At 35.4% G+C, this 144,179-nt stretch overlaps 2 protein-coding genes across 3 annotated transcripts; both read right to left on the bottom strand.

The window, feature by feature from the left end:
• Positions 1–24,787: 24,787 nt before the first annotated feature.
• On the bottom strand, positions 24,788–32,204 carry LOC6036378. Of its 2 annotated transcripts, none has more exons than XM_001846381.2 (3): positions 32,122–32,204; positions 31,350–31,584; positions 24,788–25,295 (listed from the first exon to the last, which is right to left on the bottom strand). In XM_001846381.2, the coding sequence occupies exons 2-3, from the start codon at positions 31,560–31,562 to the stop codon at positions 24,969–24,971; spliced, it is 540 nt and encodes a 179-aa protein (XP_001846433.2). In that variant the 5' UTR covers positions 31,563–31,584; positions 32,122–32,204; the 3' UTR covers positions 24,788–24,968. The 2 variants fall into 2 exon arrangements, with proteins under 2 accessions (XP_001846433.2, XP_038108552.1); XM_038252624.1 differs by lacking the exon at positions 32,122–32,204 and adding an exon at positions 31,659–31,683.
• Positions 32,205–34,222: 2,018 nt separating this feature from the next.
• LOC6036379 (developmental protein eyes absent) lies at positions 34,223–137,938 on the bottom strand. The gene is given in 10 exon segments (XM_038252622.1): positions 34,223–35,244; positions 35,309–35,553; positions 35,628–35,742; positions 35,864–35,957; positions 36,031–36,132; positions 38,728–39,049; positions 39,051–40,019; positions 107,767–107,813; positions 126,527–127,897; positions 137,123–137,938. Coding segments are annotated over 9 exon segments (2,157 nt in total). The 5' UTR covers positions 126,608–127,897; positions 137,123–137,938; the 3' UTR covers positions 34,223–35,062.
• Between the last annotated feature and the right edge of the window lie 6,241 nt (positions 137,939–144,179).

Here is a 144,179-nt window from a genome sequence, read left to right as displayed (position 1 = left end):
GCTTTACGCAGTAGGCCTGGCCGCTTTAACGCTTGTGATGTTTCAATGCATTTTCAATGCAATGGCGCACTACAAATGTTAATAAATGACAAGAAGAGTGCTAGGCGTCATCTAACCTAAGGCACTCTCCAGGATCCCTTCGAAAGATTGGCTACGCTAGGGTCTGATTAGATTAGATTAGAAAACACGAAAATATTGCCAAAACAAGTATGGTTCGGAAAATGCCACGGAACCGGCCACTCTAGGTTGTGGTCACCACAATCAAAATGGTTATTTTCATGTCCAGTATCAAAAACCATGAATTTTGATACCCATATTGCCCCAAGTCGGATGGTTCGATTAATGTCCTCCTGGTAGAACCTTCCCTAGGGCACTGGCCACTCCAGGTGTGGCCAATATTTGGTGCACATACTGTGTCTTTCAATGTGTGTGTGTGAGCAATAAAATTACCACCGTGGATCCGTCTTTGACGAAACCTCGATAGGCGCTGAAATTTTCTAAGGCTAAGTGCTAGCTTATATAGTTCGCATGAAATGTGGCAACAGTGGTGCCAAACTCTCGCGTGAGAGTTTCGCGAAAGCAGGAGAGGAAGCAAAATTTGCACCATGTTGCCACATTTCATGCGAACTATATAAGCTAGCACTTAGCCTCAGAAAATTTCAGTGCCTAGCGCGGTTTCGTCAAAGACGGATCCACGGTGGTAATTTTATTGCTCACACACACACGCACACATTGAACGATACAGTATGTGCACCAAATTGGGAGGGATTCTGTTCTAATGAAGATTGTTAGGAAGGTCACCGGAAAACCAGAATAATTTGAGGCAATGGGGTTGGGACCACATTGGTAGAACATTGGCCACACCCGGAGTGGCCATGGCCCTGGGGAAGGTTCTTCCGGGGAACATTTACCGAACCATACGACTTGGGGCAATATGGGTATCAAAATTCATGTTTTTGAAACTGGTAATGGAAATGGCCATTTTGACCGGATTGGGAGTGGCCAGTGCCCTGAGAAGGTTCTACCGGGAGACATTAATCGAACCATACAACTTAAGCCGGGACCGTGGTGTAGGGGTAAGCGTGATTGCCTCTCACCCAGTCGGCCTGGGTTCGATCCCAGACGGCCCCGGTGGCATTTTTCGAGACGAGATTTGTCTGATCACGCCTTCCGTCGGACGGGAAGTAAATGTTGGCCCCGGACTAACCTAAAAGGTTAGGTCGTTAGCTCAGTCCAGGTGTAGGAGTCGTCTCCCTGGGTCCTGCCTCGGTGGAGTCGCTGGCAGGCAGTTGGACTCACAATCCAAAGGTCGTCAGTTCGAATCCCGGGGTGGATGGAAGTTTAGGTGTAAAAAGAGGTTTGCAATTGCCTCAACAATCAAGCCTTCGAACACTTAGTTTCGAGTAGGAATCTCGTAATCGAGAACGCCAAGGCAAAGCTGTAGAGCGAATAATTTGATTTGATTTTGATTTTTTTTGACAACTTGGGGCAATATGGGTATCAAAATTCATATTGGTTTTTGAAACTGGCAATCAAAATGTCCCGCCCGTGTGGATCAATCGGACCGCGCACTGGACCCACAATCCAGAGGTTGCTGGTTCGAATCCCGCGGCGGGCGCTCTAAAATTCTAAGTGTAAATATGGGTATCCGGCGCCGTCGCTCCGTTCCGTACTCAAACACTTAGGAGCCCAGGGCGACGAAGTCCTTGTAGTTAAAAGGAAGACACTAGTGGTTGGTACTAGCAATGGTGGCCGACAGCTATAAAGTCAACTTCGTTTTCAATTTGGCCATTTTGATTGATTACACACCCAGAAGGCCATTGCCTGGGCAAGTTCTTCCGGGGACATTTACCGAACTATACGACTTGGGGTAATATGGGTATCAAAATTGCCCCAAGTCGTATGGTTCGATTAATGTCCCCCCGGTAGAACCTTCCCCAGGGCACTGGCCACTCCGGGTGTGGCCAATCCGTTCAAAATGGCCATTTCCATTACCAGTTTCAAAAAACATGAATTTTGATACCCATATTGTCCCAAGTTGTATGGTTCGGTAAATGTCCCCCCCGGAAGAACCTTACCCAGGGCACTGGCCACTCCGGGTGTGGCCAATATTCTACCAATGTGGTCCCAACCCCATTGCCCCAAATCATTCTGGTTTTCCGGTGACCTTCCTAACAATCTTCATTAGAACAGAATTCCCCCCAATTTGGTGCACATACTGTGTCGTTCAATGCGTGTGTGTGTGTGTGAGCAATAAAATTACCACCGTGGATCCGTCTTTGACGAAACCGCGCTAGGCACTGAAATTTTCTGAGGCTAAGTGCTAGCTTAAATAGTTCGCATGAAATGTGGCAACAGTGGTGCCAAACTCGCGTGAGAGTTTCGCGAAAGCAGGAGAGGAAGCAAAATTTGCACCATGTTGTCACATTTCATGCAAACTATTTAAGCTAGCACTTAGCCTCAGAAAATTTCAGTGCCAACCGTGGTTTCATCGAAGACGGATCCACGGTGGAAATTGACACACACACGCACACATTGGAAGACACAGTTTGTACACCAACTTGGGAGGAATTCTGTGTTAATGAAGATTGTAAGGATGGTCACCGGAAAACCAGAATGATTTGAGGCAATGGGGTTGGGACCACATTTATAAGATATTACTCGGAGGGGAAGCCAGTGCCCGGGGACATTAATCATAACTTAATCAATATGGGTATCAAAATCATGGTATCAAAACTGGTAATGGAAATATCCATTTTGACTGGATTGGCCACACCCGGAGTCGCCAGTGCCTGGGAAATGTTCTACCAGGGGAAATTAATCGAACCATACGACTTAGGCAATTTTGATACCAATATTACCCCAAGTCGTATAGTTCGGTAAATGTCCCCCGGAAGAACTTTCCCAGGGCTATGGCCACTCCGTGGCCAATCCGGTCAAATGGCCATTTCCATTACCAGTTTCAAAACCCATGATTTTGATACCCATATTACCCTAAGTAGTATGGTTCGATTAATGTCCCCGGTAGAACCATTCCCAGGGCACTGGCCACCGGGTGTGGCCAATCCGGTCGAAATGGCCATTTTCATTACCAGTTTAAAAACCATGAATTTTGATACCCATATTGCCCCAAGTCGTATGGTTCGGTAAATGTTCCCCGGAAGAACCTTCCCAGGGCCATGGCCACTCGGGTGTGGCCAATGTTCTACCAATGTGGTCCCAACCCCATTGCCCCAAATCATTCTTGTTTTCCGGTCACTTTCCTAACAATCTTCATTAGAACAGAATTCCTCCCAATTTGGTGCACATACTGTGTCGTTCAATGTGTGCGTGTGCGTGTGTGTGAGCAATAAAATTACCACCGTGGATCCGTCTTTGACGAAACCGCGCTAGGCACTGAAATTTTCTGAGGCTAAGTGCTAGCTTATATAGTTCGCATGAAATGTGGCAACAGTGGTGCCAAACTCTCGCGTGAGAGTTTTGCGAAAGCAAGAGAGGAAGCAACATTTGCTACGTGCTTTCAGCCAATCAGCAGCCGGGATTTTTCTGGCACTCATTTTTTATTTTCATCTTAACTTTTAAGTACTTTAATAAAGTTTTATCAACTTTGTGAGGTAGTCAACTTGTACTTTAAGACTTCCCCTTTCGTTTGGTGTGTAAAACATAAAGATTGTTTGAATGGGGGGGAAGATATAAGCATTTGAAAAACGACAGAAAATCGTTACACTTTCGCTTCGCGAAATTTTGGATTGACACCCGTAGACAGTGCCCTTAGGACAAAGTTCTTTGTCAAAAAGATTTTAAGTGTTTAAATTATATTTAAACGTCTAATGTTCCATCGCTAAGAATGATGCTATAGTTTTAAGATAAAAATGAATGTTTTTTATTAAGTTGACTAAGTTTATAATTTACAACAAAGTTAGAATAAATTTTAAATAAATGTTTTGAAAAGTCAGAATTTTGTCCATATTTTTTAAAAACTAGTTTTGTTCACAAAATTGCTGATTCATATTGCATTTCAAAGTGGATTCACAGCAAAAATAAAAAGTTTTCACATTCACATTTCATATGAAATTTGTTCTACTAAAAATACCAACACATTTGGTAATCTTTTTTTTTTGCCACATAAAATGTATCATTTACAAGCTAATTTTATCTTCTCCTAATAATAAATATTCCAGAGAATCCAAAAATGCATTCCATTTTTCGGTTTGGACTTATTTTCATTAAGAAAATCATGACACTTTGAGAGTATTAAAATAATTAACATTTTCAACTTTCCAAAATTTAGTGAAACCTCCTTCTTGAAGTACTTTGAATACTCCTTTTCCACTGTTTACGATATGTTACGAAAACCGTTCTGAAGTACCCGAAAAAATATTTTCAACTGTTGCAGCTGAATTCAAAACAACCTTTGAATTTGTTTCTTAGACCACAAACTTACCAACTATCTAAGAAAGATTGAGTTATTCTGAAAGTATTATTTCTTTAATAGTGTGGATTTTCCTAAACTCGAAAGTTTAAAAATTGAATAAAAAATATATTTATTTTTTATATTTATTTTTAACTCAGACGATTTCCCCCCAAAACACTTCAATTTGACGCACATTTTCACACCAAAGGGTTCACAATTTTCATAAACCAGAGTTCCCCTCCCCAAAAGGCAACCGAATACCATTGGGAGGTTGAGGTGGCGATAACCATATATCTCGCCCGCTGCACTGTTCCAAAAGTAAATCACTGGTCCCCGGTTCTGGAAACGTAGTTTGCGGAAATAATGCGAAAATAGTGTGAATAGGTTCACACACACAAAACGCATGTACATACAATGCTCTAGTGTTTCTGTATGTGTGTGTGTGTGTGATTGTGGCTTTATCTGTTCATAAATCAAAATTTCAGCTTCCGGTCTCGGGTCGGATGGTTTTGTGTAACGTTTTCCTGTCTGACGATATTTTTTTGTTCGTGAATGTTCCGTCCCATTTCAGCCTCGATTTGAGGCTGATTTTGCAGTAGTTGTGGGGAACAACTATGTTGGAATATACTTTTTCTCCCTTAATTCTGCGTACCAGCTGGCTGAATATACGGCTGAATCCTGATTTTTCATGTTCGCATAAAAGTCCCATTTGAAAAAAGGAAACTGCGACAAATGCAATGCAAATTTGTTGCACGTAAAATAATAAATAAAAAAATGACGAAACATCCTGGAACTTCTCTGTTATAACTTTTACAGATTTAAAAAAAATACTTCTGAGAAAATTGACAGTGGAAACTTATCATTTTTTTTTTTTTTATTTGTAGTTTATCAACAATCTAAAAAATCAAACATGTTGATTTTCCTATAACAAATATACAAATGTTTGAACATGCCTAAACAAACAGACCATAATAGTTTTGGCTTCATAACGAGCTGGCACTAACCACTGGAATAAATTATAACAATATTGATTTGAGAGCATTTGCGATACATTAGCGTGTTAACGAGTATGGTTTTCAATAGATTAAGCTTTGATAAAGAGTAAGCATGTAATATTTTGAACCTCTAATCAAATTTGATTCCTGAAGCACTCGAAGCAATGGGTATATTAAACACAAATAGAGTTGATCCAAAAATATCATCTCCCACCCCAATAATCCATCTTCCACTAAATGCACCACCCCTAATTTAAGCCCCCGTCCGACGCACAATGTGCGAGTTTTATTGGTTTTGGTGGTTCGCCGCCGCCGTCCGTCGGTGTTGTCAATAATTATTCTAATTAAATATATTCGATTAGATATGCAAATCGCATTTGTGTCGGTCAATCGAGCCCCCCTGGCTATGGCTTTGAACAAAAAGATCCAATCTGACAACCGAGAGCCACAACGAGAATGTGATAATGAAAATGTTGGCCTTAGCCGCGTCAAGTTGGTGTTTGCGTTTCATTAAAGTTGGTTTTGTGTATTTCTGGTGCAATTATGTGTGCATTTTGTGGTGGTTATGTAGACAAATTATGATAAATTTTAACAGTTTTTTTATTAGAAGTTTTGCTAGTTTTTATTTCTGTTTTCGCACAAATTTAACTTCAAATTAGTTTTTAAACATTGCATACATTCTGCCATAGCCACTGAACAAAGAACTCTCATTAGCCTCTCAAGGATATCATGTCCGTGACGTTGCCTGTCCCAAATCCTTTGGGTGTTGTTTCAATTGTAACAAAACGCGCTCGCAAACGGCTGGTTCAGAATACCGCATTGAGTTGATTGTCTGCCTGTCAGCCTCCTTCTTGCAAAAGATAATCGTTTGCTTTTCTCCTCTCTCTCTCAGAGGACGACACACTTTAGTTGATGCTACTACTTACTGCTGTAACTACCGCCGGTACTGGTGCAGCATTCAGATATACCGGGCAAAATTACAGTGTTTACGTCGCGAGGACGCACAACTCGTCTGGCAAGCTACGGGTATAGCTTGGAAGATAGAGATCCACCAAGTCATTCTGGGACACCACTGTGTAACTTCTCGATTGTGCCTTATCCCTTAACATCCTTAGTCTGCTTTTAAAATATCCAATCTGAGATTCTCCAAATATTTTCCAATTTCGTTTCCAACTGACGATATTTCGGCAACAATTTGTTTAATTTTCAATGATGAAATGTTAACTTTCGTTGAATTTATCTGACCATTTTGTAACTTTGAAAATATTCTAATTTAAAGATGAACAGTTCTCTAGCTATTCAAACTTTTCAGAATTTACATTTATGTATTATTTTGATTTCTATGAAACTCCATTGTGGCTAAATAATCCATTTGCATCATAGATTTCTCTATACAGTCCAGATTTTATTATTCGAAGCCTCGATTATCCGAAAGTTTGTATTTGACTTCGGATAATCTAATCAGGAACAAAAAATAAATTGGGTTTTTTTTCAATTTTTAAAATCATATTCGAGATCTGCGACCCCATTTCAGTCATAGTTTATTGTCAATTGAACCGATTTTTTTAAATAATTTATCACCGCCGTTTTGATTTAAAAAAAAAATAATTCACTTTAGAGTAGTTTAGTTTAGCTCAACAATCAAAAATAAGACAACGAAAACTTTTTTTTGGGTGATTCGAGTATCCGAAGTGACATTTTTCCAAGGCCTGCGTATAATCGAGCCTGAACTGTACTGGTGTCCATACCAACTTGGGGCTGAATCCATACAAAAGTGCTTAGAAAATATTTGAAAACTTGTATCCCTTGAAAGGATTGTCTGTTCGATTTGGTATCTTCTTTTTTTAGAAAATTCGCATTGTTTTTTAGTATCGAACGGACTCGATAGTGACAAACTTTATCCATTCATTTGATTTTTGAGGGTGACAAGAAAAATTGAAAATTTTGGAAAATCTGAAGAGATACCCCCTAGCTCGATTCTTTAGGCTAATAACTGTGCCAATTTTGAGCCAAATCGGTTAAGGTTAAGGGGTTGGTTTTTTTTATTATAGAAATTTTACACATATTTGCAATGGCCTTACAAAATAACTTCAAAAAGAGTAGCATCGTAATTTTTCGCGATTTCTTAAATTTTCTTTTTTTTTGTTTTGGAGAAACTTTTGCTATGCATTCCCTATGTCTGCATCTGGGGAGTGAAAATAGAGAAAACGTTACGTTATTTTCGAATGATCCCACTTTGTTTACTTCAAAAAAGGTGGAGGAGGTTCAAGCATAAACGTGACTGTTTTTTGCACTTTAACAATTTATTTTGGAAACTGTTGTGCGTATTTTTCAAGTTTTCGGTACAGTATGAAGTGTTATGCCAGTTTCAGACACTCCATTCAATAAATGCAAACAATAAAAATAAAACAACGTCGTTTTGACAGCTGTTCTATGAACAAATATTGTTACGATTTTTACACTTTAAACGAACAATTAATTATTGTACATATTTTTTATAAGTGCAGCTAGTTCGCTTGTTTAATCCGAATCTTAAAAAGTAGGAACCCACTAACTCCAACAACGTTAATACAAAAAATCCCAGAAGTAAACTTCAGCTCCAGCTACCTAAAATTTCTCGTTTACAACGTCTGTCTCGAAAGTGATTCTGTTTCACCGACGTCACATTCCTTTTCAAAAAATCAACACATCGTCTGTTGTGTGCTATCTTGTGACAACGGCCATTTAGTTCTTTTTGAGAAAATCGATTTTTAAAGTTTAATGATGAATATTTTCCAAACTATGAATGATAGAGTCAAACTTTTTTAAGCAATCGGTTCGTATACTATGGCTTAACAAACGCTCCAAGTTTCAACTAATTTGGAAACACCAGTTCAAAGATACAGTAAATTATGTAAACAAAAATCTGAAAAGCATGTGTCACAAGTGTCCATAACAAACCGTAATAACCATAACAAAAATTTTGTTGAATAAGACCTCGTACAGGCTGATCGTACAAATTATTTTTCTGCGTGCATGCTTTGTAGACACTTAAGCCGTATGCCGTAGCCTTCTGTTGTCAAAATCATGAAATGTTTTTCTCTGAGTGCTGTTTTTTAGTTCTTGTTGCGAACCGCTCATTGATGGTTCCTCTCAATCACATTCGCGATAAGAGAGCAAGGGTTCATGCGATCCACGGCAAGCGTTCGATCGTGGTTCGCTCGAACTTGGTTCGCAATCATGAGCGAACCACACTTGAACGTCATGACGTATCGTTTGAACCAAGAGTGAGCGAACCGTGACAACACTGCAAGTGTGTTTCGGAAGTAAAATTGTACTACGTGTCACAAGTGGGCACAGAATTTCCATACAAACTAAGAAAGGCTTAATACAAAAGTTTAACCGACCTAATCAAAATATTTTCAAAAACAAAAGATTGCATTGCTTTTAGAAAGTGTGTATCAACATAAATTTGTGAAAAACAAGAAAATTTTTCCACATCTTCCAACAACATGTATGACGTATCACAAGTGTGCACGATCATTTTGATGATATAATGGTCTATGTCACAGGTGTGTATTGCGATATCCGGGAAACGGAAGCGAGTTCCCAAAATCGGGTTAAAGCATCTTGTAGTTTTTGTTAAGTATAGCAAAACGTCATCATTAACTCATTTTCGACCAAAATGGTCTATGTCACAAGATAGCACACAGCAGACGACATCACAATTACTTTAAACATTAATTTTCCTAATGATCGATTACAATACTTGCGCCAAACAGTAAAATGGTTCCGCTTTGACAGTTCAAAAACGGTTCCGCTTTTGGGCCCCTCTATTCACCCCCAGCTCTGCATCATTATTTTCACTCACAAGTCTCTGACAAATTTGTGGGTTGGTCGTAAAAAAGTGTATGTTAGTTCCCATTTCTGCTGCTGAGCCATGGTGCATGATGGTACAAAATCGGGTTATAAAAAAAGAATTTTTAAGAACTTTTTTTTTGAAAGTAAAATCGAAGTTGTTATCCAACAGTACATTACATTTGTTTTTTTTTTTTTTGGTGAAATGTACTGTTTCAAGATACAGCAACTTTTTGGTAATCATTTTCGATTTCTTAGCGTTTGTTTACATTTAAAAAAAACTTCTTAATTAAAAGCACCCCTGAAAATTTAAAAAGGGTGATTAGTTTCTGAGATGCAGCCTCACAAAGAATTCAAGTCGATGAAAATTAATTATGAAACTGGTTGCATAACCTGGAGATGCATTGTGTAAAAGATTTTTTTTTTCAGGGTCCGAATGGAAATAGTTTTTAAAATTTAACAAAAGAACTCAGCAAAAAAACTGATAGTAAAATCGCATGCAAAAGAACTAACATCACCTTTGGGAAAAGACACTTGATATTATACACTGCCCGCATAATTTTTTTAAACACAAATAGAAGTTGCAGCCGGCACCAACAATAAGGACTGGCGCCTTAGCCCACTAGGCCATCAGACCGATGAAGAATGGATAAGAAAATGAATAAAGGAGCTTGACATTTCGGTCAAGTAGATTTCCCATAACTGATGGGCTACATGTTTAAGGTTGTAATATTTCATACAATTTCATAAAATAATTCAAAATTTATGCCACATCCAGGCCTTTTACACGCAGCTGGATTACTAAAATTACATTTTTTGCTGTGAAGGTTATTTCGGAAGGCTGTTTCTGATCTTTGCTCTCAAAATACGGAAGGAAGAAGTACGTTCAATGTCCTCTGGCACCTAAAAACTATACACAACTACTTTCCTCCGCCTCCACCTTCTTCCGCTGCTGTGGAAACGCGGGAAAAGTCGAGCTCAATTCGCGAACGCTTGTTTAAGCTTCATATCAAAAGTTAAACAATATACACTTCGTTTAACAGTCTGTAGTACGGAATCACCCAGGAGGTTAGCGAGGGTGGTTCGTAAAATTATTTTGATTTATTCAGGACACTGCTGCTGAAAACTAAAATTGAAAAAAATCTACAGAAATCGCTTCGAGAACAAAACAAATGTCAAAACATTTCGTCTAAAAGCCACCCTACCCAAAAAAGAAAGTGTTCCTGTTACAACCGCGCGCCCCATCGCTGTGTGAAAACTGCCGGTCTGGCAGGGGAAAACTCGGAGAAAACTTTACGGTTTTCCCATCGTCATTATTTGCTCGTAGTTTCCCGGCTATTCCGCGCTTTCGCCGCCGTTGCATTGCACTGCTACTTCTGGGCTAGCGAGAGGCGACATCCTTTTTTCCTCCCCCCCGCTCCTTAAACTCCTTCCATTTTCGAACAGTTTTAACAGTTTTTCCCACACAACGAAACGAGTCTGGAGTACTTGTTTGGTTTTTCTTGGCTGCAGCAGCAAAAGCTCCCGTGGTGACGACGACGGTGGGGCAATAAATATTTATTAAGAATTAAAATTAGAAAGGAAAAAACAACAGTCATGGCAAAGTTCGTATTAATTTGCTCAGGGCAACAAAGGTTCAGAGGTTTACGGAGCACAACAGAGTTAGCCGTCTGGGTATTGTTGACTGGAAAGAGAGGGAATTTTCGGAGTTGATCTAAGTTTGTTTAGTAAATAAGTAAATAATTTGATCAGACACCATGCGGATTTGTTTTTTTTTTTTTTTTTTGTTCACAAGGCTTTCCACTTGTTTACAAATTTTGTGGTATTGATTGTTTTTAATGTATTTATTTTTCTCAAGACTCTATTTGTGATTGGCATTTTCATGCTTCATCAAAAATTTATCAGAAATAGTTTTATTTTCTGATTGCTTCGTTTCCTTCTACTTTAATTTATCAGAAATAATTTTATTTTCAAAATTGCTTCGTTTTCTTCTACTTTCTTTAGGTGATTATTAACACAAAAATAATGTCTCACATGAAGCCACTTAATTGATTTAATAAAAATGATAAGTTTGACATAAAACCTTATTTTACTTAGCATCAAAAATATCAATTTTACACATCTCCTAAAATTTCAAACAAAAAAATGGCGCTGAAATTAAATAGATAGAAAAATCATATTTTTAAAAAATACAATACAGTAGTTGTTAGGTAACCGGGCCAAAATTGGCCCGAAAAATCAGGGGGCAAAATAGTAGTTTATGCAACAAGTTGTAAAAAGAGGATTTTTTCAGCACGAGTCGTACATTTATCCAACGAGGTTCACCTCGTTGGATAAATACGAAGAGTGCTGAAAAAATCAAGTTTTGCAACGAGTTCCATACAAAAATTTTTGCAATTCCAAAAAACACACACTGCGTGAAATTTTATGTCAAATTTTCATGTATTTTGTCAATAAATCGTTTAAATCAAAAAAAATGTTGAAAAGTGTTGCTTTTCGAAACAAGTGCTGAAAAGTTCAACTTTTCAGCACCCATTTGAGTGCTGAAAAAAAGAACTTTTCAGCATTTATTTTGAAAAGTGTTGCTATTCGATTCTGTTATTTTTGGTACAGAAAAGTAGGCAATTTCGTCGTTCAAGAATGACAGGAAAAGTAAATAGTTTCACGACGGAATTGCAAAAAAATATTTTTACAATAAACTTCAAAATTTCAATGAAAATTCAAGTGCAACCAACTGAAATCAAATTAAAATACATTCTCCTGCGTTTAAAATCATTTTTACCATGTTTGGGTTTATTAAAAAATCTTAAGATTTTTTGAAAATTTTCGATGCAAAATCTTTTTTTTTTCGATACAATTTTTGTTTTTGTCAGATCTTAGATTTTTTGAAAACTAATGATTGCAAAACAACTGAACTAGTGTAAAATGCATTTTAAAACACTTTTTTTCATTTAAATGTGAAGACTATGGCTTGTTATTAAAATTTTTATATTTTTTATTTTTTTGCCCCCCCCCCCCCCTTGACCTCGGCCAGCGCCGAGGGACAAAAACTTTTTTAAATATTTGCATCGGCCTTAAAGAAATATGAAAAGTAAGCATTTTAACTGCGTTTGAGTAACTTTTATTTTTATAGAGCAATTCCAGCTCAAATCAGGAATTTTTCTGGTACTTTTTTCTCGACCCTCTCCGATTTCAATGAAACTTTGTAGACATGTTATCCTAGGCCTATATAAGCCATTTTTGTGTATATGGAGAAAATAGTACTCAAAAGTAACATTTTAGAAGAGCGTAAGGTATTTACATATTTTTGTATTTTGTAATTTAAAAATTACTGTATCTCGAAGCCGTTGCGTCGCATCAAAAAGTGGTCAAAGACAAACTTGTAGGAAATTGGACGGGCTTTCTGAAAAAATACACTGAAACATAAATACACGCCACATCTATGAGATTTTTTGATTTTTAAGTCTAAAACTTAAATTTAAAGATGATGTCACGACTTTTTTTCGCTCAAATTTTTTGAGGAAATAGCCTAAAATGTTACCACACTGAAAAAAATATTCTATGTTCAGTTATTAGCAATGCAATTAAGCGTATATCTGTAAGCCCTTACATCCAATTGAAATGCAGTCAAAGGCATGTTAGAAAGAATGCAAAACCTCATAAAAAATATACAAATAATTTGCTTAAAAAACAATGAATGCACAAACTTACAGAATATTTTCAAAATGTTATGATATGTTATGATATGTTATGAGTATCTTTTTTTACATTGAAAATCGAACCCATTTTTTCGAGATATTGCGAGTTGAGAATAAGAGCTAATAACAATGTTAAAAAAATGTATTTTAGAGACGGTTAAAAATGAGAATGGATGAATACCTCCTCTTTTTGAGTTATTTTACCTAACAAAATGTCAAAAAGTTAAATTCAACTGAAACTGATGAAAAAATACACTGAAACAAAAATACACGCCACATCTATGAGATTTTTTGATTTTTAAGTCTAAAACTTAAATTTAAAGGTGATGTCACGACTTTTTTTCGCTCAAATTTTTTGAGGAAATAGCCTAAAATGTTACCACACTGAAAAAAAAATTCTATTTTCAGTTATTAGCAATGCAATTAAGCATATATCTGTAAGCCCTTACATCCAATTGAAATGCTGTCAACCGCAAACTTATGGGAAATTTGGACGAGCTTTCCGGTAAAAATATTTACGAGACTGAAAAACCAAGTCTGTCATATTGAAATTGCCAAAAACCACCAAAAAATCTGTTTTTTCAACATTTTTATTTTTAAAACCGATGTATCTTCCCAAGGATTGGACATTAGGACAATGGTCAATATTGAGACTTTTATGTAAAATTGTCTGGAGAATCGATCCTCACTACTGTTTTTTTTTAATTTTGACGTTTAGACCACTTTTCAAAAAAACAGTTTTAGTAAATGATTTTTGTATTTTTTTTTTTTTTTTTTGAGAGACATACCATCCTGGATTTTTTGTCAGTCTTTTGGTAACATTTTAGGCTATTTCCTCAAAAATTTTGAACGAAAAAAAATCGTGACATCACCTTTAAATTCAAGTTTTAGACTTAAAAATCAAAAAATCTCATAGATGTGGCGTGTATTTTCGTTTCAGTGTATTTTTTCATCAGTTTCAGTTGAATTTAACTTTTTGACATTTTGTTAGGTAAAATAACTAAAAAGAGGAGGTATTCATCCATTCTCATTTTTAACCGTCTCTAAAATACATTTTTTGCAATTCCACTGTGAAACTGTCAACTTTTCCTGCCCTTTTGGAGAAACGAAACGGCCTACTTTTCCCTACCAAAAATAACAGAATGGAAAATTAATACCTTTCAATAACAGTGCTGAAAAGTTCTACTTTTCAGCACTAAAATGGGTGCTGAAAAGTTGAACTTTTCAGCACTAGTATCGAAAAGTAACATTTTTCAATATTGTTTTGTTTTGAATGATGAATTTACTAAACACATGAATGTTTGACATAAAATTCCATTAAAAAAGCGTTTTTCGGAATTGCAAAAAATGTTGTAAGCAACTCGTTGCAAAACTTGATTTTTTCAGCACTCGTCGTATTTATCCAACTCGGTAAACCTCGTTGGATAAATGTACAACTCGTGCTGAAAAAATCTTCTTTTTGCAACTTGTTACATAAACTACTATTTTAACATTGTTATTAGCTCTTATTCTCAACTCGCAATATCTCGAAAAAAAATGGGTTCGATTTTCAATGTAAACAAAAGATACTCTTGTGATTTTTTTTTTTTGCTTTTTTCATAAAAGATGCTAAGTCCAAATAGAAGTTTATTCTCTAGAAACCGTTTTTTTGATACAGTCGACTCTCTGGTTGTCAATATCCAAGGGACCGTCGAGAAAGAGAATCAACAGTTTACAGAACGATGCAAAATGAAGACTCGATTGATTTTTTTTTCTCGTTACCCAGCTATGGGAGAGAATCATGGCAACGTCCATCAAACAAAAACAAACTAATGTCAAACACCCTTCAAGGCTTCGTTTCGCCAAGAAAAATGTCTATGCAAGCCATGAGAAAGTGAAATTATTGACAACCGGAAGAGATTTTTAAAGCAAACAGAATCCAAGGGACCGTCGAGGAAGAGATCCTTCAAGCAAGGGAAAAAATCGAGAAATGAAGATAATTGAAGTATGCAGATTGAAGGGACTGAAAAATTCATCGATAGATGGAGAATTATTGATATCGAGAAGATCGACAGCCAGAGAGCCAACTGTATTCACGTGCCCAATTTTATGACCAGCCTACTAAAGTTTATGGAGCCTTGTTTGAAAACAACAATGCATTTCAATGATGCAATATTGCTTCTTATGGCATTTAGGGATTGCATGGACAAAGTTTTATCCAAATAAAATAAATTGAAGATTGAAAATCTAAAATACTGAGAAATTATATAATTTGTCAAAACAAATTCACTCCATAATCTAACTGTTGGTAGTTTTTTTAGAAAGGTTTATAGTCAAAAATAATCCATCTCCTACAAATTCAAGAAACAAATAATTATAGTGTGTGAACGTGTGAAGTATGAAAGTTTCAAACAAAATTTGAGCTTTGTAATTTTTTTTGTTTTTTTTTTTCAAAGGTTTAGGACATAACAACTATTTAAATACAAAAAATGTGTAATGAAGATAAATAAATAGCATGTCAAGTTTTTAAAAAACTTTTACAGTTAACATAAAATCAAGAGCACCATGATCCAAAGGTACGCCTCTGTGTGAATTGGTCAATGGTTTGAATCAAAATAAGGTGACTTCCTAATTTTCTTTATTTTATTTTTATTTCGGCTAAGTAATTTTTAATTCATACAACACTGCAGATAGTTTGATACTAGCCGATGTCATTTGTCAATCCACCGGGGTTTTAGTTTGGATAGATCTTTGAAAATGTTCATAGCTTCGAGCCCCAATACCCTACTCCAATCTACGAGCTCAATGAACCGTACCGGTAAGCAATTTTTCGAACCATTTTCCCGTAAATCCTGCAGGTGCCTAAAACTGGAGCACATAGCGTATAGCTCAAATTTTACCGGTGCCACAACCGGACAAGCCGGTTATCAGAACGACACTCACTTCTGCCGGTTGGCCGCTTGGGACAGGCCTGCACCAGGGCCAACATCATCAGCCAGGGCCAAGATAAAGCGATAACAATTTATCTCCGGTCCGGGATCGATTTATGTGGCCGATATTTCATTTGTCGGCCAAAAGCCATCACTTTCAGCTCGAGAGAGAGAAAGAGAAAGAAGGGGGAGACCAAACTAAACAGCTGGACCCTCTTCACTGCTGAAACACGAACCCAGAGGTATTAGAAAGTGATCAGAACCAGAAGACAAGATGGATTGTTTTACGACAGGTCGGCAGGCACACGTGGAAGGACCACGTGGGTTTGAAATACGCTTCCACCAGACTGGGACTCCGAGCGATGACACACGCGAAATCATAATTTAGCTTCGTTGTAGGAAAGGGTTTCCAATAATTTGATATTTTTTGTCTGGAAAGTATCACATGCCGAAGGCAATTTATTACAAACTGTGTGGCTTCCGTAACTACTTACCATCATAGTTGCAATCATGTTACTCTGAGCAGCTAGCAAGCATTAAGGCTATCAATTATGCATGATGTATGGTGATTGTAAATGTTTTGTGAAGCCACCATCGGTGGGAGCAATTTGCTGTGCAATTAATTTGTGGGTGTTAATTGTCGAGTGGTTTTTGCGTGGTTTGACTTTGATTTATTTACATTTCCACTGCTTAATTGTATTTCTATGCAAATTTGCACTTACTGCTGAGTTGTACACATTTAACTTTTTTTTTAAATTTGTTTACTTTATAGGATAATTCATTTTAATAGTTTTCACGACATATTTTTTTACAAAACAAGATCCCTTAAATAGCTAAAATTCAAAATACCTAGCTGTACTTTGTTTTAAAAAATCAAAAGAGTAGTTTTTAAATGCAAATCTGGTCTTTCAATTTAATAAATATTTTAATACAACTGTTTGAATTTTTACCTTCCGAAAATCACTGTTTCTTAAGTTGTTTATTTATGTAACATGTAACAAACCTACCTCTTCAGAAAAAATCTAGAATAACATTTTTTTCTCTTGATTGTCCTTTTCTTAAATTCATGTGGATCTTGAAATCGGTTGAGTTTTTCTAAATATTAAAAAAAAATGTATTCATTGTGATTTTTATTTTTTTATTTACAAACATTTAACTAAGCATTTTTCAGTTAATTCGACTGATAAAATACTGATTAAAAGGGTGCGGGACATTTCGCCGAATGTCGTTTCGCCGACGGTCATTTCGCCGAATGTCGTTTCGCCGCATGAGACGTTTCGCCGAATTAGACGTTTCGCCGAATTGACAAATAATCGTAAAATAAATATATAAAATGGACACAAATTGTATTAAAATATTTTGGAAAAGTATAATGTCCCTAAAACTAAAAGGTGATTTTGCAATCTATTTAAAAAAATAATTTTTGTTTCTTGGTATGTTATTTTTATAAGTTTATGCATTATAACATGCATAAACAATCGCTTAAAAAATAATCTAGTTGAAAAAAAATGTGCGAGATTCTTTCAAATATAAGCAGTTATTTAATTACAGCAAACAATTTTAAATCATTTCTGTGAGTTTTTGCTTTCTTGTTTTAATATATGTATCATTTGAATTATTTCTGTGAGTTTTTGCGTTCTGTTAACCATGAGCAGTTCTTTAATTTTCTGCTTATAATTTTGATAAAGTTCTGTTATTTTTTGCATTCTTTGTTTTTTAAGCATATTATTTGTATAATTTTTGTTAGTTTTTGTATTCTTTCCAACATGAGGAGTTCTTTTGATTTTCAGTAAAACATTTTGAAAAAACATTTTGTTTTTGCATTCTTTCAAATATGAACAATTTTTTTATTTTTTGCTTATAATTTTGATTATTTATGTTTGTTTTTACATTCTTTGTTTTTTGAGCAAATTATTTGTATAATTTTTGTGAGTTTTTGCATTCTTTCAAACATGAGCAGTTCTTTTAATTGGCTGCTTATAATTTAAATTATTTCTGTTTGTTTTTGCCTTTTTTTTAAGCAAATTATTTATATATTTTTTGGGAGTTTTCGCATTCTTTCAAACATGAGCAGTTCTTTTGGTTTTCAGCACAACATTTTGCAAAATTGCTGTTAGTTTTTGCATTCTATATTTTTGGCATATTTTTCAATTATTTCAGTGAGTTTATGTATATTTAGTTTTTTAAGCATATTATTTCTATAATTTTTGTTAGGTTTTGCCATCTTTCACACATGAGCAGTTTTTTTTTATTTTTGCATAGCATTTAGAAAAATTTCTGATAGTTTTTGCATTCTTCATTTTTTAAGCAAATTATTTGTATTATTTCTGTGAGTTTTTGCATTCCTTGAAACATGAGACGTTCTTTACTTTTTAAATTATTATATTATTATCTTGCCACTCCTTCTCAAGTTTGCATGAGTGAATTACAGATGGCACTGCAGCGAACAAATAGCATAAATTATACACAAAAAATATTTTTTATTCAATTCGGCGAAACGTCCATTCGGCGAAATGACTTTCGGCGAAATGACTTTCGGCGAAACGTACCATTCGGCGAAACGACATTCGGTGAAATGACCGTCGGCGAAACGTACCAGATCCGATTAAAAATACGAAAAAGACTGGCTGTGATGTAACAATAAACTATTTGTGTTTCTTACTCAATTTTGCATAGCTTCGGTAAGCTTGCAAAAGGCCCTAAGCACCACTTGTAAACAAAGCCGTTTTTCGATCGATTCTCGTTTAACTAACAAAATATCAACATAAAAAAAGCTTGACATTATTTTTTCACATTTGCTGAAAAACAATGATAATTTTAATTATTTTGGAGAACACAAAACAAATAGGTGTCAGAGATCGTGATGGCTGCTACAATGTTGTACTAACTAACCCGAGATATATTTTGAGAAGGGGTTTTTAGATCAATTTGATATCTTCAGCAAAATTGTAGCTTACGATAGAGGCTATTCTGAAAAAAATGGTACACGGAAAAATATGTACTTTTGAAAATTTTCTTAACTTTTAGAAGACCTAAAAAAATCATTTCAGGATCGAACCATTGCAATCGACATTGACTTTACGATGTTTGTGCACCGTTTTCAAGATATGGGCATTTTAACGTTGGAATTTTCGGAAAATTTTAATTTTTTGCCTTCCTCACCTTACTGAGGAAAGGACCCTAGTTAATATTATGAAGTTTAGAAAAGTACTTCAAAAGTTATGCTGAAAAACTATTCTGGCTAAACTTTTGAAGATTGTAAAAAACGGTTTTTTTGTAAGAAAATCCGTCTTGTTATACATTTTAGAAAGGCATTTGAAATACCTATTCAATGAACCTAAAAAAATTGAAGGTCTGATTACCCTATCAGAAGTTATGTCCACTTAAGTATTATTTGTACACTTTTTAGAGGCCAGATCTCAGATATTTTGATAAAAATGATGACCGGGTCCATCATGTGACCCCTCGTTCGTAAGATAACTAAAACACCTTTCAAATGATCCTAAAACATTGATGGTCTGTCAACTCTATCAACAATTTATAAGTACCAAAGTGTTGTTTATACACTTTGTTGAGGCCGGATCTCAGATATTTTGATAAAAACGTTGTCCTGATCAACTATGCAACCCATCAATAGATGGATAATCAAAATAACTTTCCAATGCGTCCAAAATGAATGAATGTGTGGAAGGCACCAACCACCATGGATAAAGTAACGTTTTTCAACTTAAAATGAGAAAAAACTTGAACTAATATTTTCACTATTTTTTTGTAACTGGCTCTACAATTTTGTGAACCATTGTCGCAATCTAAAAAAATAACCCTACAATGTTAAAAAAACACGAAATTCCAAAATGAAAAAAAAAGTTTAAAAAAAAATGCACTTTAAGGTTTCCAAATTCCAAAAGTACATTAAATTTCCCATAAAATGACATGTGCCGAAAAATGGTTACAATTGAGTACCAAAAAAAAACCTCAATTTTTATAAACTAACTTTGTATTTTTTTTTTTTAAGAAAAATCCGTTTTTCATAATTCTGAGTACGTCTTCAAATCGGGACATCCCATTTTACAGAAATGACCCTTTATCACCGAATTTTCAAACGATCACCATTTCAGACTGCAAACTATTGACTAATTAAAAAATAGAAAATTTAGTAGAAATACTGGAGAATGGATTTTTCATGTTTCCACAAGGATGATAAATTATGAAGTGAAAAAACCATAAATTGGGGAAGTAAGAAACACACCATGGGAAGTACAATTTTCCTTAGAACAAATGTTGCTGAAATGATGAATATAAATTTGAGGATTAAGTTAGATGAACGACAGATCAATGATTACGTCACTTTTCTTCATCAACGTTGTCACTTTTGACTTTTTTTAAGTTCCCAAAAACGCAAAAAAAAATCCAAGAAAGCACTTAAACTCCCAACGGATTATATCAAGTCCACCCACCTTCAGCAGGGCTCCATCAGGCAGGACTGCAAGTGAGTGCACCAAATGTATAACTTGAGCTAATCTCGGTTGGGGCCGTCTGTCTTGCAGTAGGACGAAAAGTTATTTTTCATCCCGAGTCTAGGAACTCTAGGCTCGACTGGAAATAAGGGGGGTGAAATAAAGAAGAGGAAATCCATTTGCAGACAATGATCATGAAAGATCATGGCATTAAAAGGGAAAAAAGTATATATAATGGCCGTTGCAAAAGTTGGTGGGTGGTGAAATGAGCAGTTTAAAAAGTGTTTCAACCACCGCAGTTTGAGAGTCTGAATGGGAGGAGGAAAATCCCTGACATTTTTCTTTCCAGAAAGAAGGGTGGCAAAGGATTTGAGCCCATTTTCTCTCTCTCTCTCTCTCGCTGTGTCTGTGTGGTCAAGGCCCCCGGAGTTAAGTTTTATATTAATTTAATTACACATTTAAATGGCAGTTTGGAACCGGAGAGGTGCGGTCGTTGGGCTGTGTAAACCCCCTACAATTTTTCAGGACGTTGGAATCCTTTTTTTTAAGTGCCCACACTGTCGACGACAGACGCAAGCAAAGTTAAATTGAAATGAACTTTTCCACTTTTGGATGCCTTTGGCCTGAGAGAGAGAAAATGCTGTTCGTGTCGTTCCTTGCTGGATTTTCGGAAATTTAATTAAAAAGTTTTGTTTCCATTTTAAAACGGTTATACCATGAAAATAAAGCGATATCGTTGGGTGATTACACACAGATTAGGCGTGTAAACGAGGTCGAGTGGTGACTTTGCAAAGTGAAGTCAAGTGAGAAAATGGTTTCATCATCTAGTGAGAAATTCAAAGATTTAATGCAGTGATATAGATAACATGGCTGGTGTGGAGTATGGTTAATGGATTCCCATCTTCAGTTAAAACTTATTGTAGACTTATTGTATTCAACCAACCGTTAGATAAAATTGGGAAAAATGCGATTACGTCCAAGTCTATTCCCCCAAGTCCTATCAAGACTTTTCCTATTTAATAAAAAAAGGCCTGAGAATCCATTGCACAGTGGTCCAGATCGCAAAATTAAGTGGAAAACGGATTTTCCGGAAAAATGGTGAAGTTTTGGAGCTTTGGTGTCTTCAGAAGAGTTGTTGCAACTGGAAAGGGGTAACTTTTTGTTTTGTTGAAAATTAGGGTGGTTTACTTTTAGGGTGATTTTAAAAATCTAACTTTTCAGGAATATTTTTGGGATTTTTTTGTCTTCCAGAAAGTTGTTGAGCTTGCCAATTCAAGCAACTTTGTCGAAGACACCAAAATTTTATCTCGTAATCTACGCCTTCTACGGCCAAATTAATAGAAAGCATCTAAGTAAACCTTCAAAAATCAGTTTTTTGAATCTGGCAATTCAGAGTTAAGTTTTAGAGAAAAGTGATGTTCGGGGCACAGCTTTAAAAAATAAACAATTTTATTTTTTGATAGGTTAATTTGGACTTAAGGGTCAAAAGTTACAGCCATTTTAAGGTACAAAAGATACAAATTTAAAACCTCAATATCTCGAAAAGGCGCAAGCCAAATTTTAAGCACTAGGTAGCATTTGAAAGAAGACATCCAGCACTACTAACGCTGAAAAAATCCCAGGGGTGTTTTTCTTTAAACTCGAGATATCTTCATTTGAAAAAGGCTAATTTTCAAGGGAAAACCTTATGGGACCACCCTAACGAATTTCAAAAATTGACCAAATATATGTTTTTCCATGTAATTTTGCCCCCTGAATCTGAATCTGCCCTCAGAATTGACCCAAAGTGTCGCAAAATCGATTTTTGGTCATATTTTTAGTTTCCATGTGAAATTATCATTTTAACACAAAATAAAGTGAAGCAGATTTTCTTTTACTTCTTCGCTTATTTCAAAATATTCGCGCCACGTGGTCTTAAACGCGTAAACAAAGCCAGCTGATGATGCAAATTCATGGGCACTTTTTGAAATGGTCGTATGAATTTATATTAAAAATATCATTTCTATCAATTATTCCTATGGGAGCGAATGACCCATAGGGTAAAAGTTCCCCCAATAAAATCAACAACAACAACAACAACAACATCAATTATTCGTCAATTTCTGTAACCATGATAAATTACATTGAATCATAAAGACAAACTTGATGCCAAAAAACTATTTCTAGTATAATATTAATGCTAAATGTTTTAATTAATTATTGCAGAAGACTTTTTGAGAAATCATGCGTAATCGCTCAATGCTACTTTGACAACTTGAGTGTAGATGGCCCAAGTGATAGTTTGCTTCAGAAATTTGAAGAAAATTTGTTCCTGGTGTCATGTCCGTTCGTCCGTGGTTTAACCCTAAAAACAAAATTTCCAAAACTAGCTTATAATTTTTGTATGATCGTAAGTATCATCGTTAACATAAAATTTATTTATTTTTTGAAAATTCTGGCCTGAAAGGCCAGGTGTTGCTTCGGATAATCGAATCACGAAATATTTTTTTTTCTTCTTCTGAGCCATAGTGCGTGATGGTGCGTGATGGTTTAGGAGATTAAGTCCAGACTAGATTATCTGAAGGCCTCGGATTTTTTTTTTCAGAATTGCAAAAAATATTGTATGGAACTCTTTGCAAAACTAGATTTATTCATCACTTGTCGTATTAATCCAACTCGGTGAACCTCGTTGGATAAATGTACGACTCGTACTTAACAAATCTTCTTTTTGCAACTTGTTGCCTAACTACTAAAGTTATTTATAAAATCCAAAATGGCGATGATGAAATATTGAAAAATGCATTTTTTTTAGTAGGCAATCAACTTTTCAGATTTCATTAAAATGAGGTCGTAGAACTCGAATTTGATGTTTAACCCTAAAATTTCCAAAACTAGCTTATAATTTTGTATGGTCATAAGTTTCATCATTAACATTAAATTTTTTTTTAAATTCAGGCCTGAAAGGGTTAAAACAATAAAATTTAAAACAAACGAAAAAAAAGTGTTTACTTCGGATAATCGAATCACGAAAAAAAAAATTCGTTATATAATTTTTGACTGTCGAGCTTAGCTAAAATGATTTAGAATTTTTATATCCAAGATGGCGGCCAAAACGGCGGTAATGTAATATTGAAAAAATGCATTTTATTTTTTAATAGGCAATCAACAAGCGAAATTCGACCAAAATGGCACTCAATTTTTATGTTAAAAACAAGAAAATGAAAAAAACCGAAAACGATTTTTTTGTTCATGATTCGATTATCCGAAGTCTCATACAAACCTTCGGATAATCGAACTTCGGATAATCGAAACTTCGGAAAATTGAGGCTTCTGATAATCGAGTCTAGACTGTATTCGAAGTCCCATACAAACCTTCGGATTAGGCTGAAACAAATTGTATTTAAAGTTTTTGTCTAACGTTGAGGTAATTATGCAGTTCGGTTCGTAATCATGTAAACTATCAGAAAAACCAATAAAATTTAGTACTTTGCTCTAGAAAACCGGAGAAAATCACTTTTTCGTGAAATTCTAACACATAGTCTTATGGGCGGGACAAATCTGGAGTTTTTTTTTTTTTTTTTTGAAAAGGACCAATAAACCAAATTTTCAATTTTTGCTTTTTGGGTGTTTTTTAATAACCCTGCCTCAAGGCGGTTCTAAAAACACCCAAAAAGCAAAAACTGGAAATTTGGTTTATTGGACCTTTTCAAAAAAAAACTCCAGAAATTTAACACGCGTTTTTCTCGGCTGTTTTTACATAAGGGACGAACTCGATTAGAGCGGCAGTATGGCTCAGAAGATGTACTTTTTAGTCCCCTAATACATATCAAAACAATTCTAAAACATTTCTTTCGAAATTGTTTGGACATGAACAAAGTTTTATCCCAATCAAAAAAATCTAATTTAAAAATCGCGTAAAAAATTTGCGAAATCGTAGTCAGGATTAGTAGAAAGAGAATGCTCTTGCTGGCAATCTCGAAATAAAAGAAGAGATCTCCCAATCTATAATGACTATCGCTATATCCTGATATTGTGATGTAGGAATGATCAAATGATAAATTTTTCTATCACTCATTCGCTACACTGGTAAGTAAACATAGCATAACAAATTAACAATAAAGTTTCAATATAAGGTTTTTGAAATTACATCATGAAACTACTAACTTTTCCTGTCATTCACGAACGACTTTTCTATACCAAAAATAATAGAATCGAAATAAAACACTTTTCAAAACAAATGGTAAAAAGTAGCTATATTTCAAAAGTAACTACTTTTCAGCAATCAAATGGATGCTGAAAAATTGAACTTTTCAGCACTTGTATTAAAAAGTGCTAAAATATTTTCTTTTTGCAACTTGTTGCATAAACTACTATTTTGTAGTATCCATCAGCAAATTGGAAAAAAAAAACAGAACAAAATCCCAAACATGCTAAAAGACCATGCTTTTCACCTTTCAAAAATGGTTTTCCTTCATCAAATAAAAACAATCAACAACCCTCTTTCTAGTCTTCCAGGTGTTTTATTTTTCTTTGCATTTCTCGAACCCTTCGATAAATTTCAAACCCAATTCCGGGAAAACCAGTCGGAAACCCCGGCGCCCCGTTTGCAGACATGATAATACACAGTAATTAACTAGTTAAAGTGCCCACTCGCTCAGCTTCACACACCAAGCAGCAGCTTACTTCCACTTGTTGTTGTCGTAGTCCCACTTGGACGAGAGTCCGTTGACGGGACCGACGCCCAGGTCCAGCATACGCTTCAGCTGGGCCTTCTGGTGCTCGTCGTCGAACGTTTCCGGAATCTTCTCGTACACGAACGCCTTCATCAGCAGCATGCAGGTGATGCTCATCGAGATGGCGATCAGCCCGAAGCCGAGGCACATCTTCCACTCGCCGCTCGGGTACTTCATCTCCGAGAAGGTCTGGCAGTACGAGGCGCGGTACAGGGCCTTCTTCTCCTGGACGGACAGCTTCTTCCAGCAGCCCTTCTCCTTCTCGCGGAGGGCCTGAGAGAGAGAGAGAGAGAGAGTGAAAGAGAAAGCAAATGAAAATGTTTGTAAATAGACTTGTGACAACCTCGTCCCGCCCGTGTGGATCAATCGGACCGCGCACTGGACTCACAATCCAGAGGTCGCCGGTTCGAATCCCGCGGCGGGCGCTCTAAAATTCTTTGTGTAAATATGGGTATTCGGCGCCGTCGCTCCGTGCCATACTTTCATACACTTAGGAGCCCAGGGCGGCGAAGTCCTTGTAGATAAAAAGGAAGACACTAGTGGTTGGTACTAGCAATGGTGGCCGACAGCTATAAAGTCAACTTCGTTTTTTTGTGGCAGCCTAAGGAAAACGCAATGAAGACCTTAATAAGGCACACTTGGTTTTGGATTTAAATATTTTCACCCTTATTATTTCGTAAATCGATTGATTTTTGGATTATTTTTTTCTTATTGCATACCTTTCCTACTTTCCTTTTTGACACACAATTATTTGTGTTAAGTTTTTTTAAGTTTGTTTAATTTTATTTACCTACAAAAAAAACAAATGTTTCTAATACAAATCACTAAGAGTACACAGCAAACAGGAAAGTTGTTTTCTTTTTTCCAAAATTGTTGAACTTATGAAGATAGTAACTTACGGGATGGATCAAAAATAGCATCGATTATTGAACATGATCATAGAATAAAATACTGCTCCAACTGTGCAACATTAAAAAAAAATTCGACAAATAACTGGCAAATCATGGAAAATCATCGTACGTCTCAATTCGAAGCGTTTAATTTACAAGCAAATTATGATTTACAAGATGCTTTCAACAGAAATCAAAAACAGTGTTTATGCAATTTCATCGTGAGGCAACTTAAGGAGATATAAGACTGTGACAAAAAAACAAACTCGCACATTTGACAGTTTGCCTGCTTTGTTTGTTTGCAGAAACGTCAGCCTGCATACATTTTGAGTTGCTTGCGAGTTTTACAAACTGTCAAATACGAACATGTGCAAGTTTGTTGTTTGTTTTTTTTTTTTTGTCGTAGTCTAATACCTGCTTTACTTTTCCTGTCATTCTCGAAAAACGTAAATAGCAGAAGAATTACTTTTCGATACAAGGACTGAAAAGATATATTTTTTAGCACTAAAATAAGTGCTGAAATGTTGAAATTATCAGCACTTTTATTGGACTTTTCGATATTGTTTTAATAAAATTCACTTAACACATGGTCATTTAACTTGAAATTTCATTCAAAAAGGGCCAGCCCATTGCCCAACTACCGTCCCGCGGCCAGATCCGGCTTACGAAGCCAATTCAAGCAAAATAACGTAAATGGGACCATGTTAAAGTGTAAACAAAGAGTCTATCCCTCTCATGTCAGTTGATGTTTACATTTGAAACGAGCAGGATAGACTCTTTGTATACACTTCGGCATTGGCCCAATTACACTGTTTTGCTAGAATTTATCCCAATTTATTTTTACAGCCCACCACTGCATTAGAAAAATCAGATCTGGCCCGCACCCAGTGAGAATTTCAGCTCAAGCCTCAAGTCGATTGAGGTTCGAGGCTCGAGCCAAAATTCTAACTAGGCAGAACCAAAACGTTGGGCACCCCAGATTTGCAACTCGTTTAAGAATTTTATTTTCAAGCACTCGGTAAATCTCGTTAGATAAATGCACGTCTCGTGCTGAAAAAAAAATTGTGCAGCTTGTTGCATAAACTACTTTTCTAATAATTTTCATATATGGGATTTGGGCTCAGTACGCTAACCGGAACAAGTCCCTGAATGTAATTTTACATCTTGATGAATATACCTTGAAACTCTAAATTATGTATATTTTTGATCAATATTTTTCAACATTTGGCAATTTACTACATTTCTAGCTTTTTTTTTTAAATTATCCCAAAATCTAAGTTGGAAGAACTAAGACAACTGAATAAAAATCTTTGCTTTGTAAATTTTTTCATCAAAATACAGCAACATATTACCCTGTTAGAGCATCATTACCGGTGCGTTGCGGAAATTGTTGCTATTTTATTAACCCGTAACGCTTCTATTTTAGTTTAGTAACCCGGTCCCACACCGGTCGTTGCTAAATTGGGTTAGCAAATTACTACCCGGCAACCTTACCGGTGGTTGCTGAACTATTGTGTATGGCAGTTTCATGAAAATGATTCGACATCATTTTTTTAAGAAAACATAAAAGCTTTCACCATTTTCAGTTATATTTTTTTATTGAAACCAAAAACATACTACAAAAACAGAAGACGCCTTCCAGAATCACCATGCTTATTGGCCAAATGGCCAGTTAACATGGAAACGGATACCAGAAAAATGGCCAACTTGATTATTTTTATGAAACCTTGTCATGTTGGATATTAAACTTTATGGAATTGAAAGATATGTAAATCTACGGTCATGCCGATGTTTGCTGACCCATTCTGGTCAATCTGGAACCGGTTACCGGTGGACCCTTGGGGACACTTCCGGAATATGAGAGAAATCCTATAATCCGACATATCAAACTTCATGAAATTGAAAGATATGTCAATCTACGGTCATGCCGTTGTTCACTGACCCATTCTGGCCAATCTGGAACAGGTTACTGGTGACCCCTTGGGGACACTTCCGGAATATGAGAGAAATCCTATCATCCGACATATCAAACTTCATGAAATTGAAAACTACCTTAATCTACGGTTATGCAATTGATCGCTGACCGTTGATACATCGGATGATAGGGTTTCTCTCTTATTGTGGAAGCGTCCCAAGAGGCCACCGGGAATTAGTTTCAGAATTGCCAGAATGAATAAGCGTACAAAGGCATGACCGTAGATTGACACATCCTTCCAGAAGTGTAGCCAGAATTTTGGTCCGGGGGGGGGGGGGGGGCTTGAACATGAATTTTTCTTCTTTTTTTGTTCTTCTTCCCTCTCTCCCATATGTATTCCAAAAATTCAGGAGGGGGTTTGCCCGAAGCCTACCCCCCTAGCTAGGTGCCTGCATCCTTCAATTTCATGAAGTTTGATATGTCGGATGATAGGATTTCTCTCATATTCCGGGATTGTCCCTGGTAACCGGTTCAGGATTGGCCAAGATTGGTCAGCGATCAACGGCATGACCAAAGATGGCATATCTATCAATTTTATGATGTTTGATATGTCGGATAATGGGGTTTCTCTCATATTCCGAGAGTGTCCCCAAGGGGCCACCAGTAACCTGTTCCAGATTGGCCAAAATGGGTCAGCGAACATCGGCAAGACCGTAGATAAAAAATCTTTAAATTTCATGAAGTTTGATATGTCGGATGGTAGGGTTACTTTCATATTCCAGGAGTGTACCCAAGGGGCAACCGGAAACCGGTTACAGAATGGCCGAAATGGGTCAGCGAACAACGGCATGACCGTAAATTGACATATCTTTCAATTTCATAAAGTTTGACATTTCGATGTTTATTGACATATTGCGAGATAAAATCCCATTTCTCCTCCGCTAAGACTGACAGGAGGTTACAGCCGCCGAACTACCGCGGTGCAAAAATCAGCGAGTTGAACTGAAATTCAGCAATGATTTAGCTGTCAACTTGATTTGTTTTGAATATTTTCCAAAAAGTCAGCAGAAAACTCAAGGCAACGTTTGACAACAGCCAAAAATTTGTTCTGCGGCTGTCATGCGACCATTCTTCTGCGGCCGTATCAACGCGCGTGAACTCTAATTATCGACGCCCGCGATAATATCTATCAATTTCATGAAGTTTGATATGTAAGATGATAGGGTTTCTCTCATATTCCGGAATTATCCCCAAGGGGCCACCGGGAACCGGTTCCAAAATGGCCAGAATGGGTCAGTGAACAACCGCATGACCGTAGATTGACATATCTATCAATTTCATGAAGTTTGATATGTCGGATGATAGGATTTCTCTCATATTCCGGAAGGGTCCCCAAGGGGCCACCGGTAACCGGTTCCAGATTGGCCAAGATGGCTCAGCTAATAGCGGCATTACCAAAGATGGACATATCTTTCAATTTCATGGAGTTTGAAGTGCAACATGATGGGTTTTCACCAAAAAAGTCAAGTTGGCCGTTCATCGGGTACCCGGGAACCGGTTCCAGGATACTCGGAAGTGGCCACTAACACTCCAGAGTGGTTCTGGCAATCGTGTATTGTATTTTTAGTAAGTTTTATGGATCAATTTCAACCATTGTGAGAGTATTTGTATCACATATATGTGTAAAACATTAAAACATGAACTTTTCGGATGTTCCGGACTTCCGGAACCGGTAGGTCACCTGGCCCTGATATTAATATTTGTGGTCAAAGTACAGGTAAATACCTGTTTAATGCAACCCGGAGCATCCTGATTGGTTGAAATTTGCCGGAGATACAGGTCGTCAAAGTTGGGGTCTCAAAAAGGTCTTTTTTCGGTTGTAGCCGATTCCCGTGGCCACCGGTGTCCAAATCCGGTTTTCTATGTCGGTTTCGAAAAGGGAATATCTTAAGCTTTCATTTGTGACCAAAAGAACCGGAATCGGTCAAAAACTGGATTTATGACGATTTTTTAAAGTTTGGGGTCGAAAAGGACCCCAATACCTTATGTGGGAACTAGCAAAAACTTTCAGAAAGCCAAGAAGCATCCTCCCTGATGTAAAGGGAACTCCTTCCGGATGTTTTTGCCGGCTCTGACTATCGGAAGTCCAAACAGCATCCTCCCTCTTGCGCAGGGAACACGTTCCGCATGGTTACGAAACCAGCAAACATCATCCGGAAGGAGTTCCCTGCGCATGAGATGATGCTGCCGGATTTTTTTGCCAGCTCCGTGGCCATCCGGAAGGAGTTTTCTGCACTAGAGGAAGGATGCTGCCCGAGTATTCAGAAAACTGGGAAAACCATTCTCATGAGCAATCCTTCAGTAGCCGGTTCCGTGGCCAGCAAACCCGGAATCCAGGCCATTTTTCACGATACATACCGGATTTTCTATTGCCGCAATCCACCCCTTTTTATTTTTTGCGCGGATTGGTCACTTCGACCGACAAAAGACGAAAAAAAAAACACATAAACAACATTCGAACATAAAAACTGAACCAGCTTTGTTTTGAACTTTGACAGTTCCAAGTTTTAGTTGCGTTGCTAGCGCGTTGCTAGATTTGGTAACTCGCTCCCAACCGACGCGTTACGTTTTAGTTTAGCAACCCATTTAGCAACGACCGGTGTGGGAGCAAAGTTACTAACACGCGTTACAAAACCCTAAAACCGGCCTAATACTCACGCTGGTAAGGTTGCTCTTATAAAATGGAGCACTGTTAAACCTAATTACAGTATTTCTTTAAAATGATATTTCCCTAATAAAAATTGATTCCATATAAGTAGGAATATGCCCAAATTCATCTTCCCGAATGAGAAATCAACTCGGGAATTACTGAAATTAGATAAAAAGAATTTAAGGGTGATCACTGGTCTATTGACCGGCCACTGCCCTTGTAAATACCACCTATTTAATATGGGGAATACTGCAGATTCTATTTGTCGATTTTGTCAGATGGAAACAGAAACATCAGAGCACTTGTTATGCAATTGCGGTGCCTTGATTCAAAGCAGAATTATATTTTTTGGGAAAGGGGTCTTACAGCCCTCCAACTTTATTAGGTTCCGTCCCAGTAGGGTAATAGACTTCATCAAAAAAGTCGACCCAAACTGGGACAAAATGCAGCAAACAGGAGCTGCCCCTCACCGTTCCATGGTGATGGGTTAACCTGATTTGCTATAAAAAATGGGTCACACCACAATATTCCTATAATTGGTCGCAGTGGTATTAAGGCTCTACAAAAAAAAATGCCCAATTTAGTAAAATAAAAAGTGACTATCTCCAAACATTCTGAACTGAATTCCCTTTCACAATTCAGTACATCGCCCATCGATTTACAGCGTCTTCTCTGTTAAAAAATATCTTGTAAAATAAAAATGTTAAGCACCCTTTTAAAACATAGATTCAGATTTTTTTTTATCAAATTTAACATCCGTAAGCCGAAACCCGGCACCAAAGCCATCACTCACGCTTATTGAGATTACTCACCAGCACATCGGGCGTCGGCTCCTTGAAGCGGATGGCCGGGAAGGGGAAGTCGACGCGGTCGGCGTACACCGGCATGCCGTTCCAGCCGTGGCCAACGACCTCGCGCTTGCCAATCTTCTGCAGCATCATGTCCGAGCTGGCGTACCGGACCGCTCCGAGCTTGGTGCGGAGGGCATTGCGCAGCACCACCTGAGCTACGTTCACGTTGGCCATCTCTCTCGGGGTTTTGACGATTCTGTAAACAAAAACGAAATGGGACAATATTAGAATCGGACGGACCGGATCAGTTGGGCGGAATCAGATGATCACATTTGGCAAACTTTTTCTTCTTCCGCGACTCGGTGTCAAAATGCGTCAGATTCGAAGGGGTCAGAGACAGAATAAAAATCTATGGCTGCTTTGTCAGGATGAAAAATTATGTTATGTAATGAACGGTAGACGCAATTTTGAGCAAAAAACATAATTTGTGATTCAACTAAAAATTCTTTTATTATTTTTGTAGGAAGCTTATCAATCATTAAATTCATTCAATACAATTTTAGCAAAATATTTCGGGAATTAACAGCAAATTTTGGCACAAATCCTAACCCTATAATCAGACACCGAAGTTCGCACGTCTTACACAACAACTTCAATAACCGAAAACAGATACCTCAACTTATTAGCGAAAACTACTAAACATTCTATCCCGAACACAATGTACTAACTTACCGCTAAATTAACACAAAATATCGCTCAAATTTCGCAATTTTCAACTAAAATATTCACTCACCTGTGCGGACTTTGTGACCGAATCGAAAATGCAAAGAGGAGAACTGTCACTTTTCTAGCATGAGGCCGTGTGTCGAGCGATGTCAGATGGGGTTGGAATGTCTGTGCAAACGTGGTTACGAAGTCTGTGCGTGTTTGAGGTCATTTTAAAAATCCTCAGTATACCGGTAATTTGGCTTGATTACCACTTTTTATAGAGCTAAAAACATCGAAATGTTTATAAAATTTATGTTTAATAAATATTTTTTTCAAATGTTTTTTTTTCATTTTCATTTTTTCAAATGTTATGATTTTATTAAAATTAAAAATGGTCAGCTCTAAAATATCTGCAGCAAACTCATCATTTATTTGTAATTACAGACAAATACAAGCATTTGGCAACATTGGCAGGTTTAGAAAAGAAGAAAAAGGTGTGGGTCTTGGGTGATAGTGGATCGAAGCTTGGCTAAATGGTTCGAAACAAAAAGGGAAAAGGGCGGTATGCAATTTGTTATTTAGTCAATTTATAATTTAGTCCATTTCCAAAGGCCTCGAACATTTTTCGCTCGGATAATCAAATCACTTTTTTTCAGGCTTTTTTTTTATTGCAGAGTTCAATCACAACTCCAACACAACTCAACAGAGAGTTATAAATTTTAATCGAATATGTTGCCGAAAGTGACTTTGTTGTTTACTAACAGACAAGCAAACACTTAAATTTTACTAAAATTGGGTAGGCAGAATCATGAAATACCGAAAATAATGACGCCAGAATTGTTTTTTTTTTTTTTTTGCTCATGATAAAATAAATCAATAAGAAAATTTATAAGGAAAACTCTAGAATTTGAGAAATTACAAAATCCCCGCGTTGGAAAAAAGGCGGCATTATATCAGGCAACCAACACTCAATCCAAAGAATTTATGATCGCTGAATTTGAATTCAACTTCAAAATTAAAGACAAGTTCAATCTGATGTCTTTATAAAAACCGTATTATTCCTGAAATTTTATATTTCTTATATGTGGAACAAAATCGAAACATGCATGTATGAATCCTAAATTTATTTGAAAAAAATCTGATGATTTAAAATGCATTTTACACTAGTTTAGTTGTTTTGCAATCATTATTTTTCAAAAAAATGTATAATTTGACGAAAACAAAAATTTTAGCAAAAAAATCTGCGATAAATTTTCAAAAATTCAATTTTTTTAAATCAACCCAAACGTACAAAAAAACGGTTATAATCGCAGGGGAATACATTTTGATTGATTTCAGCTGCACTTAACTTTCCATTGAAATTTTGATGTTTTTAGAAAAAAAATTGTCCCCCGATTTTTCGGCCCAACTTTGAAGGGGGAGACAAAAACTTTAAATAAAATTTGTACAAGCCTAATTTTAAAAATCTAAAATTACAAATTCTTTTATTTTTAAATCAAAAATTAAAAATTCGAAAAATTCTGAAATCTGAAAATTGTCTGAAAATCTAAAATTCTAAAAATCTAAAGTTCAAAAATTCTAAAATTCTAAAAATCAAAATTTCTAAAAATCTAAAATTTTAAATTTATGTCACTCAAGTCATCCACTTAAACGACGGTCTTTTGGGTCTCTATTGCAAGTTTCTGCTCACACCTTGCAGTCGAAAGGCTTGAATGGGGAGAGCACTCAAACCTCTTTTTACTCCAACGAAGGCTTAAAATTTCTATAAAATTCTAAATATCTAACATTTTCTAAAAATCTAACATTTGAAAATTAAAGATCCTGAAATTTTTAAAAAGAGTTCTTTGTATAAATTTATATTTCCGAAAAGAGCACTCAGCTAGCAAAATCTAAAATTTAAAATAAATCTCAGTTGCAACGTTCTCGAAATCTCTGAATTGCAACTGTAACATCCTGGAGCAGAACTGCTAAATTTTAATAAAACACTAATTGAATTAATATTTTAAAATTCTACAATTCTAATGCTTTTAATTTAAAATTGTAAATTTCTAAAATTCTTCAAAAAAATCTACAAGCGGCGTGAGTTATTTTTTAAAGTTTTTTTTTATGGAGGGAAATCATGTTTTAAGAGGATTCGAAAGCAATCTTCTGATAACTGTCATCAACGAATAAAACACGTTTTCTGCTACATTTTGATCCATTGTTTTATTACTTCTTCAATAGAGTGCTTATAAATATTTTATTTCCTGCGTTATGGATTTTTTTTAATTTCTTGTAAACATTTTCATAGTTTGGTAATAATATGTTTGTTTTGATTTCTTTTAAATGACTCTATGTACAAATGACTTAATTCGCTATAACACAATAGAAAAAGGATATTTTTGTTGTTGTTGGTTTTTTTTTCTGCCATTTCACAATATATTTTCACATTACGCACAGTTGATATCATGTTTTGTGTTGATTCGTTCTGTCTTTAGTAACTTTAATTTAAAAATACCATTTTTTGGGCTAGGCATGATATCGTGCAGAAGGTGCTGACATAGTTACGGTGAAAACAGTTCAAGTGCTATCTAAAATATGGTACATTTTCCTACTACAAAGTGCGTGCGTGCAATATTTGATTTTAAACTAGCTCGTGTTAATGTTAAGGTGCTTTTCTGGGGTAGGACGATATTTGCACTGGGATTGCGCGCGTACCGAACTGAGTTCGGCTCGTGCTTTAATGAGATTTCAAGGTTGAGCAGTTGATTCAAAGCTCAAAGTGCTCAAGGTTCGACAAAAGGGGGGTGCAACTGGCTTTTTTGAGATTTGGTTAGGGCAATGAGTTCTTTATACAATCTTTCTCTTAACTCGTTACGGTACAACACCACTGAATGCGCCTGACCTGTCTTTTATAGTGCTTCGGTATGGTAGCGTATTCGTAAAAGTGTTCAATTTCACTAGAAAAGGGGACGTGGAGACGCACGGTGCCGCTCCAACAACAAACAACAAACAACGACCACGATGACGACTTGGGCTGAGCATCTTCATAAGAATCCCATCTCGAGGGCGGTGTGCAAGGACCGGATGTCACTGTGGCTGGATATCCGCCAGAAGGGGAAGTTGAGATTTTTGGCAGCGCTCTCCTCGTCCTGGCCATCGCCGACGACCACGTACGTGCTCTTGCGGCCGAACCGCGTCACGATCCGCTCGAAGCAGGACTCCTTACCTAAAGTTGGAAAATGAAAATTATTTATTGAATATTTGAAGCTGAAAAATTTCTTCAAACTCACCTATCTTATTTGCACTATAAATGTTCTCGATCGGGAAGATCTGGCCCAGATTGTACAGCAGAACCTTGGCCAGGGCCGGCACGAGCTGCGTGGTCGTGACCAGCACGTTGACGCAATTTTCTCGCTGGGAAATCATGTTCAAACACTTGAGCATTAGACTGTGCCAGTTGTCCGTCTCGAAGTCGACGTCCGTCCGAACCTGGTGCCAATGTTCGCGCTTCTGCGGTCCCAACAGTCCACCAACGCTGTAATTTAGAAAAACGAAAAAAAAACACATTATAATTCATTCCCTAAAAGAAGCCAAACTCATCAATCATACTTGTTTCGGTAGGTGTTGTAGGTGTCCTTAATTTTCCGATATCGGAACGCCAGCTTTCGCATCCAGTCGACGCCACCGCGAACGCCATTAGGAAGGCAAATATTAGGTGGAGCTCCTGAAAAAAAAACCCCCGAGAGAGACAAGGCATGAGAAATTGAACTGCAAATACCCCGAAGGGCAAACATTTGCTCAGGACTGCCGCCGTCAACCGCCCGGCATGACTGAGTGATGTTTACCTTGGGTCGTTCCGGTGTGGAAACCGTCCGCGGCAAAGTTGTAATTGGCCAGATCCTGCCCGTTGTCGTCCGAGGACACGTCGTCGATGTGCACCTGGAAAAAAAGCCAGAAATATCCAAAACTTTGTTATAGAAATCTGTGTCCGTATAATGCTGTCGATGCGTACCTGGTCGCACTCCTCCAAATCGTTGAAGAAAAAGTACGCGTCGGCCATGTTGAAGATGAGCTCCTCCATCCGGTAGCCGAGCTGCATGTGGTGGTCCCGGCTCTGCGTAATCGAAAAGAGAAGAATATATGAATTTAGGAGATTTTCAAGTCAAATAATGTAAGAAATAATTGCCAAAAATATTTAATAATAAATATAAGTAACATAAATTCAATAACTTTTATGAAACTTTCCTTCTGTATAATCAATCAACAACAAATATGTGGTTTCTTATTCATTATATTTCCAATTTATATAAAAGCCCCGTTAGGCAGCCAAACTTTTCAAAATATATGTTTTCCACAATTTATTTGAAACACGATGGATTTGCAAACTTTTTTTTTTTTGCTAAAGAGAAAGTGTTAAAAATCCAATTAATCTAGTCTGAGTATTTTTTTATGCAACTTTGTCCATGTTGCATAAAATTTTGCGTCATGAGTTTTTTATACAAGTCTTCATACAATTCTGCGGACCTGAGAACCTGATTTTGGTTTTTTCAGAAAAAAGATATGTACAAAGAATAGAACTTTCGATTTTGAATATCACTTTTTGTTATTATTTATATTTAAACTTTAAAAAATATTGTTTTCATGTTTCAGGACACAAAAAAACATCTTCAGTGCTTGAGTTATGGATGGTGCAAAATTTTGTTTCGGAGTCATATATTTTGAAAAATCTTGGTCTTTTGAAATTCTGGAACATGGTCATTCAGATTTTTAATTGAATTTTTATATGCAAATCAAATCAGTGGGATGAGCGTTGTAGAGCCATTCGTGGATTGCTAATGTTAATGCTAATGCAAATTTTTATACACAGTGCTTGTTCGGTAACTGGGCTGAGAACATAGCCCAGTCACCGAATGCTGCTCACTAACTGGGCTGAACGAAAAATAACGAGGGGACCACCAATGCATAATATTTTCCTGATGAAATAAAAAATTAAAGTTAATCAAATTAATTTGCAAAGCTTATTTTTCATATTTCTGAAATTGCGTACTGAAGCCATGTGTACATTTTTATGCACAACGGTAAAAAAAAAACGATCAAAAACCATTTCTGATCAGTTTTTTCATTTTAAAGAAAAAAAATAATAATGACAAGACAACATTTTTTCGATGGATCAACTATGGTCCCGTTGGAACGAGCTGTCAAGTAGGAAGGACCGCGTGGTTAATTTTTCAAAATTGATTTAAAAATCCATTTTAAACTCTTTGTGGTCGTACAAATCGTCATTGTACTCAGAAAAATAAGCTTAATCAGCAATCTAAGCTTCATTTTAGGACACAATTGTGACTTGGAATTACACTCAAACCCCGTTGGTTTGACACCAACTGTTGTCAAACGAACGGGGTCACTTTTTAGTTTGACACCCCTTTTACACGGAGTTCACACATACTGCCAAACGATTGTTGTGATAGTGTGCGTGAGCGCTGTGTAAAAAGTGACAGTTCGTCACTTTTTAGTTTGACTTTGACCAACCAACGGGGTACAAACTAAAAAAAGTGTCAAACGAAAAAGTGACCAACCACCGGGGGTTGAGTGTAAATAAAAAATTAAAAAATGTTTTTTTATTTATTAATCATGATTTTTGCCAAATTTTTGCATCCATCAACCCCTCGGTTTTGGTTTTCTTACGTTTGTCTAATAAAAGTAGCACAGTTAAACAACGTCCAGTTACCGAACAACTACTGTACAAATAAAATTTGCAGTTGGAAATGAATTCAGAATTGTTCCGGGTGTTAAAGGATTTAAAAAATATCTAAAAATGTTAAGTTTTTTGCTTTTTGAAAATAAGGTTTGAAGGAAAAGGCCTTTTTTGGTCCCCTTAAGTAAATAACAAATAATGGGCCATCCATAAACCACGTGAACCCTTTTTTTAAATCTCCCTCCCCCTCCTCGTGGACAATCGCTATCAAAACAAACTTTTGGTAGTGTGTGTGAACTCCGTGTAAAAGGGGTGTCAAACTAAAAAGTGGTGTTGGTGTCAAACCATCGGGGTTTGAGTGTATTTACTTTTTATTCTCTTTTCGTTCTGAGGGACAAAAACTTTAATCAAATTTTGGTAATAAATAGCATGATGACGTTATAAACATTTCAATGTACGGATTTAATTTATATTCAACTAAATTAAAAAATATCAATTTACAGTAATCACCATTTCAATTGTTACATTTTTGTAAAATGCTAACAAGTAATCAAATTTCTTTTCAAATTTAAGAAAAAAAGAAAAAAAAGTTATATATTAGTTAGAAGTGAATTTTGAACAAATAAACAATCAGTCCCAATACTGAGCACTTAAACAAAGTTGTGTCGAAAAAAAATGCTATATACTACACAGAAAAAAAAATCATGTTAATATTACATATGGGAAGGGGTGCATCTTTTATGTCAAAAAAGGTGTAATTTTACCTCTGGAAATGTGTAATTTTACCTCTTTTCTGGTGTAATGTCACTTTTTCAGTCTAAATTAAGGTAAAATTACATCATAAAAGAGGTAATATTCAACCTTCCAAAATTACAGCTTCCAAATCAACATTATTTTTTACTGTGATGCATGTCAAATATAAGGCGTTATCAGACATTCAAGTGTAATGAAGAAGGCCCTAAAAACCGGAAATTAAAAAAGAACTATCACATATTCCGACAAAAAAAAACATACCTTATTGTACTTGGCGGCGTACGTCCCCGTCAGCAGCGAGTGGAAGATGATGAGCGTCTCGTCCAGGTCCCACACGAAGATGCGCTCGGGGGCCTTCTCGGTGGCGCCTCCCACGCCCGGTTCCGACGTGGAACTCCGCGTCGGGCTGGGATGGGCATGCCGCCGACCTCGCGCCCTTCCGGGCTTCCCCGTGGTGGGGGTCGTTTTGGCTGCGGCCGCCACGGCTGCCGCCGATCCGGCTTGGATGGTGGGGGAGATCGAGAGGGGGGATTGGGGCGAGTGCGAGTGGGCCAGCATGGTGGGGGTGGCGGCCGAGTGCGCTCCGAGGGGACTCGGCGGACAGGCCGGCGGCCACGTGGAAGCTTTGGCTGCCACTGGAACCGGGCGAGCTGACGTAGGGCGGGTAGGCGGCGGTTTGGTAGTACGGCGAGTACGTGGGGTCGTTGTAGTTGTAGTAGTCCTGCTGGCTGGTGCCGAACTGGGCAAAGTTGTTGTACCCGTACGAGGAGTAGATTTGTGCGGAGTTGTTGTTGGCCGCCGCATAGCTGGACGGAAGATATGTGTTGGGGGAGGGAATTTTGGACGAGGGTCGGGTTTGGTACGGGGACCCGTACGAGGAGTAGGTGAAGGGTGCGTACTGCTGCATGTTGTACGCCGAGTAGGGATAGTACGACTCGGACTTGTCGTACGAGTTAGCGGTGCTCTGTAGCGCGTCCAGGTTGGCGTTTGGGTTGGCGCAGAAGAGGGAACTGTCGAGGTGGGTTGCGCCGACGGGCAGGTTGGTTCCGGCGGCAGCGGAGATGGCGGCGGCGGCTGCGGCTGCGGTGGCGTCTAGCCCGGGGCTACGAATTTCAGACTTGACTGTACCGTCGGGCAGCCAGTGCGACATTCCCGACAGTTCGGTGGCGGTTGCGACGCTGTTGCTGTTCAGGCCGTGGATGCCGCCCGAGGATAGGCCATCCAGCGAGCTGCTAGCGGTTCCACTGCTGGTGCTGTTGCCGGAGGTGATCGTCGAGGTTGCACCGTTGAGTCGCGAAACTACGGATCCGCCGGACGTAAGCGGGCCTGCTTGGCTGCCGGAGTGGTACGGTGGTAGACTGAGCCCGTTGTGACTGGTCGAGGATCCGCTGAGCGGTCGGTAGTTGTTGTTAAGCAGGGGGTACGATCCCGTTGAGGAAGATGACGAGTGCGAGGCTGTCGGATAGTGCAGCGTTGACCCGGTTGGCGTCAGGCAACTGTTGTCCGCTACTGTGGACAATCCCGAACTGAGACTCGACGTGGAGTTGTAGGTGCTGAAATAGACGGAGAAAATAGCGAAGGTTGCGTTAAAAAACGGGTGAACTCATTAAAGGTATATCTACGACTCGAACAAACAGGGTCAAATTTCGTCATTACTCATGGTATGGTTAAATCGTATAAATCATAAGGGCTCCGCTAGTGGTTCCAAAATGTGACCATGAATCATACACCGGTTTGGTGTGACACTGATTTATGTGGCGCACCAAGCAAACACACAAGAAAGGGAGGCGCGCATTAATTTTATTGAAATTTCACACTTTCTTCCTAATTACCCGAAGGTCGTGCCGCGGCCCAACTCAGCTCTTTTTCCAAGGATCGAGCGTTAAAAAACGAACCCACATCCCAACCCAATTACCCGATTGTGGAAAAACCCGTGTTGTTCACTTTCTTTTTCAATGAGTTTGTACCAGCCAGCACTGCTGGTTCTGGTGCTGCAATTCGAAACCAGACTGTCTGGCAGCGCGCGGAACATGTGTGGTGAAGTTCTGCGGAAAAGCGGAGTCCACGGTGAGCATTGATTGAAAATTGAAACCAAACCACGGCGCGGCGCGAGAGTGGTCCTCCTAACCGTGACGGATTTCGGTCACAACATTTGTAGATCAATCATTCGTACAGGTTCCGACCTTGGCGAGGATTCCCGGTACGGAGTAGCGGGTAGAAGCCGTACTTCGCCTTAACCTCAATCGGTCAAGGCGCAACTTCGCGCATGTTCCAGTTGCGGGTTGAACTTGATCTCTTTCCCCCTCCCTCGAAAAGGACTACGTCGTGGCATTCCTAACGGTACATTTTATTGCATTTCCTCCCGGAGTGTGCACTTTTTTTTTTGCTGCTAGTCCAGACCGTCCGTTGGTCATGACCAGAATATGGGTGTCAAAGTCGCAAGCATGGAATCAGCAGATTTTTTGTGGCAGGTTGCGGTGGACAGTTGAGGCGCAATTTGTAAATTTTCCCAGCACCAAATGGGAGTCGAATGTGCACACGGGTGCGGAATCGATGCGGACAGTCGTTTGTCCCGGATTGGTACCGGGAATGGGGGGGAGAGTAAATCACTTAGCAGTAGGTATTTTGTGAAGATCTCGAAAAGACTTGGGCAACTTAAATATGCTATTATCCAAAATTTCAACTAGTTTGATTATCCGAAAATATTGAAGCATTCGAGCAATTAGAGAATTCTGAGATTAAAAATCGATTTATAGACTCGATTATCCGAAGTCATCGATGCGTTCTGGGTTTCATAATTAAAATTCTATTATCCGAAGCCTTGATTATCTAAATTAGTTATTGGAGCATTTTCAGAATAAAATGGATGTTAGTGATCTAATAAAATCGATTATCTGTTATATTTATAATCAACTCAAAGATTCGATTATCCGGAGTGTTGTTTATTCGAGGTAATTTAAGCATTCTATTATCCGATGCCTTCATTTTCCGAATTTGACTAGACGGATCAAAATTGTGTAAAGTGATCTAAAAAACAAGATTATCCAGAGTAACCATTATCCAAAGTCAATATTATCCGATGTCATATGAGGATTTTCAGATTCATAATCGACTCAAAAACTTGATTGCTAGGTCGGCATTTATTATCCGGAGTTTTGATTATCCAATGTTTTGATTATCCGAAGTCATTGAAGCCTTTTTGGGATTCATAAGACATAATATTTCGATTTTTTCAAGTTATTGAAGCATTTCAATAATCATAATCGAGCTCAGTGATCTTTAAACCCCGATTATCCCAAACTTCCAAACTTACCCATAGTTTCGGTTATCCAAAGTTTTTTTTAGGTATTCTAGGGATCATTATGTGAACTGATCAAATGTTTTGACTGTTTAAAATTATTTTGAAAAAATAAAAATTAAACTTATTTTTCTTCCAAATTATGCGACAGTAAATTTCAATGTTGACGAAACTGTCCGGACTGTCGTCCGTGCCAGAAGGCGGCTCAAATTGCGCGGTACAATGCAAATTTCAGCACACAAAAAACCTTCAAAATTTGGCTGCCGTTCGTACGGTTTCAATAGGCTTCACAAAGTTCGAACCCCAAACATTTGCCCAAATCAAGAACCCAGCAAAAAAAAAAATGTCCAAATATCCATTATTGCCTAGCTAGGCACCTTCAAAGTGTGAGAAAGTTTTCAAACCCAGCCGGACTCACGTTTTTCTGGGCGCAGCAAAAAAACGGCAAACATCACGACGAGTGCACTTTTCAGAGTGCAGTTTTGAAAACTGCGCGCGTTTGAACTCAAATGTTTGCCAAATAAACTTGGACTTAAAATTTTAAAAAAAAACAACAAGTTCTGTTACGTTAATATGGCAGTTTCGTTACTTAATCTCGCCGGAATGCACGAAACATACAAATTAAACATGCCAAATATCGGGCGAGTGATACCGGGAAGTTAAAACAACCGAAAATCACAAGTAGGGGGAGAGGGGGTAATATGCACCCCCGGGGCAAAATGCACCCCTTGCTTTTCTCGGTATTTGGAAGAATTTTCCGGGGGGAAAATCATAGAAATTGGTAGCTTAACACTGCTAAACCATGCTGGAAAAATTTGAGCATCGTGGTATAAACACAGCTTAAGTTATTTGCAAAACTGTAAAATGTTGTGTTTTCATCTAATTTTCATTGTACTTTCATTATGATTTTTGGACAGTATAAAAAGCATTTATTGTTATTCTAAGTGTTGAGGTATATATTTTGTGCCATAATCTTCATTATTCTGAAGATATATGAGTCCAAAAACATCAAAAAATGCATTTTCAATTAAATTTTCTGCAAAAAGCGTGGTCGGGGCAAAATGCACTGCTGTGAAGCTCCTTTGTAAAAACAGCGGTGTCATCTAGTGGTGACTAGTGAAAACTGCTTTTACCCGGTGCATTTTGCCCCATTGTTGCGGTGCATTTTGCCCCAATGTTGCGGTGCATATTGCCCCGCATGGTTGTTTGAAATGAATCAAAAATATTTTTAGAAATCTGCTATTTTTAAACAATTTTGAGGTTTTTAATGACTTTTTTCACTTGGATGAAGTTGAATAATAGTTATTTATGAACATCTAACGAAATTCTTTTACAGAAATGCTGTTATGGTTGAGAAATCACAGTTTTCCCTTAGGGGGTGCATATTACCCCCTGTTCCCCTAACAGATTACAGCTTTAAAAAAAACTTGTGTTTAAGTGGCGCCTGCAACAAGCTTGTTTAATTTTGCGACCTGCGACGCGCCGAAAATAAACGTGTATTGGTGACAACTCTCTCTCACAGCGCGCACCGTACCCAACTGCCGTCGGACATTTGAAACCAATCTCGGCGCAGAAAAGGAGATTGCTTGACTGATGTGTGTAAGCGAAACATAATCACGATCTGTGTGTGTGCAAAAGAGAAAAGTGGCATGATGCCAGTGTGATAATTAATGCCACCTTAATGCGGGTTTTATGACGATGGTTGATGCTCTGATGATGATGATGTCTCGTCAACGTTGGCGACTTTGCGTTGACAAAACATCGATCATCTAGTGCTTGGGCTGACGACTTGCCACTACCACAGATTTTACCTAGGATTTATCCGACATGATTGTAATGCTATTTTGAGTACTTTTTGGCAAACATGAATCTGACTAGTCGTAGGAGAAAGTCACCAATTTAAGGCAGCGTTTTTTTTGACAGATCAATCAAATGTATTTAAAATGTTTATAGTGCAAATGCACCATACTCATGAATAAATTCCTTCGTGGTTCTCACATTCGTGAACTTAATTCACGATTACGAGAATTGAATTTTTTCTGTGTATTCAGATTACCAAGTCCGCGCCTCAACCCTTTCGGCTATCTCGCCGCTATGTATATCTTCGGTACATGCTTTTTGTGTACACTTTTTCTCATACAATATTGCATGTTTTTGCACACAAAGGTGATGTGCATGCTTTTGTATGCGATTTTACCATTGGATTTTGTGCTGTGTTGATGAGTGCATGATTTATACTTAAGTTATCCAAACATGATCGTTTGTGGAGTTTGTTTTTCATTTTTCGTGTCATCGAGCTATAACTACCGTGTGAATTTCGCTCGGGGTAACACTTGTCCGTATCGGAGTTTGTAACCTGTTTCGGTTGGTCTGAATACCGTACAGCCTGATGTCAACAGGCTGTGGGTGACGATTCGCAAAGTCCCAGTCACAATTCGCTGGAAATCATTCCATCGATCATGCTAATCCTCAGCTGTGAACAACTAAATTATGCTCAATTTATTTTGCATCCTGACTCACAAAGGAAGAAACGAGCCTGACCACCTCACCAATTCCGATCACAGCACGACAATCATTGTCCACGGGACAGCTCCCCATAAATCGAAGACCCCTCGAGAAACCTCGAGGAACCTCGAAGAAACCACGGTATTGATGTCAGCAGAAGGTGTCTGGGCGAGAGTGTTTCAACGTGACAAAGATACGGCTTTCGATGCCCGATGAAGATAAAGATTATGATTTAAGACACTTGCTGGGTCACACGCTAGCCCGATCGAAGCCCGGTGGGTGGTCCTCGGTCGCGTTAATTTCGATGTTACAAGTGCGGAGAAATGCGCTTTGTCTTTCTCCCAAACTTTTGCACATGTTCCGCTTGTGAATTTGAGGCCGAAGCTGAACAAACATGCCACGCGGAAGAACGACCACATGCCGCAGTCAAGAGGTTGCGACCACTTGAGTCGGTGAGGAGCATAACAAAAGGACCTCTTTCCGTTTTTTTTTTCTAACTATCTTTTTTGTGATGTCCTTTGTCGGGATCTCTTGGACCGTTTATTGATTTCTCTTCGGCAGTCAATTTTGGGATTGGCCCATTCACTGTTGAATGAACCCATCAGTATTTGTTTATCTCACGACCTCTAACAGGGGTCCAACTGTGCAAGTATTGACTGTGCTGGGTTGATTTGGGTTTTGGCATAACAATTTAGAGAGGAATTCTCTGCCAAATCTGGCACAAATAATTTTTAGTTGATGTTGAACGAATGAAATATCTATATGGCCGGCTATGAAATTATGAATAAATGAGTTTCAATAGTGGCAGTGCGTGGCCGAATGGTTACGCTGTCCGCTTTGTAAGCGGATGATTCTGGGTTCGATTCCCATCTGCTCCAACCTTCCATCGGATGAGGAAGTAAAATGTCGGTCCCGGCCTTGGTTGTTAGGCCGTTAAGTCATTCCAGGTGTAGGAGTCGTCTCCATGCCATAAGTACAAACAACACACCAAACCAAGCCTACTCCGGTGGAATCGCTGGCGGCGGTTGGATTCGCAATCCAAAGGTCGTCAGTTCAAACACTGGGGTGGAAGGTTCCTTGGAGTAGAAAGAGGTTTGGGTGCTCTCCCCATTCAAGCCTTCGGACTCCTAGGTTCGAGCAGAAACTTGCAATAGAGACCACAAAAGACCCGGGGGTCGTTAATGTGGATGGTTTGATTGATTTTTGAGTTTCAATAGATTTTTTAAACTAAACAATTTAAATTATAGTTTATTTTTAGTTCTCGAAGACTTAACTAGCACGAATACTCAGCCCAAAACCGACTCTCCTCGCTCGGTTAGGCCTGGTAATGATGTCGTTTTCGCAAAGTGTCAACCTACATAATGATCTACATCTTCTTTCTCGTTGAGCCGCAGACCCGCCGTCGACGGCCCAAAAAAAACTTCTTCCAAAATCTAATCAACTAAACGGTTTGTTATTCTTTACGAGTGCCAAACATTTTCTGGCCCGCCGTCGGCGTCCTCCGGGCCACTTGTTTCCATTTGTTGAACACATGTTGGCGCTGGGCGCTGAGTTTGCCTAATTGTTTGAAGAATCCTTCTTGCGCAGCATCCCTGAACATCCCAGCTATGCGAGGAAACACGCTCGTAAAAATCTGTTATCGAGGGCGAGAAAATTTCGAGTGAAATGACCCAATGCCCGGAATGAGTTATGACCCCTTCAGGGGCTGGCACATTTTCCGCTAGCTTCTCGCGAAACGAACGGGGCTTTTTTTACCGTCCCAAACTCGGCAGTTAATTGCTTCAGCGCGAGGACCCGGTTCCCGTCGGTGACACCACATTAAACGCCGGTAATCAAGATTCCGTAGCAAATTACCACTTTCTATCTGGGGGCTGCTGTCAGTCAGTTCGTCAGTTTTGCGCAGCCACGGAACGCGAAAATAATTTACGAGGTTATCTGTCATCTCCTACGAATTTTGCGAGCGCGCGCGCCCGACCCGTACACGCGATTCGAGGGTTGATCAAGTTTTTTGCCTTTTTGAGAGATGTGAAGAGCTAGTCAAATTGAGCAAAGAGAGCGAGCGCAAGAAATTATCTTAACCCGCGCGCTCAAGAAGCGAGCACTCACGAGAGGGAAGCTTTGCTCACGAGCAAACGAGAAACGCAACACTGAAGCGAGTTAATGCAATCTCTCGTTTGTGAGTGCTTTTGGAGTTTGGTACTCGCTCGTCTTTGACAGAAGAGACTAAACGCGAATCGTCATCATTACGCTTGACTTAGTTTATTGACGTTTCAAGCGATTTCCTTCAAAAAATAAAATAAGCGATAACGACCTTGAAGGAGAGAAATGAGTTACCAATCGTGGCTGGTTTGAGATCGGAATCGCTCACTATTCAATCTGAATTGCGCACTATCCGAGAGGATGAATGAGATTATTAACTGTCATTGAGAGATGATGAGTGCGAACCGTGTGAACTGAGTTCTAATCCTTGCTCGGAAAATTGTAAGAATCACAGCACTGAACAAAAAAATCACCGACGATTTTTTTCAGTTCAAAAATTCCAAACAATCAACCAAAAGCGCAAACAACTAGCGAAAAAAAGCTAATTAACGCAAGACGTGACACGGAACGTAGTTCGCAGGTCGTCGTTGGCGTCACTCGACAAGCTCACGTCAGATTTCCATCTCCGGTAGACGCCCGTCAACGACGACCCCACAACGCTGTAGGAACGGCCGGTCCTCAAAAAAGTATTAATAATGATCCAATTAGTGAAGTGCGGTACACACATTCACGATCTCTTGTATCAGCACCGACGGCGCGGACGCCACCATAAACAGGTACGACTTGTTGGCCTTTATCTGGACGGCGAGATCAAAGCTCTCGGGGTCCATCTGGTGGAGTTGGACCGTTTTTTTGCGCTTGGACGACTGTAGCCGTTAAAACCCGTTGTGATCTAGTTTTAGCTAGAACGATATCAACTGGTCAGTCGCTTTCTTCTAGGAATCCACGCGGTGTCCTGGCACCAGACCAAACAATTTGGGGTTAGGTTTCACGTGTGCATCCAAACCAGTGGCGACTTCCCTCAGTCTCACGGAGCCCTTTCTCTCTCACACACCAACAACCGGGGAACGTGTGTGCACTTTTTTGCTTATGCTATGACATTCCAAACTGCACCCCAGGTCCGCCGGATCGAGGAGTTAGATTTCAACCCCCGCGCCACATGCGAAAGCTCACACGGTAGCCAATTCCTAGTGGCGGCGCGGAAATTAAAAACAAACTCGGCGAACGACTATGTTTAGAGAACTTTAATATAAATCAACCCATCGACCGGTGGCGTCACAGACAAACAGATGTGACGCTCGCGGTGTTCAAATTAGTACAGAGCATACCTCATTGGAGAGGAAAAAGCTCTCAAACTGAGAGTAAAAAGAGACAGTGAACAGACAGACCGGGGTTGGAGATGTAGTGGTAATGTGACCTCTTACCCCAGTTAGCCTGGGTTCAATCCCAGCCAACCCAGGTTGGCATTTTTCGAGACGAGATTTGTCTGATCACGTCTTCCGTCAGATTAAAGGTTAGGTCAATCCAATCTGGCTGGTACAGTACAGATTCGATTATCCGAAGCCTCGATTATCCGAAGTTTCGATTATCCGAAGGTTTGTATGGAATTTTGGATAATCGAACCAAGTTTTCTTGTTTTAAACATCAAATTCGAGTTCTGCAACCTCATTTTAGTCAAATTTGAATAGTTGACTGCCTATTGAATATTAAAATGCTTTTTTTTTTTCAATATTTTGTCACCGCCATATTGGCTGTCATGTTGCATTTAAAAATTTAAAATCACTTTAGCGTAGTTTAAGAGAAATACTTAAGCTCACAAACAAAATTAAAACAACGAAAAAATTTTTTTTCGTGATTCGAGTATCCAAAGTTTTGATTATCCGATTCGGATAATCGAGTCTGAACTGTATAGGTATAAAAAAGGTACCAGATCAAGCTTCAGTCTCACCCAAAACTGGGCAGCATTCGTCAGAGAGAAAAATGCCCTCGAGATTATTTACAAAAAAAAAGTTCACCCGTCAAAACAAAAAACAAAACTTGTGGTCAACGGGAATCGAACCACGCATCTCTGACAGACTAACTCAATGACTCAATTGTCTCGGTCATCACAGCTAAGTGATTTAAGAGTGTTCAGAAGTTGGAGATGTTAGAGATTTACAGTTTCAAGCAAGAGTCCGGATTGCTTCAAAAAGACTCATTCACTCGCGATCACAAAAACTGCTCTGACCGTTTCCTACCGTTTGTCACTTCCACGCCAATCGCTATTGAATACTCTCTCTTTGCTCTCCCTCTCACTCCAATCGGGTAGTACAGCGAATGCCTCAGAGAGGCTGACTCAAAGCTGACTCAAAATAGTGTGCAATCGGCCTTGTTTGATCATTGTTAAACTGCTTACGAACAATGTTACCAAAAATGTTTTGCAATTTTGACATTTGACAGCACGCTAAATATAAATTGACGGGAAACTGTGGTAGTGCAGCCAGGTGCAGGCCAAGTGAACGCCTCGCTGAATTTTGTTAGATTCTCTCCTCTTTGAACATATTCGTTTGTGACTCGAGTCGACGAACGGAGTAGACAAAGGAATTTACGAAGTATTTGTTTCGCTGTGTGGTTGGCCAAGACGCTGTCAGCTAGCGTGTCGTGTTCGCTCGCGAATGGATGGCGCTCCAGTAGGCAATGATTACTTCGGCGATGAGTGAGCGATTTCTGATCTTTGAGCCAAAAATTGGGACCCTTAGTTTCAAGTTTAGCGAAGAACTTTCAACAAAATTGAGCAAACTGTTCCCTCGACCATGGTTTATGGGTTTAAGAAAATTTGTGAAGTATTTTTTTTAAACATTGCTTTGAAACCATCAACAAATTTCACTCTAAATCCATAACTATTCTTTTGAATTGATGTTGTTCCCCACCTCTGAATCACCCCAAAATATCCCAACCAACCGAAATCGTTTTTAGAACGAACTGCTCCGTCAACGCACGCCCTGATTGGTTGACGGGGACCAAAACATAAAACATGCGCATTCCCGAGAAAATCAGAGAAAAAAGCCAACAAACGGAGCAAGATTTCCCAATCCCCGCACATCAATGCTCGAACAATCGACCAGCATTGGATTTTCGACTGTCGAAAGGAAAAATCCCGTCAAAGTGGGCGGCGACGGGGTGGGAAAATCTTCACGCGTGTCTCCCCGTGCGTTTCGCGTGCTCGCGTTGGATTTGAACAATACGGCGGCGGCGGCCGGCAAATGGCCAGCATCTCAGCAGTTCGGGGGTGTTCAGAAGCACTAACGGGGTTGGGAGGGGCAGATTCGGGTGTCGGGTTTCAGCCTGTATTCGAAGATCCCGAAACAAAACTTTAAATAGAAGAAACAGAAAAAGAGAGGGCATTTTGTATACGTACACGGATCGTGAAATTTCGGATAATAAATAAAATTGTTCATCGCTTCTTCTTTCGTCGTCTGGGGTCTGCGTCTGCGTGTTTTTATCTATGTTTTTAACTAGTTTTTAATCTGCGACTGGAATAATTAAATTAATCTGTTTATAGGGGTTCGCTCGCTCGCCTCCTTTCCGATTCCACTCGCGCGGGGGTCTTTTCCCAAATCGGAGCAATAAATCAAACAACCGAGATTCGAACCCAGACGACGATGGTGGGCATCGTCGTCGTCGTCGTCCGCAGAAGCTCAACCAGCAGCGCGCGATGGTCAATTGGATTAAGGCTTCAAGCGACGGCAAAGGCGATAAAGTTTCAAAAACTGAGGGAAGACGGCGAGTTGTGGGGAGGTTAGGTTAGGTTAGGTCTCGGCAGACGCGCGTGCTAAACAAATGATTTAGATAAGATTTAGTGTCGAGCAGCAATTAAATGGAGTCGTGTTTTGTGGTGCTGCTGACGACGACGACGATGGGATGGTTGAGACTGACTGGTGGTGACCGATCGATTCGAGGGGGGCGTTTGAAAGTTTTTAGCAATTGAGCTGAGCCCGGGTGATTCACGCGGACTTAACACCTTTGGATTAGCGGATTATGGCTTCTGCGAAGGTGTGGTGGGTTAAGTTGGGAGGGCAATTTGTAGAAGGTAATTTCAGCGAACAACTATATTTGAAGTGGAGAGGATAAATACGGTAGCTGATGTGAGCTTGCTTGTTACCAGTTTCGTTAAGAGGCGTAGAAGGCAGTTTATAATCGGAACTGTTTTAAAAAGCTTACTATACCTGTTTTTTTTTAATTTGGATATGAGCATGAGCATGAGCATGAGAGATCACCCATGGTTGCCCCTCCGTTGCTGAACAGAACCGTAATATCCTTTCAGCTCTACTGATCATAGGCTTCAACAATCAAGTGGTGTTCCCCTTATCCACAGCATGTATGAATGCGCTGAAAAGATAAAACACCATGATTGCTAAAGCTAGATCAGTTGCGAATAGGTAACAGTCATTGGCCACCAACGGCGCCCGCCATGTCAGTTTGTAGACCTCGATTTTAAGGGACGGGAATGTTAGTTAGCGCAGGTTGCTACTAGGGCAGCTGATTTACTCTGTGCTTACACCCCACGAGCGCCAGGAACCTGAAAACTTGTTAGTAGGATAGGGTGTTTGGTCAGGATTCATCATAGAAGATGATGATGCGACCCAAAATCATAGTGTTTGTTTAACGGTATTTTGTTTTATTCTCAAGGCAAGCAATCGGATGCTGCGGATGAGACATTTCCGTTTATCTGTTGTTAAATTTTAAATGAAATGGTTTAGTGTTAGACAGCCGGCTGTGGAAAGATAGAACCAAAATCATATGAAATTAATGAATGAAGGATTGAACAGTGCAATTTTTAACTTGAGATGATTTAACGAGTTTTAAATGATTGATGTTTAGTGAGGTACTGGTTAACGTTGCGAACGACGAGTTACAATGTTTATCGAACTGAAATGGTATGATAAGGTTTTGTTGTTGTTGCACACCGACAACGGACGCAAAAATTTTGCGACCCAACGAAAAGGCATCGCAAATCGAACTGGCTAACTGTCATCGGGACAGCCAGAGCCAGCCGCACCTTCACACGCACGCGAAAGGAAGCATAGCATAGCATAGCATAGCATTGGTGTCTACCCGTAGCTGCTACTTCGTTATTGACCAGGACCCCCAAACATTGCTCCGTGGACCACAGATGAAAAGTAGGAACCAATCATCACCCCTTCGCAATTTTCAAAGGTCCCTATCGTGCTGATCAATACCGACGCTGGCCACGACCAGTGGTAAGAACACGGGGAATTCGACCGCGATTCTCCAGAAATTCTCCGTCGGCGTGCCTTCCGATCAACGGTGATGTAGGAAGGGCTTCATTCATTAAAATTATTTTATATCATAAGCCTTAAGACATATCCGTCGACGTGCCTTCCGATCCTCGATGATATGGAAAGGACTTAATCCAGCAATACGACTTGCTTGTCTCAAAAACAAAATCGGATCGTTTCTATCGAAAACTATATAAAGAGAACAAAAATAAAATTCATCGGCCAACGAACGCGCGAACAAAAAATAAATGAAAAAAGAAGAAGAAGAAATCCAATCACCCCATACACTCGAACAACGACACAAAAGAGACGGAAAATAACACGAAAAAACAGGACTGAGCGTCCACACAGGCACCGCACTACTGATGCCATTATTTAATTATAATGACCAATCACCCCATGCACTCGAACAGCGACACAAAAGAGACGGAAAATAACACGAAAAACAGGACTGAGCGTCCACACAGGCACCGCACTACTGATGCCTTTATTTAATTATAATGACCAATCACCCCATGCACTCGAACAGCGACACAAAAGAGACGGAAAATAGCACGAAAAAACAGGACTGAGCGTCCACACAGGCACCGCACTACTGATGCCATTGTTTAATTATAATGACCAATCACCCCATGCACTCGAACAGCGACACAAAAGAGACGGAAAATAGCACAAAAAACAGGACTGAGCGTCCACACAGGCACCGCACTACTGATGCCATTGTTTAATTATAATGACCAATCACCCCATGCACTCGAACAGCGACACAAAAGAGACGGAAAATAGCACGAAAAAACAGGACTGAGCGTCCACACAGGCACCGCACTACTGATGCCATTGTTTAATTATAATGACCAATCACCCCATGCACTCGAACAGCGACACAAAAGAGACGGAAAATAGCACAAAAAACAGGACTGAGCGTCCACACAGGCACCGCACTACTGATGCCATTGTTTAATTATAATGACCAATCACCCCATGCACTCGAACAGCGACACAAAAGAGACGGAAAATAGCACGAAAAAACAGGACTGAGCGTCCACACAGGCACCGCACTACTGATGCCTTTATTTAATTATAATGACCAATCACCCCATGCACTCGAACAGCGACACAAAAGAGACGGAAAATAGCACGAAAAAACAGGACTGAGCGTCCACACAGGCACCGCACTACTGATGCCATTGTTTAATTATAATGACCAATCACCCCATGCACTCGAACAGCGACACAAAAGAGACGGAAAATAGCAAAAAACAGGACTGAGCGTCCACACAGGCACCGCACTACTGATGCCATTATTTAATTATAATGACCAATCACCCCATGCACTCGAACAGCGACACAAAAGAGACGGAAAATAACACGAAAAAACAGGACTGAGCGTCCACACAGGCACCGCACTACTGATGCCTTTATTTAATTATAATGACCAATCACCCCATGCACTCGAACAGCGACACAAAAGAGACGGAAAATAGCACGAAAAAACAGGACTGAGCGTCCACACAGGCACCGCACTACTGATGCCATTGTTTAATTATAATGACCAATCACCCCATGCACTCGAACAGCGACACAAAAGAGACGGAAAATAGCACGAAAAAACAGGACTGAGCGTCCACACAGGCACCGCACTACTGATGCCATTGTTTAATTATAATGACCAATCACCCCATGCACTCGAACAGCGACACAAAAGAGACGGAAAATAGCACAAAAAACAGGACTGAGCGTCCACACAGGCACCGCACTACTGATGCCATTGTTTAATTATAATGACCAATCACCCCATGCACTCGAACAGCGACACAAAAGAGACGGAAAATAGCACGAAAAAACAGGACTGAGCGTCCACACAGGCACCGCACTACTGATGCCATTGTTTAATTATAATGACCAATCACCCCATGCACTCGAACAGCGACACAAAAGAGACGGAAAATAGCACGAAAAAACAGGACTGAGCGTCCACACAGGCACCGCACTACTGATGCCATTGTTTAATTATAATGACCAATCACCCCATGCACTCGAACAGCGACACAAAAGAGACGGAAAATAGCACGAAAAAACAGGACTGAGCGTCCACACAGGCACCGCACTACTGATGCCATTGTTTAATTATAATGACCAATCACCCCATGCACTCGAACAGCGACACAAAAGAGACGGAAAATAGCACGAAAAAACAGGACTGAGCGTCCACACAGGCACCGCACTACTGATGCCATTGTTTAATTATAATGACCAATCACCCCATGCACTCGAACAGCGACACAAAAGAGACGGAAAATAGCACGAAAAAACAGGACTGAGCGTCCACACAGGCACCGCACTACTGATGCCATTGTTTAATTATAATGACCAATCACCCCATGCACTCGAACAGCGACACAAAAGAGACGGAAAATAGCACAAAAAACAGGACTGAGCGTCCACACAGGCACCGCACTACTGATGCCATTGTTTAATTATAATGACCAATCACCCCATGCACTCGAACAGCGACACAAAAGAGACGGAAAATAGCACAAAAACAGGACTGAGCGTCCACACAGGCACCGCACTACTGATGCCATTGTTTAATTATAATGACCAATCACCCCATGCACTCGAACAGCGACACAAAAGAGACGGAAAATAGCACAAAAACAGGACTGAGCGTCCACACAGGCACCGCACTACTGATGCCATTGTTTAATTATAATGACCAATCACCCCATGCACTCGAACAGCGACACAAAAGAGACGGAAAATAGCACGAAAAACAGGACTGAGCGTCCACACAGGCACCGCACTACTGATGCCATTGTTTAATTATAATTACCAATCACCCCATGCACTCGAACAGCGACACAAAAGAGACGGAAAATAACACGAAAAACAGGACTGAGCACACAGGCACCGCACTACTGATGCCTTTATTTAATTATAATGACCAATCACCCCATGCACTCGAACAGCGACACAAAAGAGACGGAAAATAGCACAAAAACAGGACTGAGCGTCCACACAGGCACCGCACTACTGATGCCATTGTTTAATTATAATGACCAATCACCCCATGCACTCGAACAGCGACACAAAAGAGACGGAAAATAACACGAAAAACAGGACTGAGCGTCCACACAGGCACCGCACTACTGATGCCATTATTTAATTATAATGACCAATCACCCCATGCACTCGAACAGCGACACAAAAGAGACGGAAAATAGCACGAAAAAACAGGACTGAGCGTCCACACAGGCACCGCACTACTGATGCCATTGTTTAATTATAATGACCAATCACCCCATGCACTCGAACAGCGACACAAAAGAGACGGAAAATAGCACGAAAAAACAGGACTGAGCGTCCACACAGGCACCGCACTACTGATCTATACCTGTTTTTTTTTTTTAATTTGGATATACAGAAAAACAAATTATGGTAATGTTCATCAGGAAATGGTGACAGATTTTGTGGCAAAGAAATGTGTAATAATGCATCAGAAATAAAGAATTTTCATGAGGTGCACATTTTTTAACATTTTTTAGGTAATATTACAATAAAATCAACATATCAAATTTTCAACATTCCACAATTCATCTTGTTTTTTTTTTTTTTTTGCTTTGTAGATTAGTTGAAACCTCACAAAATAATGTTAAAGCTTTTCTACAAAAATGCTAGAAATTTTTTTTTGTTATATTATGAATAAAGCGCTGTAATATTTTGCTTTCCTCACTGAGGTAAGGCTATAATCCTGCTCTAAAAATAAACTTTTTATTAAAAGCTTGAAGACCCACCTTCATGCATACATATCGAATCAGAATCGAAAACTGAACAAATGTATGTGTGTGTGTGTGTGTATGTATGTATGTGACCAACATTCTCACTGAGTTTTCTCAGCACTGGCTGAACCGATTTTGATCAAACTAGTTGCAATCGACTTGGTATAGGGTCCCATACATCGTTATTGAATTGTTTGAAGTTTCGAGAACTAGTTCAAAAGTTATGTATAAAAATGTGTTTTCACATATATTCGGATCTCATTTATATGCATGTAAACGATTTCCGGATCCATCATCCAACCCATCGTTGGTTAGGTAATCGAGAGACCTTACCAATGAGTCCACAACATTGAAGATCTAGCAACCCTGTCTCGAGTTATGACCACTTAAGTAATATTTATGTACTTTTTTGAAGCCGGATCTCAATTTAATGTATGCAAACGATGTCCGGAACCATCATCCGACCTATCGTTAATTAGGTAATCGAGAGACCTTTCAAACGAGTCCACAACAGTGAAGATCTGTCAACCCTGTCTCGAGTTATGACCACTTAAGTAATATTTATGTACTTTTTTGAAGCCGGATCTCAATTAAATGCATGCAAACGATATCCGGATCCATCATTTCAATTTATATTTACAGTTGACCTTTAAAAAGTTCAAACAATTTTAAATTGTTGTTTTGAGTCGATATTTATCATTTTGCAAATAGTTATCCTGATACTGGGAATTTATATATTAGCTATTTTTATACATCACAAAAATCTATTAACAACTTTGTGAAATTTTTGAAAAATCACTCAGTACGAATTAAGATTCGTAAACATTTTTGAGTCCCAACAAGCTCAAGAAACGATCTTGTATTTGCAGATTCAGAAAGAAATAAAAAGTAGACAATTCTCGAAAAGAGTTAGGCTACTAATTAACGTTTCATTGAATAAGAATTGAATTCATTGAAAAGAGGGGTCTCGTGGCGCAGGGGTAGCGGCTTCGGCTGCCGATCCCGATGATGCTATGAGACGCGGGTTCGATTCCCGCCTTATCCACTGAGCTTCTATCGGATGGTGAAGTAAAACGTCGGTCCCGGTTTCTCCTGTCTCGTCAGAGGCGCTGGAGCAGAAATCCCACGTTAGAGGAAGGCCATGCCCCGGGGGGCGTAGTGCCAATAGTTTCGTTTTTTTTTTTTTTCATTGAAAAGAAACACATTTATTACTTTTCTTTATAAATTATTGGCACTATTGGCGTAGTTAAAAAAAAAAAACTCCCGGGTCCCACCAACTCACCATTTTCTAATGTCGATATCTCAGCAACTAATGGTCTGATTTACAATGTTAAAACATAAAATATTCGTGAAATTTTCCGTTCTTTTCGAAAACAATATTTAAAAAAAATTAAAATCAAGACAAACATTTCAAAAGAGAAAAACATTTAATATTACGCCCTTTGAAATGTTAGTTCTGATTTTAAATTTTTGATAATATTGTTTTCGAAAAGATCGGAAAATTTCACGAATGTTTCATATATTAACATTGTAAATCGGACCATAAGTTGCTGAGATATCGACATTAGAAAATGATGAGTTGTTTGGGTGAGAATTAGAAAAAAATCAATTTTCCTGTTTTACCTTTGCATGGCAATATCTAAGCAACTAAGGGTCGTATCAACAAAGTAAAAAAAAATCAAAATATAGAGAATTTTCTCAGCTATTCAAAAATATTTTTTTCAAAAGTGGGCAAACATGGGCATTTATTTTTAAAAATGAATAACTGCGACTATTTTGAAAAAAAATTACCTAAAAACTACTATAACTTGCAAACGGTGCACTTTATCAAAATTTCACCAAAGTACTTTTTGATTGCAAATTTGTTTTTACATCAAAAAATAAAGTTGAAAAATTTAAAAAATATTTCGATTTAAAGAAAAACCTGTATAACTCGGTCAAAGATTTTTTGCCCATTCTGGAAATTTCTGAAAAGTTGGCATTTGATGTCCTCTAAAATCCTCAGAAAATAAAAAAAATAGAAAATAGTGTTTTTTGCAAATCAAGTTTTAGTGAGAAAAGTGAAATTATAAATCACCAATTTTTTTATACGGTGTACCAAATCGATCAAAAAATTCCTTCAAAAGATACAGATTTTTAAATTTTCACATATCATTATCATCTCACCTCACAAAATAATGTTAAAGCTTTTCTAAAAAAATGTTAGGAAAAAATATGTGTTTTATTATATTATATATAATGCGCTGTAATATTTTTAATCTTTGATACTAACAAAAAACCTTAAAATTAAAACCGTGATAAGTTAGAAATACTTCCATCCACAATAAAACAAGAAAAAATAAGTTCACTATTTTCCTTTTTTTCTCCCCAACAATCCCGTGAAAGGTATCAAATTTTACAGCGCCTCTCTCGGAAGTTTGTGCGTTTTCCTCCCCCACCTTCCCGCTCATTTTCCCAAGTCACGTCACTTTCGGCTGAAGGAAAAAAAGGGAGTAAAAAAAACCTTTCTTCAGAATGCATTTGTTTATGCTGCGCTCTTGAAAATCATTAAATTATCAGAGTGTTACAGCATCAACCCCAGAATGACGTCGTTTTCGTTGGATATCGCATATCCGAGTGCTATTTTTGAGCGCACCAGCATCGTTGGTAAGGCGATGTGGTAATAATACTAGAATTACATAATAATCGCACTTTAATAGTCACTTCCTTTCGGTCTTGAATGGATGAGCGGAAAGCATCAATGGAGGTTTTTATAATTAAGTACTTTTTTTGGTCTTTTTTTGAGAAAATAAAGACGCAAGCATATAAGTTGTAGTTAGATTTGAACTCGCACTTTCTTATTGGATGACTGAATCGCTGGTTAGAAACGAAATTTTAGTTTATTAGTTTATGAAAATTTATTCATTACATTTATAGCCCAGTCAATCACACAATATTTTGATTATAAAACTCCCAAGTGACTTGTATGAAAATAAACATCATAACCCGGGGATGATCAGCCGTCCAAGCTGATGCTTCAAACCGCCGCCGGGGGGTCATAAACGTTTGACGACTGTGTCTCGGATGCCCATTCAGCTTGTCACCGGTGGAAACTTCCCGTGTTCACCGTGGCAGCGACAGCAAATTTATTGCCAATCCTAAAGAGACTGTTTGTAAGCAGCATCAACGCAGCTTCCCCCATAAATGTACAGAAATTTGTCAACTCCTCATCTTTCCGGCGGCCAGCCAACGTGTGCGCTCTAGACCCTCTAATTTATGGCCGTGCGTCTTTGGAATGACACTTAACAAACATGAATTTCAATCCCTGTACGCCAAACAACTAGCCCGGAGGACCAGGGCGATAATTAATTCCCACCCACCTCAGCCCATCAAATCAAGACGACGTCGTCCAAGTTATGGTTTGATTTGCATACGGATGTCACTTTCGCGCAGTTTCGATAATTTTCAAAACTGACCAATTTGAATACAACCATTTCTTCCTCCCTGTTATCAACGTTCCGAGAGAAAGCTTATTTATGGACGCACAGCTCCCATCACTCAGTCCCGCTGACACTGTCGTGGATCTATGGGAATCAGTTCACCACGGTCCCAGGAGTAGCAGGACCGGCCGTATAAGACCTTACTCTCCGAGACACGAAGAATGTTCTATGAATAAAACATAAATTTATAACCCACCACCTCAAGAAAAAACCCCCTCCGGAGAATCCAACGAAACCCAAAATTAGGTGGACATGAAAAATTAGACGAAAAATGCGGGATAAAACAAACAAACAAAGCTGTGAGGTTTCCCCCACCCCTGAACCACGAACCGTGCTGGGAAAATGGCCATCAATATGCAGATGAGCCTGACGGGGTGACGATTGCTGGCCTGGAGTCCGGGCCCGTCGTTCGAATCGATTCAACAAAACTTTAAATTACACGCGGAATATTTAGGTAAACGCCTGCTCTAGCACATTAAAGTGATAATCAAATGCTAAACGGCAGCCGGTCATCGATATCGTCGAATGTCGATTCTTTTTGTGTGATCCGTATCGGATCGCCAGACCGTTGCTGGAGAGGTGATTTTTGACGCGTTAGTCATCGCCTCTGGAATTTTAGTGGAACGCGGCTAAAGGCTTCAAATTCATAAATGAGACTAAATCTGTCTTTAAAACTGCTAAGAGATAGAGATAAATAACATTGTTTTTTTTTTTATTTTGTTAGAACATTGCTTCTTTGTGAATTTGGACCAAATTATGGTTATTATTTTCCTTCGACGGCCGCAAAAGCAATCAAACTTAAAAAATACACACACACATTTAACGCTGATCTCAGAACATTTAGATAGCAGAAGTTATCTTGCAAGTACTAAAGAAGTTATCTTGCAAGTACTAAAAATCAAAAAACATCGCTGCAAGATAACTTTTTAGCACAGAAGTTATCTTGCAGCGATGTTTTTTCTAAAATCATCGAATCTGTAAGATAACTTTCTGCAAGATAACTTCAGCTCAAAAATGCGAGAACTTTCTGCAAGATAATTCAGTTCGATTCTGCAAGGTAACTCAGCTCGATTTTGCAAAAATAACTGTATTCCAGCTCATCTTTTGAAAGGCAATTTTTTGCAAAATAATTTCAGTTGGTTTCATGAAACTAGGCCATGATAACTTCAGTTGGTTTCATGAATTAGGCTGCAAATAACTTCAGTTGGTTTAAGAACCAGACTTAGGTAATTTCTGAATTTATTCAGAATAATTGTTGGAATATTTTAAGAAAAAATAAAATAAAATAAATTCCCTTCTAAATTTTTTTCTCGCAAGATAACTTCAGTTGGTTTCATGGAATTAGCTGCAAGATAACTTCAGTTGGTTTCATAGAACCCAGACTGCAGGCAATTTAAAATTTATTTAGAATAATTGTAGAATATTTTAAGAATAAATAAAATAAAATAAATTTTCAAATTTTTACTGCAAGATAATTTCAGTTGCTTAACATGGAATTAGGCTGCAAGATAACTTCAGTTGGTTTCATAGAACCAGACTGCTAGGCAATTTAAAATTTATTTAGAATAATTGTAGGAATATTTTAAGAATAAATAAAATAATAAATTTTCTAAAATTTTTACTGCAAGATAACTTCAGTTGGTTTCATGGAATTAGGCTAAGATAACTTCAGTTGGTTTCATAGAACCAGACTGCTATAAAATTTCTGAACTTATTCAGAATAATTGTTGAATATGTTAAGAATAAATAAATAAAATAAATTCCCTTCTAAAATTTTTACTCGCAAGATAACTTCAGTTGGTTTCATGGAATTAGGCTGCAAGATAATTCAGTTGGTTTCATAGAACCAGACTGCAGTAGTTTCTGAACTTATTCAGAATAATTGTTGGAATATGTTTAAGAATAAATAAAATAAAATAAATTTCCTTCTAAAATTTTTACTCGCAAGATAACTTCAGTTGGTTTCATGGAAATGGCTGCAAGATAACTTCAGTTGGTTCATAGAACCAGACTGCTAGGTAACTAATTTATTCAGAATAATTGTAGAATATTTTTAATAAATTAAATAAATTAATTCTCTCAAAATTTTTACTTGCAAGATAACTTCAGTTATTTATAGAACCAGACTGCTAGGCAATTTGAATTGATTCAGAATAATTGTTGAAATATTTTTAAGAATAAATAAAATAAAATAAATTCCTCTAAAATTTTTACTCGCAAGATAACTTCAGTTGGTTTCATGGAATTAGCTGCAAGATAACTTCAGTTGGTTTCATAGAACCAGACTGCTAGGCAATAAAATTATTTAGAATAATTGTTGAATATTTTAAGAATAAATAAAATAAAATAAATTCCTTTCTAAAATTTTTTTACTGCAAGATAACTTCAGTTGGTTTCATGGAATTAATGCAAGATAACTTCAGTTGGTTTCATAGAACCAGACTTAGGCAATTTAATTTATTCAGAATAATTGTTGGAATATGTTTTAAGAATAAATAAAATAAAATAAATTCCTTCTAAATTTTTACTCAAAGATAACTTCAGTTGGTTTCATGGAATAGGCTGCAAGATAACTTCAGTTGGTTTCATAGAACCAGACTGCTAGGTAATTTCGAATTTATTCAGAATAATTGTAGGAATATTTTTAAGAATAAATTAAATAAAATTAATTCCCTCTAAATTTTTACTCAAAGATAACTTCAATATTTCAGAGAACCAGATCATAAAAATTTAATTGATTCAGAATAATTGTTGAAATATTTTTAAGAATAAATAAAATAAAATAAATTCCCTCTAAAATTTTTACTGCAAGATAACTTCAGTTGGTTTATAGAACCAGACTGCTAGCAATGAATTTATTCAGAATAAATGTTGAATATGTTTAAGAATAAATAAAATAAAATAAATTCTTCTAAAATTTTTACTGCAAGATAACTTCAGTTGGTTTCATGGAATTAGGCTGCAAGATAACAGTTGGTTTCATAGAACCAGACTGCTAGGCAACAAAATTTATTTAGAATAATTGTTGAATATTTTAAGAATAAATAAAATAAAATAAATTCCCTCTAAAATTTTTACGCAAGATAACTTCAGTTGGTTTCATGGAATTAGGCTGCAAGATAACTTCAGTTGGTTTCATAGAACCAGACTGCTAGGCAATTTTGAATTGATTCAGAATAATTGTTGAAATATTTTTAAGAATAAATAAAATAAAATAAATTTCTAAAATTTTTACTGCAAGATAACTTCAGTTTATTAATTACAGAATCAGAGACTGCTAGCAATTTGAAATTATTCAGAATAATTGTTGGAATATGTTTAAGAATAAATAAAATAAATAAATTTTCTAAAATTTTTACTGCAAGATAACTTCAGTTGGTTTCATGGAATTAGGCTGCAAGATAACTTCAGTTGGTTTCATAGAACCAGACTGCTAGGCAATTTAAAATTTATTTAGAATAATTGTTGGAATATTTTTAAGAATAAATAAAATAAAATAAATTCCCTTCTAAAATTTTTACTCACAAGATAACTTCAGTTGGTTTCATGGAATTAGGCTGTTAGATAACTTCAGTTGGTTTCATAGAACCAGACTGCTAGGCAATTTTGAATTATCAGAATAATTGTAGAATATTTTAAAGAATAAATAAATAAAATTAATTCCTTCTAAAATTTTTACTGCAAGATAACTTCAGTTGGTTTCATGGAATTAGGCTGCAAGATAACTTCAGTTGGTTTCATAGAACCAGACTGCTAGTATTTCTGAATTGATTCAGAATAATTGTTGAAATATTTTAAGAATAAATAAAATAAAATAAATTCCCTTCTAAAATTTTTACTCTGCAAGATAACTTCAGTTGGTTTCATAGAGTTGACTGTAGACTCAAATTTCGAATTTATTCAGAATAATTGTTGGAATATGTTAAGAATAAATAAAATAAAATAAATTTTCTAAAATTTTTACTCGCAAGATAACTTCAGTTTTCATGGAATTAGCTGCAAGATAACTTCAGTTGGTTTCATAGAACCAGACTGCTAGGTAATTTAAAATTTATTTAGAATAATTGTTGAATATTTTAAGAATAAATAAAATAAAATAAATTCCCTTCTAAAATTTTTACCAAAGATAACTTCAGTTGGTTTCATGGAATTAGGCTGCAAGATAACTTCAGTTGGTTTCATAGAACCAGACTGCTAGGCAATTTCGAACTTATTCAGAATAATTGTTGGAATATTTTTAAGAATAAATAAAATAAAATAAATTCCTTCTAAAATTTTACTCGCAAGATAACTTCAGTTGGTTTCATGGAATCAGGCTGCAAGATAACTTCAGTTGGTTTCAATTCAGACTGCTAGTAATTTTGAATTGATTCAGAATAATAGAATATAAGAATAAATAAAATAAAATAAATTCCTTCTAAAATTTTTACGCAAGATAACTTCAGTTGGTTTCATGGAATTAGGCTGCAAGATAACTTCAGTTGGTTTCATAGAACCAGACTGCTAGGTAATTTTCAAATTTATTTAGAATAATTGTTGGAATATTTTTAAGAATAAATAAAATAAAATAAATTCCCTTCTAAAATTTTACTCAAGATAACTTCAGTTGGTTTCATGAATTAGGCTGCAAGATAACTTCAGTTGGTTTCATAGAACCAGACTGCTAGGCAATTTTGAATTGATTCAGAATAATTGTTGAATATTTTTAAGAATAAATAAAATAAAATAAATTCCCTTCTAAATTTTTACTGCAAGATAACTTCAGTTGGTTTCATGGAATTAGGCTGCAAGATAACTTCAGTTGGTTTCATAGAACCAGACTGCTAGACAATTTAAAATTTATTTAGAATAATTGTTAAATATTTTTAAGAATAAATAAAATAAAATAAATTTCCTTCTAAAATTTTTACTGCAAGATAACTTCAGTTGGTTTCATGGAATTAGGCTGCAAGATAACTTCAGTTGGTTTCATAGAACCAGACTGCTAGGTAATTTAATTGATTAAGAATAATTGTAGGAATATTTTTAAGAATAAATAAAATAAAATTAATTCCCTCTAAAATTTTTACTGCAAGATAACTTCAGTTGGTTTCATGGAATTAGGCTGCAAGATAACTTCAGTTGGTTTCATAGAACCAGACTGCTAGGCAATTTCGAATTGATTCAGAATAATTGTTGAAATATTTTTAAGAATAAATAAAATAAAATAAATTCCCTTCTAAAATTTTTACTCGCAAGATAACTTCAGTTGGTTTCATGGAATTAGGCTGCAAGATAACTTCAGTTGGTTTCATAGAACCAGACTGCTAGGCAATTTAAAATTTATTTAGAATAATTGTTGGAATATTTTAAGAATAAATAAAATAAAATAAATTCCCTTCTAAAATTTTTACTGCAAGATAACTTCAGTTGGTTTCATGGAATTAGGCTGCAAGATAACTTCAGTTGGTTTCATAGAACCAGACTGCTAGGCAATTTAAAATTTATTTAGAATAATTGTTGGAATATTTTTAAGAATAAATAAAATAAAATAAATTCTTCTAAAATTTTTACTGCAAGATAACTTCAGTTGGTTTCATGGAATTAGGCTGCAAGATAACTTCAGTTGGTTTCATAGAACCAGACTGCTAGGCAATTTCGAATTTATTCAGAATAATTGTTGGAATATTTTTAAGAATAAATAAAATAAAATAAATTCCCTTCTAAATTTTTTACTCGCAAGATAACTTCAGTTGGTTTCATGGAATTAGGCTGCAAGATAACTTCAGTTGGTTTCATAGAACCAGACTGCTAGGCAATTTGAAATTTATTAGAATAATTGTTGGAATATTTTTAAGAATAAATAAAATAAAATAATTCCCTTCTAAAATTTTTACTCGCAAGATAACTTCAGTTGGTTTCATGGAATTAGGCTGCAAGATAACTTCAGTTGGTTTCATAGAACCAGACTGCTAGGCAATTTCGAATTTATTCAGAATAATTGTTGGAATATTTTTAAGAATAAATAAAATAAAATAAATTCCCTTCTAAATTTTTTACTCGCAAGATAACTTCAGTTGGTTTCATGGAATTAGGCTGCAAGATAACTTCAGTTGGTTTCATAGAACCAGACTGCTAGGCAATTTAAAATTTATTTAGAATAATTGTTGGAATATTTTTAAGAATAAATAAAATAAAATAAATTCCTTCTAAAATTTTTACTCGCAAGATAACTTCAGTTGGTTTCATGGAATTAGGCTGCAAGATAACTTCAGTTGGTTTCATAGAACCAGACTGCTAGGCAATTTCGAATTTATTCAGAATAATTGTTGGAATATTTTAAGAATAAATAAAATAAAATAAATTCCCTTCTAAAATTTTTACTGCAAGATAACTTCAGTTGGTTTCATGGAATTAGGCTGCAAGATAACTTCAGTTGGTTTCATAGAACCAGACTGCTAGGCAATTTAAAATTTATTTAGAATAATTGTTGGAATATTTTAAGAATAAATAAAATAAAATAAATTCCTTCTAAAATTTTTACTCGCAAGATAACTTCAGTTGGTTTCATGGAATTAGGCTGCAAGATAACTTCAGTTGGTTTCATAGAACCAGACTGCTAGGTAATTTGAATTTATTCAGAATAATTGTGGAATATTTTTAAGAATAAATAAAATAAAATTAATTCCCTTCTAAAATTTTTACTCGCAAGATAACTTCAGTTGGTTTCATGGAATTAGGCTGCAAGATAACTTCAGTTGGTTTCATAGAACCAGACTGCTAGGCAATTTCGAATTTATTCAGAATAATTGTTGAAATATTTTTAAGAATAAATAAAATAAAATAAATTCTTCTAAAATTTTTACTGCAAGATAACTTCAGTTGGTTTCATGGAATTAGGCTGCAAGATAACTTCAGTTGGTTTCATAGAACCAGACTGCTAGGCAATTTAAAATTTATTTAGAATAATTGTTGGAATATTTTTAAGAATAAATAAAATAAAATAAATTCCCTAAAATTTTTACTCGCAAGATAACTTCAGTTGGTTTCATGGAATTAGGCTGCAAGATAACTTCAGTTGGTTTCATAGAACCAGACTGCTAGGCAATTTCGAATTGATTCAGAATAATTGTTGAATATTTTTAAGAATAAATAAAATAAAATAAATTTCTAAAATTTTACTCGCAAGATAACTTCAGTTGGTTTCATGGAATTAGGCTGCAAGATAACTTCAGTTGGTTTCATAGAACCAGACTGCTAGGCAATTTCGAACTTATTCAGAATAATTGTAGGAATATTTTTAAGAATAAATAAAATAAAATAAATTCCCTTCTAAATTTTTTACTCGCAAGATAACTTCAGTTGGTTTCATGGAATTAGGCTGCAAGATAACTTCAGTTGGTTTCATAGAACCAGACTGCTAGGCAATTTAAAATTTATTTAGAATAATTGTTGGAATATTTTTAAGAATAAATAAAATAAAATAAATTCCCTTCTAAAATTTTTACTCGCAAGATAACTTCAGTTGGTTTCATGGAATTAGGCTGCAAGATAACTTCAGTTGGTTTCATAGAACCAGACTGCTAGGCAATTTAAAATTTATTTAGAATAATTGTTGGAATATTTTTAAGAATAAATAAAATAAAATAAATTCCCTTCTAAAATTTTTACTCGCAAGATAACTTCAGTTGGTTTCATGGAATTAGGCTGCAAGATAACTTCAGTTGGTTTCATAGAACCAGACTGCTAGGCAATTTAAAATTTATTTAGAATAATTGTTGGAATATTTTTAAGAATAAATAAAATAAAATAAATTCCCTTCTAAAATTTTTACTGCAAGATAACTTCAGTTGGTTTCATGGAATTAGGCTGCAAGATAACTTCAGTTGGTTTCATAGAACCAGACTGCTAGGCAATTTCGAATTGATTCAGAATAATTGTTGAAATATTTTTAAGAATAAATAAAATAAAATAAATTCCCTTCTAAAATTTTTACTCGCAAGATAACTTCAGTTGGTTTCATGGAATTAGGCTGCAAGATAACTTCAGTTGGTTTCATAGAACCAGACTGCTAGGCAATTTAAAATTTATTAGAATAATTGTTGGAATATTTTTAAGAATAAATAAAATAAAATAAATTCCCTTCTAAAATTTTTACTCGCAAGATAACTTCAGTTGGTTTCATGGAATTAGGCTGCAAGATAACTTCAGTTGGTTTCATAGAACCAGACTGCTAGGCAATTTAAAATTTATTCAGAATAATTGTTGGAATATTTTAAGAATAAATAAAATAAAATAAATTCCCTTCTAAAATTTTTACTGCAAGATAACTTCAGTTGGTTTCATGGAATTAGGCTGCAAGATAACTTCAGTTGGTTTCATAGAACCAGACTGCTAGGCAATTTCGAATTTATTCAGAATAATTGTTGGAATATTTTAAGAATAAATAAAATAAAATAAATTCCTTCTAAATTTTTACTCGCAAGATAACTTCAGTTGGTTTCATGGAATTAGGCTGCAAGATAACTTCAGTTGGTTTCATAGAACCAGACTGCTAGGCAATTTAAAATTTATTTAGAATAATTGTTGGAATATTTTTAAGAATAAATAAAATAAAATAAATTCCCTTCTAAATTTTTTACTCGCAAGATAACTTCAGTTGGTTTCATGGAATTAGGCTGCAAGATAACTTCAGTTGGTTTCATAGAACCAGACTGCTAGGCAATTTAAAATTTATTTAGAATAATTGTTGAATATTTTTAAGAATAAATAAAATAAAATAAATTCCCTTCTAAAATTTTTACTCGCAAGATAACTTCAGTTGGTTTCATGGAATTAGGCTGCAAGATAACTTCAGTTGGTTTCATAGAACCAGACTGCTAGGCAATTTAAAATTTATTTAGAATAATTGTTGGAATATTTTTAAGAATAAATAAAATAAAATAAATTCCCTTCTAAAATTTTTACTGCAAGATAACTTCAGTTGGTTTCATGGAATTAGGCTGCAAGATAACTTCAGTTGGTTTCATAGAACCAGACTGCTAGGCAATTTCGAATTGATTCAGAATAATTGTTGAAATATTTTTAAGAATAAATAAAATAAAATAAATTCCCTTCTAAAATTTTTACTCGCAAGATAACTTCAGTTGGTTTCATGGAATTAGGCTGCAAGATAACTTCAGTTGGTTTCATAGAACCAGACTGCTAGGCAATTTAAAATTTATTTAGAATAATTGTTGGAATATTTTAAGAATAAATAAAATAAAATAAATTCCCTTCTAAAATTTTTACTGCAAGATAACTTCAGTTGGTTTCATGGAATTAGGCTGCAAGATAACTTCAGTTGGTTTCATAGAACCAGACTGCTAGGCAATTTCGAATTTATTCAGAATAATTGTTGGAATATTTTTAAGAATAAATAAAATAAAATAAATTCTTCTAAAATTTTTACTGCAAGATAACTTCAGTTGGTTTCATGGAATTAGGCTGCAAGATAACTTCAGTTGGTTTCATAGAACCAGACTGCTAGGTAATTTTGAACTTATTCAGAATAATTGTAGGAATATTTTTAAGAATAAATAAAATAAAATAAATTCCCTTCTAAATTTTTACTGCAAGATAACTTCAGTTGGTTTCATGGAATTAGGCTGCAAGATAACTTCAGTTGGTTTCATAGAACCAGACTGCTAGGCAATTTAAAATTTATTCAGAATAATTGTTGGAATATTTTTAAGAATAAATAAAATAAAATAAATTCCCTTCTAAAATTTTTACTCGCAAGATAACTTCAGTTGGTTTCATGGAATTAGGCTGCAAGATAACTTCAGTTGGTTTCATAGAACCAGACTGCTAGGCAATTTCGAATTTATTCAGAATAATTGTTGGAATATTTTTAAGAATAAATAAAATAAAATAAATTCCCTTCTAAAATTTTTACTGCAAGATAACTTCAGTTGGTTTCATGGAATTAGGCTGCAAGATAACTTCAGTTGGTTTCATAGAACCAGACTGCTAGGCAATTTAAAATTTATTCAGAATAATTGTTGGAATATTTTTAAGAATAAATAAAATAAAATAAATTCCCTTCTAAAATTTTTACTGCAAGATAACTTCAGTTGGTTTCATGGAATTAGGCTGCAAGATAACTTCAGTTGGTTTCATAGAACCAGACTGCTAGGCAATTTCGAATTTATTCAGAATAATTGTTGGAATATTTTAAGAATAAATAAAATAAAATAAATTCCTTCTAAAATTTTTACTCGCAAGATAACTTCAGTTGGTTTCATGGAATTAGGCTGCAAGATAACTTCAGTTGGTTTCATAGAACCAGACTGCTAGGCAATTTAAAATTTATTCAGAATAATTGTTGGAATATTTTTAAGAATAAATAAAATAAAATAAATTCCCTTCTAAAATTTTTACTGCAAGATAACTTCAGTTGGTTTCATGGAATTAGGCTGCAAGATAACTTCAGTTGGTTTCATAGAACCAGACTGCTAGGCAATTTAAAATTTATTTAGAATAATTGTTGGAATATTTTTAAGAATAAATAAAATAAAATAAATTCCCTCTAAAATTTTTACTCGCAAGATAACTTCAGTTGGTTTCATGGAATTAGGCTGCAAGATAACTTCAGTTGGTTTCATAGAACCAGACTGCTAGGCAATTTCGAATTTATTCAGAATAATTGTAGGAATATTTTAAGAATAAATAAAATAAAATAAATTCCCTTCTAAAATTTTTACTCAAAGATAACTTCAGTTGGTTTCATGGAATTAGGCTGCAAGATAACTTCAGTTGGTTTCATAGAACCAGACTGCTAGGCAATTTAAAATTTATTTAGAATAATTGTTGGAATATTTTTAAGAATAAATAAAATAAAATAAATTCCCTTCTAAAATTTTTACTCGCAAGATAACTTCAGTTGGTTTCATGGAATTAGGCTGCAAGATAACTTCAGTTGGTTTCATAGAACCAGACTGCTAGGCAATTTAAATTATTCAGAATAATTGTTGGAATATTTTTAAGAATAAATAAAATAAAATAAATTCCTCTAAAATTTTTACTCGCAAGATAACTTCAGTTGGTTTCATGGAATTAGGCTGCAACTTCAGTTGGTTTCATAGAACCAGACTGCTAGGCAATTTAAAATTTATTCAGAATAATTGTTGGAATATTTTAAGAATAAATAAAATAAAATAAATTCCTCTAAAATTTTACTCGCAAGATAACTTCAGTTGGTTTCATGGAATTAGGCTGCAAGATAACTTCAGTTGGTTTCATAGAACCAGACTGCTAGGCAATTTCGAATTGATTCAGAATAATTGTTGAATATTTTTAAGAATAAATAAAATAAAATAAATTCTTCTAAAATTTTTACTCGCAAGATAACTTCAGTTGGTTTCATGGAATTAGGCTGCAAGATAACTTCAGTTGGTTTCATAGAACCAGACTGCTAGGCAATTTGAATTTATTCAGAATAATTGTTGGAATATTTTTAAGAATAAATAAAATAAAATAAATTCTTCTAAAATTTTTACTGCAAGATAACTTCAGTTGGTTTCATGGAATTAGGCTGCAAGATAACTTCAGTTGGTTTCATAGAACCAGACTGCCAATTTCAAAATTTAGAATAATTGTTAAATATTTAAGAATAAATAAAATAAAATAAATTCTTCTAAAATTTTACTCGCAAGATAACTTCAGTTGGTTTCATGGAATTAGGCTGCAAGATAACTTCAGTTGGTTTCATAGAACCAGACTGCTAGGCAATTTCGAATTGATTCAGAATAATTGTTGGAATATTTTTAAGAATAAATAAAATAAAATAAATCCCTCTAAATTTACTGCAAGATAACTTCAGTTGGTTTCATGGAATTAGGCTGCAAGATAACTTCAGTTGGTTTCATAGAACCAGACTGCTAGGCAATTTAAAATTTATTTAGAATAATTGTTGGAATATTTTTAAGAATAAATAAAATAAAATAAATTCCCTTCTAAAATTTTTACTCGCAAGATAACTTCAGTTGGTTTCATGGAATTAGGCTGCAAGATAACTTCAGTTGGTTTCATAGAACCAGACTGCTAGGCAATTAAAATTATTAGAATAATTGTTGGAATATTTTTAAGAATAAATAAAATAAAATAAATTCCCTTCTAAAATTTTTACTGCAAGATAACTTCAGTTGGTTTCATGGAATTAGGCTGCAAGATAACTTCAGTTGGTTTCATAGAACCAGACTGCTAGGCAATTTAAAATTTATTCAGAATAATTGTTGGAATATAAGAATAAATAAAATAAAATAAATTCCCTTCTAAAATTTTTACTGCAAGATAACTTCAGTTGGTTTCATGGAATTAGGCTGCAAGATAACTTCAGTTGGTTTCATAGAACCAGACTGCTTGGCAATTTCAAATTTATTCAGAATAATTGGAATATTTTTAAGAATAAATAAAATAAAAAATTCCCTTCTAAAATTTACTCGCAAGATAACTTCAGTTGGTTTCATGGAATTAGGCTGCAAGATAACTTCAGTTGGTTTCATAGAACCAGACTGCTAGGCAATTTAAAATTTATTCAGAATAATTGTTGGAATATTTTTAAGAATAAATAAAATAAAATAAATTCCTTCTAAAATTTTTACTCGCAAGATAACTTCAGTTGGTTTCATGGAATTAGGCTGCAAGATAACTTCAGTTGGTTTCATAGAACCAGACTGCTAGGCAATTTAAAATTTATTTAGAATAATTGTTGGAATATTTTTAAGAATAAATAAAATAAAATAAATTCCCTTCTAAAATTTTTACTCGCAAGATAACTTCAGTTGGTTTCATGGAATTAGGCTGCAAGATAACTTCAGTTGGTTTCATAGAACCAGACTGCTAGGCAATTTAAATTTATTTAATAATTGTTGGAATATTTTTAAGAATAAATAAAATAAAATAAATTCCCTAAAATTTTTACTCGCAAGATAACTTCAGTTGGTTTCATGGAATTAGGCTAAGATAACTTCAGTTGGTTTCATAGAACCAGACTGCTAGGCAATTTCGAATTTATTCAGAATAATTGTTGGAATATTTTTAAGAATAAATAAAATAAAATTAATTCCCTTCTAAAATTTTTACTGCAAGATAACTTCAGTTGGTTTCATGGAATTAGGCTGCAAGATAACTTCAGTTGGTTTCATAGAACCAGACTGCTAGGCAATTTCGAATTTATTCAGAATAATTGTTGGAATATTTTAAGAATAAATAAAATAAAATAAATTCCCTTCTAAAATTTTTACTCGCAAGATAACTTCAGTTGGTTTCATGGAATTAGGCTGCAAGATAACTTCAGTTGGTTTCATAGAACCAGACTGCTAATTTCGAAATTATTCAGAATAATTGTTGAATATTTTTAAGAATAAATAAAATAAAATAAATTCCTTCTAAAATTTTTACTCGCAAGATAACTTCAGTTGGTTTCATGGAATTAGGCTGCAAGATAACTTCAGTTGGTTTCATAGAACCAGACTGCTAGGCAATTTCGAATTTATTCAGAATAATTGTTGGAATATTTTTAAGAATAAATAAAATAAAATAAATTCTTCTAAAATTTTTACTCGCAAGATAACTTCAGTTGGTTTCATGGAATTAGGCTGCAAGATAACTTCAGTTGGTTTCATAGAACCAGACTGCTAGGCAATTTAAAATTTATTCAGAATAATTGTTGGAATATTTTTAAGAATAAATAAAATAAAATAAATTCCTCTAAAATTTTTACTCGCAAGATAACTTCAGTTGGTTTCATGGAATTAGGCTGCAAGATAACTTCAGTTGGTTTCATAGAACCAGACTGCTAGGCAATTTAAAATTTATTTAGAATAATTGTTGGAATATTTTTAAGAATAAATAAAATAAAATAAATTCCTTCTAATTTTTACTCGCAAGATAACTTCAGTTGGTTTCATGGAATTAGGCTGCAAGATAACTTCAGTTGGTTTCATAGAACCAGACTGCTAGGCAATTTAAAATTTATTTAGAATAATTGTTGGAATATTTTTAAGAATAAATAAAATAAAATAAATTCCCTTCTAAAATTTTTACTCGCAAGATAACTTCAGTTGGTTTCATGGAATTAGGCTGCAAGATAACTTCAGTTGGTTTCATAGAACCAGACTGCTAGGCAATTTAAAATTTATTCAGAATAATTGTAGGAATATTTTTAAGAATAAATAAAATAAAATAAATTCCCTTCTAAAATTTTTACTCGCAAGATAACTTCAGTTGGTTTCATGGAATTAGGCTGCAAGATAACTTCAGTTGGTTTCATAGAACCAGACTGCTAGGCAATTTAAAATTTATTTAGAATAATTGTTGGAATATTTTTAAGAATAAATAAAATAAAATAAATTCCCTTCTAAAATTTTTACTCGCAAGATAACTTCAGTTGGTTTCATGGAATTAGGCTGCAAGATAACTTCAGTTGGTTTCATAGAACCAGACTGCTAGGCAATTTAAAATTTATTCAGAATAATTGTTGGAATATTTTTAAGAATAAATAAAATAAAATAAATTCCCTTCTAAAATTTTTACTGCAAGATAACTTCAGTTGGTTTCATGGAATTAGGCTGCAAGATAACTTCAGTTGGTTTCATAGAACCAGACTGCTAGGTAATTCTGAATTGATTCAGAATAATTGTAGGAATATTTTAAGAATAAATAAAATAAAATAAATTCCCTTCTAAAATTTTTACTCGCAAGATAACTTCAGTTGGTTTCATGGAATTAGGCTGCAAGATAACTTCAGTTGGTTTCATAGAACCAGACTGCTAGGCAATTTCGAATTTATTCAGAATAATTGTTGGAATATTTTTAAGAATAAATAAAATAAAATAAATTCCCTTCTAAAATTTTTACTCGCAAGATAACTTCAGTTGGTTTCATGGAATTAGGCTGCAAGATAACTTCAGTTGGTTTCATAGAACCAGACTGCTAGGCAATTTCGAATTTATTCAGAATAATTGTTGGAATATTTTTAAGAATAAATAAAATAAAATAAATTTCTAAAATTTTTACTCGCAAGATAACTTCAGTTGGTTTCATGGAATTAGGCTGCAAGATAACTTCAGTTGGTTTCATAGAACCAGACTGCTAGGCAATTTGAATTTATTCAGAATAATTGTTGGAATATTTTTAAGAATAAATAAAATAAAATAAATTCCTTCTAAAATTTTTACTGCAAGATAACTTCAGTTGGTTTCATGGAATTAGGCTGCAAGATAACTTCAGTTGGTTTCATAGAACCAGACTGCTAGGTAATTTCAAATTTATTCAGAATAATTGTGGAATATTTTTAAGAATAAAAAATAAAATAAATTCCTTCTAAATTTTTACTCGCAAGATAACTTCAGTTGGTTTCATGGAATTAGGCTGCAAGATAACTTCAGTTGGTTTCATAGAACCAGACTGCTAGGCAATTTCGAATTTATTCAGAATAATTGGAATATTTTTAAGAATAAATAAAATAAAATAAATTCCCTTCTAAAATTTTTACTGCAAGATAACTTCAGTTGGTTTCATGGAATTAGGCTGCAAGATAACTTCAGTTGGTTTCATAGAACCAGACTGCTAGGCAATTTCGAATTTATTCAGAATAATTGTTGGAATATTTTTAAGAATAAATAAAATAAAATAAATTCCCTTCTAAAATTTTTACTCGCAAGATAACTTCAGTTGGTTTCATGGAATTAGGCTGCAAGATAACTTCAGTTGGTTTCATAGAACCAGACTGCTAGGCAATTTCGAATTTATTCAGAATAATTGTTGGAATATTTTTAAGAATAAATAAAATAAAATAAATTCCTTCTAAATTTTTACTGCAAGATAACTTCAGTTGGTTTCATGGAATTAGGCTGCAAGATAACTTCAGTTGGTTTCATAGAACCAGACTGCTAGGTATTTCAAATTGATTAAGAATAATTTAGGAATATTTTTAAGAATAAATAAAATAAAATTAATTCCCTTCTAAAATTTTTACTGCAAGATAACTTCAGTTGGTTTCATGGAATTAGGCTGCAAGATAACTTCAGTTGGTTTCATAGAACCAGACTGCTAGGCATTTGAATTTATTCAGAATAATTGTTAAATATTAAGAATAAATAAATAAAATAAATTTCTAAAATTTTTACTCGCAAGATAACTTCAGTTGGTTTCATGGAATTAGGCTGCAAGATAACTTCAGTTGGTTTCATAGAACCAGACTGCTAGGCAATTTAAAATTTATTTAGAATAATTGTTGGAATATTTTTAAGAATAAATAAAATAAAATAAATTCCTTCTAAAATTTTTACTGCAAGATAACTTCAGTTGGTTTCATGGAATTAGCTGCAAGATAATCAGTTGGTTTCATAGAACCAGACTGCTAGGCAATTTAAAATTTATTCAGAATAATTGTTGGAATATTTTTAAGAATAAATAAAATAAAATAAATTCTTCTAAAATTTTTACTCGCAAGATAACTTCAGTTGGTTTCATGGAATTAGGCTGCAAGATAACTTCAGTTGGTTTCATAGAACCAGACTGCTAGGTAATTTCAAATTGATTCAGAATAATTGTAGGAATATTTTTAAGAATAAATAAAATAAAATGCCTTCTAAATTTTTTACTCGCAAGATAACTTCAGTTGGTTTCATGGAATTAGGCTGCAAGATAACTTCAGTTGGTTTCATAGAACCAGACTGCTAGGCAATTTGAATTGATTCAGAATAATTGTTGAAATATTTTTAAGAATAAATAAAATAAAATAAATTTCTAAAATTTTTACTGCAAGATAACTTCAGTTGGTTTCATGGAATTAGGCTGCAAGATAACTTCAGTTGGTTTCATAGAACCAGACTGCTAGGCAATTTAAAATTTATATTCAGAATAATTGTTGAATATTTTTAAGAATAAATAAAATAAAATAAATTTCCTTCTAAAATTTTTACTGCAAGATAACTTCAGTTGGTTTCATGGAATTAGGCCAAGATAACTTCAGTTGGTTTCATAGAACCAGACTGCTAGGCAATTTTCGAATTTATTCAGAATAATTGTTGGAATATTTTTAAGAATAAATAAAATAAAATAAATTCCTTCTAAATTTTTTACTGCAAGATAACTTAGTTGGTTTCATGGAATTAGGCTGCAAGATAACTTCAGTTGGTTTCATAGAACCAGACTGCTAGGAATAAAATTTATTCAGAATAATTGTTGGAATATTTTTAAGAATAAATAAAATAAAATAAATTCCCTTCTAAAATTTTTACTCAAGATAACTTCAGTTGGTTTCATGGAATTAGGCTGCAAGATAACTTCAGTTGGTTTCATAGAACCAGACTGCTAGGTAATTTGAATTTATTCAGAATAATTGTTGAATATTTTTGAATAAATAAAATAAAATAAATTCCCTTCTAAAATTTTTACTGCAAGATAACTTCAGTTGGTTTCATGGAATTAGGCTGCAAGATAACTTCAGTTGGTTTCATAGAACCAGACTGCTAGGCAATTTCGAATTTATTCAGAATAATTGTTGGAATATTTTAAGAATAAATAAAATAAAATAAATTCTCTAAAATTTTTACTGCAAGATAACTTCAGTTGGTTTCATGGAATTAGGCTGCAAGATAACTTCAGTTGGTTTCATAGAACCAGACTGCTAGGTAATTTCAAAATTGACAGAATAAATGGAATATTTTTAAGAATAAATAAAATAAAATTAATTCCTTCTAAAATTTTTACTCGCAAGATAACTTCAGTTGGTTTCATGGAATTAGGCTGCAAGATAACTTCAGTTGGTTTCATAGAACCAGACTGCTAGCAATTTCGAATTGATTCAGAATAATTGTAGGAATATTTTTAAGAATAAATAAATATAAATTTCTTCTCTTCTTTTTACTGCAAGATAACTTGTTGGTTTCATGGAATTAGGCTGCAAGATAACTTCAGTTGGTTTCATAGAACCAGACTGCTAGGCAATTTCGAATTTATTCAGAATAATTGTTGAATATTTTTAAGAATAAATAAAATAAAATAAATTCCCTTCTAAAATTTTTACTGCAAGATAACTTCAGTTGGTTTCATGGAATTAGGCTGCAAGATAACTTCAGTTGGTTTCATAGAACCAGACTGCTAGGCAATTTCGAATTTATTCAGAATAATTGTTGGAATATTTTTAAGAATAAATAAAATAAAATAAATTTCTAAAATTTTTACTCGCAAGATAACTTCAGTTGGTTTCATGGAATTAGGCTGCAAGATAACTTCAGTTGGTTTCATAGAACCAGACTGCTAGGCAATTTCGAATTTATTCAGAATAATTGTTGGAATATTTTTAAGAATAAATAAAATAAAATAAATTCCCTTCTAAAATTTTTACTCGCAAGATAACTTCAGTTGGTTTCATGGAATTAGGCTGCAAGATAACTTCAGTTGGTTTCATAGAACCAGACTGCTAGGCAATTTCGAATTTATTCAGAATAATTGTTGGAATATTTTTAAGAATAAATAAAATAAAATAAATTCCCTTCTAAAATTTTTACTCGCAAGATAACTTCAGTTGGTTTCATGGAATTAGGCTGCAAGATAACTTCAGTTGGTTTCATAGAACCAGACTGCTAGGCAATTTCGAATTTATTCAGAATAATTGTTGGAATATTTTTAAGAATAAATAAAATAAAATAAATTCCCTTCTAAAATTTTTACTCGCAAGATAACTTCAGTTGGTTTCATGGAATTAGGCTGCAAGATAACTTCAGTTGGTTTCATAGAACCAGACTGCTAGGTAATTTGAATTTATTCAGAATAATTGTTGAATATTTTTAAGAATAAATAAAATAAAATAAATTTCTAAAATTTTACTGCAAGATAACTTCAGTTGGTTTCATGGAATTAGGCTGCAAGATAACTTCAGTTGGTTTCATAGAACCAGACTGCTAGGTAATTTCGAATTTATTCAGAATAATTGTTGGAATATTTTTAAGAATAAATAAAATAAAATAAATTCTCTAAAATTTTTACTCGCAAGATAACTTCAGTTGGTTTCATGGAATTAGGCTGCAAGATAACTTCAGTTGGTTTCATAGAACCAGACTGCTAGGCAATTTTGAATTTATTCAGAATAATTGTTGGAATATTTTTAAGAATAAATAAAATAAAATAAATTCCTTCTAAATTTTTTACTCGCAAGATAACTTCAGTTGGTTTCATGGAATTAGGCTGCAAGATAACTTCAGTTGGTTTCATAGAACCAGACTGCTAGGTAATTTCGAATTTATTCAGAATAATTGTTGGAATATGTTTAAGAATAAATAAAATAAAATAAATTCCCTAAAATTTTTACTCAAGATAACTTCAGTTGGTTTCATGGAATTAGGCTGCAAGATAACTTCAGTTGGTTTCATAGAACCAGACTGCTAGGCAATTTCGAATTGATTCAGAATAATTGTTGAAATATTTTTAAGAATAAATAAAATAAAATAAATTCCTTCTAAAATTTTACTCAAGATAACTAGTTGGTTTCATGGAATTAGGCTGCAAGATAACTTCAGTTGGTTTCATAGAACCAGACTGCTAGGCAATTTCGAATTTATTCAGAATAATTGTTGGAATATGTTTAAGAATAAATAAAATAAAATAAATTCCCTTCTAAAATTTTTACTCGCAAGATAACTTCAGTTGGTTTCATGGAATTAGGCTGCAAGATAACTTCAGTTGGTTTCATAGAACCAGACTGCTAGGTAATTTCGATTTATTCAGAATAATTGTTGGAATATGTTTAAGAATAAATAAAATAAAATAAATTCCCTTCTAAATTTTTTACTCGCAAGATAACTTCAGTTGGTTTCATGGAATTAGGCTGCAAGATAACTTCAGTTGGTTTCATAGAACCAGACTGCTAGGCAATTTCGAATTTATTCAGAATAATTGTTGGAATATGTTTAAGAATAAATAAAATAAAATAAATTCCCTTCTAAAATTTTTACTCGCAAGATAACTTCAGTTGGTTTCATGGAATTAGGCTGCAAGATAACTTCAGTTGGTTTCATAGAACCAGACTGCTAGGCAATTTCGAATTTATTCAGAATAATTGTTGGAATATTTTTAAGAATAAATAAAATAAAATTAATTCTAAAATTTTTACTCGCAAGATAACTTCAGTTGGTTTCATGGAATTAGGCTGCAAGATAACTTCAGTTGGTTTCATAGAACCAGACTGCTAGGCAATTTCGAATTTATTCAGAATAATTGTTGGAATATGTTTAAGAATAAATAAAATAAAATAAATTCCCTTCTAAAATTTTTACTCGCAAGATAACTTCAGTTGGTTTCATGGAATTAGGCTGCAAGATAACTTCAGTTGGTTTCATAGAACCAGACTGCTAGGTAATTTTGAATTTATTCAGAATAATTGTTGGAATATGTTTAAGAATAAATAAAATAAAATAAATTCCCTTCTAAAATTTTTACTCGCAAGATAACTTCAGTTGGTTTCATGGAATTAGGCTGCAAGATAACTTCAGTTGGTTTCATAGAACCAGACTGCTAGGTAATTTCGAATTTATTCAGAATAATTGTAGGAATATTTTTAAGAATAAATAAAATAAAATAAATTCCTTCTAAAATTTTTACTCGCAAGATAACTTCAGTTGGTTTCATGGAATTAGGCTGCAAGATAACTTCAGTTGGTTTCATAGAACCAGACTGCTAGGCAATTTCGAATTTATTCAGAATAATTGTTGGAATATTTTTAAGAATAAATAAAATAAAATAAATTCCCTTCTAAAATTTTTACTCGCAAGATAACTTCAGTTGGTTTCATGGAATTAGGCTGCAAGATAACTTCAGTTGGTTTCATAGAACCAGACTGCTAGGCAATTTCGAATTTATTCAGAATAATTGTTGGAATATTTTTAAGAATAAATAAAATAAAAATTCTTCTAAATTTACTAAGATAACTTCAGTTGGTTTCATGGAATTAGGCTGCAAGATAACTTCAGTTGGTTTCATAGAACCAGACTGCTAGGCAATTTCGAATTTATTCAGAATAATTGTAGGAATATTTTTAAGAATAAATAAAATAAAATTAATTCCCTTCTAAAATTTTTACTCGCAAGATAACTTCAGTTGGTTTCATGGAATTAGGCTGCAAGATAACTTCAGTTGGTTTCATAGAACCAGACTGCTAGGTAATTTCGAATTTATTCAGAATAATTGTTGGAATATTTTTAAGAATAAATAAAATAAAAAAATTCCCTTCTAAATTTTTACTCGCAAGATAACTTCAGTTGGTTTCATGGAATTAGGCTGCAAGATAACTTCAGTTGGTTTCATAGAACCAGACTGCTAGGTAATTTCGAATTGATTCAGAATAATTGTAGGAATATTTTTAAGAATAAATAAAATAAAATAAATTCCCTTCTAAAATTTTTACTCGCAAGATAACTTCAGTTGGTTTCATGGAATTAGGCTGCAAGATAACTTCAGTTGGTTTCATAGAACCAGACTGCTAGGTAATTTCGAATTTATTCAGAATAATTGTTGGAATATTTTTAAGAATAAATAAAATAAAATAAATTCCCTTCTAAAATTTTTACTCGCAAGATAACTTCAGTTGGTTTCATGGAATTAGGCTGCAAGATAACTTCAGTTGGTTTCATAGAACCAGACTGCTAGGCAATTTCGAATTTATTCAGAATAATTGTTGGAATATTTTTAAGAATAAATAAAATAAAATAAATTCCTTCTAAAATTTTTACTCGCAAGATAACTTCAGTTGGTTTCATGGAATTAGGCTGCAAGATAACTTCAGTTGGTTTCATAGAACCAGACTGCTAGGTATTTCGAATTTATTCAGAATAATTGTTGGAATATTTTTAAGAATAAATAAAATAAAATAAATTCCCTTCTAAAATTTTTACTCGCAAGATAACTTCAGTTGGTTTCATGGAATTAGGCTGCAAGATAACTTCAGTTGGTTTCATAGAACCAGACTGCTAGGTAATTTCGAATTTATTCAGAATAATTGTTGGAATATTTTTAAGAATAAATAAAATAAAATAAATTCCCTTCTAAAATTTTTACTCGCAAGATAACTTCAGTTGGTTTCATGGAATTAGGCTGCAAGATAACTTCAGTTGGTTTCATAGAACCAGACTGCTAGGCAATAATTCGAATTTATTCAGAATAATTGTTGAAATATTAAGAATAAATAAAATAAAATAAATTCCCTTCTAAAATTTTTACTCGCAAGATAACTTCAGTTGGTTTCATGGAATTAGGCTGCAAGATAACTTCAGTTGGTTTCATAGAACCAGACTGCTAGGCAATTTCAATTTATTCAGAATAATTGTTGGAATATTTTTAAGAATAAATAAAATAAAATAAATTCCCTTCTAAAATTTTTACTCGCAAGATAACTTCAGTTGGTTTCATGGAATTAGGCTGCAAGATAACTTCAGTTGGTTTCATAGAACCAGACTGCTAGGTAATTCTGAATTGATTCAGAATAATTGTAGGAATATTTTTAAGAATAAATAAAATAAAATAAATTCCCTTCTAAAATTTTTACTCGCAAGATAACTTCAGTTGGTTTCATGGAATTAGGCTGCAAGATAACTTCAGTTGGTTTCATAGAACCAGACTGCTAGGCAATTTCGAATTTATTCAGAATAATTGTTGGAATATTTTTAAGAATAAATAAAATAAAATAAATTCCCTTCTAAAATTTTTACTCGCAAGATAACTTCAGTTGGTTTCATGGAATTAGGCTGCAAGATAACTTCAGTTGGTTTCATAGAACCAGACTGCTAGGCAATTTGAATTTATTCAGAATAATTGTTGGAATATGTTTAAGAATAAATAAAATAAAATAAATTCTTCTAAAATTTACTGCAAGATAACTTCAGTTGGTTTCATGGAATTAGGCTGCAAGATAACTTCAGTTGGTTTCATAGAACCAGACTGCTAGGTAATTTCGAATTTATTCAGAATAATTGTTGGAATATGTTTAAGAATAAATAAAATAAAATAAATTCTTCTAAATTTTTTACTCGCAAGATAACTTCAGTTGGTTTCATGGAATTAGGCTGCAAGATAACTTCAGTTGGTTTCATAGAACCAGACTGCTAGGCAATTTCGAATTTATTCAGAATAATTGTTGGAATATTTTTAAGAATAAATAAAATAAAATAAATTCCTTCTAAAATTTTTACTCGCAAGATAACTTCAGTTGGTTTCATGGAATTAGGCTGCAAGATAACTTCAGTTGGTTTCATAGAACCAGACTGGCAATTTCGAATTTATTCAGAATAATTGTTGGAATATTTTTAAGAATAAATAAAATAAAATAAATTCCCTTCTAAAATTTTTACTGCAAGATAACTTCAGTTGGTTTCATGGAATTAGGCTGCAAGATAACTTCAGTTGGTTTCATAGAACCAGACTGCTAGGCAATTTCGAATTTATTCAGAATAATTGTGGAATATTTTTAGAATAAATAAAATAAAATAAATTCCTTCTAAAATTTTTACTCGCAAGATAACTTCAGTTGGTTTCATGGAATTAGGCTGCAAGATAACTTCAGTTGGTTTCATAGAACCAGACTGCTAGGTAATTTAATTTATTCAGAATAATTGTTGGAATATTTTTGAATAAATAAAATAAAATAAATTCCCTTCTAAAATTTTTACTCGCAAGATAACTTCAGTTGGTTTCATGGAATTAGGCTGCAAGATAACTTCAGTTGGTTTCATAGAACCAGACTGCTAGGCAATTTCGAACTTATTCAGAATAATTGTTGGAATATGTTTAAGAATAAATAAAATAAATTCCCTTCTAAAATTTTTACTCGCAAGATAACTTCAGCTGTCAGTTTTCACTTGTAAATTGTAGTGTAAACTTTGACCATTCGATGATTTCTAAATATAGAACATTTTAGTACATCTGTTTCATTACACTGAAAAAAACTAACTCGTCGGTTTAATAAAACTGCTTAATCGATGAATCGATATTGACGTTTATTCTACTTAACCTTACAGTGAGTCGAATAATTGTTAGTACATTACGGTTCGGAAAAATCATTAAATAAAAAAGCTCATAATTTTTCATTGAGATCAAACATTATTACTCGGGGCATTGCTATCTTTTGCTTTCAATTAATGAACTGAGTCGTGTTGGGTTGTATAAACAACTTGTTTGATAATAAGATAGTATAGTTTATTTTACATGCTTCCTTGCAGGAGTGTACAGACATTTATATGACACACTGTATGCTCTGGTGGAAACCTACTTTACCGAATGGTCAAACTTTCTGTTGCCGTTAAGCTTATAATGATTTTAAATAAATGGAGTACCCGACGCGATTGGTAGTGAGCAATGTATTTCTTATGGAGCAAACTGTCAAACTACCAGTCGAATCGGGTATTCCATTCTTAGCTCTATCCCAACCGAAGTAGGTAAGATTCAACAAAAATAAAATAATATTTCTTACCAGCGTCACAATTTTTTTAAAGACAGTTTTTTTTTAATCATTTGTGCATTTTTGCCTTTTTGCCGTCCTATTTTTTTCATAACATTATTTTGTATGTAGCCATCCTATTGAGTGGCTTATACCGGATAATGACCTTCATTCGATTAACGAACCATAGTGGCCGATACAGTAGAAATGCATTCGTATAGGTCTGGTAGCCGAGCGGGCTAAGGCGCGAATCCGCTCTACAAGTGCTTGGTGTGAATTCTGACGGATACTTTTTTTTGTTGTAAATGCAGTGGATATTTTTGGCTGAGATTGAGACAGTGATTGTTTTATTTTAAGCTGATTATTTTTAAGGAGTTTACCTCAAGGCTAGCAAACCAACATGCTGCTGCAGAGAAACTTCATGTATAATTACACAGCAAAAACCGATGGTTAAATCGCACGCAAAAGCATGCACATCACCTTTGAGATCCAAAGCATATAATATTGTATGAGAAAACGTGTACACAATAGGAATGTAAGAAAGAAAAATGCACATAAAAACATAACAATAACTCGGAGTCAAGGCACATCTAGATTACTAAACCCACGCCCCAACCCTCTCGGCCATCTCAGCCTCCTTAAACAAAAGCCGGATCAACACCTTTGTAACTGTAAGTTCCAAATACATCATATACAGTTAATACACTGTCACAGAAAAAATGATGGTAATATTCATCAGGAAATCGTGACAGATTTGTGGCAAAATAAATGATAAATTTTACCCCAGAAAATGATGAATTTTCATCAGTTTTGGATGAATATTCATCAGGTTCACATTTTTACACATTTTTTTATGTAATATTACACAAATAAAGAGCTAATATTCAACCTACCAAATTTTCAACATTCCAAAATTCAACTTTTTAGAGGGCCGCTCTAAGGACCCAGGTTGTTTTTTAGCAAATATTACTTTAAGGTTAGACGGAACGCGTCTGCAATAGACAGAACATGTTTAAGTTACGGTGTTTTCTTTAAAGGTGCTTCCAAAATGCTAGTCGTGGTATCAATAGAGTTATCTACACCCAAAGTTAAAGAACGAGGGGATAGTCCTCACGAAAAGAAACGTGAGAAAAGTGCTGGACAAACGACCGCCACTTAGTCACCGAACCATGGTGGCCCATACGGCAAAGGCACGGTTCAATATGCCGAAGGTCTTGGGTTCGAGTCTCGGTACCGGTACTTTTTTGATAGATGAACCTTTTTGGAAAATGAACCATAAGTAAAGTACCTACTCGGTAATTTCGATTTATTCTTCCGTCCGCACACAGTACCATTTTACTACCGAATCGTGCTCTTTATCCTCTCGTATGCCGATGCCAAGTTCTGGGTGTTGGAATTCAACAATTATTTAATTAATTTTATGATTTTAAACTTTGCACAAGATTGAAAATAATTTCACCAGAGTTGCTAAGTCAGAGCCTTCGTAGGCGAAATCAAGCCTTTTTCACGATTTGCAGTCGACAAATTTGGAGAAGCAGGAATCGGAAAATTATGTAAGCCAGAGTAAATTAATTTTGCATAAATTGTACGACTTAAGATTGAGCCATTTCGAGGGGCGAGACACAAGCTCAATTGATTAAAAATAATCGTTTAGTTGATTAGAATTTTCAATTGGGTCCTAAAATGAAGCTTAGATTGCTAATATTATTGTTTACAGCGATAAAGCTTATTTTTCTGAGTACAATGACCCTTTGTACGACCAAAGAGTTCAAAATGGATTTTTAAATCAATTTTGAAAAATTAACCTCGCGGTCCTTCTTGACAGAAAAGCTCCTACTTGACAGCTCGTTCCAAGGGGACCATAGTTGATCCATCAAAAAAATGTTGTCTTGTCAAAAAAAAAAATTTGCATTAAAATGAAAAAAAGTGATCAGAAATGGTTTTTAATCGTGTTTTTAACCGTTGTACATAAAAATTGACATAGGGCTTTAGTACCCAATTAGTTGATTAGGATTCTCGCTAATCAATTAGCGTATTCTTACCCTTCATTTTTTTCTTGGGCTGACGGACAAACGTCAAAACATCAAAACAAAACAAACGTAAAGCAAACGTTTGGAAATTGAAGTGGCCAACCTGGTTCGGAACGAAGTCTTCTTCCGGCCGACCGCAGTCACGGCTTCGAGAACTCAGAGGATACTACGTCAGGAACTGGAACGAGGAGGAGGAGGCGGGCCCGAGGACGAGCTGAAAACGCGTCATAAAAACGAAGTCACCGGCATTGATTCCGCAGGCAGTGTATCGTCGTCGGTGTTTGATGCGTTCAAGGGATTCGCCGGGGTGACGTAGACACCGGCGTTTTAACCGGCCGAAGGAGAGTCAGTCAATTTTCGCTTTCGCGGTGGCCACGACGTCCGCGCTGGGAGCCAGCATCTTTGCCACGACCAACCCGAGAGCAAGTCTTTTTGGGGTTGGAATCCCGCCGAAGGAGGACACACAGGCTCCGCCGGCAAAGGTACCGCGGATGAGGAGTATGCTGCCAATGTGAAGGCACTAAAACTGGCCGAGGCCACTTGGATTTCGGAGAAGGTCAAGGAGAATCCGGTGTGCAAGCTGACGCCGATCTTCAAAATCACGAAAAGTATCTGGATGAGATCAAGGCCAAGAAGAGTAACAGCAACACACAAAGGAGTCAACGGCCGCAAAGCCGGACACTAGCAGATTCACGTTTGGAAGCGACGCACCAGTGACGTCGACAAACACGGCCGTTTGTTCCCGGCACTGCCCGCCGTTTTCCGTGTCGTGCTTCTCAGACAGCTCTAAGTGGTTTTGCATGTTGGATCGCTTTTGTACACGGATAGAAATCCGGTCCGCATAAACGAAAACAAGTTGCGATAAAATCGAAAACATCGATTGTTTTCGATTTGATCGACAATGTTTTCAAAATCGACAACATTCTCTTCGATTGTTTCAAATGTTTCAAATTTTGTTCTCAAAATTGGCAACCGTCCCCTACGATTCCCCCGTAACAACTGTCAAAACGCAGCCAAAATAATCAAAACGTCAATCGAGTGATCGTGGCAGTTTGTGTTTTAGCCAAGTTTTTTTTTTTGTTTTCGGGAGAAAGCAACGAGGAGGCGTCCTCCACCTACACCGGAGTGACCCCGCCGCAGCAGCAAGGCCAAGGTCAGACGCAGCAGTCGTTGGATCAACGGCAGGGTGAAGAGTTCGGCTCGGGCGATTTCAGCTCGCTCTCATTACCAAGTTCACCCACGAACACGGCAACCGCAAGAAGACGGCCAGAGCAGTAACGGGGCATGACGCGGCGAAAGATTGAGCTGCGAACGCCGATGGACTTTTCCGAGACGGAAACGATCAGCTCCGGGTTCTCGGACAAGATCAGCAGCAAGACGACGCAGATGGACGAGCGGCCGAGGAACTTTTTGTGCACGATGGCGGACGGGAGGACTGCAAGTTCAGCATCTACGAGGATCAAGCCGTGATTGACTCGCGGTTCCGGTTCAGCCCGTAGCACCGGGAGTTGTTCCGGGAGATCTTTGGGATTTAGAAGAAGGCGGCGGATAACAGGCAATCAGTTGCCACTGTTAGACGGTCAGAATCCGGTTGTGGGAGGGAGCGGGGGCAAGGCTGGAACTCCGAAGGTTCCTCCGGTAACTGGGGAGGAAACACCGAGCGAATTTGGGAACGACACGCGGAGCGTCATCTCGTCGGCGGTGTTCGAGCAGTCGTTTGCCATGTCCGAGTGCATCACCTAGTCGGAGCGCAAGAAGATCGAGAAGCAGAACAAGTACGTCGGCGGCGAGCAAACGGAGAACAAACCTCCGGTCGGCGTTGCGGCACTTCCCTGTTCCGTCCGTGGAGAACTCGAACGCCGTCCAGCAGACTTCGTCGGTCAGTTTCTCCAACCTGGTCAGCACCTCTTCACCCAACTGAACGGCCAGCGCCGAGTGGAACCTCCTCCTCCTCCTCCTCCTCTTCTTCCTCCTCCTCCTCCTCCTCCTCCTCCTCCTCCTCCTCCTCCTCCTCCTCCTCCTCCCCTCCTAAAATCTAAAATTCTAAAATTCTAAAATTCTAAAATTCTTAAACTCTAAAATTTAATATCCCAAATTCCCAAATTCCTAAATTCCTAAATTCCTATATTCCTATTCCTTTATTCCTAAATTCCTAAATTACTTAATTCCTAAATTCCTGAATTCCTAAATTCCATAATTCCTAAATTCCCAAATTTCCAAATTCCTAAATTACTCTATTCCTAAATTTCTAAATTCCTGAACTCCTATATTCCCAAATTTCCAAATTCATAAATTTCCAAATTCCCAAATTCCTAAATTCGAATATTCCAAAATTCCAAAATAACTTCATTCCTAAATTCCTAAATTCCCAATTTCCAAATTTCCAAATTCCCAAATTCCTAAACTCCAAAATTCCAAAATTCCTGAATTCCTAATTTCCTAAATTCCCATATTCCTGAATTCCTAAATTTATAATTCCTAAATTCCTAAATTCCTATTTTCCCAAATCCCAAATTTCTATATTCCTAAATTCCTTTATTCCTAAATTCCTAAATTCCCATTTCCAAATTCCCAAATTCCTAAATTCCTAAATTACTTAATTCCTAAATTCCTGAATTCTAAATTCCATAATTTCTAAATTCCCAAATTTCCAAATTCCTAAATTACTCTATTCCTAAATTTCTAAATTCTGAACTCCTATATTCCCAAATTTCCAAATTCATAAATTTCCAAATTCCCAAATTCCTAAATTCAAATATTCCAAAATTCCAAAATAACTTCATTCCTAAATTCCTAAATTCCCAAATTTCCAAATTCCCAAATTCCTAAACTCCAAAATTCCAAAATTCCTGAATTCTAATTTCCTAAATTCCCAAATTCCTGAATTCTAAATTTATAATTCCTAAATTCCTAAATTCTATTTTCCCAAATTCCCAAATTTCTATATTCCTAAATTTTTTTATTCCTAAATTCCAAATTCCAAATCCCAAATTCCTAAATTCCTAAATTCCTGAATCTAAATTCCTAAATTCTGAATTCTTAAATTCCTAAATTTCCAAATTTCTATATTCCTAAATTCTTAAATTCTAAATTTCTAAATTCCTAAATCCCATTCTCAAATTCCCAAATTCCCAAATTCCTAAATTCCTAAATTCCTAAATTCCTTGATTCCTTAGTTCCTAAATTCCTAAATTCCTAAATTCTAAATTTAAATTCCTAAATTCTAAATTCCCAGATTCCCAAATTCCCATATTTCTATAATCCTATATTACTAAATTCCTTAATTCCTAATTTCCTAAATTCCTAAATTCCTAAATTCCCAAATTTCCAAATTCTTAAATTCCCAAATTTAAAATTCCTTAATTCCTAAATTCCTAAATTCCCAAATTCAAATTCCCAATCCCCAAATCCCAAATTCCCAAATTCCATAAATCCTAAATTCCATAACTCCTAAATTCCTAAATCCCAAATTTTCAAATTCTATATTCCTAAATTCTTAATTCCTGAATTTCCAAATTCCCAAATTCTCGAATTCCCAAATTCCCAAATTCCTAAATTCCTAAATTCCTAAATTCCTTGATTCTTAAATTCCTAAATTCCTCAATTCCTAAATTCCCAAATTCCAATTTTCCAAATTCCCAAATTCCTAAATTCCTATATTCCTAAATTCCTATATTCCCAAATTTCCAAATTCCCAATCCCCAAATTCCCAAATTCCTAAATTCCTAAATTCCTGAATTCCTAAATTCCATAAATCCTAAATTCCATAATTCCTAAATTCCTAAATTCCCAAATTCAAATTCCTATATTCCTTCCTAAATTCCTTGATTCCCGAATTTCCAAATTTCCAAATTCCCAAATTCCTAAATTTAATTCCTAAATTCCTCAATTGATTCTTAAATCCTAAATTCCTAAATTCCCAAATTCCCATTTTCCAAATTCCCAAATTCTCAAATTCCCAAATTCCTAAATTCTATATTCCTAAATTCTTATATTCCCAAATTTCCAAATTCCTCATTCCCAAATTCCCAAATTCCCAAATTCCCAAATTCCTAAATTCCTAAATCCTTAATTCCTTAATTTAAAAAAGTAGTAGTAGTAAAAAAGATTAGTATTTTAATTAATGATGTATTATTTTGCCTCAATAAATAAAAAAAAACGAATCCACTGTTTTACTGAACCAAAAGAAATATCCAACGGTCAATTAAAAAACCAAAACCAACGGTCAATTCAAAAACCGATTAAACCGTTCGGGATGGCTGCGTGCTTTTTGTTTTGCCAGGCGTCACCAACCGTGACGACTCAAGATCGACAACATTGTTCTCGATTTTGTTGCAAATGTTACCGGACGACTGGTCGACAACATTCTGAAACGAATTTCAGAACGAATCAAAAACAATGTTGTCGATTTCCCGGACAGGATTTCTATCCGTGTAGCCTTGAGGTAAACTCCTTAAAAATAATCAGCTTAAAATAAAACAATCACTGTCTCAATCTCAGCCAAAAATATCCACTGCATTTACAGTTTTTCTTCATACAACAAAAAAAAGTATCCGTCAGAATTCACACCAAGCACTTGTAGAGCGGATTCGCGCCTTAGCCCGCTCGGCTACCAGACCTATACGAATGCATTTCTACTGTATCGGCCACTATGGTTCGTTAATCGAATGAAGGTCATTATCCGGTATAAGCCACTCAATAGGATGGCTACATACAAAATAATGTTATGAAAAAAATAGGACGGCAAAAAGGCAAAAATGCACAAATGATTAAAAAAACTGTCTTTAAAAAAATTGTGACGCTGGTAAGAAATATTATTTTATTTTTGTTGAATCTTACCTACTTCGGTTGGGATAGAGCTAAGAATGGAATACCCGATTCGACTGGTAGTTTGACAGTTTGCTCCATAAGAAATACATTGCTCACTACCAATCGCGTCGGGTACTCCATTTATTTAAAATCATAAGCTTAACGGCAACAGAAAGTTTGACCATTCGGTAAAGTAGGTTTCACCAGAGCATACAGTGTGTCATATAAATGTCTGTACACTCCTGCAAGGAAGCATGTAAAATAAACTATACTATCTTATTATCAAACAAGATGTTTATACAACCCAACACGACTCAGTTCATTAATTGAAAGCAAAAGATAGCAATGCCCCGAGTAATAATGTTTGATCTCAATGAAAAATTATGAGCTTTTTATTTAATGATTTTTTCCGAACCGTAATGTACTAACAATTATTCGACTCACTGTAAGGTTAAGTAGAATAAACGTCAATATCGATTCATCGATTAAGCAGTTTTATTAAACCGACGAGTTAGTTTTTTCAGTGTAATGAAACAGATGTACTAAAATGTTCTATATTTAGAAATCATCGAATGGTCAAAGTTTACACTACAATTTACAAGTGAAAACTGACAGCTGAAGTTATCTTGCGAGTAAAAATTTTAGAAGGGAATTTATTTTATTTTATTTATTCTTAAACATATTCCAACAATTATTCTGAATAAATTCGAAATTGCCTAGCAGTCTGGTTCTATGAAACCAACTGAAGTTATCTTGCAGCCTAATTCCATGAAACCAACTGAAGTTATCTTGCGAGTAAAAATTTTAGAAGGGAATTTATTTTATTTTATTTATTCTTAAAAATATTCCAACAATTATTCTGAATAAATTGAAATTGCCTAGCAGTCTGGTTCTATGAAACCAACTGAAGTTATCTTGCGAGTAAAAATTTAGAAGGGAATTAATTTTATTTTATTTATTCTAAAAATATTTCAACAATTATTCTGAATAAATTCGAAATTAACTAGCAGTCTGGTTCTATGAAACCAACTGAAGTTATCTTGCAGCCTAATTCCATGAAACCAACTGAAGTTATCTTGCGAGTAAAAATTTTAGAAGGGAATTAATTTTATTTTATTTATTCTTAAAAATATTCCTACAATTATTCTGAATCAATTCAAAATTACCTAGCAGTCTGGTTCTATGAAACCAACTGAAGTTATCTTGCAGCCTAATTCCATGAAACCAACTGAAGTTATCTTGCGAGTAAAAAATTTAGAAGGGAATTTATTTTATTTTATTTATTCTTAAAAATATTCCAACAATTATTCTGAATAAATTCGAAATTGCCTAGCAGTCTGGTTCTATGAAACCAACTGAAGTTATCTTGCAGCCTAATTCCATGAAACCAACTGAAGTTATCTTGCGAGTAAAAAATTTAGAAGGGAATTTATTTTATTTTATTTATTCTTAAAAATATTTCAACAATTATTCTGAATAAATTCGAAATTAACTAGCAGTCTGGTTCTATGAAACCAACTGAAGTTATCTTGCAGCCTAATTCCATGAAACCAACTGAAGTTATCTTGCGAGTAAAAATTTTAGAAGGGAATTAATTTTATTTCATTTATTCTTAAAAATATTCCTACAATTATTCTGAATCAATTCAAATTACCTAGCAGTCTGGTTCTATGAAACCAACTGAAGTTATCTTGCAGCCTAATTCCATGAAACCAACTGAAGTTATCTTGCGAGTAAAAAATTTAGAAGGGAATTTATTTTATTTTATTTATTCTTAAAAATATTTCAACAATTATTCTGAATAAATTCGAAATTAACTAGCAGTCTGGTTCTATGAAACCAACTGAAGTTATCTTGCAGCCTAATTCCATGAAACCAACTGAAGTTATCTTGCGAGTAAAAAATTTAGAAGGGAATTTATTTTATTTTATTTATTCTTAAAAATATTCCAACAATTATTCTGAATAAATTCGAAATTGCCTAGCAGTCTGGTTCTATGAAACCAACTGAAGTTATCTTGCAGCCTAATTCCATGAAACCAACTGAAGTTATCTTGCGAGTAAAAAATTTAGAAGGGAATTTATTTTATTTTATTTATTCTTAAAAATATTCCAACAATTATTCTGAATAAATTCGAAATTGCCTAGCAGTCTGGTTCTATGAAACCAACTGAAGTTATCTTGCAGCCTAATTCCATGAAACCAACTGAAGTTATCTTGCGAGTAAAAATTTAGAAGGGAATTAATTTTATTTTATTTATTCTTAAAAATATTTCAACAATTATTCTGAATAAATTCGAAATTACCTAGCAGTCTGGTTCTATGAAACCAACTGAAGTTATCTTGCAGCCTAATTCCATGAAACCAACTGAAGTTATCTTGCGAGTAAAAAATTTAGAAGGGAATTTATTTTATTTTATTTATTCTTAAAAATATTCCAACAATTATTCTGAATAAATTCGAAATTGCCTAGCAGTCTGGTTCTATGAAACCAACTGAAGTTATCTTGCAGCCTAATTCCATGAAACCAACTGAAGTTATCTTGCGAGTAAAAATTTTAGAAGGGAATTAATTTTATTTTATTTATTCTTAAAAATATTCCTACAATTATTCTGAATAAATTCAAATTACCTAGCAGTCTGGTTCTATGAAACCAACTGAAGTTATCTTGCAGCCTAATTCCATGAAACCAACTGAAGTTATCTTGCGAGTAAAAAATTTAGAAGGGAATTTATTTTATTTTATTTATTCTTAAAAATATTCCAACAATTATTCTGAATAAATTCGAAATTGCCTAGCAGTCTGGTTCTATGAAACCAACTGAAGTTATCTTGCAGCCTAATTCCATGAAACCAACTGAAGTTATCTTGCGAGTAAAAATTTTAGAAGGGAATTTATTTTATTTTATTTATTCTTAAAAATATTCCAACAATTATTCTGAATAAATTGAAATTGCCTAGCAGTCTGGTTCTATGAAACCAACTGAAGTTATCTTGCAGCCTAATTCCATGAAACCAACTGAAGTTATCTTGCGAGTAAAAAAATTAGAAGGGAATTTATTTTATTTTATTTATTCTTAAAAATATTCCAACAATTATTCTGAATAAATTCGAAATTACCTAGCAGTCTGGTTCTATGAAACCAACTGAAGTTATCTTGCAGCCTAATTCCATGAAACCAACTGAAGTTATCTTGCGAGTAAAAATTTAGAAGGGAATTAATTTTATTTTATTTATTCTTAAAAATATTTCAACAATTATTGAAATTAACTAGCAGTCTGGTTCTATGAAACCAACTGAAGTTATCTTGCAGCCTAATTCCATGAAACCAACTGAAGTTATCTTGCGAGTAAAAATTTAGAAGGGAATTTATTTTATTTTATTTATTCTTAAAAATATTCCAACAATTATTCTGAATAAATTGAAATTGCCTAGCAGTCTGGTTCTATGAAACCAACTGAAGTTATCTTGCAGCCTAATTCCATGAAACCAACTGAAGTTATCTTGCGAGTAAAAAATTTAGAAGGAATTTATTTTATTTTATTTATTCTTAAAAATATTCCAACAATTATTCTGAATAAATTCGAAATTGCCTAGCAGTCTGGTTCTATGAAACCAACTGAAGTTATCTTGCAGCCTAATTCCATGAAACCAACTGAAGTTATCTTGCGAGTAAAAATTTTAGAAGGGAATTAATTTTATTTTATTTATTCTTAAAAATATTTCAACAATTATTCTGAATCAATTCGAAATTACCTAGCAGTCTGGTTCTATGAAACCAACTGAAGTTATCTTGCAGCCTAATTCCATGAAACCAACTGAAGTTATCTTGCGAGTAAAAATTTAGAAGGGAATTTATTTTATTTTATTTATTCTTAAAATATTCCAACAATTATTCTGAATAAATTCGAAATTGCCTAGCAGTCTGGTTCTATGAAACCAACTGAAGTTATCTTGCAGCCTAATTCCATGAAACCAACTGAAGTTATCTTGCGAGTAAAAATTTAGAAGGGAATTTATTTTATTTTATTTATTCTTAAAAATATTCCAACAATTATTCTGAATAAATTCGAAATTGCCTAGCAGTCTGGTTCTATGAAACCAACTGAAGTTATCTTGCAGCCTAATTCCATGAAACCAACTGAAGTTATCTTGCGAGTAAAAATTTTAGAAGGGAATTTATTTTATTTTATTTATTCTTAAAAATATTCCAACAATTATTCTGAATAAATTCAAAATTACCTAGCAGTCTGGTTCTATGAAACCAACTGAAGTTATCTTGCAGCCTAATTCCATGAAACCAACTGAAGTTATCTCTGCGAGTAAAAAATTTAGAAGGGAATTTATTTTATTTTATTTATTCTTAAAATATTTTCAACAATTATTCTGAATAAATTCGAAATTGCCTAGCAGTCTGGTTCTATGAAACCAACTGAAGTTATCTTGCAGCCTAATTCCATGAAACCAACTGAAGTTATCTTGCGAGTAAAAATTTTAGAAGGGAATTTATTTTATTTTATTTATTCTTAAAAATATTCCAACAATTATTCTGAATAAATTGAAATTGCCTAGCAGTCTGGTTCTATGAAACCAACTGAAGTTATCTTGCAGCCTAATTCCATGAAACCAACTGAAGTTATCTTGCGAGTAAAAATTTTAGAAGGGAATTAATTTTATTTTATTTATTCTTAAAAATATTCCTACAATTATTCTGAATAAATTCGAAATTACCTAGCAGTCTGGTTCTATGAAACCAACTGAAGTTATCTTGCAGCCTAATTCCATGAAACCAACTGAAGTTATCTTGCGAGTAAAAATTTAGAAGGGAATTTATTTTATTTTATTTATTCTTAAAAATATTCCAACAATTATTCTGAATAAATTGAAATTGCCTAGCAGTCTGGTTCTATGAAACCAACTGAAGTTATCTTGCAGCCTAATTCCATGAAACCAACTGAAGTTATCTTGCGAGTAAAAATTTAGAAGGGAATTTATTTTATTTTATTTATTCTTAAAAATATTCCAACAATTATTCTGAATAAATTCGAAATTGCCTAGCAGTCTGGTTCTATGAAACCAACTGAAGTTATCTTGCAGCCTAATTCCATGAAACCAACTGAAGTTATCTTATGAGTAAAAATTTTAGAAGGGAATTTATTTTATTTTATTTATTCTTAAAAATATTCCAACAATTATTCTGAATCAATCAAAATTACCTAGCAGTCTGGTTCTATGAAACCAACTGAAGTTATCTTGCAGCCTAATTCCATGAAACCAACTGAAGTTATCTTGCGAGTAAAAATTTAGAAGGGAATTTATTTTATTTTATTTATTCTTAAAAATATTCCAACAATTATTCTGAATAAATTCGAAATTGCCTAGCAGTCTGGTTCTATGAAACCAACTGAAGTTATCTTGCAGCCTAATTCCATGAAACCAACTGAAGTTATCTTGCGAGTAAAAATTTAGAAGGGAATTTATTTTATTTTATTTATTCTTAAAATATTTCAACAATTATTCTGAATAAATTCGAAATTAACTAGCAGTCTGGTTCTATGAAACCAACTGAAGTTATCTTGCAGCCTAATTCCATGAAACCAACTGAAGTTATCTTGCGAGTAAAAATTTTAGAAGGGAATTAATTTTATTTCATTTATTCTTAAAAATATTCCTACAATTATTCTGAATCAATTCAAAATTACCTAGCAGTCTGGTTCTATGAAACCAACTGAAGTTATCTTGCAGCCTAATTCCATGAAACCAACTGAAGTTATCTTGCGAGTAAAAAATTTAGAAGGGAATTTATTTTATTTTATTTATTCTTAAAAATATTCCAACAATTATTCTGAATAAATTCGAAATTGCCTAGCAGTCTGGTTCTATGAAACCAACTGAAGTTATCTTGCAGCCTAATTCCATGAAACCAACTGAAGTTATCTTGCGAGTAAAAAATTTAGAAGGGAATTTATTTTATTTTATTTATTCTTAAAAATATTCCAACAATTATTCTGAATAAATTCGAAATTGCCTAGCAGTCTGGTTCTATGAAACCAACTGAAGTTATCTTGCAGCCTAATTCCATGAAACCAACTGAAGTTATCTTGCGAGTAAAAATTTTAGAAGGGAATTAATTTTATTTCATTTATTCTTAAAAATATTCCTACAATTATTCTGAATCAATTCAAAATTACCTAGCAGTCTGGTTCTATGAAACCAACTGAAGTTATCTTGCAGCCTAATTCCATGAAACCAACTGAAGTTATCTTGCGAGTAAAAAATTTAGAAGGGAATTTATTTTATTTTATTTATTCTTAAAAATATTTCAACAATTATTCTGAATAAATTCGAAATTAACTAGCAGTCTGGTTCTATGAAACCAACTGAAGTTATCTTGCAGCCTAATTCCATGAAACCAACTGAAGTTATCTTGAGTAAAAATTTAGAAGGGAATTTATTTTATTTTATTTATTCTTAAAATATTCCAACAATTATTCTGAATAAATTCGAAATTGCCTAGCAGTCTGGTTCTATGAAACCAACTGAAGTTATCTTGCAGCCTAATTCCATGAAACCAACTGAAGTTATCTTGCGAGTAAAAATTTTAGAAGGGAATTAATTTTATTTTATTTATTCTTAAAATATTCCTACAATTATTCTGAATCAATTCAAATTACCTAGCAGTCTGGTTCTATGAAACCAACTGAAGTTATCTTGCAGCCTAATTCCATGAAACCAACTGAAGTTATCTTATGAGTAAAAATTTAGAAGGGAATTTATTTTATTTTATTTATTCTTAAAAATATTCCAACAATTATTCTGAATAAATTCGAAATTGCCTAGCAGTCTGGTTCTATGAAACCAACTGAAGTTATCTTGCAGCCTAATTCCATGAAACCAACTGAAGTTATCTTGCGAGTAAAAATTTAGAAGGGAATTAATTTTATTTCATTTATTCTTAAAAATATTCCTACAATTATTCTGAATCAATTCAAATTACCTAGCAGTCTGGTTCTATGAAACCAACTGAAGTTATCTTGCAGCCTAATTCCATGAAACCAACTGAAGTTATCTTGCGAGTAAAAATTTAGAAGGGAATTTATTTTATTTTATTTATTCTTAAAAATATTTCAACAATTATTCTGAATAAATTCGAAATTAACTAGCAGTCTGGTTCTATGAAACCAACTGAAGTTATCTTGCAGCCTAATTCCATGAAACCAACTGAAGTTATCTTGCGAGTAAAAATTTAGAAGGGAATTTATTTTATTTTATTTATTCTTAAAAATATTCCAACAATTATTCTGAATAAATTGAAATTGCCTAGCAGTCTGGTTCTATGAAACCAACTGAAGTTATCTTGCAGCCTAATTCCATGAAACCAACTGAAGTTATCTTGCGAGTAAAAATTTAGAAGGGAATTTATTTTATTTTATTTATTCTTAAAAATATTCCAACAATTATTCTGAATAAATTGAAATTGCCTAGCAGTCTGGTTCTATGAAACCAACTGAAGTTATCTTGCAGCCTAATTCCATGAAACCAACTGAAGTTATCTTGCGAGTAAAAATTTAGAAGGGAATTTATTTTATTTTATTTATTCTTAAAATATTCCAACAATTATTCTGAATAAATTCGAAATTGCCTAGCAGTCTGGTTCTATGAAACCAACTGAAGTTATCTTGCAGCCTAATTCCATGAAACCAACTGAAGTTATCTTGCGAGTAAAAATTTTAGAAGGGAATTAATTTTATTTTATTTATTCTTAAAAATATTCCTACAATTATTCTGAATAAATTCAAATTACCTAGCAGTCTGGTTCTATGAAACCAACTGAAGTTATCTTGCAGCCTAATTCCATGAAACCAACTGAAGTTATCTTGCGAGTAAAAATTTTAGAAGGGAATTTATTTTATTTTATTTATTCTTAAAAATATTCCAACAATTATTCTGAATAAATTTTAAATTGTCTAGCAGTCTGGTTCTATGAAACCAACTGAAGTTATCTTGCAGCCTAATTCCATGAAACCAACTGAAGTTATCTTTAGTAAAAAATTTAGAAGGAATTTATTTTATTTTATTTATTCTTAAAATATTCCAACAATTATTCTGAATAAATTGAAATTGCCTAGCAGTCTGGTTCTATGAAACCAACTGAAGTTATCTTGCAGCCTAATTCCATGAAACCAACTGAAGTTATCTTGCGAGTAAAAATTTTAGAAGGGAATTAATTTTATTTCATTTATTCTTAAAAATATTCCTACAATTATTCTGAATCAATTCAAAATTACCTAGCAGTCTGGTTCTATGAAACCAACTGAAGTTATCTTGCAGCCTAATTCCATGAAACCAACTGAAGTTATCTTGCGAGTAAAAATTTAGAAGGGAATTTATTTTATTTTATTTATTCTTAAAATATTTCAACAATTATTCTGAATAAATTCGAAATTAACTAGCAGTCTGGTTCTATGAAACCAACTGAAGTTATCTTGCAGCCTAATTCCATGAAACCAACTGAAGTTATCTTGCGAGTAAAAATTTTAGAAGGGAATTAATTTTATTTCATTTATTCTTAAAAATATTCCTACAATTATTCTGAATCAATTCAAAATTACCTAGCAGTCTGGTTCTATGAAACCAACTGAAGTTATCTTGCAGCCTAATTCCATGAAACCAACTGAAGTTATCTTATGAGTAAAAATTTTAGAAGGGAATTTATTTTATTTTATTTATTCTTAAAAATATTCCAACAATTATTCTAAATAAATTTTAAATTGTCTAGCAGTCTGGTTCTGTGAAACCAACTGAAGTTATCTTGCAGCCTAATTCCATGAAACCAACTGAAGTTATCTTGCGAGTAAAAAATTTAGAAGGGAATTTATTTTATTTTATTTATTCTTAAAAATATTCCAACAATTATTCTGAATAAATTCGAAATTGCCTAGCAGTCTGGTTCTATGAAACCAACTGAAGTTATCTTGCAGCCTAATTCCATGAAACCAACTGAAGTTATCTTGCGAGTAAAAATTTTAGAAGGGAATTAATTTTATTTCATTTATTCTTAAAAATATTCCTACAATTATTCTGAATCAATTCAAAATTACCTAGCAGTCTGGTTCTATGAAACCAACTGAAGTTATCTTGCAGCCTAATTCCATGAAACCAACTGAAGTTATCTTGCGAGTAAAAAATTTAGAAGGGAATTTATTTTATTTTATTTATTCTTAAAAATATTTCAACAATTATTCTGAATAAATTCGAAATTAACTAGCAGTCTGGTTCTATGAAACCAACTGAAGTTATCTTGCAGCCTAATTCCATGAAACCAACTGAAGTTATCTTGCGAGTAAAAATTTTAGAAGGGAATTAATTTTATTTCATTTATTCTTAAAAATATTCCTACAATTATTCTGAATCAATTCAAAATTACCTAGCAGTCTGGTTCTATGAAACCAACTGAAGTTATCTTGCAGCCTAATTCCATGAAACCAACTGAAGTTATCTTGCGAGTAAAAAATTTAGAAGGGAATTAATTTTATTTTATTTATTCTTAAAAATATTTCAACAATTATTCTGAATAAATTCGAAATTAACTAGCAGTCTGGTTCTATGAAACCAACTGAAGTTATCTTGCAGCCTAATTCCATGAAACCAACTGAAGTTATCTTGCGAGTAAAAATTTAGAAGGGAATTTATTTTATTTTATTTATTCTTAAAAATATTCCAACAATTATTCTGAATAAATTCGAAATTGCCTAGCAGTCTGGTTCTATGAAACCAACTGAAGTTATCTTGCAGCCTAATTCCATGAAACCAACTGAAGTTATCTTGCGAGTAAAAATTTTAGAAGGGAATTAATTTTATTTCATTTATTCTTAAAAATATTCCTACAATTATTCTGAATCAATTCAAAATTACCTAGCAGTCTGGTTCTATGAAACCAACTGAAGTTATCTTGCAGCCTAATTCCATGAAACCAACTGAAGTTATCTTGCGAGTAAAAATTTTAGAAGGGAATTTATTTTATTTTATTTATTCTTAAAAATATTCCAACAATTATTCTAAATAAATTTTAAATTGTCTAGCAGTCTGGTTCTGTGAAACCAACTGAAGTTATCTTGCAGCCTAATTCCATGAAACCAACTGAAGTTATCTTGCGAGTAAAAATTTAGAAGGGAATTTATTTTATTTTATTTATTCTTAAAAATATTCCAACAATTATTCTGAATAAATTGAAATTGCCTAGCAGTCTGGTTCTATGAAACCAACTGAAGTTATCTTGCAGCCTAATTCCATGAAACCAACTGAAGTTATCTTGCGAGTAAAAATTTAGAAGGGAATTAATTTTATTTCATTTATTCTTAAAAATATTCCTACAATTATTCTGAATCAATTCAAAATTACCTAGCAGTCTGGTTCTATGAAACCAACTGAAGTTATCTTGCAGCCTAATTCCATGAAACCAACTGAAGTTATCTTGCGAGTAAAAATTTAGAAGGGAATTTATTTTATTTTATTTATTCTTAAAAATATTTCAACAATTATTCTGAATAAATTGAAATTAACTAGCAGTCTGGTTCTATGAAACCAACTGAAGTTATCTTGCAGCCTAATTCCATGAAACCAACTGAAGTTATCTTGCGAGTAAAAAATTTAGAAGGGAATTAATTTTATTTTATTTATTCTTAAAAATATTCCAACAATTATTCTGAATAAATTCGAAATTGCCTAGCAGTCTGGTTCTATGAAACCAACTGAAGTTATCTTGCAGCCTAATTCCATGAAACCAACTGAAGTTATCTTGCGAGTAAAAATTTTAGAAGGGAATTAATTTTATTTCATTTATTCTTAAAAATATTCCTACAATTATTCTGAATCAATTCAAAATTACCTAGCAGTCTGGTTCTATGAAACCAACTGAAGTTATCTTGCAGCCTAATTCCATGAAACCAACTGAAGTTATCTTGCGAGTAAAAATTTTAGAAGGGAATTTATTTTATTTTATTTATTCTTAAAAATATTCCAACAATTATTCTAAATAAATTTTAAATTGTCTAGCAGTCTGGTTCTGTGAAACCAACTGAAGTTATCTTGCAGCCTAATTCCATGAAACCAACTGAAGTTATCTTGCGAGTAAAAAATTTAGAAGGGAATTTATTTTATTTTATTTATTCTTAAAAATATTCCAACAATTATTCTGAATAAATTCGAAATTGCCTAGCAGTCTGGTTCTATGAAACCAACTGAAGTTATCTTGCAGCCTAATTCCATGAAACCAACTGAAGTTATCTTGCGAGTAAAAATTTTAGAAGGGAATTAATTTTATTTCATTTATTCTTAAAAATATTCCTACAATTATTCTGAATCAATTCAAATTATCTAGCAGTCTGGTTCTGTGAAACCAACTGAAGTTATCTTGCAGCCTAATTCCATGAAACCAACTGAAGTTATCTTGCGAGTAAAAAATTTAGAAGGGAATTTATTTTATTTTATTTATTCTTAAAAATATTTCAACAATTATTCTGAATAAATTGAAATTAACTAGCAGTCTGGTTCTATGAAACCAACTGAAGTTATCTTGCAGCCTAATTCCATGAAACCAACTGAAGTTATCTTGCGAGTAAAAAATTTAGAAGGGAATTAATTTTATTTTATTTATTCTTAAAAATATTCCAACAATTATTCTGAATAAATTCGAAATTGCCTAGCAGTCTGGTTCTATGAAACCAACTGAAGTTATCTTGCAGCCTAATTCCATGAAACCAACTGAAGTTATCTTGCGAGTAAAAAATTTAGAAGGGAATTTATTTTATTTTATTTATTCTTAAAAATATTCCAACAATTATTCTGAATAAATTCGAAATTGCCTAGCAGTCTGGTTCTATGAAACCAACTGAAGTTATCTTGCAGCCTAATTCCATGAAACCAACTGAAGTTATCATGCAGCCTAGTTCCATGAAACCAACTGAAATTATTTTGCAAAAAATTGCCTTTCAAAAAGATGAGCTGGAATTACCTTGAAGAAAGTTATTTTGCAAAAATCGAGCTGAAGTTACCTTGCAGAATCCGAACTGAAGTTATATTGCAGAAAGTTATCTCGCATTTTTGAGCTGAAGTTATCTTGCAGAAAGTTATCTTACAGATTCGATGATTTTAGAAAAAACATCGCTGCAAGATAACTTCTGTGCTAAAAAGTTATCTTGCAGCGATGTTTTTTGATTTTTAGTACTTGCAAGATAACTTCTTTAGTACTTGCAAGATAACTTCTGCTATCTAGAACATTTTAGGTCAAGGGTGCCCAACCTTTTGGCCCTGCGGGCCGGATCTGATTTGTTGGAAGCAGTGGTGGGCCGGAACTAATGTTTAATAAAAATTGGAAATGGAAAAAATACAATTTTTTAAGTTATTCTTGCAATTTTTTATGTAGTTGAAGTTTATTTTTAAAATATTTTTTTTGCATATTTCTTGACTCATTTTGCGAAATATTTAATATTTCAAATATATTTGCAGCATCTGTATAAATAATTTACTCTTCTAAGCTTTTTCATTACAATTTTTTTTCTTAAAACTACATACATTATTTTTTGCTTACTCATTTATTCAAAAATCAATCAATTTGAAAAAAAGTGCCTCAAAACAAAAAAAAACTGAAATTTAAAGTTTCCAAGTTTTTTTATTTATCGTACATTTTACAATTTACCTTATAGTTTCCCCGTCCCGGTTTTCAGTTAAATTATTGATTCTGGAAACATCAATGCAGAAATGATAAAAATTTAATTTTAACATAAAGAAAATTTGAATTTGAAACAAAAACATTGCTGAAGCAAAAAAAGCTAGCTAACAGCCAAGGGCCAGTAATCGAACTATTTTGAAATGACGTCGTGAGCCGGATGAAATGGCTTCACGGGCCGGATCCGGCCCGCGGACCGGGCGTTGGGCAGGCCTGTTTTAGGTTTCATCCAATAAATCTTAATTTTGAGCAATGCCAGCTGAAATCAGGAATTTTTGTGCTACTTTTGTACCCGACTCTCTCCGATTTCAGTGAAACTTTGTAGACATGTCATACTAGGCCTATATAAGCCATTTTTGTGTATATGGAGCCAATTGTACTCGAAAATAACATTCGAGAAGGGCGTAAGTGATTTAAATATTTTTGTATTTTGCAATTTAAAAATTACTGTATCTCGAAGCCGTTGCATCGTATCAAAAAGTGATCAAAGACAAACTTGTAGGAAATTGGACGGGCTTTCTGAAACACTGAAACAAAAATACACGCCACTTCTATGAGATTTTTCTGTTTTATGTTTAAAAGTTAAATTTGATGGTGATGTCACGATTTTTTTTCGCTCAAAATTTTTGAGGAAATAGCCTAAAATGTTACAAAATGACTCACGAAAAATGCAGGATGGAATGTCTCTCCTAAAAACATACAAAAATCATTTACTACAACTGTTTTTTTTAAAGTGGTCTAAACGTCAAAATTTTTCAAAATCGATGAAAAAATAGGTTTTTTGGTGGTTTTTAGGCAATTTCTATATGACAGACTTGGTTTTCCTGTCTCGTAAATATTTTTACCGGAAAGCTCGTCCCATTTCCCATAAGTTTGATTAATTTAGATCAAAAGCTTCTTTTTTTCAAAATTGGATCAAAAATTTCCAAGACATATTTTTTTATAAAAAATAAGATTTATTGGATAGAACCGCAGTCATTTTTTTTTTGGTCAGTGATATTTATTTTGAAAAAATAAAGCATGACAGAAATGTTCCGATATTTAAAAGAAAATCGATTACGATTGAAATGTTTAAAGTGTCAAATAACTCGATTTATAAAAACAAAAACACTAATTTTTAACATTTTCAAATATTGGGTTGGATTTTAAAATTTCGAACTTTTTTTTGTTGAAAAAAGTAGAAAATTTCACAAACAAATCTTTTTTTATCATTGAAAATTGTTTATTTTTGCATGGCCATATCAAAGTTCAAATTGTAAGGAATTTTCTCAGATTTTCGAAAAAAAATCTCAAAGGTGAACAAAAATTGAGCAATTGAAAAAAATACCTTAAAATGACTTCAACCCAAAAACGAAGTGTTTTACCATAATTTCTCATCATATGTTTTTAATAATAAATTTAAGTTAAGATTCATAAAGAAGTCAAAATTATGTTTAACTTTCTTTTCAGTCTTCCCGAAACGCGCGCACGCCGTACACGCCGTACAAGTTTTCAGTGCAGATGAACTTCAAACACACCAGGCTGTCATGTTCGAGTTCTCCCCGCACGGCGCACTCAAGTTTACACGCGGTGTAAACACGGGGTGCACACCTCGGGTACAACGCCGTGCGAGCGAAGAGCGTGTAAAGAGACGAAAAATGACTACTTCTCACTCTCTGTGGCAAACTCTGTAGTGTGACTGCAGCGGAGAATGAAACACCGCTTTACAGCAGAGGAGCGTGAGGGAACTATATTGTCTCTTTTCTGCGTCGTCAGCTTGCACGGGGTTTGTACCCGGGGTACAAGGTTCGGTTTTAAACTCGAGGTTCGTGTGCGCGTACAGACTGTACACGGCAGAGTTTAGGTTTGCTTGCACGCGTGCACACGCGGTGCTGGTGTTTGATCGAGTACAGAAAACAGAGAACGCGGTTGAACGCGGTGCACGGGGATCACTGTTTCTTTTAGATTTTACTAAAAAATTACTTTTTTTCATGAACTTATAACTTGGTAAACGTTTTTTTGTCCTTTCTAGAGTTTTCTGAAAAGAAGGTTTTTTTTAAATTTAAATAAAAGTTGTTTTTTAATCAATTTTAATGACAAAATACAGATTTATGAATTTTCACATAACATTTTTGAAAGGACAGCTAAATACGAAATTTGTATTTACAGCAATTCCCCACGAAAACAGGATGATTCGAAAAAAAAGTTCTCAGATCGGGCTCAAAAATTTTCTGGGGAATCCTTGGCCGAAATAATCAGACCCGTGTTTCTTTGTTTAGCCATTAGGGTGACCTACACCGTGTTAGAGTGGTCCAAAAATTGCCAATTTTGCTGATTTTCGCAAATACGGGTCTAATTATTTCGGCCAAGCAACCCCCAGAAAAATGTTGAGCCCGATCGGAGAACTTTTTTTTCGAACCATGCACAGTAAAAAATAATGTAAATTTGGAAGCGTTTATTTTGGAAGGTTGAATATTACCTCTTTTATGATGTAATTTTACCTCTAAAAAAGTGACACTACGCCAGAAAAGTGGTAAAATTACTCATTTTTGAGCATAAATAATGCACCAAAAAGCTTAATCTAGATTTACAAAAATGCAAAAAAAATAAAAAAAATGGGTTGCCGAAACTTCAAAGAATTGCTCCTATATAATAGACCTAAAATTACCAATAATCAACAGAATAAACATTAACAAAAAATAAATAAAACAAAAACAGTTCTGTTTTTTTTTTAACAAGAGTAGTCAAAATAACCTCTTCAACAAGCAAAAACAAAATTGAGACACTTGAGGTTTAAAAAATAAAAACAGACTAAAAAAATTCTAAAAAGTTTCATTTAAAAGATTAAAAATTTAATGGCCCGTTTCTGAACCAATTTAAAAACATGCCAGAACTAGCGAGCCGCTCGGTTGGAACCCCGAAATTAACAATTCGCCTCTCCACATAGGCTCTCTAGTCAGAACAAATTCTTACATAAGCCACATCACACACAGCTCGTTACGCATTGTGCGGGAATGATCGCTAATTATTACGTGTTCATCGCGTTTTGATGACTCTTTTCCATACCGCGCCGCTGCTGGCTGCTCTTGATGAGCAATGAAAACATAGTCGCAAAAAATTTTCCCCTTCTTGAAATAGGGTATTTGCTCGTATGCTAGTCTTGTTGACTTTTGTATTCATTAATTTAGTGAATCATGATTTTGAAAATCTTGAACTTTAAAAATCGAATCAATGAATAATAGTAGTTTATGCAACAAGTTGCAAAAAGAGGATTTTTTCAGCACGAGTCGTACATTTATCCAACGAGGTTCACCGAGTTGGATGAATACGAAAAGTGCTGAAAAATTCAAGTTTTGCATTTTTTGCATTTCCGAAAAACACCCACTGAGTGAAATTTTAAGTCAAATTTTCATGTTTTATGTCAATAAATCGTTTAAATCAGAAAATGTGGAAAAGTGTTACTTTTCGAAACAAGTGTTGAAAAGTTCAACTTTTCAGCACCCATTTCAGTGCTGAAAAGTAGAACTTTTCAGCATTTATTTTGAAAAGTGTTGCTATTCGATTCTGTTATTTTTGGTACAGAAAAGTAGGCTATTTCGTCGTTCAAGAATGACAGGAAAAGTAAGTAGTTTCACGACGGAATTGCAAAAACGATATTTTCAACATTGTTTTTTTTTTATTTTCCTTTGCGCCTTTTTCGAAAATTTTGATATTGAAAATCTCAAAATTCATTCAATGAGCTTTCATTCTAGCAAAGTTTCGAATAGAGAGAATTTCTGTGTGAATATCTCTCTCAGTGAGTGCTCAAGCTTCTCTCGTAAGATAAATATTCTTTGGGATTTTTTTGAATGATTTCTGTTCTGAAATCGACTTATCTACAAATAAAACATAAATCTTTCATAGTTTAAATTCTATCGTTCTAGTTTCTTTCGAGTATTAGTTTAATGTTTTTAGGAATTGGAATCGCAAAATTAAGGCCCAACATTCGCAAACCTCCCCCTTTCGATCCCATATATCGCAGCTAGACATTCATCCGAGCGCGGAATATATGTCACATCACAAAACGGCTGTCAGACAACTATTTTTAGTCGCGCTCGCTCGTCTCCACTCCCATCTAGTTAAAGCCCCTAAAGAGACCTTAATCATATTTTCGGGTCGCGCCGCCACTTTTGAGTGACTGACTGACTGGATCCTCTCGTCGTCGTTACGCCAGGGAGAAAAGATCAAAGCCAGCATCACCGGGAGCAGCATAATGATGATGAAAACGATGGGAATCTATTTATGCTCTCGTTATGTTCCAACACTAACGCGTATTCAGACATAATAATGCGAGAATGTTAAGGTACGCCCGGCGTTCCACAATGTCACGATGACGATCGCTCTCAGGTAAAACTGGCACGAAGCAGGTGCTCTCGGAATCTAGAATCTAGACCAGATCCGAGGCAATATGGCTGATTTGGCTCGTCGCAGAGTTGGAAGATTTGCCTGATGTTCATTTGTGCGCTCCCTTAAAACCAACAGCAGCAGCAGCAGCAAGGAGCCATTACGAGCCATCCCAGCAGCAGCAGCGAGCGAAAAAAAAAGAGGTGTAATTTGAGATTTTATTTATTTCATGGTGTGCGCTCTCATTGTAATCACTTTGAAGGGATCGGCCATAATGAATGTGTGTCATGCCAGTGCCAACCGTCGCCGCCGGCATGCCGTGGAGCATCATCAACGGGGACCGGTATTCCGTATCATCATGGAAACGATTCTTGCCCTGATATGCGAGCGATATGGCGAATGAGGGTGCGGGGAAAACAGGATTGGCAGGGATTTTGTTTTGTAAAGCTGGTTGGCAGAAGCTCAACATTAGGTTGATTTAAATGTTGAATGAATCGCTTTTTCATAGTAAAACTAAATTCGAGATTAGTTATTACTTACCGACTTCGATCTGTTGCTTCTGGTCCTTCTGTGCGTGATCTTTTACCCTGAAAAAAAGAAAGAGTATTAACTATAAAATCGGGTTTCAAAAAGAAATTGGAAACAAGGTGATAATACATCTGGTAATTACATAAAAAATAATAATAACATGAATTTCCATTACATAACATAACATTTTTTCCATGTCAGAAAAAATGTGCAATTTGTAATATTATTACTTTTCTAGTGTAAATTGTGTTAAAATTACATCATAACAGAGGTAATGTTCAACCTTTTGAAATTACAGCATCGAAGTTTACACATTTGTTTACCTTCGCAATGGCCATCACATAAAAAACGTTTAGTTTTGAATGTTTGAAAATTTTACAATGGAAAATTACCCCTCTTTCACGCAATTTTACCTAAGTTACTGTGTAATGAATAAAATACAGTATGTAAGAAAAGTATTTACACCCCTTGGACACCTTTCGAAAAATTAACATAAATAATGTTAATGGTTGACAAATCACCATAAATCCATTCTCCCAACTCCAAATAGGCATCCTTGACTGATTAAAAAAATAATTTGGATTAAATATAAAATTTACTAAACACTTAGTATAAAAGTTTGTATAACTCTGGAAATTTAATATGAAACTTATCGAAACTTAATTTTGCAAACTTTCAATTTATCTAAATGTCAATATATGACCATAGAATTGCTAAGTAAACATTTTGGAGTGGGTATAACACCGTTTTGGGGGTCTTTGTATCGATAGAATAGATTTTTCGTTGGATTTTCGTACCAACCCGGAATTACGTCGTCGGAAAATCCGCCGGCATCCGAACCGGTCCACAATTCACAAGTCATCCTATGTGGCATCGGAAAGGGCATAAAATTTCCGATCTTTTGATACCCATCCAACTAGGTTTTCTATAAAACCCACGTTTTTAAATACCTAGGCAAAAACGTTGTTATGGTTTCATTTGAGCAACCTGCCAAAAATATGGAATTTCTTAATTTTTGTCCTCGTCGATCAAACTTACTTTTTGCTCAGGTATTTAAAAACGTGGGTTTTATAGAAAACCAAGATGTTTGGTTATCAAAAGATCGGAAATTTTATGCCCTTTTCGATGCCAAATAGGTTGACTTGTGAATTGTGGACCGGTTCGGATGCCGGTGGATTTTCCGACGACGTAATTCCGGTTGGTACCCAATTCCAAAGAAAAATCTATTCTATCGATACAAAGGCCCCCAAAACGGTGTTATATCCACTCCAAAATGTTTATTTAGCAATTCTATGGTGATATATTGACATTTAGATAAATTGAAAGTTTGCAAAATTAAGTTTAGATAACTTTTATATAAAATTTCCAGAGTAATATAAACTTTTATACTAAGTATTTAGTAAACTTTATATTCAATCCAAATTATTTTTTTAATCAGTCAAGGATACCTATTTGGAGTTGGGAGACTTTATTTATGGTGATTTGTCAACAAATAACTTTATTTATGTTAATTTTTCGAAAGGTGTACAAACTTTTTTTGCACCCTTTTCGATTTCTGTAATAGTATTTGTTATATAACTTTTAATAGAAATCATCTTTTCATGAGCTTTTTATAGCAAAATGTTCGGCATGAGTTTCTGAACAAAACGTAGTACTAGGTTTCTGTAAAATTTTAAATTGTTTACATGTTTCATCACAAAATGTGCATAGTGCCCAAGGGGTGTAAATACTTTTTTTACATAGGGTAGAGTAGTCATCAATGAGACACGGGGAACAATGATAAAATGGCTCTCACAAGTCGTAGTTTCAACCAATCAGGCTCATATTTGGGGGAAAGGTGTGTCTACTGGATACACGTCTGCCATATAAGTGGCTTTGGTTATGGACGCCCTTGAAAAGTAATTCATAAATGTTTGATTCTGGGGTGTAAAAGTAAATCATGGACAAAAATACTTTTTCGCTCGTAGGCTGCCATTTACACCAAAACTAATATTTCTTCAAATGTCTTTCGACGTTCCATAGGGATTAAGTTACAATGTCCTTTCATTAGATTTGGCCAAAATTTAGAATAACCCAGAATCCAGGACTGTCTCATTGTTCCCCACTCATTTCAGCCCATGGGTAACAATGAGACACTTTGATTGTTCTTCAATAAACTTTTCAAAATCGATGGAAATCTTTCAAAACATGAATTAAAAGTGATTTTTGGCATATTTATAGAATTTAAACTTCATTTAACCAAAAATACAAAGTTATTTGGTATTAATAAAATAAAAGTTTCATGTTGGCAAAATTGCTCTAAAATGTTCAAGGCAAGTCACTTGCAATGGAACAATACAAAAACATGATGTTTTGCTAGAAAAATGTTGATTTTCGTAGAGTGTCTCATTGTTCCCCAGCTGTCTCATTGTTCCTGCCAAGTGCGTCTACAATGAGACAGTTTGAAATTTTGAAATTAAATATGTCTTTATTGAACTTTCTTATAATAATTACATTTCATTTACATTCTAAGTGGTATGGCTAAATGCTCTTCATCTTTGTTGTATTTTTCGTTTTATTATTACTGTTCACATTTATTCATTTATTTCAAATTGTTTTACATTTTTGCATTTAATCGAATACATTTGGGTAAAAAAAAAGAAAAATCACTTTAACAACTAATCCTAACTTAAAACTAAAATAAAAATTCTTTGAATAATTCAAAATCATTAGAACGAGTAAACTATGAACTGTATTCATTGTTATCCGAGCATTCGTTGGTGAAGGTTGTCTGAATCAACATGACTCGTCGCGTCCCGGCGCAGAACGCCGGCAATATTGCCCTACCTGCGGCTCAAGCAGGCAAAAAAGTGGGAATTTCCAAAAGGAAGGTTGAGGCCTCAACTGATGGCCAAAAACCGGGGATTTCCAAAAGGAAGGTGCTTTTGGAAGTGACATCGAACAGCAAAAAGACGAAAAAGAGCGACGGTACTGTACCGATGGATGAGGAGGAGGAGAACTCTTCATCGCACGAGGAGCAGCTTTTGAAGAACAACAAGTTCGCTGGACTGCCTGACGAGGACCAGGTAGCGGAAGCAAAGGAGAATGAAGTGAAACAGCGAAAGGAGAAACTGCCTTTTTATGTGAGGCAATCAGCAGCAACGATCGACTTTCGTGCGGGGCTTGTTGAACTCATCAAGTCTGGGAAAGTCCAAGGCAACATTCGTCTGTGTCAGGACGGATTTAAGGTGCTGGTGCAATCCAGGCAGCACTATCAACTGGTCAAGGATTACTTGACCGAAAACGAGGCGGAGTACTTTACCCATGATGTCGTCATGGATAAGCCGTACAAAATCGTCGTCAGAGGTCTGTACGACATGCCAGTGGAGGAATTAGCTGCCGAGCTAAAAGTTTTGAAACTGGATGTGTTGGCCGTGCACAAAATGAGCCGACGCAACAAAGACATCAAGTACCGTGACCAGCTCTACCTGCTGCATTTGGCTAAGGGATCGACGACGCTTCCTGAGCTGAAGGCGATTCGAGCGGTTTTCAACATTATCGTGTCGTGGGAGCGATACCGACCAGTGCATCGTGACGTCACACAATGCTTCAACTGCCTGGGTTTCGGGCACGGAGGTAAGAACTGCCACCTGAAGCGTCGTTGCGCCAAATGTGGTACCGATGCGCACATCACATCCCAGTGCATCCAAGATTCGCTGGTGAAGTGCCTCAACTGCAACGGTGAGCATTCGTCAACCGATCGAAAGTGCCCCAAGAGAGCTGAGTTCGTGAAAATTCGGCAGCAAGCATCGACGAAGAATCAGCCTCAGCGTCGTAGAACTCCTCCAGCCCTGGTGGAGCAAAATTTTCCACCTCTTCAACCGCGACGCCAGGTCCCGAACTTGGCACCGTTGCCGTTGGATCCCAGGAAGAGAGCTGAGATGAATCATCCACGGCCGGGTTCCAGCCAGGAGCCGAGACCGCCACCACCGGGCTTCAGCCAGGAGCCAAGACCAACCCAAGAACCAGCAGTTGAGGAAAATGGTAATGATCTTTACACCTCAACCGAACTCCTCAATATTTTCAAACAGATGTCCGCTGCACTGCGTGGATGCAAAACCAAGACCCAGCAGATTGAAGTGCTGACCTCGTTCGTCATCCAGTATGGATCGTAGGTCCCTCAAGCTGCTGAATTGGAACGCTTGCTCCATTAGGAGGAAGAACTTAGAGCTGGTGGATTTTCTTCGCGAGAAGGAGATCGACGTAGCTGCCATCACGGAAACTCATCTGAAGCCCGGTGAAAAAGTTTATCTGCAAAACTACAAGATCGCGACGCAGCTCGATAGGACCACCTCTGGAGGAGGAGTGTGCTTGTCGCTGTTCATCGTGATCTCAAGCCACGCCGGCTGCCACACTTCAAGCTGGACATCATCGAGGCCGTTGGGGTGGAAATTCCACTTCTGTTGGCCCAGTACTCTTCATTGCTGCATACTGCCCACGTCAGGTGAATTCCAGAGATGGTTCAGCAGCAAAACTGAAGGGCGATATCCAGAAGCTGACACGGCGGAGCGCAAAGTACATCATCGCTGGTGACCTCAACGCGAAGCATGAAGTTTGGGGCAACAGCAGGAGGAATCGGAACGGAGTGATTCTGCACAACGATCTGCAAAACGGATACTACAACGTTGTGAGTCCGGATCGTCCAACGAGGGTGGCTCGGTCTGGGAATCACTCAATCATCGACTTCTTCATTACCAATATGGCTGAGAACGTGGCTCATCCTGAGGTGTTTGAAGAGTTGAGTTCTGATCACTATCCGGTGGTTGTGGAGGTTGGAGCTTCCGTTACTCCGCAGCGGCAACCAACCCGGAAAGATTACCACAACGTTGACTGGCAGCAGTTTCAGCAAGTGGTCGACAGCAACATCGACTATGATCAACAGCCGGAAACTTCTGCTGATATTGATCGTTCGCTGGAGGTGATCCAGCAGGCTATCAACCAAGCAGAGGCTGCCAACGTTCGGGAGGTTCCTGTTAATTTTAAGGTAACTGATATTGACGTAGATACTAAACACTTGATTAGACTTAGGAATGTTTATAGGAGACAATATCAACGGACTGGGGACTATGACAAAAGATTTCAGTGAACAATTTGAACAAAATCATACAAGACCGACTTGACAATATCAGAAATCAAGAATTTTCAAAACATGTAAGCCAGCTTGGGAATTATTCAAAACCATTTTGGAAACTTTCAAAAGTTCTTAAAACAAACCAAAGCCTATTCCTCCTCTTATTGTTGAGGATTCTCCTTTGATTACATCCGAGGAAAAGGCAAATGCACTTGGGCTTCATTTTGTTAGTTCACATAATCTTGGCGCTTCCATGACCAGCCGTAAAGAAACATCAGTTGCCAATAGTATTTCAACAATCAATGACTCTACCTTTGAATTTCCTGCAGATTCCCATGTTTCTGGTGAGGAAGTCAAAGTTGCAGTTAAACAAATGAAAAATATGAAAGCTCCAGGCTTTGATAACATTTTTAATCTAGTGTTGAAAAAACAGAGTGATCAGTTCTTTCAACATCTAGCCAATATTTTCAATAAATGTTTGCAACTTGGTTACTTCCCACCAATTGGAAACTGGGCAAAGTCATACCAATTTTGAAGCCTCAAAAAGATCCAACATCGCCAACAAGTTATCGTCCCATTAGTCTTTTGAGTAGTCTGTCCAAACTCTTTGAGAAGGTCATCTATTCAAGGCTTTTGGATTTTACCAACGATAATAATATAATTTTGAATGAACAGTTTGGCTTCCGAAAGGGACATAATACTGCTCATCAGCTTACGAGAGTAACTAAAATCATCAAGCAGAACAAGCTTGAGTCTAAATCAACTGCTATGGCTTTGTTGGATGTTGAGAAGGCTTTTGACAATGTTTGGCATGATGGTTTGATACATAAACTGTATTTATACGGTTTTCCAATGTATCTTATCAAAATTATCCAGCACTATCTTTCGGAGAGATCGTTCAGGGTTTTTCTGAATGGGATTGCTTCTGGATTATTCAACATTGATGCTGGGGTTCCCAAGGAAGTATTCTTGGCCCACTTCTGTACAATATTTTTACATCTGATTTGCCTACTCTTCCTGGTAATGGTGTGTTGTCACTTTTGCTGATGACACTGCCGTTATTTATAAGGGTAAAATAACCAGATATTTAGTAAGCCGTCTTCAGAAGGGTCTTGACGTTCTTTCCGAATACTTTGGCGACTGGAAAATTCGCATTAATGCAACCAAAACTCAAACCATCATTTTTCCACTTTCCAAATCGGCCAGATTTGCCCCAAAGGATGATGTTTTGATAAAAATGAATGATGTTTCGATACCCTGGTCAAAGGAAGTTGTCTATTTAGGTCTCATACTTGACTCGAAACTATTGTTTCGGCAGCATGTAGACAAAATATTGAACAAGTGCAGCATTCTCATCAGGTGTTTGTATCCTTTAATTAACAGAAAATCAAAGCTATCTTTGAAAAATAAGCTAGCAGTTTACAAACAAATAATTTACCCCGTTATTGAGTATGCAGTACCTGTTTGGGAGTGTTGCGCTAGAACTCATAAATTGAAGCTCCAGCGTGTCCAAAACAAGGTACTCAAAATGGTTTTGAATGTTCCTGGCTGGACAAGATCAAGTGAGGTTCATGAATTAGCAGAAGTAAAAATGTTGGATCAGAAGATTCAAGAAAAATGTTTGAAATTCAGGGAAAAATGTGCTATATCTGAATACCCCTTGATTCAAGGATTGGTTTAGTTTATGATAAGTTTAAGTTAGTTTTAGGTTAGGTTATGTTTTCTTAACATTTTTTTCCTCATTGTACCTAGTGTTACAAAAATGATAAATCATATACTTTTAAAGTTATGAAAATGAACAGTGTTTAAATCACGAAAAGCATACTAAAGCTGAAGAGCCACAGCTGACCACTTATTATGTAAACCAAATGTAATTATTATAAGAAAGATTCAATAAAGTATATTTAATTCAAAAAAAAAAAAAAAAAATATGAACTGTATTTTAAAATGAATGCTCCAAGCGTTCTTACTTGTTCCTGGCGAGTTTTGCACCCACGCAGAGTTGTTGTCATCTCGATGAAAATGTTCAGAAGTTCTTGTGGTGAAAACAGGTCACTACTGCCTTCACCCGTTGATGTTGGTTGGTTTTCCCTCGGTTGCTGACTGAAGCCTGGAGGTGTTGTATGCTCTGCAACTCTTTGCCGCTGATTCAACGGCAATGGCTGCAGATTTGGAACCACTCGAGTAGATCCTGCTCCTGGTGACGCCAAAGCAGGAAAATCCACGTCCGTGTATGCTGGTGGTGTTTTGCGACGATTTGGTTGGTGCCTCGTCGTCGCTTGCTGCCGAATTTTCACAAACTCAGCACGTTTTGGGCAGCTTCGATTCTTGGTAGAATGGTCACCGCCGCAATTGAAGCATTTGGCTTCGATGTTCTCGTTGATTGTTTCGCAAGCTTGAGTTTTGTGCTCACGTCCGCAGGTTGCACAACGACTCTTGATGAAACAGTTCCTTCCACCATGTCCAAACTGCAAGCAGTTCGAACATTGCGTAACGTCACGGTGCACTGGACGATAACGTTCCCAAGTCACGATGATGTTGAAAATAGCCCGAACTGCTTTCAGCTCAGACGGCGTTGTCGATCCTTTCTCAAGATGAACCAGGTACAGTTGATCACGATACTTGATGTCCTTGTTGTGTCTCGTCATCTTGAAGACTTCGATCACGTTCAGCTTAAGAGATTTGAGCTCTTCTTTCAGCACACTCACATCCATGTCGTACAGGCCTCGGAGGACCTGTTTCATGGGGCGTTTACCTGGATCGTCATGGCTGTAGTATTCAATCTTTGTGTTGTTCAGGAAATCCCGAACGTAGTTGTAATCCTTTCTGGTAGGTAGCAGAATTTTGAGTCCATCAGCACACAAGCGAATGGAAGCTCGTAAAGCACCAGATTTGATAAACCCGGTCAGCCACTTTCGCACCGAATCCGATGACGATGTTTTCACAAAAATGGGTGGCAACTTTTCCCGTCGTTCAAATTCTTCCTTCTCGCTCACGTCCACAGGGAGGGTAGCGAACTGGTTTCCAGACAATTTTTGAGCGTCCTTGCTCAAACTGCCTGGCTTTGCAGGTAGCGCTTCGGCATTCTTTAGCTTCTTCAAATCTGCCGATCCTGCTGGTGAGGACCGCCTCTTTTTCTTGCCCTGAGGCATTTTTGCACTTTTTAAGCACTTTTCAGGAGCTAAAATCCAGGAGTACCTCACTGAATGATGGTCCACAAAGGAATCACAATGAGACAGTTGAATAACTCTGGCTGTAGATGTCGGATCGATCTCATATTTTGGTCAATGATAGAACACATTAAAAGAAAGATAATACAACTAAAAGCTCATTAAGACATGCTGATGAAAATATTAGAAAAATCGTTGAAAGTTGAAAACCAAAAGTGTCTCATTGATGACTACCCTACCCTACTGTACTTTGGAAAAATCTTACATTCATCTTTCGCGTCGAAAATTATAAAGTTTTATCTTCTCCTAAAACTATCTTTAGTAGGAAAGCCAAAAAGAGCTGTTACTACCACATTTTTTACCCTGAACTGCCCAAATTTGTTTTTCTCTCAAATTAAAATATTTTTCCTATGTTAAAAAAACTTTACTTTTCTTGTTTTATGTTTAACTTTTTTTTCTTTTATGCTGTACTTTCATTCGCATTTGTGATGTTTATGTTTGATTCCTTACGAAAAAATAAGCAACTGTAAAATTTTTTAACGAAGTCGGATAAGGTTTAGGGTCGCTATAAATCGTTAAAAATTGTGAACAAATATCTTTTCAAACAAAAACGTCTTCTTTAAGTCGCAATTACTCGTCAGGGTTAAGTCGGATCGTTTTGCTGTTTTCGACAAAGTTTTTTGTCATAAAATTTATTTCAAGAATCTCACACTTGACAATGATGCGACACGTTTAACGCCACCTTTTGGAGGATTTTTTTTTACAAATAAGGATCAAAACAACTTAAAAATCAACTCGTGATTTGTGAACCTACCATGAGTGACATAGTTCATTTAACCATAATTTAACCAACTTTTGATTGTTTTTATAAGGCAGGACAAGGGGTGGTCCATTCTGTCCCCAAGTGGATTTTAATTTAACACTTCCACCACCAAGCCTCTACATGATTTGAAGGTTCCGTTGTTGTTTGATTACCTTCGTAATAGCTCCTGGTAACATTATAAACATTGAACAAAAATTTTCATACAATCTAACTTTCGAGAAAGCTTATTTAAGAAACTCAAAATAAACAACATTTGCATGGTTTTGTCAATAAACTTACATGTTTGCTCATAATTCGAAAAATACAACGAATTCAAACGTCGGTTTCGGTGTGGTGATGTTTTTTGACGTCCTTTATGGGCCAAGGGTGGCCCATTCTGCCCCCTGCCCTTATTAACCGATTAAGCTTAAAATTTGCGAACCAGGGAGTATCTCTGAGAATTTCCCAAATTTAAATTTCGAAAAAAATATTAAACATATAAAATATTGTTCTTGTGTGTGTGTGTGTGTGTGTGTGTGTGTGTGTGTGGTCCAATCCAATACCCACTAACCGGTAGCGAAATTATGGGAAAGTATAATTTGTATCAGACTTTGTATATGCCGAATGCTGATACAACTTATCGCAGTCCCGGGTATTAGGTGGTGATAGCCCTCGCGCTGCTTCCAACGACCCGTTTCAGAATGACAGAGTTTCTTGTGGTCCAATTCCGAGGTTGCTGGGCATTGTTCGGCCCCGCCTAAAAATAGAAGCAAGCATCTGAAGGAAACTCGATCTATATTTAGACTTCCAATCCCGTCAGGCAAATCAGGGATCAGCGCGTATTTAATATGAGAAGATAACATGTTTCAACACTACGGATCAATTCACTGTTACAGTGTAAACCTTCTGATGGCCGACTACTTAGCGTCCCAGCCCACCAATCCAGAGGTGTGAGTTCGAATCCCACCTGATTCATTTTCGTTTTTGTTCATATTCAAAGTTCAATTTCCTCATTCCAAATTTCAAAGGTACCGATCGGGATTTGATCCCTGTACCTTCTGCTTGTGAGGCAGAAGCCGTAACCATTAAGCCACGGAGCCGGTTCAAAAAAAATATAAAATATTATCCTTTGTGATAAAACAAGAAGTAAAAATAAAAAATTAGAGAAAGAAAACTTTATCGATTTTTGGATGAAATTATAACAAAATTTTAATTAAAAACCAAGCCAAATCAGTTTTGCAATGAATAAAATAATTTGAGTGGTAACTATTTACTAGGATATTTGAATCCTCATTGCTTTACTGCAACATATTTCTTAACCTAATCCACAGTGGGCAAACATTCCAAGTATTTGATCACATTTTGAGATTTCTTTTCGTTCAAGCAACAAAAAAGTTGTCACTCATAAATCCGCCCATCGTTACCATTCATCTAATTCTTCAGCAGAACCATTTCAAAAACGCCATCCCGATACAAAAAAAACCTTCCAAGAGGAAGCTCCTAAATCAGTCAAGTGGCAGTAAAATTTACCCACACCGTAAATTTGGCCTCGCAGTACACAGAAAAAAAATCATGGTAATATTACATCTGGGAAGGGGTACATCTTTTATGTCAGAAAAAGGTGTAATTTTACCTCTGGAAATGTGTAATTTTACCACTTTTCTGTTGTAATGTCACTTTTTCAGTCTAAATTGAGGTAAAATTACATCATAAAAGAGGTAATATTCAACCTTCCAAAATTAAAGCTTCCAAATTTACATTATTTTTTTCTGTGTAGGAAGAAGATCCCTCCTCAAGGCAACAACAAAAAAAGATCCTGCCTTCTCGTTGGAATCCTCCGGGGAGTGATTGTTATCGCACATTTGGAAGCATTTAAGCAATTTGTTCCCGTTTAGCGCGATTTTTACGATCCGGCGTTCTTCCCTTCTTTTGAAATTCCTAGAGGGGTGTGGGGGTGGCCAACTATTAGGGAAGAAGTTTCCCACATCATAAGTCGTCGTCTTCGTAGGTGGATTTATGGAATGCGACTGTGTTTTGGCTCTCGATGAGTTGATAAATCAGCAACACGGGTCGTAAATTTGACGCTCGTTATAGGTTGACAGGCTGCGGCGATGATTGCCCAAATAGGAAGAACCGGAGGGCGGTTGTAGCGGTTCTCACGGATTATCGGAAGTTTTGACACGGATTTGAGGCTCGCGCTCTCTAGAGTCTAGACGGATATTTTATGATCTAGATGTTCTCCGAGGAGAAGCCCCGGTTCAACAAATTACGTTCCCCCGATAAAATCAATAAATGTGAAAATTTATGAGTTGACACCACCGTCGATTATGGTTCGTTTTCGAGTGCGTGTCTTATTAGCATATCTCCACGCCACGGAACATTCCACGGAACCACCGAACTGGTCGTCGACGAGATTCCGCGATAAGATCGACACGTTGTTGTTGGACTCCACATGTTTCAGCAGCAGCAGCAGCCGGGTCGTCGCGGACACGGAAAAACAAAGACCGCTCAGGGTTATAATGAAATATAAATTAAAAAATAATATAAAATTAATTATGTTTGTAAATTATGCTGCGGCCCGGCCGTTTTCGTTTTCCCTCCAAGTCGGTCCCGCACCATGAGCGGCCGAAAAATTCTCGGAAAATCATTTAGCTAATATTTTAAGCAACCGAGGCCACTTTTCAAGTAGATTTATTAGATCCCAGGGGTAGATCAGGTCAAAGAGAGCGGAGAGAATGGAATCTATGGCCGGGCCAGACACCGAGGCACATGTGGCCGGCCGGTCCACTTGTTCGGGACATAAAAATGCACACATTACCAGCATGTTAAGGGTCCAAGAGCTTCTCTGGGTGAGAGTGGACACAGTGCGGCGGCGGAGGGAAGTGTGATAAATGTTTGTCCTTTTGGTTGTTGTTTTTTTTTTTTTTTTTTTCGCTGTTTCGTGTGTTTTGTTTTTGGGTGTCTTATGCTCTCTACCATGGAGGTATGGACCTGCAAGCTGGACATGCGCTTCTTTAACGGATGTTTTCGTAAGCGGTTGTACGTTCGAGGAATTTGGACAATATTTTAAACGGTTGAGCAAAATAAAATCTCGTGCGAGAATTCGATTGGACAGCTAACACGCGGATGACATGGACAATTTGTCTGGTTTTTTGGTGTGAAATATTGGAAATGGTTTATTGAATAATTTTGAATCTGCTTTGATTTTGAGGGTTTTCAAATCGACAACATTGTTGTTCAAAATCGGAAAAAACGTTGACCGTTGTTGGTTGTAGCACTGTAAGCACTGTAAAACTAGAAGTGTGTACACCCCGGGCACTATACACATTTTGTGATGATGAAACATGCGGAAAATTGACGAGTTGGTACAAAATTTAAACGAAAAATCAATTCTATCGTTACAAAGACCTTCAATGACGGTGTTAGATCCACTCCAAAATGAACATGAGCATGAGCATGAGAGCATGAGCATGAGAGATCACCCATGGTTGCCCCTCCGTTGCTGAACAGAACCGTAATATCCTTTCAGCACTACTGATTATATGCTTCGGCGATCTAGTGGTGTTTCCCTTATCAACAGCATGTATGAATGCGCTGAAAAGATAAAACACCATGATTGCCAAAACAAGATCAACAAGATCGCTATTAAAAAACAATCACGCCGGGTCACTTGTCTTTTATACCTGAGCAGTTCTCTAGGATTTCGGTCATTCGATTTTTTTGTATTTTTTAATCTGACTGAAACTTTTTAGGTGCCTTCGGTATGCCCAAAGAAGCCATTTTGCATCATTAGTTTGTCCATATAATTTTCCATACAAACTTGGCAGCTGTCCATACAAAAATGATATGTGAAAATTCAAAAATCTGTATCTTTTGAAGGAATTTTTTGATCGATTTGGTGTCTTCGGCAAAGTTGTAGGTATGGATATGGACTACACTGGAGAAAATGATGGTGATTTTTTTTATTTAACTTTTATCACTAAAATTTGATTTAAAACACTATTTTTATTTTTTTATTTTTGATATGTTTTAAAGGACATAAAATGCCAACTTTTCAGAAATTTCAGGTTGTGCAAAATCATTGACCGAGTTATGAATTTTTAATCAATACTTATTTTTCAAAAAATCGAAATATTGGTCGCAAATTTTTCAACTTCATTTTCGATGTAAAATCAAATTTGCAATCAAAAAGTACTTTAGTGAAATTTTGATAAAGTGCACCGTTTTCAAGTTAAATTCATATTTAGGTGACTTTTTTGAAAATAGTTGCAGTTTTTAATTTTTTTAAATTAGTGCACATGTTTGCACACTTTTGAAAAAAATATTTTTGAAAAGCTGAAAAAATTCTCTATATTTTGTTTCTTCGGACTTTGTTGATACGACCTTTAGTTGCTGAGATATTGCAATGCAAAGGTTTAAAAACAGGAAAATTGATGTTTTCTAAGTCTCATCCAAACAGCCCACCATTTTTTAATGTCGATATCTCAGCAACTAATGGTCCGATTTTAAATGTTGAAATATGAAACATTTGTGAAATTTTCCGATCTTTTCGAAAACATTATTTTCAAAATTTTCAAATCAAGACTAACATTTCAAAAGGGCCAAACATTCAATATTACGCCCTTTTAAAAAGTTAGTCTTGATTTGAAAATTTTGAAAATAATGTTTTCGAAAAGATCGGAAAATTTCACAAATGTTTCATATTTCAACATTTAAAATCGGACCATTAGTTGCTGAGATATCGACATTAAAAAATGGTGGGCTGTTTGGATGAGACTTAGAAAACATCAATTTTCCTGTTTTTAAACCTTTGCATTGCAATATCTCAGCAACTAAAGGTCGTATCAACAAAGTCCGAAGAAGAAAAATATAGAGAATTTTCTTAGCATTTCAAAAATATTTTTTCCAAAAGTGTGCAAACATGTGCACTAATTTAAAGAAAATAAAAACTGCAACTATTTTCAAAAAAGTCACCTAAATATGGATTTAACATGAAAACGGTGCACTTTATCAAAATTTCACTGAAGTACTTTTTGATTGCAAATTTGATTTTACATCGAAATATGAAGTTGAAAAAATTGTGCGACCAATATTTCGATTTTTGAAAAAATCAGTATTGATTAAAAAATTCATAACTCGGTCAATGATTTTTTGCACTACCTGGAAATTTCTGAAAAGTTGGCATTTTATGTCTTCTAAAACATATCAAAAAATAAAAAAAATTAAAAATAGTGTTTTTGTTTGCAAATCAAATTTTAGTGATAAAAAGTTAAATAAAAAAATCACTTATTTTTTTTACCGTGTATCATTTTTTTCCAGTGTAGTCCGTATCCATACCTACAACTTTGCCGAAGACACCAAATCGATCAAAAAATTCCTTTAAAAGATACAGATTTTTGAATTTTCATACATCATTTTTGTATGGACAGCTGCGAAATTTGTATGGAAAATTATATGGACAAACTAATGATGCAAAATGGCTTCTTTGGGCATACCGAAGGCACCAAAAAAGTTTCAGTCGGATTAAAAAATACAAAAATTAAAATTGAAGAAAAAAGATCGATTTCGTAGAGAACTGCTCAGATTCACTCCAAAATGTTTCCAAAAGTTTAAAAAATTAACTTTAAATAGGTATTTTATTCCATGTGTAAAGTTGAATAAAATTTTAAACTAAGTTGTTAGTGTTTATGTTCAAACCAAACAATTTTCTAAATCAATTAAGGATTACTATTTTGAGTTTGGACAATCAAATTATGACGATTTATGAACAAAAAACATAATTTTCTTGAAATTTCGAAAGGTGTACAAAATTTTAGTTTGTAAGTTTATTGCGTTGTCTGATGTATTTGTTATAGAAATCATCTTTTTATGAGCTTTTTGTTTTGAAATGTTGGGCATGAGTTTCTGATGAAAACGAAGGTAGTACATTTTTTTGTCAAACTGTCCATTTTTGTCGCATGTTTCATTTAAATGTTTCAATGCAATGTGAATATTTAACTTAATTTTACCTAAATTAATGTTAAAAAGTAAATTAACATAGAAAAAGATGGAAAAATTACCAGTTTGTGAAGTGAAAGATAAATGTAAGATTTTATGTAAAAAAAACTGTAATTTAGCATCAGAAACTGCTTTAAGGTTTAATCTTTTTTCCATGGAATTTCACGTTTTTTACGAAGTAACTTAGGAATAATTACATGAATAAAAGTGTATAAATTTTTCCATTATAAAATTTCTAACCTTCAATATAAACTTGAAAAAAAATATTATGAGGAGATCAACATGGAAATCCAGATTAATTCCTCGATTGGCTTGAAATTATGTAACACATAGCAATTACTGCATTCTCAATAGGTTTGGTTTATTCTAGTTTATGTTTTAAGAAGTGATTTCATTAAAAATTCATAAAAAATAACCATCACAATCCCTCGATTTTAAACAAATTACTCTTAATAAAATCTGTCAAAACATTGAATTTGTCACTGTTGGCACTCCAAACCCGGGAGGTTCCCGTGGGTCTTCCCCTGGGTTCGCTGCCTTTGGTGGCGAGAAGTCTACTCAGATTCTGATCTCGCACTTTTATTTTACGATTCCCTCACTGGACTGCCGAACCTGTGCGTCAGTGTGTTTCTCCACCTCGCCACACCACAGCTTCCCAATCACCTCCGCTCAATATTTATGGCTATTTTTCAAATTTTATTTGTTCGATCATTTCTCATTCCACCTTTCCTTGTTTTTTTCTCTCGTTCGTTCTCTTGTGAGTCTTAAGCTTGATCTAACGCGCGCTTATGTGAATGTGTGTGCACGCTTAAGCTTAACTAAGGAGATTTGTTTGTTTTTTTCTCTCTCTTTTAGTTTTCACTGTTTCTCGAGATCTTCTCATGCATTTTTCAAACAGCAGTGGCTTTAAAATATTCCGTGTTAATATACTGTCCTTTTGTTTATTAATTTAATTTTCTCCGATTATGTGTGGCGTGTAGTCGAACGTGGATCGCCAGGGTGGTGGAATTGATGATTGAGTTTATGGCGGTTTGGTCGTGTTCAACAGGCGATACTTAAACTGCCGGTGTTTTATTTTCCTCGGGATGCTGGACCAAAGTAGCAATAAAGTTCTCGCGAGGTGTTATATTTTAATACTGGTGTACTTTGTGGATTGTGGTGGAAACTTTTATTAGACACTAAATTTGTTTAGTTTAAGAGAATTGGAATATGCTGCTGACTGCAGTTTAAGTATGTTCAGTGTAATAATTAAATTACGATTGAACCAAGGATCGAACAGATTTGTTTTCAGTATAATTGTGCCTTCCAATTTTTTTTAACAGTCTGGTCCCCATGCCTGCAATTCCTGCAACAGTAAATCTTCAAACAAATTGCAAACATTATGACGTCTGTTGGCCAAATCTAAGACAGCAATCTGTTCATGTCAATTTAAAACCACCCTCACCTCAAAACAAACCTTTATCACTATTCGACACCCCGAGCAGAAGAAAACGATTAAGATTTATCAATTTTCGTTTCTTCATCGTCCGTCATTCCCCACTCATTCGTTTTACGCCCAGCAACAACAAAGGAGTGAAGAGTGCTATAAATTATAGGCCCATAAATAATAACTATAAAACACACACAAACACACTCTAAATTAATGGATGAAAAATTATGTTGTCTTTTAATTTTTATTGACCACGAAAAGGTGATGTTTGGGGGAGGTGATGGTGACCACCAGATTTGGGCGTAAAACTGCGCGAAAAGATCCAATCGATGGGTGTTTGTTTTTCAGCTTCTTTTTAAAATGTTTTTTTTTTTGTGAAACAGTTCGCACCCACCAACCAGGGTTGTGAAGATGAGAAACCGATAAGTTTATGCTTGCTCGCTTGTTTCTGACTGTGAGCAGCCAGAACATCATTTGTTGGACGATCGAACCGGGTTCGGGAATGGTTGTTGGTAGGGATGTAAATTCATCCGGAGAACATCAATTTGACGGTGGTAATGTGTGTGCTTGAAGATAATATGGCTGTTTGACACGAATTTGTTTTTCGTGATTGGCGGTAATTTAAAGTTAATTTTAGATTTACAATTCTAGCTGGTGATGTGTTTTATTAAATTTTATTTTGGTAAAATTGTATGATTACATTAACAATCTCTCATTTTGGACATAATGCTTACCTAAAAGTTTCAATCAATTTAAAAAAATAAAAACGTAAAAAATAAAGTTGTACAGTTCAGACTTGATTATTATTTTTTTTAAACATCTTATATCGTCTTTTTGGCCGCCATCTTGAATTTAAATAGTAGTTTATGCAACAATTTGCAAAAAAGAAGAGCTTAAGCTTAAGCCATCAAAAAACGAGTTATTTTGAAAAGTGGTCAAAGACAAACTTATGGGAAATTGGAAGAGCTTTCCGGTAATTTATTTACGAGACTGAAAAATCAAGTCTGTCATATAGAAATGGCCAAAAACCATCAAAAAACCAATTTTTTCAACATTTTTATTTTTAATACTGCTGTAACTTTTCAAGAATTGGATTAAGAAAATGGTCAATATGGAGACTTTAACGTAAAATCGTCTGGAGAATTTACTCTCGTGTCCGGTTTTTGAAAATTTTGATGTTCAGAGCACTTTTGAAAAAAAAACAGTTTCATTAAATGATTTTTGTATTTTTTTGGGTGAGTTGCTACATCCTGCATTTTTGGTGAGTCTTTTTGAAACATCTTAGGCTATTTTCACAAAAATTTAGAACGAAAAAAAAATAGTGGGCTCACCTTCAAATTTGTCTTTTAAACTTAAAAATCAAAAAATCTCATAAAAGTGGAGTATTTTTTTCTTTCAGTGTACTTTTTTCGGAAAGCCCGTCAAATTTCCTATAAGTTTGTCATTGACCACTTTTTGATACGATGCATTTTCATTTTTTTAAGATGTACCGTTTTTAAATTATAGCAACTTTCAGGCTACTTTTTATAAATTTAGAATTCTTTTGGTTTTTTTTTTGCATTTTAAAAACACGTCTTGAAGGAAAGCACCCCTGATTTTTTTTTTTTTTTTTTGATGACCATAGAAAATGTTCTACAATTTTCTCTCCGAAGCTTTGATAATCGGGCAATTAGTTCTTGAAGACAGCCTCAGACAGAGTTCGAATCAATGAAAATGATTTTTTTTTTCAAGTGCCATATAATTAGCCTGCAATTTTCAACTGACGATACCTCGGAAACTATTGGTCTGATTTTCAATGTTTAAATTTTTTAAACTATTTTCAATTGGAATGATCCGAAAATTTTGCAAAAGTTTCAATTTTTTAACATTGAAAATCAGACCAATAATTTCGGAAATATCGTAAGTTGAAAATTACAAGCTAATTAAGTGGTACTTAGAAATTTGTATCACACAAAACTAATTGCCGACTTTAAAAGCTGCATAAAATCTTATAAATACATACATGTCATTCTTTTGTGTTGAAAATATTGAACAATTTGGTAATCAAGAACTCCTATCTAAATTTGCATTGGCTTATTAACTAAAAAGACACTCCAATCTAAGCAACAAACTATTGCCAGACTCTGTTACATTTATCACTATTTATTTCAGAAAAGATTATCCAAATGTTTTATGAATTTAAAGTATCATTGGTTTAGAATAATAATTAGCTGATGATTTTTTTTATTATTCCGCTTACACATCCAACTATTATAAATTATTACCTTTGGTTCAATCTCTATCATCTTATCAATGATGGAGATCCGAGGGGCCGATATGTAACTGCAAGGCATTAATGTCACCATTTCATACGCTTTCTCTCACATCAAGAGCGTTGTAAACTTGTTCTGACACTCTCGTTGTCACTGTGACTTTTTGTTACCTTCCTCAAGCAGTTTAAACTTTCACCTCACCAAAATCGATTCCGCGTCAAACACAAACAATTACTCACGACTTTTTTTTCTCACTCTCTCTGTCGCGATTATTTCGCTTGATTTTCGCAATAAAAAAAAACTTCGGTTGATGATATATCATTCAAGATTTATGATCGCACGGTGAAATTCTCACACGTTCACAACTCGCGCGCGACGGTAGTTTTCGAGGTTAGGTTTGAGGAACTTTCAGGTTGTCACGCTGACAATCGCCGTCGCTGATGTGATCTGTCGTTGTTGGTGTTCAGCGCGTGTGCGTCAATTTATTAATCGCGAAAACATTTTACATCGTAATTAATTACGTTCGTTTGCACGCTGCCGTCGGGTGTTAATCATTTTTATTAATTCCAGCATTTATTTGCGTCGAGTCCAGCTCGGATGACCAACTGGTTTGAGTTTTTTTTATTTTATTTTGCTTTTCCGGCGAATGAAAATAGGTTACGGCACTTTTCACCGACACTGTTAATTGCTGCTTAATTGTGCTATTTATTTATGCGCACACAAATTCTCAGTATACAATTGGTAATATCCTGTCCACCGCTCACAGATACGTTTTTACACCGCCAACGAGGTGTGTGTTTGTGTATCACTTTCGCACTTGAAGCGAATTAATTTCAACGCTCTTTAATTTATTTCAACAGTTTTAATTAGTTTCCTCTTTTTTCACGTTTCATCTGCGATCAACCGTGCGTCTCCTTTCACCACTACGGTGATACCGAACTCGCACACTCACACAGTGATGGCGCCGCTGCCAAAATTACTCCACGGTAAGGGGCGGAGCCAGGAGGTGCGAAATTAATTACCCGTCGGATTAATTGTAATTATTAGTTTTTTTATTGCGCAGCATTAATGCTTAAAGCTTCGTGCCGTTTTTTTTTCAGTGCAATTTCCACGAAATGCCCTCCGTTATCAACGCCCGGCGGCGGTGTTGGTTTTCCTTTGTTAAATAACACTGCACTGCACTTTTGTTGTTTGCACACAATCACGCACACGCACAACAATGTCACACACTTCCACGCCCTTTGTCTGATAGGAGCTTTTCGCGAAGAGGCACGTTTCAAGTACGCGCGCGCGCGAGCTTCTTATCGGAGCTTTCTTCGTGCTGCCTTCTTCTTCTTCTTTTCTGGTTGCACTCTCTTCCTCGATTGGCCCTCTTCTTTCGGTCTGTGGAGTAAGGGAAAGAAGAAGAAGGGCAAAAAGTCAGAGAAAGTTTTGGGAAGAGTTTTGAAGGGTTTCAAAAAATGTGATGGAAGTGGTGAATTTGATGTGATTTGTGGGTGGCGATGGTGATGAACAGTAAATAATTATAAACAAGTTGAAAAAAAATAATCTTTTTGAAAATAATTGCTTAATTTTAAAATGATTTCCTCAGTTTTGGTAACAAAACATGAATGTTTAATTTAAAAAAAATAGATTTGTCCAGGTTGCAAAAAATCGGCATTTTACACTCAAACCCCGATGGTTTGACACCAACTGTTGTCAAACGAACGGGGTCACTTTTTAGTTTGACACCCCTTTTACACGGAGTTCACACACACTACCAAACGTTTGTTTTGATAGTGTGCGTGAGCGCCGTCTAAAAAGTGACAGTTCGTCACTTTTTAGCTTGACTTTGACCAACCAACGGGGTACAAACTAAAAAAGTGTCAAACGAAAAAGTGACCAACCACCGGGGGTTGAGTGTAATTGTAACGTTACAACAGTGATATATGTTACCAGAGTGTAACAAAAATGACTTTTTGGCGGGCATTTAGGAGTTTGTTCCGGGGGCGATTTTGCGTTAAATCCCATTTAAAATTCAAATACAAAGCGCCAGCTCCTGTTACGTCCAATCAAGCTCATATTGGGGATTTGGACTCAGTATGCACACCGGAACAAACCCCTGAATACCCGCCAAAAAGTCACTTTTGTTACACTCTAATATGGTACTCAAAAAACTTCATTTTGCGCATTTTTTTTTTTTGTGCTTCACTGAATTTCACTAAGGATAATCAATTCTTTGTATGATTGATTCACAAAAAATGTTTTCGCTGTATTATTTTTTATTGTCAACAGAAAGAAAAATATAGGATTTGTTTTGTTGTTTATGATTTGATAAGTCCAAGCCCGTACAAACCCTCGGATAATCGTGGCTTCGGAAGATCGGTCTGGACTGTATTATAGAAAAAAAAAATCGGGTCAACTGTCATTTCTTTACTAAACTAATGTTTAAAAAATTCTGATCTCAACGAAAAATATCATTTAGAACAACGGGTTCTTGTAATTTAGTTGTTTATTTGTAACGAAAGCCTGATAGTTTACAACTTGTTATCAGGTTAAGAAGGTTACTTTAAGATGGATAGGATAGCTCTTTAAACCCCTACTGCCCAAATTTTTTTCGAAAATTTTTATTTTTCCCGTGTTCAGGAGGTCATCTGAGCAACTTTTGTTCTACGAAATACTTTACTTGTCTTGTTTTATGTTTTTCTTGTTTAATTTTTAGTTTTTTAATTTGCATTTATCTTGTTTAGTTTATGTTTGTTTTTGGTAGTATTTGGCATATTCTACCACCTCCTATCCTATTTTTTCATGTTTTTACAGTCACTTTTTCAATTATTTGCTTGTTTTTCACATTTTCTGCTATAAAATGGGACCATTATCATTTAAATTGTTTAAAAATTCGTAGAGGCATAGTCTGGGACACTAGAAAAATTACTGCATACTTCTTTTTACTTGAAATATAGGAAATGTTAGTTAAAAACACAGCCAAAGTTGACCCTAAAAAATTACATTTTTAAAACATTGGCAAAGTCACGTAAACAATTAAAACATCCAACCCATATGTTTTCTAAAATTTTAAGAGTTCTTCAATGCATTTTAAAGATCCAAAATTGGTTGGAAAATGGATTTTTGGCGATTTTTTAAATCGAAGCCCGTCTAAAGGCGGGGTTGGGCTGTAGAGGGTTAAGGGGTTGTAGAACATGTAGAAAATCTAAAAAAAACTATTACAGAGAGTTTGTTAAATTAACTTAAAAAGATGATTTCCGATTACGATATACATGTAACCCCTTAATAACGTATGCTAAAAAAATGATATTAAAAAAACTATAACTACCATGACTTTGAATAAATAATTTAGGAATTTATTTTTCCGCAACTCGATGTTTTGTGTCAAAAAGTTTGACAGATAAATTAAATATTTTGAATGAATCATGTGTTGGAAGATCTTTTGAAAAATCACAAATAAATTTTATGTAGGGGATCAGAAAACTTCTTGTAAGTTTCATTTTTTCACATTGAAAATTAGTTACTGAGCTATCGGCATTTGAATATTGGGCATTATTTGGGTTACACTCAGAAACCTCATTTTCAATTTCTTTTTTTTTTTTTTTGTTAGAGACTCTCAGAGAATCTCAGTAAAAATTAGTCCAACCATAAATTCTTTGAAGCTAAATTGTAGCTATTTTTTTATCTTATTGCAAAAAAATATGTTAATGAATGGTACAAAGCTGTAACTGATGAAAATAGACACTTTTCGAAGAAAATTTATTTACAAGTGACTAGAAACTGGAAATGGTGCACTTTTTCCCTAAAACTAAACCGCTTTCATTAGAAAGCTTAGTTTTTTTTTTTCGACCAAATAATTTTAAATTTGGGAAAAATGACAATGTAACATAAAACATATAAAAAAAGTTTAAAAAATTATGATTTTCACAACTTTAGATTCTCTGTTTAAAACTTATTTTTCATCAATTGTCGACTCTAGATTCGGGTCTGATCGAGGGCGGGGGGAGTGATTTTGTTTTAAATTATTTCACAAATTGCAATTGAAACAAATTAAAATGTTAATAAATTCATGAATTCTGCAGTGATGGGTGAATTTCGATAAGGGTTTTAAAATTTAAAGTCTGTTAAAAGTTCAAAAATGCTTTGTTTGGTTTTTAAATATAAAAATATACCTAATTCAAATATCCTTAATAGTTTACAAACACTTGTACAAGTTTTTTTTTCATGATTACAGTCCAGACTCGATTATCCGAAGCCTCGATTATCTGAAGTTTCGATTATCCGAAGTTCGATTATCCAAAAGTGTGTATGCAAATTCGAGTTCTGCGGTCGCATTTTGTTAAAATTTGAATATTTGATTGCATTTTAAATAATTAAAATGCATTTTTTCATTGTTTAATCACCTCCATTTTTGCCGCCATCTTGGATTTAAAATTTCTAAATCATTTTATAGTAGTTTATGATTTGATTTATTTTATAGCTCGACCATTAAAAATAAGACTGAGAAAAAAAACTTTCGTTATTCTATTATCCGAAGTGATTTTTTTCCGAGGCCTTCGGATAATCGAGTCTGGACTGTATTCCTGATTATTCAAGGAAATTTTGAGAAGGTGGGACAATAACATGAAATAAAATTTGCAATTACTAATTTGAAAATTACTTTCTTACATAGTTTCTCTTCGTAATCGAGACCTTCATTTTTGTTTTTCACAGAAAATTTAGCCAACATTTAGAAAAGATTTGAAACGAATTTCAAAAAAGCCTCAATTATCCGAAGCTTGAGCAGATAAAAAGCAGTTGATGGCAGATGAGTGCCAGACTCAACAAAACGATGTAGAACATGTTAGAAACAGCCCGAATACGCCCCATTCTGGACACTTCGCTGATTCAACGTGCAAGTTCTGGCTTTAACAATAATCCGCTGTCACTAACGGCCACCAAAACGTTGACGTGGTCCAGCACCGAAATAATGGTAAAATTTATCTCATCCGTCACCATCGAACTCGACGGCCGTAAATAACCCGGCTGGTTCTGGTTTTGCTGCGGCGCTTCTCCGAACTCCCACGTAGCCGTCCCCGATGATTTGCTGTTTGCCACCTAGTTCACGGCCCACGGATTCCATGTCGAACATCGCGAGCAGTTTGCCTACAAATGTCCATATTTACGCCCCAAATCGAGTTTTGACCCGCAGTACTGGCGCCTGTTATGCAAATTTTCTACACTCTGTTTCTGTTGGTTTTACCGGGGCAGGATCTTAATTCCATTGGAAAGTAGCTCACCCCGAACGTACATATTTACAAATATTGTTCCAAGCTTTAATCTCGCTTTAATCCTTCCCTTTGAGCTGCTTTCACTGTACCTACACAGAGCAAAATCCAGTTTAGGCGGAAATCCTTTTTCATGAATCAATTCTTCTGTGTACCGATTGCACTACCTGAGAGCTACCTTTCCCAAAATTGATTCGGAGCAACTGATAACTGCAGCAAATCTGTCTTTCTTGGGAGCGTTCAGAAAATCCCAGCTGATCAAAAACCAGGCCAAACCTGATAGAACCGCCGGATGTGCCCAAAAAGGAGGCCTTTTACCAGTTCGCTTCTATTCTCGGGATCAATCAATGGTCAAAGCTCGTATCGATCTTTGCTCATCTCGAGGGATCCGACGGATTGCAATGAGCCGGAATGTCTCCCAGCAGCAGCAGCAGCAGACCGTAGAGTTGGAAAAGAGCAAAAATTTGAAACCATTTCTAGCGAAATTTTACGGTTCACATTTCAAAAGGCACGTCGTCCTCGTTGTAATTGGAGATTGTGCGAGCCATTCACCGGGGCTTGGCAGTGTACGCACATAGTAAGGTTTTATCCGGCACGCAAGTACGTGAGCGATTCCAGTGCAAGTGACGAAATGATGGTTTGGTTTGAAGTGGCTAACACGTTTCGGTATTGGACCTACAAATTTTAATCAATGAAACATATGGGTAATTCTCCGCCAACTCACACAGCAGTTGCCCCGACCCCTCTTCGATTTGCGTGAAACTTTGTCCTAAGGGGTAACTTTTGTCCCTGATCACGAATCCGAGGTCCGTTTTTTGATATCTCGTGACGGAGGGGCGGTACGACCCCTTCCATTTTTGCACATGCGAAAAAAGAGGTGTTTTTCAATAATTTGCAGCCTGAAACGGTGATGAGATAGAAATTTGGTGTCAAAAGGACTTTTATAAAATTAGACGCCTGATTTGATGGCGTAATCAGAATTCCGAAACGTATTTTTCATCGAAAAAACACTGTTTTAAAATTCTCCCATTTTCCGTTACTCGACTGTAAAATTTTGGAACATGTCATTTTATGGGAAATTTAATGTACTTTCGAATCTACATTGTCCCAGAAGGGTCATTTTTCATTTAGAACAAAATTTTCATTTTAAAATTTCGTGTTTTTCTAACTTTGCAGGGTTATTTTAGAGTGTGTTCTACAAAGTTGTAGAGCAGACAATTACAAAAATTTTGATACATAAGGGGTTTGCTTATAAACATCACAAGTTATCACGATTTTACGAAAAAGTTTTAAAGTTCGTCATCGATCATGGTTGTTCATGGTCACCCGCGACAGACACGGACGACGAAACAAAGAGAAACGCAAAAGTAACTTTTTCAAAACTTTTTTCGTAAAATCGCGATAACTTGTGATGTTTTTAAGCAAACCCTTATGTCTATATATCAAAATTTTTGTAATTGTCTGCTCTACAACTTTGTAGAACATTGTTACACTCTCTAAAAATAACCCTGCAAAGTTAGAAAAACACGAAATTTTAAAATGAAAAATTTTGTTCTAAATGAAAAATGACCCTTCTGGGACAATGTAGATTCGAAAAGTACATTAAATTTCCCATAAAATGACATGTTCCAAAATTTTACAGTCGAGTAACGGAAAATGGGAGAATTTTTAAAACTTTTTATTGTTTTTTCGATGAAAAATACGTTTTTTCGAATTTGAGTACGCCATCAAATCGGGCGTCTAATTTTACATAAAAGTCCCTTTGATGCCAAATTTCTATCTCATCACCGTTTCAGGCTGCAAATTATTGAAAAACACCTCTTTTTCGCATGTTCAAAAATGGAAGGGTCGTACCGCCCTCCGTCACGAGATATCAAAAAACGGACCTCGGATTCGTGATCAGGGACAAAAGTTACCCCTTAGGACAAAGTTTCACGCAAATCGAAGAGGGGTCGGGGCAACTTTTCCCGATTTCGTGTGAGTTGGTAGAGAATTACCCATATGCAAAATCTTTAGTATTTCTTTTTGATTAATTTTAAGATGCAGAATTCATGATTGTTGCAACATCTTCCAAACCATCTTCAAAGTTTGCCAAAAAATAAATCAACTGCACAATGCGAATCTGTCAGTGCTCAAATTAATAATCCCAACCCGGCGATGACGGTCCCACAGCCCATTCATCGCCCCCAAACCATCAAATTCCCGCGAAGAACCTGCGCGTGACGGATGATCCTGCCCCAGGCACGCTCGCGACGACGACGGCGATGAGTAATTGGCCGTGGCCGTCTTATCTTGATTCCGTCGACATTGTCCTCCACCGCGAATTAATAACGCTTCCTCTTCCTCTTTCCCTGCTCCGAAATGATGCTAATCAGCTGGAAATCAATTATTTGATGATAATTTTCATCAACAGGTTTCAATTTGTCTCCCCTGGGGAGAGAGATAGAGAGCGAACCTCGCCGGGACAGATTCCGGCCAAGGCAGAGAAATACACGATGATAAAACCTGTCCAACCATATGATCATTAAGAGGTTCTACATCGGGCCAACATCTACAAGAGTAAGCTGGTCGTAAACCGTCGTCAAACCAGCAGGGAAGTAGGGTGGTACCAGGAACCTTCAAACTAATTTTGACAGATTATGATCCAACCACTCCAGAACCACCCTAACCGTTCTCAAAGCAAAGGGACGCAGCAAATCAAAGGCCGATTCTCCTAGTCCCGCGCGCAGCAGACCTTTTGGAGGCCACGCTTGGCTGGAACTCGTCGGTCGATTGGTTTAGCGGCGACATATAGGACAAATCTTCGAAGCGCAGACCGTCGGCGGCCGCGACCAAGAACCGGACCGGAGATTCAGGTTCGACGGCGCGACGGTAGGTAAGCTCATCAAAGTGAGATCAAGGTACGGGCGGCGTGTGTAGTTCTTACGAGCCAGGACCTGATCGCGTAAAGATGACAGCGAGCCGTTCAGCGTAAAAGTGGCGGTCCAGCTCCGGAGAGATCTCGGGGCAAACATTGGCTTACGGTGATTAGTGGTGGAGAAAGGTCGGTTGTTTGGTTTTGATTTGTTGGTTTAGGGAGGATTGAGGCGGCATGTGGACAAATTGGGAATGCGTTGCTGAAGTGTGGTATGTAATAAGTTAAGTTTTGTTTAAAATTACTCTAGTTTAAAATAATAATGAAAAAAAGCATTATATTAAATTCATTTTAATTTATTCACCTTACCACGGTCGCCACAGCAGAGTAAAACAATGGAAAGGGATTGCATAAAGAGAAGTGTAATTTGAATTTCAAATTTCAAAAAATAGTTTTTTAAGTTATTGAAATTTTAAAAACTTTTTTTGCTTCCGCTAAATTCAGTAAATATTGAATAACTCAATATTCTGTTTCATGAATTTTACAAGGTTCTGCATAAATGAGTAAAAAATCAACTTCGTTTTCGTTTATAAGATAAATTGTTTTTCAGGGAGAATTTCAGTTTCTGTAAATAATTTCCTTAAAACCCCCATTTTTTTAGAACAACAAAGAATGGACAATAAGCTTTAAAATGGAAAAAACCCTGAGACAATATTCGTGACTTATGAGAAATGAAAAAAATGGCACAACAAACATTAAAAGACACGAGATAATTATTTCAGAGAGTTTCACTAAGTTTTGCTCTTATTTCATTTTTATAAAAAGAAGGAAGAAAAAAAACATAAAATAATATTTCCGTAAAACTTTTTAATAAACATTGATCAATAATTTTTGTGTGATTTTTTAGAGGAAATCTGAATTATTAACAATTTTATATTCTTTTACAATTTTTAGTAAAGAGAGCAGTTCTGTCAGATTTCGGTCAATCGATTTTATTTGTATATTTTAGTCCAGCTGAAACTTATTTGGTGCCTTCGGTATGCCCAAAGAAGCCATTTTGCATCATTAGTTTGTCCATATAATTTTCCATACAAATTGAACAGGTGTCCATACAAAAATGATGGATGAAAATTAAAAAATCTGTATCTTTTGAAGGAATTTTTGATCGATTTGGTGTCTTCGGCAAAGTTGTAGGTATGGATACGGACTACGCTGGAAAAAAAATGATACACGGTATAAAAAACTTGGTGATTTTTTATTTAACTTTTTGTCACTAAAACTTGATTTGCAAAAAAAAAAACACTATTTTTTATTTTTTACTTTCTGATATGTTTTAGAGGATATCAAATGCCAAATTTCAGAAATTTCCAGGATGTGCAAAAAATCTTTGCTTGAGTTATGATTTTTTATTGAATGCTGATTTTTTCAAAAAATCGAAATATTGGTCACATAAATTTTTCATTTTCATTTTTCGATGTAAAATCAAATTTGCAATCAAAAAGTACTTTAGTGAAATTTTGATAAAGTTCATCGTTTTCAAGTTTAATCCATTTTTAGATAACTTTTTTGAAAATAGTCGCAATTTTTCATTTTTTTTAAATTAGTGCACATATTTGCCTTCTTTTGAAAAAAATATTTTTGAAAAGCTGAGAAAATTTTCTTTATGCTTTTTTGAACTATGTTGATACGACCCTTTTTTCCATTATGCTTTTTAAGAGGGATACACTTTCGTATGAAAATTTGCTTTTAAAAGTAAAATAAAGTGAAAGAACAATGAAACAAATAATTACTTATCATTCTCCCTTTAATAAAACAATTTTGAGCAATGAGGTATAAATATTGAACGAGAAAACGTTGTTCCTCGCAATAAACTGTTATCATCTTTCAAAATAGGATTCAAACCAAGAACTAGTCTTCAATCTCAAATATAAATTTGTAATTATTCACAAAACATATTTTGAATTGGTTCATGATTAGTGTGTTGTTATATCAACATGTTTTATAAATCACAACATTTTAAAATAGATATTTCAGAAAATAATGTTGATTCACGTGTTTAAGTTTCTTCAACACTTTTTTTATGCAAAATATAGAGATTGTTAAAATTTTAAACATAACTTGATTTGAGATCAATTTGGATCGGTCATGTTGCAGTATTAAAAAGGGCTATTTACCCTAGTAACATTTTTAAACTTACAGGTTTTATCATGGTTCTGGAAACCCTCATACGGCCTAAATAGGCTTTTATGGCTTACTTAAAACCTAAAATGTTACTAGGGTAATTTTTAATTTATTTAAATTAGCAAAAGTTTAGTAACTGTAGTTTTTGACTATGATTATGATATGAAAAAAAATGATTTTGTGAATCACTGTTCTTCGAAAGAGATGCTTTAAGACTTAGTGTTGAGGTAATAATCATAAACTGAATGATTAAACAAATACTACATATTGAATTAGATGAAATGTTAGAATGACCTATAGCTTACAAATTAAACAACTCACCGCCGGTTTGTACTCGTCCCAGTGGTCAACGCTCAACCTTAACATCAATACGAATCCATCCAGACGCGGTGGCAGCAGTACAAAACACTATACACAAACAACAAACAGTGCCACTAGTTGTACACTTCCATGCACTATTTGCTGCACGTCCGTCGGCGCTTTTGTCACACAACAGAGTAGAATTCCTCACTGACTGCAAATATTCCACGTTTGTGCAAAGTGCATCAATTAGCGTTGAAGCGACCTAAAACAATTGAACTCGGCCAGGTTTTATCACTACTTAGCGCCACCTTTAAGCTTCTTACACTTGGCGCCTCCTTCAAACGTGTGTGTTTGTGTATTGCACAACGATTCCGCGTAATCCGCGCAGTTTCTTCTTGAACGGTTTTGTTTTTGCGTTTCACCAAACTTGTTCAAATTGATGAAATTCTTTTGGCACTTTCTTTCTTTTCCTTTGGACGACCCCCCGAGGTATCGATCTAAGGACCAACCAAAGCAGAAAAAAATCCTGTAATTTGAATCTTTTTCTCGCTTCTACGGAGTTTGGAATCTTGGTCCCTTTTGTCCCAACTTTGTCACAGATCAACAGCAACCTCTTAAAAAAAAAAACTCCTCAGACCTCGTAGATCCTTTCGTGCACTTTTTTGTCTGTTCAGCTCCTTTGATGTCCTTCCTTCTTCCTTTTTACTTTGCGCACATTCGCGATCTTCCGGCGCAGATCTTCGCCGTAGTCCTCGGAACAATGAGAGCGCCCTAACGCTTCGAAATGTGTTGCACGCAATACGGAACAAAGGAACGGTCCTCTCCTCAAGAGAGACGAACGACAACTAACATGTTGTCGAAGATTTTTTTGCCTCCTTCGTCGTCGTTCCGACCGCTCTCGCACACTCATACACACACTCGTCGATTCTTCCCTCCCTTCCCAATGTGTGCGAGAAACTCCGTCAGCAGAAGTTTTTCCGAACTCCGTTCACATTTAAAGCACCGCACGCACACCATGCATCGTTTTGCTCATTTTGTGAACCTGCTCCTCCACATTGTGTTCTTGTTCACCAACACCAAGCGCCTCCTTCGTTGGGTGAGTTCTGCGCAGCCGAGTTCGCCTCTTCTGTCACCCTCTGCCCACAGTTTCACCCTCCTCGGTGGGTGTCGTCAAGCGAACAAAAGAACAACGCACACACTGAAACAAACTCTCTGAATGCGATCGCGAAAAAAAAATGTTGTAAAGTTCAACACTGTTGCACAATTTAGGTTGGTGCAAAGGGTGGTGGTGGGAGGGGGTTGTTGCGCACTTTTTTTACTCTTTTGAATTCCCTTTTGGTTGTACCAACCGTATACTTTATGAGTTCGTTTTGTGCCCTGCAAGCATAAGCGGAGCATCGGTACAACAATAGAACAGCATGTTAGTGGATGTTGCTCTTTTGAGCAGCGAAATAAAAAGAGAGGCTGTCGAGCAAGCTTGTTGTTGTTGAATGGCGAATTATGTCCGATGGTCTTTTGTGCGGTTGGGTTTAATGCTGCGTAAAGTTCGTTTTAAATCACGTTTTTATGTACTTATAATTTTGTCCCGAGAACACCAAAATACATTACTTTAAATCTGGGAATTTTACAGCACTGTCAATGAGTTCCCTTTTGGTTGCCCTCGATAAAACAGTTTCATTGAATATTTGTTTGTTTGATTTCTAGTCTTTATTTGTTAAGAACGCTAACTCAGAGCTTCCAATTTGTATTTTTAGAGATTAGTAAGTATAACAAGTTTCTTAACTGTGTTTGGTAAAAAAATATTGCGATTTTTCACAATCGTAACTGATTTTTGGTAAATGCATCTTTTAAATCTCATAATTACATTTACAAAGTAAGTTTGGAACATAAAAATATGTTAATTGAAAAGTTTTAAATATTTAAAATATCAAAAATTACACATCACGAGAAATTTGCCGTACCCATATTTTTTTTAGGAATTTACTTAAAGTTTCCTCAGGAAAAATGATTTTTTTGAATATATTTTTTATATGTCTTCTTTTGTTTTCAGTTGTTCGCAGAGTATTTTATTTTGAAACGAATAATTATTGTTTTATTGTTAATAAGGCCAATTCAAATATTTTTCAAAGATGTTGTCCCTCAGCTCTAAACGGGGTCGAGAGGCGAACAAAAATTATTAAAAAAATAAAAATTGGGATAGCAAGCCATATTTTTAACATTTGACTGAGAATAGTAGTTTATGCAACAAGTTGCAAAAAGCGGATTTTTTCAGCACGAGTCGTACATTTATCCAACGAGGTTCACCGAGTTGGATAAATACGAAGAGTGCTGAAAAAATCAAGTTTTGCAACGGGTTCCATACAACATTTTTTGCAATTTCAAAAAACACACTTAGTGAATTTTAGGTCAAATTTTCATATTTTGTCAATAAATCAACTCAAAATGTTGAAAAGTGTTACTTTTCAACAGTGCTGAAAAGTTCAACTTTTCAGCACTATTTGAGTGCTGAAAAGTAGAACTTCAGCATTTATTTGAAAGTGTTATTTCGATTCTGTTATTTGGTACAGAAGAAGTTTCAGTCAAATGAAGAATGACGACGGAATTGCAAAAAAGTGTTTTAAAATACATTTTTGCAATTCCGTCGTGAAACTACTTACTTTTCCTGTCATTCTTGAACGACGAAATAGCCTACTTTTCTGTACCAAAAATAACAGAATCGAATAGCAACACTTTTCAAAATAAATGTTGAAAAGTTCTACTTTTCAGCACTCAAATGGGTGCTGAAAAGTTGAACTTTTCAGCACTTGTTTCGAAAAGTAACACTTTTCAACATTTTTTTGATTTAAACGATTTATTGACAATATACATAAAAATTTGACATAAAATTTCACTTAGTGTGTGTTTTTTGGAATTGCAAAAAATGTTGTATGGAACTCGTTGCAAAACTTCATTTTTTCAGCACTCTTCGTATTTATCCAACTCGGTGAACCTCGTTGGATAAATGTACGACTCGTGCTGAAAAAATCCTCTTTTTGCAACTTGTTGCATAAACTACTATTTACACAAGTACTGTTGTGTTTCAATCAAGGATCTGACACGCATGCAGTTTTCTGAAGTCACCGCCAGATTCGCTGTCAATATTGTTTACGTGTGTGTTTTTTAAAAGGTTGTATGAAATACATACGTAATTATTTTTTCGAATTAATTTTTTGCAACTTTTCACTTTCTGTTGAATATATATTTGAGATACCTCAAATTTCTCCACATTTAACAATTATAAAATCAAAATATTACACAGTTTTACTTGACCATCCAAGCAATATATCACAGTACACTAAACTAAAAATGAAATAGATTCAATTGCCTTGAAACAACATAAATTACGTTTGATTCTCCCTGACCATTGGTTTGAAAAAAATTGCGCTTTAAAATACTCACTAAATTACCGCCGAAAATGTTTTAAATTAATTTTAATTTTATACCAAAAAGTTGATATGCCAACATAAGGTGCTCGATGGAGTTAAATGCTGATTCCCACGTTCAAGTCCTAGATTAAATGTAAATCCCTTTGAAGAAAAAAAAACTCAAAAAAGTTTTTATTTTTATTAATTATGACCGATGCGCATACAATCTTTTCAAACGCTACGCGCCAAAACCTTAATTCGATCTTGGATCGATTTTGACTTCACTCGCCTGTGGATGACAGTCGTGACGTAGCCGTGGTTTCAATCATTAGTTTTCAAAAAATGTAAGAATTGACGAAAACAAAAATTAAAGCAAAAAGAAAACTTTATGCTGAACCCCTCAATGAAAATTTAAAAAAAATCAAAACATTTTTGAATGAATTTAAACATGATACAAATGATTCTATCCAGATTTTTAAGCGAAGATGGCGTTCGAATGGTGAACGCCCGAAATGTCAAAATCATTCAGTGGTACCAACATTACGAAACAAGTGTGACATGGCATGACAGCCATACTTTTTTTCTAATGTTGGTGCTACTGCGCAATTTTGACATTTCGGGCGTTCACCATTCGAACGCCTTTTTCGCTTAAAAACCTGGATACGCAGGGAAATGCATTTTAAATTGATTTCAGATAATTGCACTTCAATTTCCATTGAAATTTTGAAAAAAAAATGAAGGGAGGGTGACAAAACTTTTTAAAATATGTGTACCAGCCTAGATAAATTATGGAATAATTGATTAAAAGTGCGGCTTTGCTAACGTTTTGATAAAAATACGACATTTTTCTATTCAATAGATGTAAGCCTAGTCAATGTCAATCAACACAATGTAAATTGTATTTGAAGTTTGGAATCTTGGAGAATTCACAAAAAATGCATTTTTTGCCTTTTTTTGACAATTAGGGGAACAGCATCTAATTCCAGCGTGCCTCTAATGTTGGCAGGTCAGAACTTTGACATTCAATTAAAGCATATTAAAAGCGTTTTCAACTGAAATCGAGTGATAAATAGCTCAAAAAGAAATTAGCAAGCAAGTTTTTATCAAATGTTTTGCAAAATTTGTTGTTTAAATAGTGAAAATCATCAAATTGGATGGAGTTAGAAGCGAGTGCTTAACCTGCCAAACATACGAGAACTTCCCCTATACAATTGTTATGAGCATTTTGTTTCAATAATTATAAAAATGATATTTCGTACATGAAATTAATTAAAATTAGTAATGAATGAAACATGCGTGAAATATGTACTAATAATCTTGAAAAACTTATAAAATATAAAAAGTACATTTCCCACGTTATAATAGATCCTATAAACATATGAAACACAATAGCCAATAGCTTATAGGACAGTTTTAAAAAAAAAACTCCAGATTTGAATGTTTATGGAATTCAAAATTCATAACTTGATGTTGGAATATAAAAATTCTAATATTACTTGATTATTTAGCCATTCAATTTGTTTTTATTTTGGTCAATATTTTCCCTCTTATTTTTTTTTTGCAAAAATAAGGCAAAAAACTGCAACAATGTCTTATCTAACACAAACGCAGCAAGTCCGATGAACGCGTTGTGATTACATTACGCCCCAATTGCAGCACACTCAAAAATGCATTACAAAAAATTTAGCGGCCAGTACTACTGCGTTGTGTCTACCGCAGAGAGGATTCTGAGAACGGATCAAATTGCACAGAAATTACAGGGAAGGAAGGATGCTTGGAAATACCGTACCAAACGCTCCGAATAAAATAAACTGTTACAATCATATCGTGAAAAAAATGATAATAGGAAAACCTAATTTCGATTTTATCATTCCATCACTAGAACTTAAAGAACTAGAATTGCACGAACAACTGCAGAGTTTATAATTTTTTTTTTTAAAGGCTGGAACATAATAATAAATATTTTACTTGATCACTATTTTTAATTGGTTTATCTAATCTAATCTAATCTAATCTAACCCTAGCGCAGCCAGTCTTTCGAGGGCATCCTGGAAAATGCCTTAGGTTGATTAACGCCTAGCATCCTCTTGTCATTATTAACCATAGCAGTGCCCCAATGCAATAAATTGCTTTGAAACATCACAAACGTTAAAGCGGCCAGGCCAACTGCGTAAAGTTAACCGCAAATTTGATTCATTGGATTGAGTTTGAACACGAATGTTCAAACAGCAATACAGTTCTGAATCTACAGGTGAGGAAGAAACGTGGGGAACCCCCGCTCACGTTCCTGTTTGTTTAGGCAATTTATCGTTGGGAGTCACCATGCTAAGAAGTTTTGGTGCTCCGGGACCCTCGGGGATGGGACATTGTATTTCCACAAATGCCCTGGACACTAATTGCCGTGGTTATAGCGCCACAACTCGCTCTCACTATTTTTAATTGGTTTATAGCCGTTTACTAACAAAATATTTTTTCTTCAGAATAATTGAAGAATTTGTCAAGTTTAATATTGCTTTGTTTGTATCATTCCACACGCGGTCCAAACGATTTCATTTTTTCAAACAACATTCCCACGCCTTCCGTGCTTTAATTCCCAAGTAACTGCAATCATAAAAACATAAAACATCAAACGTTGCACAATTCCAGGCCGGTTGTTGTGTCTTTCTTCCGTCAAAACGCTGCGCGATTGAGTTGTCGTGTCCACGCTTTTTCCTTCTGCTGATGCATATCCAAACGCCGGATGACGACGATCGATGTTATCTATTGGGTGAAGCGTGGTCACGTCCATCAATCAATAAAAACCCGGAGAGCATGCCGTGATCGTCGATTTGTTTGGTAAACTTTCAACGCCACAGAAGCTAAGCAGAAACATTTTTATTAGTTCATTCACAGTTGACCGAGGACGTTTGAAAGGGGCCACCGATCAGTTCCGTTCGAACGTCACCGATTTGTTATTGTTTGGAGAAAAGTCATCACGTTCGCCATAAAGTTCCGTTTATCGATACGGCTTAAGTAATGGGCGTTGCGTTGGGTAGAAGTTTGCAGATCGACTACAGGATACAGTGAAGCTTGGAGTAGTGCGAAATTTTTTGAAAATTTTGAATTTGGAGCGGAGAGCACTATCAAGCCAAACCTGACAGCTAGCCCGTTCACACTAATACATCTTTATTTGCGACGCATCGTTGAAGGGCACTCTACGCAGGTCAACTGCAGTGGCAACTGCACTCAGTAAAATGAACAACTTAATTTTAAACAGTTTTGTTATGCTAATTAACTGACTCGGGTCTCGGCAGACTCCTTAAGGTCGCAATGCTGACTGAGGAGTATCTCGGCTCGCTACATCAGCAGTTCAGTAGATTGTGTGTGTGTGTGTGTGTATTTCGATGGTCCGATACTTTGGTGTAAAGTTGACGACGACGACGATGACTCTCTGATGCTGCTTCTGATGATGATGTTGGGGATTCAATTTCACAACTTTGCGGGTACGTGCGAGTGGGTGTTGCTGGATGTTATTGATAGCCTCTGTCCACCAGATCCCAGAATTACTGTGGGATGTCTACACCAACGTCATCACTTCGAGTTCCGTGGGTCAGTGGGGCTGTCCAGTCTGCCGGGCAGTTCGATATTTTCAAACAAGAATTCAATTATCCGTAATGTAAACATGCTGCCAG

This window comes from Culex quinquefasciatus, chromosome 2 (genome assembly GCF_015732765.1).
Source record: "Culex quinquefasciatus strain JHB chromosome 2, VPISU_Cqui_1.0_pri_paternal, whole genome shotgun sequence".
Taxonomy (NCBI): domain Eukaryota; kingdom Metazoa; phylum Arthropoda; class Insecta; order Diptera; family Culicidae; genus Culex; species Culex quinquefasciatus.
This window is presented reverse-complemented; position numbering and strand designations above follow the sequence as displayed.

Coding starts and splice junctions, on each gene's coding strand:
- LOC6036378 (XM_001846381.2), bottom strand. CDS start 31,562: ATGGCCAACGTGAACGTAGCTCAGGTGGTGCTGCGCAATGCCCTCCGC. Junction 25,296..31,349: donor AGCCGACGCCCGATGTGCTG/GTGAGTAATCTC, acceptor TCTCTCTCTCAG/GCCCTCCGCGAGAAGGAGAA.